A 144,179-nucleotide genomic window follows, 5' to 3' on the forward strand; every position below is an offset into this window, starting at 1 on the left:
TGGCTGGTGTTTTGTTAGTAGACTTACAGGGCCTTCTGTCAACATGTCCCTGGACTCAAATCATCCATATATGCACCACCGGGAAACGCCCTGCTTAAATCGAAGTACCAGGAATAAAAGTGTGCTCATTCTGTGTTTCCCACCCCTCTCTCCAGACTACTTTCCTGTCAGTTTGTCACACTGCAGTGTATTGCATGTTGCTGCAATGCTGGGAGCAATCTCACTGCTACTTCAAACACCGACAGAGTCACCTCAGGGGAACAAATTCCAGCAGAGCTTCCAGACTTACAACAGACGACAAAGGACTCGGGTGTTCCCTTGTTCTGTGTACTTCTGAGGGATTGATGTTGTGAATCAGGTATCATCGAGTCACTTCTGACCCATAGTGACCTTGTGAAAAACAGAACGAAATGCTGCCCAGTCCCGTACCATTCTCACAATTGTTCCTATATTTGAACCTATAGTTGCAGCCAGGATGTCAATTCATCTTGTCAAGGGTTTTCCTCTGTTTCATTGCCACTCTACTTTACCAAGCATGGTGTCTGTGTTAGTCTGGGTACTTTAGAGAAACAAATCCACAGAAGCTCACATATAAGAGAGAGTTTTATATAAAGGGTAAGTGCACATCAAGAAAACATCCCAACCCAGTGCTGCCCAAGCCCACAAGTCCAACATTAGCCCATATGTCCAACACCAATCCATAAAGTCCTCCTCCATCTCACAAAACACACTCAATGTCGCTGACTGCAGGAGGAAAGCCTAGTCAGTGAATGTGTAAGCATCTCAGCTCTGGCGGGAGTCTCCACACAGGTGCTCCAGCACCATGGCTGCATCGGGGTAGGTCCATGTGGTTTCTCCTCAGCGATGTCTTGCAGGAAGTCAGCCTTGCCAGCTGAAGCAGGGAACTGGCTAAGGCAGCTGCACCCTGGCCCGACCATCACAAAGCAAGAGACCCAAGAGCTAGAAAGGCGAGGCTCAAAGAGCCATTTATCCCTCTGCCCTTCAATTAACCCCACATGTGTTTATTGGCCAGGCTGGCACAATATACTAACTACCTCAGTGTCCTTCTCCAGGGACTGAACTCTTCTGACATGTCCAAAGTATATAAGATAAAGTCTCCCCAGCTTTGCCTCAAAGGAGCACTCTGGTGATACTTCTTCCCAGATAGATTTGTATATATCCTTTTGACAGTGTGTGTTACTTTCAATATTCTTCTGAAGCACCGTGCTTCAAATGCATCGATTCTTCCTTACTCAATGTCCAACTTTCACATGCATATAAAGTGAGTGGAAATATCATGGTTAGGGTAAGGTAAACCTTAGTCCTCAAAGTAACCTGACAATTTTCAACACATTAAAGATGTCTTGTGCAGCAGAGCTGCCTAATGCAATCTTTCTTTTGAACCCCTGATTGTTGCTTCCTTGAGCATTGATTATGAATCCAAGTAAAACAAAATCCTTGACAACTTCAACTTTTTATCCATTTATCATGATGTTGTCTATTGGTCCAGTTGAGAGGATTTGGGTCTGCGTTACATTAAGTCACGATCCATACTGGAAGCTGCGATCTTGATTTTCACCAGCATGTACTTCAAGTTCTGCTCATTTTGAACAAGTAATATGTGTCATCTGCATAGCTCAGGTTGAAAATAAGCCTTCCTTCAGTCCTGATGACAAATTCTTCTTCCTATAATCCAGCTTCTTTGATGATTTGCTCAGCATAAAGATTGAATTAGTGTGGTGAGAGGATACAATCCTGATGCACACCTTTCCTGATTTCAAACCCTGTGGTAATTCCCTTGTTCTGTTCACACAACTTGGCCCGTGACTCGTGTACAAATCCTACATGAAGAATTCTGGAATTTCCATTCTTCTCAAGGGATGTTTTGTTCCAACAGTAGATGCCTTGGCATAAGCAATAAAACATAAGCAAACGTATTTCTGGTATTCTCTGCTTTCCACCAACATCCATCTGACATCAGCTAAGACCCATCATCAGCAATGATATCCCTTGTTCCATGTCCTCTTCACAATTCTACCTGAGCCTCTGGTAGCTCCCTATCAATGTACTGCTGCAACCATTGTTGGATGATCCTCAGAAAAGTTTTCCTTGCATGTGATATCAATGATATTTTTTTATTATTTGAGCATTCAGTTTAGTCACCTTTCTTTGGAATGGGTGCAGATGTGGATCTTGTTCAGTCAGTTGGTCAAGTAGATGTCTTCCAAATATCCCAATATAGACGAGTATGTACTTCATCAGCTCACTGAAATGTTTCTGTTGATATTCCATCAATGCATAGAGTCTAGTTTTTGGCTAATGCTTTCAGTGAAACTTGAACTTCTTCCTTCAGTAGTAATCAGTCTTTCTCATATGCTACCTCATGAAATCATGGAATGTGACTTAGTTCCTTTCGGTACAGTGACTCTGTGTATTCTTTCCATATTTTTGATGCTTTCTGAACATTTCAATACTTTGCCCATAGAGTCTTCCAGTATTGCAACTTGAGGTTTGAATTTGGGGGTGGGGGTTCTTTCAGTTTCATATACACTGACAGCGTTCTTCCTTTACGATTTTCTAACTCTGTGTACATTTCATTATGATATTTGACATAGTCTTGAACTGTCCTCTGAAATTTTTAAATCAGTTCTTTGACTTCATCATTTCTTCCATTTGCTCTAGCTACTGTAAAATTAAGATCAAGTTTGAGTGTCCTCTAGAATCCCCTTTGATCTTTTCTTTCCAATGACCTTTTGCTTTCTTCATGAATGTTATTCTTGATGTCTTCCCATAGCCCATAAGATCATCTGTCATTAGTGTTCAATGAATCAAGTCTGTTCTTGAGATGTACTGAAAATCCAGGTGGAATAAATTCAAGGTCACACGTTGGACTTGGTGGATTGTTTTAATTTTCTTCACCTTTATGCCGAACTTGCATAGGAGCAATTGCAGGTCTGTTCCACAGTCAGCTCCTGACCTGGTTTTTGCAGCTAATGTTGACCTCCATCATCTCTTCCCACAGATTAGGAAATTATGTGTCTGTGTATTCAATCTGGAGAAGTTCATGTGTACAGTTGCTGTTTGTGTTGTGGAAGCAAAATATTTGCTATGAAGAAATAGTTGGTTTTGCAAAATTCTAACATGAGATCTTCAGTTTCATTTCTATTACTAACACCATATTATCTAACTAATCTTACTTTCTTTTTTCCCGGCTTTTGCATTCCAATCACAGATAGTTATCAAAGCATCCTGATTGCATGTTTGATCAATTTCAGACTGAAGATGTTAGGCGAACTCTTTAAGTTTCTTCATTGCGGGCCTTAGTGGTTGGTGCATAAATTTGAATAATGGTTGTATTGATTGGGTTTTCTCACAAATGGATATATCTAATCCTATCAGACAGTATTGTACTTTAAAATTGATCTTGCAATGTTCTTTTTTGACAATGAATGCCACATCATTCTTCTTGATTGTATCATACCCAGCATAATAAACCATATGATTTTCAGATTCAAAATGCTAATACTAGTCCATTTCCTCTCATTAAGAGCTAGGTTATTGATCTTCATGCATTCATTTAATTTTTAATGACTTTAAATTTTCCTAGATTCATACTTCATGCGTTCTACGTTCTGATTATTAGCAAATGAAGAATCCAAAGGCTGTTCACAGGCTTTACTCCATTCGCATCACCATGGTTGATTCTACACTGAGATACTAGCTTCTCCTTGGTCATATTTCTAGTGCTTTCTGATCCAAGGGCTCATCTTCTGGCACCCTCTCTAACAATACTCTGTTTCTATTAATTAAATGTTCAGTGTCTGATAATAGAATGAAAATGCGATGCCTTCCAGACAGTACTGTTTATGCCTTCTTTTTTAAAGAAAAATAACTTTATTAAAAGATATTAAATCAGAAATAAATGGAAAATCTATGAATGTTCATGGATAGGAAAGCTCAATATAAAATATGGCAATACTCTCCAAATTTGTAATTTTAAAAAATCATTTTACTAGGGGCTCATACAACTCTTTTCACAATCCATACATATATCAATTGTGTAAAGCACATCTGTACATTCATTTCCCTCATCATTCTCAAAACATTTGCTCTCCACCCAAGCCCCTGCCATCAGGTCCTCATTTTTCCCCTTCCTCCCCACTACCCCTTCCTCATGAGCCCTTTATAGTTTATAAACTATTATTTTGTCATATCTTTCCCTGTCCGGCGTCTCCCTTCACCCACTTTTCTGTTGTCCATCCCCCAGGGAGGAGGTCACATGTAGATCCTTGTAATCGGTTTCCTATTTCCAACGCACTCTCCCTCTACCCTCCCATTATCACCACTCACACCCCTGGTCCTGAAGGTATCACCTGCCCTGGATTCCCTGCATTTCTAGTTCCTATCTTTACCAGTGTACATTCTCTGGTCTAGCCAGACTTTCAAGGTAGAATTTGGATCATGACAGTGGGGGAAGAGAGAGGGAGGAAGCATTTAGGAACTAGAGGAAAGTTGTATTTTTCATCGGTGCTACATTGCAACTTAACTGACTTGTCTCCTCCCCTAGATCCCTCTGCAAGGGGATCTCCAGTAGCCAACAAATGGGCTTTGGGTCTCCACTCTGCACTCCCACTTCATTCACTATGGTAAGATTTTTTTTTGTTCTGATGATGCCTTATACCTGATTCCTTCCACACCTCATGATCGCACAGGCTGGTGTGATACTTTCATGGGCTTTTTTGCTTCGGAGCTAGATGGCCATTTGTTTACCTTCAAACCTTTAAGACCCCAAATGCTATACCTTTTGATAGCCGGGCACCATCAGTTTTCTTCGCCACATTTGCTTATGCACCCGTTTGTCCTCAGTGATCGTATCATGGAGGTGTGCACCCAATGATACGATTTTTTGTTCTTTGATGCTTAATACCTGATCCCTTCGGCACTTTGTAATCAAACAGGCTGGTGAGTTCTTCCATGTGAGCTTTGTTGCTTCTGAGCTAGATGGCCACTTGTTTATCTTCAAGCCTTTAAGACCTCAGATGCTATATCTTTTGATAGCTGGGCACCATCAGCTTTCTTCTCCACATTTGCTTATTCACCCACTTTGTCTTCAGCAGTTGTGTCGGGAGGGTGAGCATCATAGAATGCCAATTTAATAGAAGAAAGTATTCATGCATTGAGGGAGTACTTGAGTGGGGGCCCAATGTCCTTCTGCTACCTTAATACTAAACCTATAATTATAGGCACATATATCTATTTCCCCAACCTCATATATAAATATATTTGCATATGTACATGTCTTTATCTAGACCTCTATAAATACCCTTTGCCTCCCAGCTCTTTCCTTTATTTCCCTTGGCTTTCCTCTGGTCCCACTACCATGCTCCTCCCCACCTGGGTTTTAGTGATTTCTCTTTGTTACATTACCCTTGATCATGCCTTACCAGGCCTCCCACACCCAGCTCACCACCAATTTGGATCACTTCTCATTCCCTTATCCTTGGGTTTGTTAATACCGCTTCCTTTCCCCCCACATCCCCCTATTTCATGTCCCCCTGGAACTGTCAGTCCCATTGTTTTCTCCTCCAGATTTTTCATCCAGCCTATCTTATTTAGAAAGACCTGCAGAGTTAATAACATGCACAAAAGCACTACAGAGCAAAACCAAGCAACAATATACAACAAAACAACAACACCAAACCACTGACAAAGAACAAAACACAACAATAAAGAAAAGCTTGTAGTTAGTTCAAGGATCATTTGTTGTGTTTATGCCTTCTTTGTACATGTCTGTTCTTAGTCGGGAAGCTCCACTGAAACCTATCTGTCACTACGTGTCTGTCACTTTGTCATGTGTCTTGTGTGTCATGCTGGGATCTATGTCACTGGTATTTCAAATGCCAGTAACTTTCCTCAACGTGAACAGGTGTTTCTTAGGGATTAGTTTCTGTAAATCTTATGAAGAGCAGAAGAATATTCTCAGCTATCTTGAACCCATGTAAATAATGGTGGAACATTGTTAGACATAGTTCCAAGAGATCATCCCCAGGGTCAGAGGACACTCACAATTCAGTGGGGGGAAGAGCTGCCACCTCAAAGGGGATACGACCATAATGAGCTAGATGGGGTAAAGGTTGCTGATGAGCATGAATCAAAATGAAGAGGAACAGCTGTAAACATTTGTTAAGCATTGGAGAGACGACTGTAGAAGATCAAACTGATAAACCTGACTCGAACAGTTAAAACCTCATCAGTTGCACATTAGGTCTGATGCGCATTAGGTTTGATGCACATTAGGTCTGATGCACATTAGGTCTGATGCACATTAGGTCTGATCTGGATTTCAACATGTTCTGTATTTTGTTATGTTTTTTTTGTTTGTTCATATCAGGGTTTATCTCTGATTTATTTTGTCATTGAGAGTATACCTCTTGAATTTTTGTTAAATGTTTTTCAGTATATACAACTCAGGATTGATGAACCTATAGGGACAGGAAGTAGAATAAGGGTTGTTGGGAAGCAGGGTGTGTGTGAGGCACCATGGCAGGGGGTGGGAGAGTGGGGAGAGGCAGGTAAAGGGAGCTGGTTTCAAGGAGTTCAGGAAGAAAAAGAAAATGATTGTGATAGCAATTGTACAATGCTGTTGTACAATACTCTGATAGCAATTATACAATGTGATTGAACTATGAAATTTTATGATATATGTATTAACTCTTAAAAATAATTTTGACAAAAGAGAATCAGAAAGTAGACTGTATGGAGATTGAATATTCAAAATGTTAAAGTCATCAAGATAAAATGGAACACATAGTTGATATCCTCAGCATTAGTGTGCTGAACTTAATGGGTATTGGCCATTTGGAATCAGATAACCAAATGATTTACTGTGTCAGGAATGACAGATTCAGTAGGAAAGGCATTGCATTTTTGTCATAAAGAGCATTACACGATTTGTTTTCAAGTACAATGATGCAGATGTACTTCAAGGATAGTATGTATATTCATACAGGGAAATTCAGTTAATACAGTTATTATTATTCAAATTTACAAACTAGACACTAAAGACAGGGATTAAGAAATTGAATAATTCTACCAATTTCTTCCTCTGAATTGATCAAACATACAATTAACGTGTATCAATATTGATTGACCATTTGGATGGGAACGTTGGATCCAGAAGAAGAAACAGTAGTTGGGAAATATGGGCTTTTTGATAGAAACATAGATCGTGAAAACATGATAGAATTTTGCAAGACTATTGACTTATTCTTTGCAAATACCCTTTTTTCCCCAACAATACAAACAGCGACTGTACACATGGATTTTACCAGATGGAATACACAGGAATCAGATTAACTGCTTCTGTGATAAGAAACTATGGAGAAGCTAAAAAATCAGCAGTCACAGCAAGGTCAGAGGCTCATGATGGAGCAGAATGTCAATTGCTTGCTTATAAGTAAGTTCAAGTTGAAGTTAAAGAAAATTAAACAAGTCCACAAGTGCCAAAATATAAACTTGAGTATGTTCTATCAGAATGCAAGAATACCTGAAGACTAAATTTGACTCACTGAATACCAGTGATAAAAGACAAATGAGTTGTGGTATGTTATCAAGAACATCATACTTTAAGAAACAAACAAAACAAACTCACGGCCATTGAGTCAATTATGACTCATGATGACTCTATAGGGCTGGGTAGAACTGTTTCAACGAGTTGATGAAGCAATGGAAAGTCTCACCAAGCTATGTCAAGAAATTTGAAAGAGAAGGTACTCTGCCAACTGGAAGTGATTCATATTTGTATTCATTCCAATTAAAAGTGACTCAACAAAATGTGGAAATTATCAAATAATATTAATATCACACGCAAGGAAAATCTTGGTGAAGATAATTCAGCAACAGTTGTAACAATCAATTGACAGGAAGCTGCCAGACATTCGGGCTGGATTCAGAAGAAGACAATGTCATTGCTGTCATCACATGGATCTTGGCTGAAAGCAGAGGATTCCAGAAAAAAAATTAACATGGGTTTGTTGACTATACAAAGTCATTTGATTGTGTGCACCCTAACACACTATGGATATTACTGAGAAGAATGGGGATTTCAGAACACTCCATTATGTCCATGAGCAACCTATAAACAAGGAGCACTTCAGTGTTTGAAACCAGGAGAGATGTGCACCAGGTTTTCATACCTTCACAATACTTACTCAATCTGTAGGTTTAACAAATAACCTGAGAGGCTGGACGGTATGGAGAATGACAAGGTATCAGGATTGAAGGAAAGCTTAATAACATCCTGCAGTGTACATATAACACAGCCATCCTCAATGGAAACATGGAGGACTTGATGGATGAAGATCAAGGACTGTTTCCTTCAATATAGACTATAATTCAATGTAAAGAAAATCAAAATCCTATCAACTGGACCAATAGAAAAATCATAATAAATATAGAAAAGATTAAAGTTGTCAAAGCCATCATTTTGCTTGAATCCACAATCAATACTCATGGAAGTAGCAATCAGGAAAAGAAACAACATATTTCACTGGAATAATCCGCTACCAAAGACCTCTTTAAAGTCTTGAGGAGTAAGGAATTTACTGTGAGCACTAAGGTGAGCATCACCCAAGCCATGGTATTTTCAATTGCCTCATATGCACATGAAAAGTTAGACATGGAATAAAGAAGGCTGAAGAATTGATACATTTGACTTATGGACCCGAGGATACAATTAAATGTGCCATAGACTGCCAAAAGAGTGTGTGTGTGTGTGTGTGTGTGTGTGTGTGTATATATATATATATATCAGTCTTGGAAAAAAACACACCAATTCTCAATGTTTGTGCAAATAGTTTCTAGTCACTAAATAGGTTCAACTGTATGAGTTAATGATTCATGCATTTTGTCTCATTGCTGGGCTATACTAGTAGAAGCTCTTTTCCTTAAAAGTGTTTTAAATTCTACACCATTGGATAAATTAGTGACCTTATCAATAGAATTACCTTATCCCTCATGAGATTATTAATAATATTCTCTGAAATAAAATGATGATGATGTTTCTAAAGTAACCTAAAGACATCCATAAGCCGTACATAGGTAAATTGATCTTGGACTCACACTTAAATCTAGCCCCAGTCTAAGAACAATTAATTTTTAAGGCACGCCCTCCTTGATGCCCATCCTCATGAACAGAACCCTGAAGATATGGGTGGAATAGTTAATTGTGGTGAAGAAACCAGCTAGTCTCCAGGTATCAGAAAGAATAGCATCTGGGGTCTTAAAGGCTTATTTTCAAATAAGCAGCCATTAAGTAAATGCTAAGTGAGGCATTAACTAAGTCCACATGGAAGAAACACATTAGCCTGTGTGATCCAAGGATGATAAATAACAAAATCCAAATCTGAAGGAGGAAATGGTATTAGAATTTAAGTCATGAACACCTGGTTTGCAGAAGGCTATGGATGACAGTAGAAGCCCAAAATCCATTTGCAGGATCCACTCATGGATTATTGTCGCCAGTGAATCCCTCTGACCACAGTCCAGAGAGCACTGTCACATCACTTGCAACAGACGTAGTATGTAGATAAGATAATATCTTATCATTTGATGTCCCTTTTGCCCCATCTTAAAGTTGTTTCAGTCAAAAAAGAAAAAATGAAGGGAAATACTTGTGGATTAAGCCTCTGTTAAACCCTTCTGAAAATAGACCAAGAATGAAAATCACCTTGCTATCATTCAGACTACATTGGAAACTAAATTATTGCACATGAAATTAGAATCAAATTTAATGCCTTATCATTATATCTCTCTTTTGACCCATTTTAAATTTATTCTGGTCTTTATTACTTTCTGCTTTCTTTTCAGAAAGAAAGATAGCAATTCTCAACCGGTGGGATCACCTGAGACCCTCCGAAAACACATATTGCCAATGGTCTTAGGAACTAAGACACCACTCCTCTATTCGTCTCAAGGCGGGTCCGCCCACATGCAAATATGCCCACATATGAGTACCCGGTGTGATAACATCATCAGGTCAACCCCATCACATACACCCGTATAAATACAGGTGTATGTGACAGGGTTGGCACTATAATGTACTTATGTGGAGAAGTCACACATCTGTAGAGATCAGCTACTGTTTAGAAAGCCGATGCTGTGTTGAAAGCAGCTACTGTATTGACAGTAAAACAACATTTCATGAATTATAATTACTGGGTAAGTATAAAATCATGTACTGTAAAATCATCAACTACTGCAAAAAAATACACACACACACACACACACACCATGGGAACTTAATCTGGATGCTGATCGGTCTTTTTATATTTAGCTGTGGTTGATGTGAATATTGCCCCCTTGTGATAGTAGCAGTTATGTAAAAAACAACAATACAGAGAATGGTCAAGCATAGGAAACTTGAATGAACTGTATTGACTGAACTATGCCATGTATCATCTTTTGCATTATTAAAGCTATTGTTACATATCATTTTCATTGGCAAACCACCCCATGACAATGGATCGTGTAGAGAAGAAAATTAAGAAAAGAAAATATAGTGAGGATATTTTTCAGTATGGTTTTTAACTCAATAATTGCAGCAGGGATTGAGAAAATGCAATGTGTGTTTTGTGAAGTTCTATCAGCTGAAGCTATGAAGCCCAACAAATTAAATTAAATGCCATTTTGATAGCAAGCATCTTAGCTTTGCCAGCAAGGATACCAACTATTTTAGAAGCAAAGCTGATGGACTCAAGAAAGCCAGACTTGACACTGGTGGCAAGTACCACAAACAAAACATAGCAGCCATTGAAACTTCATATTTGGTAGCACTCAGAATCACCAGAGCTATAAAACTTCACACCACTGCTGAGGATTTACTGTTGCCAGCAGTCAGACATTGTTGGAGTTTTGATCAGAGACAAATTTGTTACGAAATTGAGTGCAATTTCCTTATCTAATGACACTGTCCACCGAAGAATAGATGATATGTCTGCTGATGTTCTTGATCAGGTAATCCATGAAATTAAATCTGTTCCACTTCCAATATTTAGCATCCAGCTTGATGAATCTACAGACATTGCAAACTGTTCACAGTTAATGGTTTATGTGAGGTATATTAATGACGGTGACTTTAAACATGAGGGTTTTTTCTTTTGCAAATCTCTTGAAATGACAACTACTGCACATGATGCATTGGACACAGTTGGTTCATTTCTGAAAGAGCCCTGGCTGTCTAATTATGTCAATAAAATTTTGTACCCAAAGCAGTATAAAATTTGTTTTGTATAAAATTTGTTGTTCTATATTGTAGGCCTATAATTATTAAGAAGTTACTCATTTTAATCTTTCTAGTAGACATTCTAGGTATGATAAACTTTAATACACAGTTAACATTTACCCTGAGCCACACTTGGGATTACCGCCAGGGAGGTTAAAATCTCTTAGAAAAAGGTTTGTGGTGTTTGCACAGATGGTGCTCCAGCTATGCTAGGATGTGGATCTGGATTTCAACGTTTGGTACTGAATGAGTCACCAAAAGTCATCGGTACTCACTGTATAATTAATCAGCAAATAGTAGCAATGAAGACACTGCCACAAGAGTTACAATAAGTGATGAAAAGCGTCATATTCTGTCAATTTTGTAAAGACAAGCACTTTAAATTGTCGACTGTTTTCACAACTGTGCAACAAGTTGGATGTGCCAAATAATTCTCTGCTATTTCACACTCAAGTAAGATGGTTGTCGAGAGGAAAGGTGTTAAAATGTGTTTTTGTGCTTCGTGATGAAACTCAAAACGTTTTTTAATCAGGAAGCAAGACTGTAGTTTAAGCCACTTTTCAGCGATAAAAGTGAACTGCAGAAAAGAGCTTACTCGGCTGACATCTTGGCCATCTTGAAGGAGTTAAATTGATCACTGCAACGACCAAATGCAACATGCCTCAATTTGTCTGACAAGATCCAATCATTCCCAATGAAACTTCAGCTTTGGCAAAAAAAAAGGATGAAAATAAAATGTATGTGTTGCCTACCTTATGCGGTTTCTTTGAGGAACGTGACATTGAACAAAAGGACTACGATGATAATTTCTGTGAAAGAACACTAACACATGCTTGCAGATGAATTTTCATCGTACTTTCCAAATCGACCTGACATCCCATTTGCACTTGCCAGAAGCCCATCCCCAGTCAAAGTTGAAGATGCTCCTGAGACAGCACCAGAAGCATTTATTTTACTTATTAACAGCAGTGAGAACTGATTTCTCTACACCAATTACAAAATTCTGGATCAAGTGTTTGCAGCCATATCCTGTTCTGTCTGAAACTGTGTTAAGCCTTCTTCTTCCATTTCCAACATCCTATCTTTGTGAAACAGGGTTTTCCAGATTGTTGGTTACCAATTCTAAATACAGAAGTAGATTTGTTGTGGAGGATGATCTTCGTTGTGCTCTTGCAAAGACTGCCCTGAGAATTTCTGGTCTGATGAGAAAGAAGCTATCTCGGCCTTCGTACTGATGTTAGTTTTTTATGCATACTGTCCCAAAATGTAGCAACGTAGTTTACTCTTGTTATATTAAGGCTATTACTCATGCTACACCGTGCTTCGGGGCAAACTTTTATTTACTTGTAATTAGAAAGAAGTATTTCACAATATATAATTACATATTTTTGGGATTAATCACTATGCTTTAATCGTGCTCAATTTGTAACAATGAAAATATATCCTGCATATCAGATATTTATATTACAGTCCATAACTGTAGCAAAGTTATAGTTATGAAGTAGCAACGAAAACAATTTTATGGTTGGGGGTCACCACAATATGAGGAACTGTATTAAAGGGTTGTGGCATTAGGAAGGTTGAGAACCACTGGTTTAAGGTTTTCTATCTGTTTTACTTTGTTATTGTTGTTTTTTGTTTTGTCTCTCTCTTTCTCTCTCTCTCTCTGTTTGGTATGTTTTTCTGTACAGAAAACCCAGAAGTTGTAAATATATAGAAACAGTAATTAGATTAATTGTTTCTTGGGACGTTGGGGTAGAAATGAGGAACTCTTGACAATGAATACAAGAAAGATGCTCTAAAATTGATTGTGATGATGATGGCACAACTCTTCTTAATATGAGTAAACTATTGAATTGCGTGGTGGGTGAATTATATGACAGTACACTGATATAATTACATAGAAATAAATTAATCAAACAAACAAAAAATGGGGGGAAATTTCAGCCAGATATTGTGAGCACAAGATTTTGTCTCAAGTATTTTGGACATTTTATCAGTAAAGAACCTGGAAAAGGGCATCATGCTTGGTAAAGCAGAACACCAACAGCAAAAACGCTCATTCTATAGCATTAATTGCAACTCATACGGAGCCTAGAGGACAGAGTAGAATTGTCCTGATCGGTTTACGAGCCTGTAACTCTTCAAGGGAGTAGAAAGCCTCATTTAACTCTTGCAGAACAGTTCATGGTTTTGAGCACTACACTATCAGGGGTCCAGGAGGTAAAGTAGAAGGGCAGGAAAAATGAGGAAGACCCTTGACAAGATGGATTGACACGGTGGCTGCAACCATGGGCTCAAACATAACACCAGCACATTACCAAGCATGGTTTCTTTTGCTATACCAGGGTAACCAGGAGTTGGAACTGGCTGGAAGGCTCCTAACAGTGACATCATAGTGCTCACGTGGAATGACAGTTAAAGTATTCCTCTGCTAGCTGAATCCAAAAGCTGACCCATGGAGGAAATACCTGCAGATACGTGCACACAAATACTGCAGCGTAGGAAACCCAATGGGACAGTTCTTCTCTGTTCTCTTGTGTTTGACTGTGTGAGCTGCACAGGATAACTGAAAACCTCTCTCTTCTTCCCTCCGTGCCTCTCCACCCCTCCCCTGTTCCTCCCTCTGCACTTCCCTCTCTCCTGTATTTCCCCTGTCTAGTTTAAAATAGTACATTTTAATGCTTGACATAGAAATGTGCTTTATTTTTTCTTTATAGGCTGGACAGAAATGCTAGGTCAGACTATACTTGTAAAGATATTTTCCTACATCCGCAATGTTGGCAATTCTAGTGATTTTTAAATAATCCACTCCACCACCCTGACACATTCCACCTAAGTTAAAGAGATTTATTCTTAAAAGTTAAAGTAGGGAGTGTAGGGGCCTAAGATATTTTGGAAATGTGATTTCATTTATTCCTTTTGATGTCTGTGATAACTAATCACATGTGTCAACTTGGATAGGCAATGATTCTTGGTGGTTTGGTAAGATTCTGGACTGATTGTTGTTCTGTAATGTAATCATTATATTTGGTGTGATTTGATGTGATCAGTCACTTGAATGGAGAGTCTCCTTGAAGGTATTCTCTGCCTGCAGAATATAAATGAATATTACAACAGTGCTTAATCTCTCTTGACTCTGAAGTCTTCTCTTAGCCTGACCTCCAGATTGTAAGGCATAAGTCTACAGGAACCTTTAGTTTACCCCTTAACCTGCAGAGTATGTATTTGTCGGCCCCCATTATGCTGTGAGGCCCTAAAGATCTCTAGCTTGTTTCCTGACTTATAGGCTTGGTACTACTAAACTTCTCTAATAACATGAAATATTTCTTTGAACTAAAATAAATCCATCCTTCTTCATATCCCCTGCATGCCATAAATAGCTATGTCTTTCAATCCCAACGAATTTGTCTACTAAAAAAGATTTTACAATAATATTTATAACCTATGGCAATTTTCTAGACTAAATGTTTCCTTTGTATAAAATGGGTAAAGGAGGGTACCCCCCACAGAAATGGGAACAAGTTCCTATGTGCAGAGCTTTCATAGTACGCATTTTTCCCACTAGGTTAGCATCCAGCAACAAACTCTGAGTCAGTGCATCCAGCGGCATCACCTGGGAAGATTCTCTCTGGTCACAGTGAGTTTTTGCATAGAAACAGTTTCACTCAAACCTTGATTTTTTGTGATGGCTGATTTCAGAGAGCAGTGTAATGCTGTGAAATTTTGTTTCCTGCTTGGGAAAAATGCTGCAGAAAGTGTTGTGATATTGAACATAGCTTACAAGGAAATTACTATTGGAAAAACTCAAGTGTACAAATGTTTTTCTCATTTTAAAAAGGTGAAATGTCAATCGATGACAAATCTCATTCTGGACTCTCTAACACTGCTGGTCATCATATATATACATGCAGTTACTGTGGAAAGCCATTTGGTGATATTTAAAGCAAATGGAAATTGAGTTGCCTTATGACCCAGCAATCCCTCTACTGAGTATATGCTCAGAAGAAGTAAGAAATAGACCAAGACCAATCGTCTGTGCTCTAGTGTTTATTGAAGCACAATTCACAATGATAAAGAATTGGAAACAAGCTAAATTTCCATTGATAAACGAGTGGATTAGAAAACTCTGGCACATACACACATGGAGTACTATGCATCACTAAAAAGCACTGATGATCACATGAAGCACATTGTCTCACGGGAAGAGTTGGAGGAAGTGATGCTAAGGGAAGTTAGCCAATCACAAAAGGAAATATGCAACATGAGTCCCCTGAGGTAAGTATAATAAGCACAGTAGGTATAGAAGAAAAGTCACTTATCCACCCTATACTGGATGAGGTACAGGCAGTCGGGCGGGGGACAGGCCAAACCCAAGGATGGACATGTCATTCCAACACAAAAGGTGGGGGTGGGGGAGATGATGGCACTAGGGGAGCAGGGAACTAACCCACCCAGGAGGAGGGTACTATTTGTCTTCACAGAAACAACATGCCAAACCTTGAAGGCAACATAATCACATGGAGCAACTCCTGAACAGAGAGGTGTATAGGGCCAGCCCCAATAAGAACCAAACTGATCCCTTCCTTGGAAGTATGTGCTACAGAGAATGTAAAACTTACAAGTTGGGAAGAGGTGCCAGCCTGCCATGCCCACACAGAAGCAAACCAAGGAGGGAAAAGAGTGAGAGTCTAGACCCCATATCGGCACACCAAGCACGGAGGATGACATCCCTGCATGGAGTTGCTAAGACACCGAGAGGACTGTAAAGACAACAACAGCTGGATACATGAATTCCCCTCACTGGGGCACACTGTGACAGAGGACAATACCGAGTATACACAGCAGGGAGTGAGACCTGTCTGAACCCTGCACAGTGGGGTGAACCAAGAAGGGAGCATAACAGATCAGCAACAGGACCAAAGCAAAGCCACAAAACCCCTGAGGAACTCCAAAAATAGACTTCAGGCTAGGAGAGGCAGTTCCCCAAACTCCCCAACCCAAGTGGAAAGATAGTCATTTTGTTTGGTTTGGTTATTTTTGCTAGCTATGTCTCCATTATTGGTTTGCCTACCTATATAAGATAGGTGTGAGAAGCAAGCCAGAAGAGAAAGCAATGGGACCAATGGTTCTGCAGGAACTTGGGAGGAGGAGGCAGGGGAAGGGAGCAGTGAGCAAACAGTGCCATAGACAGGGGAACAACTAGGGAATTAAAAGCAACAATGAAGAGGACATGGTGATCCCAGTGGTATTGGAGCAATAGCAATCTAGCTGAGAGAAATAACTAAGAGGCAGAAGAAGAATGAGCGTGATAGTGGGACAGGAGGAAGGTAAAAGGAAACAGAAGAAAGATCTGGAAAGCAAATCTATGGATAGAGGTACAAACATAGGTGTGTGCATATGTAAATATATTAATTCATAAAAATAGAGGTATTGGCCTATGTACATTGATTTATATGGCAATACATTGTGGTGGTGGATTGACTTTGGGTTTCTGCTCAAGCCCTCCCTCAATGCAAGAATTCCTTGTTCTAACAACCTGGCATTCTGTGATGTTCACACTCTGTGGTAGTTTCATAATCTGATGTCAATTTGAGGATTCAGAGTGAAGGGTTGGAGTCTAAGCTGTCAATCAGGTCGTAACTTGATGACCTCATTCGGAGGCGCCAAGGTGATAAATAGTTCACTGGAGGCAGGACACATGGTCAGTACCTTTGAGACATTCTTGTTGACAAGCCACATGGAGACAGGCTGATGGCAGCCAGAGCCTCCGAGCTGCAGAATCTATGTGGAGACCCCTGCTAGCGCTGAGATGCTTATACTACCACCGGATCCAAAGACTTTCCACCCACGAGCCTGTAATCATCTTGCATTGTATATGCTACATGAGTCTGAAGAATTTATAGATTGGTATCACACATGTGGGCTAATATCGGACTTATGGACTTGATTTGGACTGGGCTGGGATGTTTTCTCAATATTCAATTGCTCTTGCATATAAAGCTCTATAGTATACAGATGGGTGTCTGAATTTGTTTCACTAGCCTACCCGGACAAACACATTATGGCACCTTGGGAGTGGAGTTCTAGAGAAAACAAATCATGAAAATGGTGAGTTGATCCCTGTTTGACCTCTGCCTCATGATAGTTTTTCTTCTTTGGCTAGCCAGAGGTCAGATATGGCCATGTAACTTACTGGGTTGCTTTCTGGAAAGAATATGGGAAGTTAAAGTTTTTATTATTTTGTGTGGTTGTAGTCTTTGGTTATTCATGTGTGAAATGGCAAAAGTGAATGTTGCTAATGTATATTTTGAACTCAGAGGTAGAAATTGCCCCTTGAATTTTTTAGAGGCCATGTTGGTTAGAGAAAATGGCTGACAGAAGGTCAAAATGGCTGACAGAAAGCCTGGCTCTACCTTGATACTGTCAGATGCCTAACTCCTTATTTTGTATCAATGGAATAGCTTAGATAAGGATTAAAATAATATAGATAAAGATTGTATGTGACAGTTTTAAGAATTCAATTTAGTATCTGACTCTACTTTGTTTATATGGATTTATTCTGCTTTTTATTGTTGATATGAGGGTTCATATAAATGACTACTGGGAAGTTTGAAAATAGAGAGCTTGTAAGTCCACTTGCCTTGAGCCATTAAAATTTGATCTTTAAGTGGGTTTAGAGCATGTGTGCAAAGAAGCTCATAAAAGAAAAGCCCCATCCAATTCTTTATAGTACTCAGGACATTTTCATTCCAAGAGACTTGCCTGGGGCTGTTGATAGATTGAAGGGGGGAAAAGGAACTCTTTGGATCTTTGAATTTTGAACTAGTGGTTTGTGTCAGAAGCTGGAGCAGATCTGGAGCCATAAAGAAACTCCTCTCTAGGACTGAATACTATAAGGAACTAACAGTAGTATCCTGAAATGCTTGCTAGGTGACCACCTAGATCCACTTGTTGAGTGGAAGTGAGAGAAATACAGAAATAAAGAGATGGGTTGAGTCTGACCACTGACATCTATGGACCTGGTTCACAGCAACTAGAGAAGAAAACAAGAGCAGGTTAACTGGTCTGAAGTTCATGACCGAGCACAAGGGGGCAGAGTTTGTTGAAAAATTGTGACGAATCCATGGTCTAAAGGTGAGGCTACCAATGGGCACCCTTCTGAGGCTAAGAGAGGCAGCCTACATTGCATTGACCAGAACCCACCAGATGAAGAGAAGATTTTTGAGCCTGTGTACCGGTGCATATTGCTGTTCACTTTATGGATGCCCTGTCCTGATTTGACTTTGCTTATGGATGTGGATTTCCCAAGGTTCCAACTGGAATGAAGATTCTTCACATCAAAGAATATGATTGTCCCCTCAGAGCACTGGGTTGATGTAAGTGGGAAGAATAGAAATTTGATATCCAAGATTGGGGAGATAAAGGTTTGAAGTGGCTGACTTACAAACTTTCATAGGTGGGGGAATATATTCACAGGGTTATAGGATTAAGGTGTAGGTGTTCACATAGGTATAGAACATTTTTGTTTTGTTCACTGATAGAATGTTTTACTTAGTTGAGGGTGGAACATTTTTAATTGTATGCATTTTAGTTTTATCTTATTAGGTACATATATGATTTTATTGTTTGTTGAAAAGTATGGCTAAAGAATTATGTGAAAGTGTCAAATTGACAAGGGGTGGTCTGTGGTAGTTACGTAATCTGGTGTCAATTTGAGGTTTAAGAGTGAAGGGGTGAAGTTTAACCTGTCGAGCAGATTGCAGCTTGATGACTTCATTTGGTGGTACTAAGGAGATAAATAGCTCACTGGAGGCGGGACACACGCTCAGTCCCTGTGAGACATTCTTGTTGGCAAGCCACATGGAGAAAGGCTGATGGCAACCAGAGCCTTGGAGCTGGAGAAGCCACGTGGAGACTCCTGTCAGCACTGAGATGCTTACACCACCACTGGATCCGCAAGACTTTCCACCCTTGGGCCTGTGGTCTTCCTGCATTCAGCATCATTGCATGTGTTGCATGAGTCTGAAGCAGAGTTTATGGAATGGTATCGGACATATGGGCTAATATCAGACTTATGGACTTGTTCTAGACTGTGCTGGGATGTTTTCTCAATATTCAATTGCTCTTGTATATAAAGATCTTTCATATACACATATGAATGTCTATGAACTTGTTTCTCTAGTCTACCAGGATGAACACACCATCCCAGAAAATTCACTGAAGGCAAAATGGGTGCACAAGCAAATGTGATGAAAAAAGATGATGGTGCCCAGCTATAAAAAGGTATAGTCTCTGGGGTCTTAAAGGTTTGATGTTAAACAAGCAGTCATCTAGCAGAGAAGCAAGAAGCCCACATGGAAGGACACCAGCCTGTGAGATTATGAGGGACCAGATAACAGGCATTAGAAGACCCTTAACAAATACACAAACAAAAAAACATATTGTTGAGAATGAAGGGGGTCAGAAAAGAGACCCAAAATCCATCTGTACACAACAAGACATTTCCTCAAAGAGGGATCACAGGGAAGGGATGAGTCAACCAGGGTGCAGTAAAGCACCAATGAAATACAACAGATCCCTCTGGTTCCTTGAGGCTTCTTTACCCCCCACTATCATGACCCCAGTCCTGCCTTTCACTGTGGGTTAGACTGGAGCACGTGCACAGGTACAGCTAGGAGATGAAGCTCACAACATACAGATCCAGGAATAGGGATAGACTAGCAATACCAAAAGGGTAGGGCGAAGGTCAGGGGGAAGGGGACCCGATCTCAATGATTGACATATAACCACACATTCCCTACAGGGGTATGAACAACAAAAATAATGGGGGAAGGGAGACAGTGGTCAGTGTAAGATATAAAAACAACAATAATTTATAATTTTTCAAGGAGCCCCAGGTTGGGGGTGGGGGCAGAGAAGAGCTGATACCAAGGGCTCAATAGAAAGTAAATGTCTAGAAATGAATGATGGAAACATATGTAAAAATATGCCTGATACAATTGATGTATGGATTGTTAAAAGAATTGTAAGAGCCTCCAGTAAAACGATCTTTTAATAATACTAAAACATTTTATTTATACTTGAGCCCTTAGTATTAGCACCCCTTTCTTCCTCTCTCCCCCACTCTTACCCTTGTGACCCCTTGATAAATTATAAATTATTGTTACTTTCATATCTTACGCATCAATGTTTCTGTTGTTCATCCCCCTCGGGGGCGGGGTGGGGGTGTTATATATCGATCATTATGATCAGTTCCTCTTTTCTCCTCTTTCTCCCACCACCTTCCCTCTACCCTCATGGTATCTCTACTCCCACTATTGTCCTTGAAGGATTTATCCATCTTGGATTCCATGTGTCGAGAGCTCTTAATTGTTCCAATGTTCATGCTCTAGTCTAGCCAGATATGTTAGGTGGAACTGGGGTCATGACAGTGGGGGGTGGGAGGGTGGGAGGAAGCACCAAAGAACTAGAGGGATGTTGTGTGTTTCATTGTTGTTGTACCACACCCTGGCTGGCTCATCCCTTCCTTGTGACCTTTCTGTGAGGGGATGTCCAATTGCCTACATATGGACTTTGGGGCTACACTCTGACCCCCTCCTTGTTGTCATCAATATGACTGTTTGTGGTCTTCTGATGCCTGATACTTGCTCCCATCGACACCTTATGATCACACAGGCTGGTGTGCTTGCTTCCCTGCTAGATGGCCACTTGTTTAACTTCAAGACTTTAAGACCACAGATGCTATATTACCTAATAGCCCAGCACCATCAGCTTTCTTCACCACATTTGCTTATGTACCCATTTTGACTTCAGCGATCATGTCAGGAAGGTGAGCATCACAGAATGCCAGGTTATTAGAATACAGTGTTCTTTCATTCAGGAAGGACTTGAGTAGAGGCCCAAGGTCCATCTGATACCTTGATATTTAACATATAAATATTTGTAAATAACCCATATCCATATATATATGCCTATATTTATACCTCTATAAATATCTTTAGCCTCATAGTCCTTTCCTCTATCTCCTTTTACTTTCCTCCTGTCCCACTATCATGGTTGACCTTCATACAGCTCCCAGGGGGACCAGACCTCAACCTTGTATGCCAAGTCATGAAGGCAACATACCAGTATGAAGCAGTGAACTAACAGAGAAGTCTGTAGGACCAGCCCCAATCCGAACTATATTGAACCCAGAAGATTGCACTTCAGAGGACAGCACTAAGACACAGCCCAAGGGGAGTTGTGAGTCTGCCCGGACCACATGGGAGCAAACTAAGAGGGAAAGAGAAGGAGTGAGTGGACCACAACCTGATCCACCAATCCCTGAAGAGAACAGTCCTGCTTGGAGCAGCCAAGGCACAGAGAGGACCATAGGGCCAGCCCCACCACAAACATGACTGCCCCTCACTGACTCACAGTGATACAGGGGACAGCACTGGAGATACAGTGTGGGAACTGTGCCCAGTCTCACCCTCCCTCCCCTCTCCATACCAGGACGAAACCTGAAGGGAGCACAACAGAGCAGCAAGGGGAGCAAAGCAATGAATTCCCCCAAGGAGTCCCCAAAATAGACTTCAGACTTGGAGGGCAGCTTGGCACCTCATCAGACTTGATTGGAAAACATAATCAGTTCTAATGTTCTCTCTCCCATCCCACATTTATTGTTTGCTCCCAAAATCCCCTCACCCTCTCCTCCCTATGTCCCTGATAAACCACTACATTAGTTATTGTCTCTGCAGCCACACTTTCTATGCTTCACAAACTAGGCAATCCAATAGAATCATCAAAGAACACAAACAAAACAGAATAGATAACATAAAGAATAAGAAAGAAAAGACCACCATCAATATTTTAAAAGCTAGGTAAGAAATTTCTGTCGTAGAACAAGAGAGAAATATTTGAGTCTAGAGCAGATTCAAGTTGAGTCCAGAGAGAGGTCAACTTACTAAGTATCATACCATGTTTTGATCCAACTGTAGTCAAGTTTGCAATAATCTCTCTGATAGTGGAGATGTTTGAATCCTCACCTGTGACTAGAGGGGGTCTAAATTCTTAAGGCTCCTTATCTTAATGAACAATAGCAGATTGTTTCTAATTGCAGCAATATTGAAAGTTTCATTCTTAAAATGTTGGGTTAATAATTATGTTCCCATACATCACCTTTTGCATGAGTGAGCCCTAATACTTTTTGGCTACTGCAGATATATCCTTCATCCTGGCTTAATGTTTCCTGCATCCATATCCATAGATTTTCTGGTGTTCATGCAATATCAATATTGATAACTAGTAACAAAATTGATATTGCATAGCGCTGTATTGGGCACATTCTTGTAGGCAGAAGTCTGGGAAGCACCCAGAACATAATCTACCTCAATATTTTATAAGACTGATTTATGTCTTAGCTGGTTTTATGTCACCACTCAAAGTTTTAGAGTGGATGCTATTTCCCAGGACTTTTTATTTTGCAGGTAGGAAATAATTGAATAAGTGAATGACTGAACTACTGAATCGTATGATATGTAAATTATGTGACAATATACCTGTTGGGGGAAAAGTACACTAGTTTTTCCTTTGACCTTTCTGAGAGTTAGAAGATTTAGATTTTAAGCCAAAAACATGATCTAGATGCAATACAAATTTTTTCTTAAATATTATTCTTCCAGTACTATAAAAGTGATTAGTAAATGATCATATACATTAGGTTTTCATATATATTGACTCCTGTTCACGCTCTTTATATGTGCTAGATAATTGAATTCAGAAATATGTCATTCAAACACGTAGGGACATTTCCATTAAATAGTCAGTACATCACCTTGAACTGATAGTATAAGCTATCATTTATTGAACTTTCAGTGGCTTGAGTCACATATTTACTTTAAGAAATTAAAAAGGGCGCATATAGCTTCATCAGTAGAGTATCAGATTATTAACCTGGGAGGCCAAGGTCCAAATGTGTGTTTGGGCTTTCACTCTGCAGGTGAGAGATTTGGTCAAAAAAGAGACCTTGATCTATTTATAGGTTTTCCTTTTTTATTTTATTTTTAATTGATTGATTAATTTTGATCATTGGTTTTCTTTGTTGTTGTGATCGTTGTGTTCTCTTTTGTTGCTTTGTCTTGCTATGCCTTGTGTTTTGTGCATATTATTATCTCTGCAGGTCTCTGTAGAAAATATAGGCTGGATGAACAGTCTGGAGGAGAAAACAATGGGACCAGTGGTTTCAGGGCTACATAGAAGAGGCGGAAGTTAGGGAAAGGAGGTGGTGTTAGCAGATCCAGAGACAAGGGAACAATAAGTGATCCAAAATTAGAGGTAAGGAGGGTATGAGAGGCTTGGTAGGGATTCAGCAAGGACAATGTAACCGAGAGAAATTACTGAAACCCAAATGAATGCTGACTATGACAGTGGGACAAGAGGAAAGTAAAGGGAAATAGAGGAAAGAACTAGGAAGCAAAGGGTATTTATAGATATCTAAATACAGGCATGTACCTATGTAAATATATTTATGTAGGATGATGGTGAAATAGATCTATGTGCATATATTCATAGGTTTAGTATTAAAGCATCAGATGGACTTTGGAATTCCAATCAAGTACTTACTCAATGCAAGAACACTTTGTTCTATTAAATTGGCATTCCATGATGCACACCTTCCCGACATGATCACTGAAGACAAATGGGTGCATAATCAAATGTGGTGAAGAAAGCTGCCCGGCTATCAAAAGATATAGTGTCTGGGGTCTTAAAGGCTTGAAGGTAAACAAGTGGCCATCTAGCTCAGAAGCAACAAACCCTACATGAAAGAAGAACACCAGCTTGTGTGACCACTAGTTGTAGAAGGGAACAGGTATCAGGCATCAAAGAAGAAAAAATCATATCATTGTAAATGACAGGGGGTGCATAGTGGAGATTAAAAGCCCATCTGTAGGTAATTGGACACCCCTTACAGAAGGGTCGTGGGCAGGAGATGAGCCAGTCAGTGTGCAGTTAGCAACAATGAAACATAAACTTTCCCCTAATTCTTAAGTGCTTCCTCCACCCCACCCACCCCCACTATCGTGATCCCAATTCTATCTTAAAAATCTGTCTAGACCAGAGGGTGTACACTGGTACAGATAGGAACTGGAAACACAGGGAATCCAGTGAGGATTATCCCTTTAGGACCAGTAGTGAGAGTGGCGATACCGGGAGGATGGGGTAGAAAGGGGAGCCGATTATAAGGATCTACATATAACCTCCTCTTTGGGGAAATGATAGCAGAAAAATGGGTGAAGAAGACATTAGACAGTGTAAGACATGACAAAATAATAATAATTGATAAATTCTCAAGGGTTCATGATGGAGTGGGGAATGGGGAGGGAGGGGGAGAGATTGAGGAGCTGATACGAAGGGCTTAAGTGGAGAGCAAATGTTTTGAGAATGATGAGGGCAAGGAATGTACAAACGTGCTTTACACAATGGATGGATGTATGGATTGCAATGAGTTGTATGAGCTCCCAATAAAATGATATTTTTAAAGTTCTATAAAATATCTAAAATCCCTTGTAAACTGATGAGTTATGAAATTTATAAAATAGGTCCAATATAAGAATAGAAAATTAATGGAAGAATAAATCCAATTTTCTATAAATGTGTGACAAGATGCCAAATCTTGCCAGTGTTCAAGTTAGTGCAGATTAAACTAAAAGTAAAATCATTTTACAAAACCAAATGAGAATGTCTGAACATATGAAAGTTATTGCCATCTACTAGTGTGGACATGTAAAAATTTATAGTAACATTGAAAGTGATTAAGTGGTCTTACACGAATGAAATTATGTGTCTCCTTTTAGTAATCCCTTTCATGAAAATCTGCCTCATACAAATACAAGCATTCATATACCACCTGAAATTATTGATATGGAATTATTAATAGAAATGCTTGAGTGCTAGTTCTTTCATGCTATAAAAATATGTAACTATAAAAAAGAATGTAGTTCAGTGGAACATAATATGAAGGGAGTTTTAATTGTATAGAAAGAAGTAAGAGTTAAGGTTTGAGGAGTTAGTTTAATTGTGTTTGTGAAAATAAACAATGACAATTATGTGTGAGAAAAAGTAAAAGACCAGAGCAAGGGCAAGGAATATCCTAAAAGACAGAGCAGTTTGCAAATGAGGTTAGAAAAAGAAAAACATAATCAAGAAAAATGAGAGAAAATGAACGAGGAGCTAAAGCTCAAGCAAATTGCTGTCTTACATGTTAACTATGTTTGCCTCTCGGAAAGTAAATAGAAATGAAAAAGTGGGTGAATTGATATTTTGTAACTTAAAACTCAGTGCCACTAGAGTTCCTTATACAACAGAATACTGCTTGCAATAAAAATGAATTACTGACCAAAAGAGATAGTGTCTGAGGTCTTAAAGGCTTGAAGGTGAACAAGCGGCCATCTAGCTCAGAAGCAATAAAGCCCACATGGAAGAAGCACACCAGCCTGTGCGATCACGAGGTGCCAAAGGGACCAGGTATAAGGCATCATGCAAAAAATATATATGAATGAAGGAGGAAGTGCAGAGTGGAGACCCAGGGCCCATTTGTTGGCCACTGGAGATCCCCTCATAGAGGGGTTTAGGAGAGGAGATGGGTCAGTCAGTGTGTGATGTAGTACCGATGAAGAACACAGCTTTCCCCCAGATCCTGGATGCTTCCTCCCCCCAACTACCATGATCTGAATTCTACCTTGCAGGACTGGATAGGGCAAAGGTTGTACACTGGTGCATATGGGAGCTGGAGGCACAGGGAATCCAGGGTGGATGATACCTTCAGGACCAGGGGTGTGAGGGGCGATGCTGGGAGAGTGGAGGGTGAGTGGGTTGGAAAGGGGGAACTGATTACAAGGATCCACATGTGACCTCCTCCCTGGGGGATGGACGGCAGAGAAGGGGGGGAAGGGAGACTCCGGATAGGGCAAGATATGACAAAATAACAATCTATAAATTATCGAGGGCTCATGAGGGAGTGGGGAGCAGGGAGGGAGGGGAAAAAAAAGAGGACCTGATGCAAAGGGCTTAAGTGGAGAACAAATGCTTTGAAAATGATTAGGGCAAAGAATGTACGGCTGTGCTTTATACAATTGATGTATGTATATGTATGGATTGTGATAAGAGTTGTATGAGCCCCTAATAAAATGTGAAAAAAAAGGAATTACTGCTGGACACAAATCTTTATGCTCAGTGTAAGAAGCCAAACACAAACATTGCATAATTCTGTTTATAGAAAACTCAATGAATCTACTCGCCTGTGGCAGAAGAGAAATCAGTTGCAAAGGGATAAGATAAAACTTTCTGCAGTAAGGGAAATGCTCTAAATCTCGATTGTGAGGATAGTTTCAAGGATGTATATGTATGTCAAAACTCATCAAATTGCACCCTCCACATGGTACATTCTATCTCAATAAAATCGACTTCAAAAAGTAAAGTCAGTGGAGGAAAATCACTATATCAGAATTTCTAGTTCATATACCGTAATTAAAATCATAGCCACAGCAGTGAACTCAAACATAGCAATCATCATGAGGCTGGTGCAATGCCAGGCAATGCGTTGTGGTGTTACACATCATGCTGCCATGAGGTGAAGCCAACGCAGCAGCAACTAACAACAACCACTGAAGCCATTGCAGGCCTTGGCAGAGCTAGGTTAAATGGTGTCCTCCCAGCTATGCAGTGGGATCCTAACTCGCAAACCTATGAGTATATTCCTTTTTGAAAATACAGTGTGTGTATGTTAACTAAATCATCCCCAAGGAGGGTGAATTCAAAATCTGAGAGTGGTGCCATGGAAAAATAGTTTACGTGTCGCAGAAGCAAGGAATGTCAAGGACTACCTACACGGAAGACGACGCTCTGAGGTGGACATTTTTTTATCCCGCAGAACTGGGAGAAAACAGTCACCCACTTAGAGCATTCTGTTCCAGCAGCACTAGGACATGAAGGCATCTATCAAGAGACAAACATGTAAACCTTCCACCAAAAGTAAGTGTGAATTTTGAATGGTAGATGTTTTGTACTTCGGGCTTGTATTAGTCCAGGTAGACTAGAGAAACAAATTCATTGATACTCATATGTGAATAAGAAAGAGGTTTATATCCAAGACCAATTGAATATTGGGAAAACAGCCCAGTCCAATCCAGATCATGTATAAGTCCAATATTAGTCCATGCATCTGATACTAATCTACAAAGTCCTCTTCAGACTCACAAAACACATGCAATGGCACTTAGTGCAGAAAGATCATAGGTCAGTGGGTGGGAAGTCTTCTGGACCCAGTGGCTTTTTCAGCATCTCAGCACTGGCAGGGGTCTCTATGTGGCTTCTTGGGCTCCAGAGGTCTGGTTGCATCAGGGAAGGTTCATGTGGTTTCTCCAGTTCCCAACGCATATGGCCATGTGTCTTGTCAGTAAAGCGTCTCTCAGAGAGTGAGGGGAGAGAGAGAGAAAGAGAGAATTGATTCTCTCCCTTCTCCAAGGAGGAAAACTTAGGAGTTCCCAGAATTCTCTGGAGAAGGCCATGCACACAGAGAGGCCTTATTGGCTAGGATCCAATTGACTACACCCCACCTCTTCACTCTTAATCCTCGCAAGACCCCAATTGACACCAGAGTGTGTAACTACCACAGTGCTGCTATGAAGAAATGTTGCCAGTGGTGGTGTTAATGACCAGAAATGTATTGTCTCACAGTTTAGGAAGCTAACGTCCAAATTCAGGGTGTCCACCCGAGAGGATGACTTTCTTATCTTGACAAAAAAAAATCCTAGTCATATTTTCAGCTTCTTTTCTAAGCCATTTTCATGTTGACTTGGCTTCTCCTCCATTTCTGTTTGTTTCTCTGGGTCTACCTGCTCATTTTTGGTCTCAACATGATTGAGTTAAACTTTGCCCAATATAGATAAGACCTCATTAATATAGCAAAGAAAACCCATTCCCAAATGGGATTGCAATCACATGCATGTTGCTGTTGATTGTGTGGAGCCAGTTCCAATTCACATTGACGCTATGTGCAACACAACAAAACACTGCCTGGTCCTCCACTATTGCCCGTTGCAGCCCCTGTGTCCATCCATCCCTATTTCAGGTGTTATTTTTGATGATCCCCTACAACCCAAAATATAGGGGGTAGAAATTAAAGCACATATTTATTATTTTTGAGGTACACAATTCAATTCTTAACAGTAGAACTGGAAAAATAACAAAAACAGCGATCACAAAAAGTTGCCATCTAGTCAGTCCCAACTCATGGCAGACCTCTGGTACCTTTCCGAGTAGAACTGGACTCTCTCTGTCCTGTTTTCAGTGGTTGGTTTGGGGTGGTAGATTGACAAGTCTGTCTTCTAGGATAGCACATGGTAAATTCGAACCACCAACCTTTCAAACAGGAGTTAAGTTCTTTTTGGCTCTATCACCCTGGAATCCCTGGTAAAAAATGACTCCCTCCAAAAAAAAAAAAAAAAAGAATTAAAGATACTCCAAAAACAACAGCCAAACAATAGAGCCAATGGCCTGATTTCATAGAGCAACCCGATTCCTGAAGGGGATGCAAATCCTATCTGGTCTGAGTTCTACCTTAGCTCAGAGTCCTTCTGCTTTTAACCTCCAATGGAATACTTGGGTCTCTCCAGGAGCCTGTGCACAGAGAGGGTGAGAGGAGGGATTTGTAAGCTCCAAATGGCCTGAGACAAAAGCCCTCGGTTGACTGTGAGCAGAGGAAAAGAAAGTGGGCCTAATTTCTGGATCCATGTGCTCTGGGCTGGCAAGAGCCTGCATGAACTATGTGGTCTGCAGCCCAAATGTGCTTATGATCTGTAAATAAAACAAAGTCAAACAACGGCAAGCAAACAGTGTGTGGTATGTCTTCTGCCCAGATCCCACCAGCGAATCAGGAAAGGCTGAGTGTATTGGGAAAGCGAATGTCTCAGAGGTCAATATAGGATTCTGCTTTAGAAATCACGGATCCTGGGATTTGCTTTGAAAATGAAACTGCTCAATGCACAAAAAAGGGCTTAACATAAATAATGTGGCAGCCCTCAAAGAAGAGGCCGGCCCCAATGCTGGTGGTCTCCAGACATTCATGGTCTGGCGTTTCATTTAATGTTTCAAAATCCACGGATCATTATTTGCCACATAAATCTGTCACAGCAGTTGACTTTGCACATCACCAAGTCCCTGGCCAATGTTTTCAGAGATCTCCCTCTCCCCAGAGGCAGCCTAGGTTCTCAGATCCAACGGGTTTTACTGAGTTGTCACCTCACCAGTGTTGCAGCTTGTATTTCTATTATGTGAATGAAAACTCTCCAGGAATGTTGAATACAGCTCAATGTAACGAAGCGTTCATATGATATTTAGGGAACTGGGTTATATTAGACAATGTTGTAAAACCCCTTTCTTGCAACTCCACCTAAAGAAATAAACACTGTTCTTCACTGGTTATTTTAATCTTAATTAAATGTTCCCCAACAATGGCATTTATACCAACTCATAACAACTCTATATAGGGTATCTGAGGTGATAAATCTCAGGGCAGACAGCCTCATCTTTCTCCCTGGGAACAGCTGGTGCGTTTGAACTGAGGACCTTGATGTTAACAGCCTGATACATCTTCCACAGCACAACCAGGGAATCCTTAATTAAAAGTTAAAAGCAGGCAGAATCCAAATGGTGACCTTTATTTGTAGGTTCCCCTCCTATTGTCTCTCTGCAAACTCAGATTCTCTCTGCTTCCCTTCATGCTTAAAGGAAAAAAATATCTCCCCAGGATTATTTTAAAATGTACCCCTCTCTACAAGATTCATCCCAATAACTAGTCCCAGATCCGTGGATACAGCTATTGGCAATTTTAAAAAGTAACTCAATTATATTATTTAAATTATGTCATTAAATATTTATATCATAAGGATACCTATATTCTTAAAAATCATTTGATTTATTTTTAAAGGAAAGGAGATGTGTTTCAGTGTACGGTGTCTATTCCCCGCCCCCCACTCCTGACTTTCCTGCTGCCCCCATATACCAAACAACAACAATAGCAACAAACAACAAGTTCACGCAAATTCATGGCATCCTCATGTGTGTCAGAGTAGAACTGCATTCTGTGGGGCTTTCAATGGTTGCTTTTGGGAAGTAGACCACTAGGCCTTTCTTCCAAGACATCTTTAGGTGAATTCAATCTTCCAACCTTTTGGCTTGCAGTCAAGTGCTTAACACTTTATATTACCTAAGAATTCCTCACCAGGCACTGTCGGTGAGTAGATTCTGACTCAAAGGGATCCTATAGGACAGACTGGAACTGCCCTGTGGATTTCTGAGACTGAACCCTGGACTGGCTGCTGGCCTGGAATTGCTGTCCTACGGTCAGCAGCCCAATGAGTAACCCATTACGCCACCAGGGACCCGGCATACAACTTAAATGTTTTAACTTCATTTTAATAATTCACATATCATATTATTGACATATAATTCACATATAATAATTCAATCACATTTAAAAGAGTTATATAATCATCTCCACAATCAATTTTAGATTGGGTACTCATTATTACCAGCTCCCCATTTCCCTCTAACCTCGCTTACCATGCACCACCGTTTTATTTACTGGTGGTTATGAGTTGGGCTGCACATGGTCAGAAGTTCAAAACTTCCAGCAGCTCCGAGGGAGAAAGACTGGGCTTTCTACTCCTATAAATAGTTACAGTCTCAGAAACTGATAGGAGTCACTATGAGTCAGTATTGACTGGATAGGAGTGAGTTTGGTTTTTTGGGATGCCATAATTGGTTATGTGTTTGGCAGCTAAGCACAAGGCCAGCTGTTTGAAACCACCAGCTGTCCCATGAGAGAAAGATGAGGCTTTCTACTCCCATAAGAGTTACAGTCGCACACACCTACAGAAACAGTTCTACCTTGTCCCATAGCATTGCCACGAGTCAGAATTGACTCTGTGGCAGTGAGTTTTTCAGTAGAAAGTAAGAGGAACACTGTGGGTACTATCAGGGAAGCACTGAACTGCTAACAGAATGGTCAATGGTTCAAACCCAGTAGCTATTCCTTGAGGGAGACACTGCTTCTGTGCAGATTATCAATACCTCAGAAGCCATTTACAGTGCTAATATTAGTTCGAATGGATTCAATGACATTGGGTTTTGTTTGGTTTTAGTCTAGAAGTAAAGACCATTTAAAACATATTTGTTTCCTCCCACCATTTGTAAGAAAATTCATGCAGAACATCAGATTCTAGAAAATGTACCCTAAGCATTTCCTAGTGGTGTCTCGCACATATTTTCATAAATGAGATTACTAAGTACCACCTGGAACATGTTTTGTCTTTTTGTTCTGTTTTCCAGCCTAGTTTCTCTAGACTTCCCCTCGATCAGATACTTCAATCTCCTATTGAGCTCCGTTTCTTCTGCCCACACTTGCCCAATGTTGTCATGTCTGTTAGGCAATGCTACAGCATCTGCAACCTTGTATTTCTTGCCAAACTCTAATGCTACCTTCTCTAAGATGCCAAGATAGCACGAGGCTTATGATGATGTAGAAGGCAGTTCTCTCTCCTCTTTGAAGGGACCTGACTGAATGCTATTTGTACCTTAATCTTTTAGAATATTTTTTGGGGGGGCTTATTCTGTTTTCATTCTTTGTCCCTCATTCAACAAAAGTCTAATGGCATTATTGGCTAGGCTAAATTTAGAGATTCTTCTAAACCCAGAACTTTCTTGCTCTAGGGATAGTTTAAGACATTTTTTAAATTACTGAAATGAGCCTATTTCCCTGATTTCTTATTTCACAGAATGAACTGTCACTGGAGGGATGCCTTCATGTCTCAGGCAAACTGATATCTAGTTGACCCACAGGCATATCTTGAAACATTTAAACTCTGGAGATTGCTATTACCTAGTTTAAAACCAAGACAGGCCCTTCAACTATAATCAATAAAATGTATTCTATGAACTTTCAACTCAAGCCAAGTTTGCCATCACACCAACATAAAAATGAGAATTTTGTTTTTATAATGCATTTAATAATTTTATTTTATATTTGAATATTGAGGCTAATTATGTAACTTTGATCCAGATATTTTATTATTTCACTAAACATACCATCTCAGAAATGTGTTCTTTTACTCTAAGAGTGATAGGAAGTTGCTGAAATGTTTAAAGAGTTGGGTTAACAATATCATATTTATGATTTCTCTTCATCTGAATGATGTCTGTGAAGTGATATAATTAGAGAGAAGAGAGGTGAAGGTGGGAAACCAATTAGGAGGCACTTGGGCTTGTCCAGGAGAGATGGTGGAAGATTGGGATAGAGTAGAGGCAATGGAAAATAAGAAAGGATCTTAAAAAGTTAATGGAAAATAATAATAATAAAACAAAAATGTTTCCTCTAACTAAAAAAAATAGAAATAAAAAAGCTAATAGAAACTTGGAAATGTGATACAGACTTCACACATGCATACATTACTCACAGGTGAGAATCATAGTAAGTCAAGTATCCATAGACTCTTCCTTCATTCATGTAGATTGTTCTCTAGGTTTGAAAATTAATATAGATAGCCTATAGTTATCTTAGTGGTAATATCTGCAGACTCAAATTTATACATAAGTAGAAAGCTAAGTTTATTTTCTTCTTTAGGCCTTTGTTTGCTCCATGATGAAATGGGATTATTAAAATGTACTTTGCAGAAGGTAACAATGTGGAAATGCTGATGATCTGATTGCGAGTCTGTTCTATCTTATGATAGAAATGGTTGTCAGGCTATACAACAAACATCCTGTGTGTTTTCTAGAAAATAGAGATTCATAGAATAAAGATATTTTAGGGTCAGGATTGATTCAATTCCAGTGAGCTTGATTTTGAGTTCTTTTGGTACCCAACACTCTTAAATCACTTGAATAAGTCACTAGAAATGTACTCTACATTGGGCATGAGTGGTTTTCATAACTAATTACTAATTTTTTCATTAGCCATGTTACTAATTTATTCATTAATAATTCATTCATTATTACGAATTTATTTATTAGCCACATACATTGATCATTAGCTCTGTGCAAAGCACTGTGGTGAGGTCTTGATAGCTAGTTACCCCAAACCTAACCCAATACCACTGAGTAGATTCTGACTCATAGTGACTTGATGTGATAGAGTAGACCTGCCCCATAGTACTTCCATGGTTGTAAATCTTGGTGGAAACAATCTGCCACATCTTTGTCCTGCTGGGATCTAGTAGTAAATGAAAGTTAGGGGGCCTCAGTCTTTATCGGTTTACAGTATATGATAAATAAAGATTTTGCACAGAAAGCTAGGAATTACAGGAGTGCTATAAAAGGGAAATATGAGACTGAAGAGGAGCCTCTACTAGAAGGAATAAAGGGCTGGTGATCCACTTCTGAATTTGGCCGATGAAAATCCTCGAAACCACAATGATCCAAAAAGAACCATAGGGATGGACTGGGCAGCATTTTATTCAGTTGTGCATGATGTCAACATGAGTGAGGGGCCAATTCATTAGTTGATACCTAAAGCAACAAATTTACTCTTGAGGGTCAGGTAAGTCGTCTTTGTGGAAGCAACCTCTGGGCTGAGAAATGAAGGATGAACCAGAATGATGTAAGTAAAAATTGGAAGGGAGAACGTGGCTCCTCAGGGGAGCTAGTGAAAAAACAAAGCAAGAAAATGAAAGTATGATTAGGTAAGAAAGTATGATTAGGGAAAGAGGAAAATGGCACAAGATAGGGTGGGAAAATGGGCAGATGACAGACATGAAGGTCATTTAAGCTATAATGTTGGACTTCCTAAGAGTTATAAATAGTCAATGAAGAGTTGCAACCTCAGGACATATCATATATATTTCCTGGTTTCTGATTATAGAATGGAATTCCTGAGTCAAACTACTATAGGACTTGGCTGTTAACTGAAAGGTTAGAGATTCTGTGGAAGTTCCTTAACCACCTGTCAACCTACGAAGGGGTGGAGTCTAGCCTGTCACTCAGGTCATAGCCAATGAGACCTGCCTGTGGGCATGGCCATCTCCTGAGGATTCTGGGAACTACTGTCTTCCTCCCTGGAGATGGGACACACTATCTGCTTCGTAATCCTGAGGATAAGGCACATGAAGTTATGCTGGAATCCTGGAGCTGGAGGAACCACGTGGAGACCCACGCCAATGCTGAGATGCTTACATTGCCACTGGATCCACAAGACTTTCCACCCACTCTCCTGTGATCTTCCTGCTATCAGTGTCATTGCATGTGTTTCATGAGTCTGAAGAGGACTTTATAGATTGGTAGCGGACATATGGGCTAATATTGGTTATTCCTGTTTGAAATGATGAAAATCAATGTCATGTATGTATATTTTGAGCTCCAGGGGTGAAGTCGCCCCTTGAATTTCTCAGAAACCATGCTGCTTAGTGAAAATGGTTGAAAAAATGTTAAAGTGACCGACAGAAAGCCTGATCCAGGCTTGATGCAGCCAGAGGCCTAATCCCATATTTTTGTGTCAATAGAATAGTTTAGAAAAGGAGAAAGATAAATTAGATAAGGTTTGAACTTGACTGAAGAATTGAGGTTAAGATCTGTCTCTATAGTTTTGTACTGTTTTCTTCTATATTTATTGATAATTTAATTTATAGAAATGTTTATTGGGAAGTATAAATAGAGAGTTTGTAAGCTGACTGCTTCAGCTACCATTTGAATCCTTAAATGGGGTATGACACGCCTGCAAAGAAGGCTCTGAAAAGCTAAGCCCCACCCAGTTTCTTGAGTACTCAGGACATTTGAAGGCGAAGAGGATTGCCTCTAGGGGGCTGTTGACAAAGGGAAAAAAGGAACCCTCTGCCTTTTTGAATTTTGAAGTATTTTGTGTAAGAAGCTGGAAAATATCTGGAGCCATAAAGAAACTCCTCTCTGGACGGAATGTTAAAGGAGCCAGCAGCATCCTGAAATGCTTGCTAGGTGGCCAACTGGATACTCTTGTTGAGTGGAAGTGGGAGAAATGTAGCAATAAAGAGATGGGTTGAGTCTGGCTACTGACCCCCGTAGACCTGGTTCACAGGGACCTAGCACAAGGGGCCTAGGGTTGTTGAGAATTTGTGACAGTGCCCATGGTCTAAAGGCGAGGCAACCCTGGTAAGGTTAAGAGAGGCAGCCCACATTGAGTTGTCCGGAACCTGACCATGTGAAGAGAAGATTTTTGAGTCTGTGAATTGATGCATGTTGCTGCTGACTTTATGGATGACCTGTCCTGATTTGACTTTGTTTAAGGATGTGGACTTCACAAGGTTCCAACAGGAATGAAATTTCTTCACATCAAAGAATATGATTGTCTCCTCAGAGCACTGGGTTGGGGTAAGTGGGCAGAATAGAAATTGGATACCCAAAATTGTGGGGATAAAGGCTTGAAGTGATTGGCTTACAAACTTTCAGAGGCAGGGAAACATGTTCATAAGATTAAGGTGGAGATGTTACTTAGTTGCAATTGTTAGGCATAGAATATTGTTGTGTTGCTCACTGTGTTAGTCTGGGTAAACCAGGGAAACAAATCCATAGAAACTCATATATATGAGAGAGTTTTATATAAATGGTAAATGTACATTAAGAAAGCATCCCAACCCATTGCTGTCCAAGCCCATAAGTTCAACATTAGCCCATATGTCTGACACCGATCTACAAAGTCCTCCTCCATCTCATAAAATACATGCAATGATGCCAACTGCAGGAGGAAAGCCAAATCAGTGAGCATGTAAGCATCTCACTGCTTACAGGGGTCTCCACACGGCTGCTCCAGCACCCAGGCTGCATCAGGGTAGGTCCATGTGGCTTCTTCTCAGGGATGTCTTGCAGGAAGTGAGCCTTGCCAGCTGAACCAGGGAACTAGCTAAGGCAGCTGCACCCTCGTCCAACCATCAGAGAGCAAGAGACCCAAGAATTTGAAAGGCAAGGCTCACCGAGCCCTTTATATCTCCATCCTTCGGCTAATCCCACATTTGTTTATTGGCCAGGTTGGCACAATAAACCTTACCTATCTAAATAAAAACAAAAACAAAAAACCTTAACTATCTCACTCATGTGTAGAATATTATGTTTAAATGAGGCTGTGGAACATTTTAAAATTATTTGCATGTTTTATTCTGTCAGGTACAAATATGATTTTTTTTCTTAATTATAAATGGCTAAAGAGTTGCATAAAAATGTCAAGTTGACAAGAGGTGGTCTGTGGTAGTTGCATGATCTGTCAACTTGTAAAGGGTTGGAGTATAGCCTGTCACTCAGGTCATAGCCCATGAGGCCTCTCTGTGGGCATGATCATCTCCTGAGGATTCTGGGAATCACTATCTTCCTCCTTGGAGCTGGGACACACATTCTCTGCTTCGTATTCCTGATGACAAGGCACATGAAGCTATGCTGGAGTCCTGGAGCTGGAGGAGCCACGTGGTGATCCACACCAATGCTGAGATGCTTACACTGCCACTGGATGCATAAGACTTTCCACCCACTGGCCTGTGATCTCCCTGCTTTTGGTGTCATTGCAGGTGTTTCACAAACCTGAAGAGGACTTTATATATTGGTATTGGACATATGGGCTAATATTGGACTATGGACTTGATCTGAACTGGGCTAGGATGTTTGCTCAATTTTCAATTACTTTTGTATATGAAGCTCTTTCTTATACACATAAGACTGTCTGTGAATTTGTTTCCCTAGTCAACCCGGACTAATGCAGATTCCAAATCAATTTTCAATTGCTACTCTAATCCTCAACAGTCAGCTATTGAAAATTTTGCAGAATGCAGATCAACTGACATGCATGTAGTCACTGTGAATCAGAAGTGGATTGATATCAACTGATATTATCCAAGAATGGTACTGGCAAGAACTAAGAATGGTGATCACCTTAGGCCCTAAGTTTTGAGAGTTTGGGGCACAGTTCCCTTCTTAAATGGCTTTGCTTTTGTTGTTATTGTTGTATGTCATTCAGTCAGTTCTGATTCATAATGAACACCATATACAGCAAAACAGCACATTACCAGTTCTGCACCATCTCCTCAGTTGTGTGATGTGTAAGTCTATTGCAGCTAGTAGATCAATCTATCTAGTTGAGGCTTGTCTTCTTTTTGATGACCCTCTGCTTCACTAAGTATGCTTTTCTATTCCTCAGATTGGTCTTTACTGATAATATTATGTCCCACGTACAAGAAGCTAATTTTACCCATCCTTGACTCTAGGGCACATTCTGGTTGTACTTCTCTTAAAAGAGATTTGTTTATCTTGGGGGCACTCCATGGTACGTGCAATATTCTTTGCCAACATCGTAATTAAAATGCATCAATTCTTCTCTGGTATCTCTTTCTCACAAGAAAGAGACTACATCTCTGAGAAAGACTTAAAAGAGCAATTACCAAGAGATATTTGGAGAGAGAAGCAGGAGATGGTTTTGTCCAGGTGTAAAGAGAACTTATGGTACATGGATATTTTAATCTTATAAATAAAGATCAACACACAATCCCATGATCTTTTTTTGCAGGAGAAATGCAATATGAACATTTCTGTTGGTTATCAAGCTTTATATTTCCAATCCCCAAAAACTCAGAACTTACACTGGGTTTAAGTTAAAATTTAAAAATCATAAAGTGAATTGGTTTATGAGGTTGGAAGTATAGAAACAGACCGGTCTCCTACGTTCGTGGAATTTGTGATTCTAAATCCATTTCTCAGCGACTGTCTTAGCAGTTCCCTTCTCTGTGTTTGTGACATGTCTTTATGGCTTCTTTTATGGTCGCAACTGACTGCAGTTCCCTATGTCGCTTGAAAAGACCGCTCTTGGACCAGTTAGATTCGACCTGGGAGATGAGAATAGGAGAATATCTCTTAAAATTCCAGTGTGGCCTGTGGAAGGGATAGAAAAGGATAAACCAAGATCTTGTTAGGAAAGAAAAAGAGAACAATGCAGAATAGAAACAATAAGCACCAATGGCAGAAGTCAGCCAACTTTTTCTATAAAGGGCAAGCTAGAACAGTATTTTAGGCTGCGTTTTCACAACTACCTACCTCTTCCACTTTAAAAGGAAAACGGACCAAGTAAATTCATAGGTGTGGCTCTCTTCCAATAAAACTTTATTTACAAAAGCAGGTCAGATTTGATCCACAGGATATATAGTTTGCCAACCTGTAGCCCACACTCTCTATTAAACTCTACTTTCTAACCTTTTTTTATCTTCTTAACCTTGTTTTATTTCTAACCTTGTTTATTTTCCATCTGAAAAGTTCCCTTGGTGTTAAATTTTCATCTAATTTCATATTTTAAAATATTAAGGGCATGGCAGTGAGTGGAAGGGGCTTACCAGATAGAAAGAGACACATTCTCCCCCTGCCCCCCACCCCCGTAGGTCCTTCCCCCTAAGGTTAAGCTCCCTCCCATAGGAATAGGCAGCTTTGTCATGCAATGACATTTTCAGATGGTGTTATTTGAAAAGCTTTAAACTTAATCCAAATAAAGAATGTAGACCTCATTTCATATTCATTGCCCGGCACAATAACAAAGCTTTAGAAATTTTGCTAAATGTGGAATTGGACGTGAGTCATATAATTTTTACTAGTAGAGTCATAGCTGAATGAGAAAGACAAGCCACAAAGGCATTAGAGGAACATTAAAGGTGATAGATATGATATGTTCCTGTGACAGGATATCCAACATTTCTGTGTTCTTCTTAGTCTTTCTTACTTTTTTAACTTTTTTTTACTTTTAGAAAGAGATAGGGGAATTAAATTCAATGATCAGAAGGAAATGGCTTTCCTTTCAAATCACAAGAAGTAAAGGAATGGGAAATGCTTTCCTATGGAGTGCAATACTATTCCTTTTATGACATGATGATTGACAAGAGCACTTTCTGATTCACTTGCCTATTTTCTTCAGATTTCAAGTGAAGAAAATCTTAGAGAAAGTCAGGACTTGCAAAATGGAGGTACAGGATCAGAAAAGCAAATCAAGCAAGGGACCAGATAGCATGAGCCAAAGGAAAGTCCAGGCTGAAAGTAGACATCACTGCTCACTAAAAGAGGAAGGCTCTCAAGGAGATGGACGGACACCATGGCTGCAACAATGGGCTCAGGCATAAGAACAATTGTGAGGATGATGCTGGGATGGGCAATGGCTCCTTCCGTAGTGCATAGGGTCCCTATCGGCTGGAACCCCCTGGACAACAGCTGGAAACAACAGCAGCAATACTCCCTGAAAAGAAATGGAGTTAGATGTGCTGCTTCAAGCTGAGTATTTGACTATGCTGTTGTTTCTAAGTGTCAGTGAGTCTGACCCCATGTGTTACAGAGGGTAATGGCTCCAGAGGATTTTAGTGGTTGCAATTTTCCTGGAAGTAGATTGCCAGGCTTTTCTGCAGTGTTTATAAAAGATGAATGCAAGAAAACCCCTTATGCACTCCCAATTGAGTCAGTTCAGACTCATAGCAACCCTATAAGATAGAGTAGAACTTCCCCGGTGACTTTCTGAGACTAAATACATATGAGAATAGAAATCCTCATCTGGCTTCCACAGAACATCTAGTGGTTTTGAACTGCTGACCTTGCAGTTAGAAGTCCAATGTGTAATCCACTATGCCACCAGAGAAGGTAGCAGTAAAACAAATAAACCAAAAAACAGAAATAAAACGGATTTGTGTAAGTTTAGAAATCATCTTCTTCTGTATCCTCAGGCTGTTGGCGACCTTAAGTTAGATAAAGTATGCTAAATGTGTTGATTTTGACTAACGAAGAATGAGGGGATGCTATTCATCCAACTTTCATTGACCTAGTCTTTCCTTATTGCTGGCATGGTGAAGGCTGATACTTTTCAGATATGTTGCTATTGTGGCTAGTAGACATACATGAATGCATCGTGTGACTGCTCTGTATTTGGAAAGCCTTCCAAGCTAGGAAAATAATCTTCCAGAATATTATTGGACATTATTTCATATGATCTATCAGATAGTTATTGATTTGTTTTAATAAATAGATCCATCAGGCTTTCCTGGTCTCTCAAACTGTTCACACCACTAAAAATTGTCCATCACGGGAAAGTCTACAAGTATGTGAAATATCAGTAAAATAGCTTCACATGTCATTGCAGCCTGAACTCCCATTAGCTGAAAAACTAGGAGTCAGGTGGTACAAGCACCCAACATGCTTTATTTGTGCTCTTGCCATTTTTTACTAAAAGATGTCACACATGGAAAAAGATCCCATTTTAGCAGGCTTCTGTGAGTACTTAATGCTATTAGTATTATTAGTTTTCAATTTAGTATCAACTGGTCCATTTCTAAATAGACAAAATTGCATTCAGGAAAACTGCTCAGCCTTGAGCTTATGACGAGTCCAAATTTATACAACACAATGTCAATACAAATAGAAAACAGTGAAAAGATCCTTATATTCCACCCATTTCTCCCCCATCATGCTCCCTGTTCCAGAGATCCTCAAAACAACATCCATTAGCATGTGGTTTCTTCACTGCACTTTGCTACACAGCAGCGGTATCTTCAATGATCTCCCCAGGAGGGTATGTTTCAAGGAAGGCCAAGTCATAAGAAGCCATTGTTCATAGCGAGGGACTAAAATTAAGTATAAACCAAAATCTATTTATATATCTAGGGTTCATATATGTCTCTGATTCACTTTAGAGACATCCTTATCAGTTTATGATTGTTATTGTTGTTAAGTACCATCTAGTTGGTTCTGACTCACAGTGACCCTGTGTATAAAAGACAGAAATAATACCTAGTGCTGAACCATCTACAATTTTTCTTATGTTTGAGCTCATGTTTGAAGCCACTGTGTCAATTCATCTCACTGAGGGCCTCCCTCTTTTTCACTGTCCCTCCACTTACTGAGCATGGTGCCTTTCTCCAGGAACTGCTGTCTCCTGAGAAGACGTCCAAAGTCCCTGAGATGGCAGTAGGTGAGAATCTTACCTCGAAATACCCTGTTTCCCCGAAAATAAGACAGTGTCTTATATTAATGTTTGTTCCCAAAGGTGTGCTAGGTCTTATTTTCAGGGGCTATCTTATTTTTCCGTGAAGAAGAATATGGTACACATTTATTGTTGAACAACAAAAAAGGAAATTTATTACCTGGATACAGTACGGTAGTAGTTGTCATCACAAACCGGCATAACCAGACAAACTGTGAATCCTACAGTATCAAGAATTTCTTGTTATTACCATTATTTCCATGTACAACAATCTATGGTACATTTACTCATAATCTATGATACATTTACTCGCACTTCCTGTCTGCTTGGGCTGTGCTGTCGCCAACAGTGAGCTGTGCAGTGGCACCCGCCACTACAGTCCGGAGTCCAGAGTTATGGTAGCTTTGGGGGGGACTTATTATGGGGAGACCTAATGTTTGGGGAGGTCTTTTTGGGGGGATGCCTTATTCAGCAAGAGGCAAAACTGTGAGTAGGTCTTATTTTGGGGGGTGTCTTACTTTCAGGGAAACATGGTAGAAGGATGTGAATGGCCTTGCTATCAAGCAGAGAGCATGGTAGAGTCAATTATGGCAGATGTAGTTAGTTTAAAACATAATACCTTATCACTTGATCTCCCTTTTGACCAATTTAAAATTTGTTCTACTTTTTAATATTTTCTATTGAAATGTTTCTCTTTATTTGTCTAGTCACTATTTATTTATTTATTTAATTTCTGTTTGTGTTTTGTATATATGATATTCTTTCTATTAAATCCAACAACCCCCCCCCCCCCAAAAAAAAAAAAACTCACTGTCTTCAACTCAATGCTGAGTCTCCTTGCGGGTTTCTGAAATTGTAACTGTCTTTTCCCCCCAACAGTTTTATTGTCACTTCATCTGCATGCCATACAAATCAATAGTTAAATCATATTAAGAATAAATGTATAATCATTACCACAATCAATTTTAGAACAATTTCTTCTTCCTTGTACTCATTGTTTTCATGTAATTATTTTTAATAACTGTGGCAAAAGTATGCATGATGAAACATATTCCAAATAAAATACTTCTACATGTGTAATTCAGTGCCATGTATTATACTCTTCATGTTGTACAGCCATTATTGATATTCTTTTCCAGATTATCCTGCCTCATTAACATAAACTCAATGCCCCCTAAGAACCAACTCTTCCTCCTTCACCCAGGGAAAGCATAGGTCAGGTTTGGTTTCTACTTTAGTAGTTTTCTTGACCATAGTTAAATCCCTTTTAAAATAGGCGTATATCCATCATCACAATCAGTTCTAATGCCCTCCACATTAATTTTCCCCCCCAATTCCTCTCATCATCCCCACCCATCCACCCCTGTTCCCAATAAACCATTGGATCCATTATTGAGATTGCAGTTCTTCATGGGAATAGAATGCTTAGTCTTTCTCCCAAAGAGCTCCTGGTGGTTTCAAATGAACCATGAAGATTACAGTCCAAGGCTTAACACTACGACACCAGGGCTCTGGGACAGGTAAATCTATCGAGAAAGAGGTTGGGGGGAAGTGGGGAAGCTAATGAAAATGAGTTTGAAAAGAAAATATCCTGGAATTGATTATGGTGATGATTGCGCAACTTTCTTAATATGGCTGAGGAATTCAATTATTTGATATGTGAAGCATATGTCAATAAAACCATTATTTTATTTTGGCTATAATTTTTTTCTTTTTAAAATCATTTTACTGGGGAATCATACAACTCTTATCACAATCCATACATCCAACCACTGTGTCAAGCACACTCGTATATTGGTTGCCATCATCATTCTCAAAATATTTGCTTTCTACTCGAGTCCTTGGTGTCAGCTCCTCATTTTCCCTTCCCTCCCGGCCTCCCTCCCTTACAAACCCTTGATAATATATAAATTATTATTTTATCATGTCTTACACTGTCTGATATCATAAAACCATTCTTTCAAAAATCCATTGTCATCAAGTCAATTCCACCTCATAAGAGCCACACTGGGCTTCTAAAGCTGTAACTTTTTTAAAAAAATCATTGTACTTGGGGTTATTGAAGCTCTTATAACATTCCATACATCAATTGTATCAAGCATTTTTGTACATATGTTGCCATCATCATTTTCTAAACATTTGCATTCCATTTGAGCCCTTGGTATTAGCTCCCCCCACCTCATGACCCCTTAATAAATGGTAAATTATTGTTTTCATATCTTACACTGACTGCTGTCTCCCTCCACCCATGTTTCTGTTGTTCATTCCCTGGGGGGTGGGTGTCAATCATTACAATCACTTCCCCTTTCTCTCCTCCTCCCCCCACCTTCTTTCTATGCTCCTGGTATCCTACTCCCATTTATGTTCCGGAGGGGGGGAGGGCTTCTGACCTGTATTCCATGTCATGAGCTCTTATCTGTATCAGTGTACATGCTCCGGTCTAGCCAGAACTGAAAGGCAGGACTGGGGTCATGATAATGGGGGGCTGGGAGGGGGAAGGTTGAGGAAGCTTCAAAGGACCAGAGGAATATTGTGTGTTTTATCGGTGCTATACTGTGCCCTAATTGACTCAGCCCTTCCTTGTGACCCTTCTTGGAGGGATGTCCTAGTGTCTACAAAGGGTTTTGAGTTTCTGCTCTGACCTCCCTCGTTCTCAATGTTTTTATTGTTGTTGTTGGTGGTGGTGTTGGTGTTGTTATGAGTCTTCTGGTGCCTGTTACCTGATTCTGTCAACACCTCATGATCACTCAGGCTGGTGTTCTTCTTCCATGTCAGCTCGTTGCTTCTCTGCTAGAGGACCCCTTGCTTAACTTCAAGCTTTAAAAACCCCAGACACTATATCTTTTGATAGCCAGGCACCATCAGCTTTCTTCACATTTTCTTATGCACCCATTTTGTCTTCAGTGATCACATCGGGAGGGTGAGCATCACAGAATGCCATGTTGTTAGAACATAGTTCTCTTGTATTGAGGGAGGGCTTAAGCAGAGGCCCAAAGTCTGTCCATACTTCATTGTATTGTCATATAAATATATGTACATAGGCCAATACCTCTATTTTTATGAATAAATATATTTACGTAAGTACACACCTATGTTTATACCTCTATCCACCGCTTTGTTTCCCAGATAGCTCCTCTGTTTCCTTTCACCTTCGTCCTGCCCCACCATCATGTTCAGCCTTCTGCTTCCTAGTAATTCCTCTCAGCTAGATTGCTGTTGCTCCAACACCACTAGGATCTCTACATCCTCCTCGGAGTGCTTTTAATTCCCTGCTTGTTCCCCTGTCTATGGTGTTGCTTGCTCTCCACTCCTTTCTTCCACCTCCTCCTCCTCGTCTGTCTCATTGTTTTTTCCTCTGGCTTGCTGCCCACGCCTATCTTATATTGGTAGGTAGAACAACAATAACAGAGACAAAACAAAAAGAAAACAAAAAATTGAATTAAAAAGAGAAAAAAACAACCCCCCAAAAAGGAAATCAAACCAGCTAAAAAGATGAAAAGAAGAAAAAAAGAGACATAATTCCAGGTCTGTCTTTTGCCCCTTATGACTATCCCCCCACCAGTCCGGTGGGGTTCATGGAACTGCCCCTCCAAGCCTGAAGTCTATTTTGGAGGCTCTTCTGGGTTTGTGGCTTGGCTTTGCTACCATTGCTGGTCTGTTATATTCCCTTATTGGTTTGCCCCACTGTGGGGGTGGTCAGACTTGACACACTCCCGCCGTGTGTCTGCAGTATTGTCCCCTGTCATGGTATGCTCCAGCTAGGCGATCTCATGTCTCAAGCTGTTGTTGGCCCTACAGTCCTCTCTGTGCAGCGCGGTCATTCTCAGAACTTGGTGTGCCAGTTTGGGGTCTAGTCCCTTATTCTCTCTTTTTCCTTCATTTTTGCTTATGTATGGATGTGACAGGATGGCCCCTCTCCCCAACCCATAGGTTTAGTGTAATCCTCTATAGCACATATTTCCAGGGAGGGTATCAGTTTGCTTCTGATTGGTGCCAGCCCTGTAGACCTCTCTGTTCAGGAGTTGCTCCATGTGGTTATGTTGCCCTCAAAGTTTGGTGCAGTGTGGTGAGATCTGTATGAACACTCCTATTTCTGTGGAAACAAATGATAGCCTCCCCCTGAGTGGATAAGTACCCTATTCCCCTAGTGCCATCATTGTCTCCCTCTTTTTTCCCCCGTTTCTTCCCGAACCCCACCCACCAGCCCTTCCCCTTTGTGTTGGAATGATATGTAACATCCTTGTCTTTGGTCTGCCTCACACCCAATTGCCTGTACTCCAGCCTGTAAAGTGTGAGATAGGTGGGTTTTCTTCTATAACTACTGTGCTGATTATACTTACCTCAGTGGACTCATCTTGTACATTTCCTTTTGTGATTAGCTAACTTCGCTTAGCATAACTTCCTCCAACTCTTTCCATGAGATGATGTGCTTTTTGAGATCATCAGTGCTTTAGTGATGCATAGTACTCCATTGTGTGTATGTGCCAGAGTTAGAAAACCCACTTGTCTATCAATGGAAATTTAGGTTGTTTCCAATTATTTTGTGATTGTAAATTGTGCTGCAATAAACATTGGAGTGCAGACGACTGGTCTTGGTCTGTTTCTTACTTCTTCTAGGTATATGCCCAATAGAGGGATTGATGGGCTATAAGGTAGCTCAATTTCCGTTTGCTTTAAATATCACCAGATGGCTTTCCACAGTGACTGTACATATCTACATGACCACCAGCAGTGGAGGAGAGTTCCTATCTCACTACATCCCCTCCAACATTTGCTGCTCTCCAATTTTCTGGTTTGGAGTGTCCTCAAGGTGATATCTCATCGTTGTTTTAATTTGTGTTCTCTGATGGCTAATGTTCGGGCTCATTTTCCCATATGTTTTTTTGGCCATTCGGGTCTCCTCCCTAATGAAACTTCAGTTAAGGGATTTTGTCCACTTCCTCAGGGGGTTAACTGTTTTCCTCTTTTTGCAGGCTAGGAGGGTCTTGTATATTTTAGTAATAAGCCCTTTGTCTGTTGTGCCATTGCTAAAAATCCCCTCCCAGTCTGTGGGTTCTCTTGTTACTCTCTTGTTGAAGTCTTTTTTGATGTGCACATAGGTGTTTTTATCCTTAGTATATCCCACTTGTCAATTTTCAGCTTCATCTGTGTGTGTACCCTTAACTCTTTCAGTTAGTCTATGTATTTCCTGCACCAAGGTTCTTAGATTTGTCTCAATTCCTTTGTTGATTGTCCTGATAGTTTAGGCTTAACTTCTAGGTCTGTGATCCACCTTGAATGTGTTCTTGAGCATGAGGTGAGGTAAGGGTCTTGTTTCATTTTCTACGGGTGGATAACCATTGTTTCCAGCACCACTTGTTAAGGAGGGCATCCACCTCCCACTTGTCACTTTTGAAGCTTTTGTCAAAGATCAGTTGTCTATATGCTGATGGTTAGTTTTATTTATGCACTTTCTGTTCTTTTCCATTGGTCTGAGTATCTGTCATTGTTCCAGTAAAATGCTGTTTTGACCACTGTTGCTAAATAGTAGGTGTTAAATTCAGGTAAGGTGAGCCCTCTGACATTGTCCCTATTTTCAGTGGGATTGTTTTTGCCTTTTCTCCATTGACTATGATGTTGGCTATTGGCTTTTCAAAAATAGCTTGTATTAACTTGAGGAACTCCCCTTCCTCTCTTCTTGAGTGTCATATTAAGAATTGGTGTTAGGTGCTTTCAAATGCTTTTTCTGCATCTATGGATATTATTATGTGATTTCTTATCAATGTGGTGAATAATACTGATTGACTTTCAGATGTTAAACCATCCCTATATCCCTGGAATGAATCCCACCTGATCATGATAGATGATATATTTTATATACTTTTGTATCCTATTGGCCAATATTTTGTTAAGGATTTTTGCATCTATGTTCATTAGCAATATGAGTCTATAGTTCTCTATTCCTGTGGGATCCTTGCCCTGTTTGGGTATCAAAGTTATACTGGTTTTATAGAATGTGATTGGGAGTTTTCCATTTCTTTCTGTGTTCTGGAATAATTTCTGGAAGGTTGGTGTCAGCTATTCCCTGAATTCTTGGTAGAATTTTCTTGTAAAGACTCTGCTCCAGGAGCTTTTTTCATTGGTAGTTCCTGATAACTGTGTCTATTTCTTCTTTTGCTATGTGTCTGCTAAGATTCTTGACCTCTATTTGGGATAATCTGGGGAGGGATTGTTATTCCATGTATTTGCCTATGTCTTCCATGTTGTTGAATTCATTAGAATACAGACATTCATCGTACTTTGTGATTACCCTTTCAATTACATTGGGGTCCATTGTGATTTCCCTGAGTTCATTCCTCATCCTGGCTATTGATGTTTACTCCTTCTTTTTCTTGGATAGGTTTGCCAGTGGACTGTTGATTCTGTGGATGCTTTCAAAGAACCAGCTTTTTGCTGTATTCATTTTGTGCATTGTTCTTTGTCTTCCCACTCGTTTGCCTCTGCCCTGATGTTATTATTTCATTTCTTTTGCTATTGGAGGTTTGTTCTGTTGACTCTGTTCTAGTTGCTGGAGGTTTTGTAATAGTGTATCTGTCATAAGTATCGCTTCATTTTTCTTTTTAAATTTTTTTTTCATTTTTCATATATGCATTAATTGCTATCAAACTTCCTTGGATAACTGCTTTTGCTGTACCCCATAGACTTTGGTACATTGTATTCTCATTCTTTTTTGTTTCTAGAAACTTCCTAATTTCCTCTCTAATCTGGGCCAGTACCTGTTCGTGTTGGAGAAGATCATTATTCATCCTCCAGGTATTTTCCCTTGTTTACTGGTTGTCCTTTTGTTGGTCTCCAGCTTTATGGTGTGGTGCTCCAAGAGGGATGTCTCAGTGATCTCTATGTGCTTTAATTTACTCAGGCTCGGCTTGTGTCCCAGTATGTGGTCTATTTTCGAAAACGAGCCATGCACACTTGAAAACAATGAGTTCTTTGCATTTGGACATAGAGATCTGTTTTAGTCTAGATACTTTAGAGAAACAAATCCACAGCAACTCATGTATAAGAGAGAGATTTATTTAAAGCTTAAATGTGCAGAAGAAAACCCCCCAACCCACTGCTGCCCAAGCCCACAAGTCCAACATTAACCCATTAACCCATATGTCCAACACCAATCCACAAAGTCCTCCTCCATCTCAGAAAACACATGCAATGATGCCTACTACAGGAGGAAATCCAAGTCAGTGAATGTGTAAGCATCTCAGCACTGGCAGGGGTTTCCATACAGGTGCTCCAGCACCCAGGGCTGCATCAGGGTAGGTCCATGTGGCTGCTTCTCTGGCTAAGGCAGCTGCACCCTGGTCTGACCATCAGAAAGTAAGAGACCCAAGAACTTGAAAGGTGAGGCTCATCGAGCCATTTATCCCTCTGCCGTTCAATTAACCCTACGTGTGTTTATTGGCCAAGTTGGCACAATAAACTAACTACCTCAGCTATCTGGTGATCTCCTGCATGTCCTTGGTGAATGTGGTCTTCTGAAAATAGTGAGTTGACAAGGATTTTCTGCAGGGTGGGGTATCTTATGGCATATTTTTTTGCATTTTCCTCATCTTGAAAGATTCTTACCTCACCATTTATATTAATAGATAATTTGGAAGGGTAGATGAGTTGGCCTTTTTTTCTTTCAGCTTTCAGAAGATGTTAATTCACTCTCTCCATGGTATCTGCTGATATGTCTGAGAATATTCTTACTTGAACACCATTGTGTGTGACTCCCTTTTTTTCTCTCTTACTGCTCTTAAAAGTTTCTCTTTTTCCTCTAAGTTGTATCATTTAAATAGTATGTGCTTTGGTGAGTTCTTCCTGAGGTTTAGTCTAACTGGTGCCCTCTCTGATTTCTGTATGAATGTCTGATTCTCATTCATTAAAGTGAGGGAGTTTGTTTCCAGTAATTCCCTCACTAATCGAATTCTTCATTGTGTCTTGTTCTGGAAGACCAATGATTTGACTATTGTACCTCTTCATCAATTCTGTCATTGATTTCAGATTTTCTTCTGTCTCTCTGATTATATTGTTTGACTGTCTTTCCCATATGTTGAAGTTTGCCTGATTGTCCTTGAGATCACTGGTAAGATTCTCCACCACTTCTAGTATTGGTGAGATCTGTTATCTTGCATTTTGCTTCTGTTACCTCATCCATTGGTTCTTGTTTTTCCCTTTGATGTGTGGACTTCATCCCCTCTTTTGTGCATTTCTTCTCTTCTATCATTGTGTCCTTACTCTGCATTTCCTCCCTCATATCATGTATTACTCCAAGCAGCATTCTGAAGATTTCTTTTTTGTTGCAGATCAATGTCTGTTTTCTTCTATGAGTGTCATTAGGGTTAGGATTTCTTCCACTGTTGCATATTGTTCTTTTTTAGGGTGTTGAGGTATGTTGTTGTCTGAGTGTTGTTTTGGAAGAACTGGGCTGAAAGGTCCTGAGCTCTTTCTGTTTGACTGGTAAGAGTGGGTTTGTGGCCTACTTTTGTGGTGGGTCTGGCTGCTGTGTAGGCGAATTGCAGTGGCTATTCAGTGGCTGGAGATGGTGAGGGACCTCAGAGGGTGTGCTGAAGCAGTCAACTGTAGGTATACCACTGGAGTGGGTTGGGGCAGGTCTGCAGGGTGGGCACTGCTCTTATCTGGATTGGCTGGCCACAATTTGCAATCTTTTTAAAGACTCTGTGGAACCCTAAACTGGTAGAGACCCTTTTAAGTTTGGGCTGTTGTGTTCAGCTGCCTCCCCTCTTTTCCTATTTTGTTATGTTAAAATCCTAAGCTGTGCTGTGGGGCCAGAGATCTGCCTGTTTTGTTATGCTAATATTATTCTAATAGATCACACCCAGGTTTCTGGCAGCTTACACTCAAAGAAGCAAAGGAACACAGTCTAGAATTGTAAGCATTAATTTTTTTCTTTTTATAATGGGCTTGTGGTGTGCCCTGGTACCAGAGCTGTGCTGTGCTGTCCCCCAGGGAAGGGGGGCAAGATTAGGGGAGTGGTTTGGGGCCGACTATATTTAATTCTCCCACAGCTGCACTCCTGTGCAACTCCTGACTCTCCCACACAACTCTGTCATGGGTAAATATCTCAGGAGCTCCTCAATTGCTATAAAGTAGTGACTATTTATCATTACCCACACCTGAGTTGCCTACACCGGCAGGCTCAGAGCTGGGGAGAGGGGGAAAAGGGGGTTGTTGATGTAGTCATTTTGTTCCTGGCTCGGGAGGGAGAATGCAAGAATGGGGTGGGTAGCAGAGAAGAGAACTCTAGTGTGAGGTCTCCTGATTAGTTCTCGGGGGCTCTCTGCAAGCCTAGAACTATGACCACCTTTAGACAGAAGCCTGGGGAAATTACTCCACTATGTGAGTCTCATATCTTGGGCATAGGAAGAGGTGGGGAGGCCATATAGCTGGATCTGGTGAGGGAGTAGCGGAGCCTGCTGGCAAACTCAGTGAACTTAGTGCCTTTCAGGGAGTTCTTGAATCACACCGTGGGTGAAATCACAGGATGAGGTGTGAACCAAACCCTCATACACTGAATGTATTTTTAGCACCTCGACTCCCAATATTGGACTCTTTACCTCTTAATTTTCTCATAAAATAACAGGAGCATTGGATGGGTGATTTTACCTGGATGTCATCTTGACTCTGCTGCCTAAAGCTGTAATTTTTATGTAACCAGACTGCCACATCTTTCTCCAGCAGAGTGACTGTGGGTTCAAACTGTTAGGTAGCTAGATCAGGGGCAAAGGGGTTATCCTTCCTATGCCTGCAAAGGCCCCCATAAGGGAGGTTTGGAAAAACTCAGGTGGCCATTAGACACCTATGAGGACACCCTAACTGAGCATGCTCAAATTCAGGCCCCTAAACCAAGTGCAAGGTACACGTGGGCAGCTCATACTAGGCACAGTCCCATCACATCACCCAGGTGGGTTTAACACAGTCACTGGGGTCAAATACCTCAACCCCGCCTTCCCCAGCCAGGGGATGGGCTAGAATAAAGGCAGGAAGCATGCTCTGGGATTTCCTCTCTTATGTTCTTCCCCCAGCATTCTCTCATGCCCCGTAGTCCGACTCTGACTCTCTGATCCCCATTGGTGCTGCAGCCTCTCTGGCCTCAGTTCTGCATATCTGGGCACGCTGTTCCACAAGGTTGCTTGTGATCAGTTGTGAGGCCCAGCACAGCTTCCATGTGGCTGGGCACACTTCCCTGAAATAGCATGCACACGCTCTCTCTCTTTTTAAAATCATTTTATTGGGGACTCTTACAACTCTTGTTACGAACAATACACCAATTGTATCTGACATATTTGTACACATATTCCATAGCTCCTTTGTAGATATTTATTTTCCATTGAGCCCTTGGGATCAGCTCCTCTTTTTTTCCCCTTCCTTCCCTTCCCCCACCCTCAACCCTCATGGCCTCCTGATAGATTGTAGATTGTTAATTATTTTCAAATCTCACACAGACCTCTGTCTCCCTTCCCTCCTGGTGTCTGTTGTTTTTCCCCTTTCGCTGGGGGTGTGTGGTTATGTGCCATTTATTGTGCTCCCCTCCCTCCCTCTTCTTCCCCCTTTCCCCTACTCTTTTGGTATCTCTATTCCCATTCCTGTTCCTGGGTTCCATGTGTTGTGAGTTTTATCTCTTGCCTATACCTATATATATGCTCCCGTCTAGTCTCCATTGGGAGGCGGCACTGAGGTCGTGATAGCAGGAGGTGAGGAGGCCTCCAGGGAATAGAGGTATACTCTATTAGTGCTCATTAGTGCTCTATATGACCCTGATTGACTCACCCCCTCCCTGAGACCCCAGCATGTACTATTTAGAGACTGTAAAACCTGAAAATTATCCCGTCCTCCATAAAAACCTACTTGGATTACAAAACAGACTGAGGCATGAATTCTTTCTCTTGCAAAGTTGAGAACCAAGGTATTACCCACTTGAGAAACCTTACAGAACCATTGTTATTTTGATAAGAAGCCAAGCACTTAACCACTGCACCACCAGAGCTTTTTTAGAGACCCAGGATTAATACTAATGGGTAACTGAGCAAGCATTTTTCTAAACTGCAAGGTTGTTCTATGAGGCAAGAAAATGATTCTTCCTCATCACATCCCTCACTCCATAACCCTGTAAAGATGAAACAGTCCAGGGAAGGAGTGGTGCTACAGGGGAGTACTGGCAGTGGCCCAGCCTGTTACTGGAGGTGCTATATTTCAGAGGGCATGGCCAGGATGGGGATGAAATCAGGGAGAATTACACAGGCTGTTCATTCTGGGAATCTTTGTTTTTCAAGTGCTGTATCAGTTCACAAATCCAAGAACTCAGCCGTAAGGAATGAAGAAAGTTGCCCCCACCAAAGAACCTCCCCAAAACTAGAAACTAGACTGCAGTGATACACATCAAATCATTCTCCAAATCTCTAGTGCTTGGAACTGGATTGGCCATCAAACAGTGTATGTAAATTACACCAGATCCACTCATGCACCAGACTTTCAGAGAATTGAGTTAGATAGGTTTCATCTCTCTCAAGAATGTGAAGAGAGCAAGCTCTGTGCCCACACAAAACACTTTAAATGAACTATTCAAAATAGTCCAAAGGTGAAAACGGCCTCATGCATACATGAATGAATAAACAAACTGCCGTCTATACATACAATGGAGTACTACTCAGGGCTTACATATACAAAAACAAAATCCAGAATCCTGAGATATGTCAAGGGCAGGGGGGAGGGAGAGTGGGGGAAGTTACCTATTGAGTTTTTGTTTATGGTCAAGAGAAACTTAGCAAAGAATGTTGGTAACGGCTGCATGACGTGACTGATGTAATTGGCCTCGCTGAAACATGTAGGTGGGAAATGTTAGATCGACAATATGTGGTGCTATCTATATTCTCTCGTTAATTAGAAAAATATACTATACAACAATTTACAAGGACAGCATTCAGATTATGAAGAGGCAGCATCCGAAGAGTATGTAACGCAGAGTTCATGTGACAAGTCCAGGCAACTGTTTAGTTTTTCAAGTCGGTGAACTATGTTAGGATCTCAATGCAGCACCATTAAGAGTGCATGGATGAAATGCAAGAGAAATCATATCTAAGCAGTGAAATCCAAGCAAGAGAAGAATCTGGGATTGCCTTCAGAATAGAGAAGACGGGGCAGAGAAAATTTATAAGAAATTAAAGACAGAGTAGTAGTATTAAATTAGCCTTAAAGACCATAAAGAAAGAACCAATATACAATCTACTTGTTGGAAGCCCAATTTTAAGTTCTTCAGAAAGTGTGTGGTTTGGCACTAATTTACTCTTTTTTTTAAATTATCTGTATCTTTTTTTTTTAATTTTAACAATTTATTGGGGCTCATACAATTCTTTTCACAGTTCATACATATACATACATCAATTGTATAAAGCACATCTGTACAGTCTTTGCCCTAATCATTTTTTTCTCTTTTCTTCTTTTACATTTTATTAGGGACTCATACAACTCTTACCACAATCAATACATATACATACATCGATTTTATAAAGCACATCCATACATTCCCTGCCCCAATCATTCTCAAGGCATTTGCTCTCCACTTAAGCCCCTTGCATCAGGTCCTCTTTCCCCCCCCCTCCCTCCCCATTCCCCCCTCCCTCATATGCCCTTGGTAATTTATACATCGTTGTTTTGTCATATCTTGCCCTATCCGGAGTCTCCCTTCCCCCCTTCTCTGCTGTCCCTCTCCCAGGGAAGAGGTCACATGTGGATCCTTGTAATCAGTTCCCCCTTTCCAACCCACTCACCCTCCACTCTCCCAGCATCGTCCCTCACACCCTTGGTCCTGAAGGTATCATCCACCCTGGATTCCCTGTACCTCCAAACCTCAAATGCACCAGTGTACAGCCTCTGTCCTATCCAGCCCTGCAAGGTAGAATTCGGATCATGGTAGTTGGGGGGAGGAAGCATCCAGGATCTGGGGGAAAGCTGTGTTCTTCATCGGTACTACCTCACACCCTAATTAACCCATCTCCTCTCCTAAACCCCTCTATGAGGGGATCTCCATTGGTCGACACTTGGGCCTCTACTCTGCACTTCCCCCTTCATTTAATATGATATATATATATACACACATACATATATACATATACACATATATACACACATACATACACACACTTATATCTTTTTTTTTTGCATGATGCCTTGTACCTGGTCCCTTGGGCACCTCGTGATCGCACTGGTCGGTGTGCTTCTTCCATGTGGGCTTATTTGCCTGAGCTAGATGGCCACTTGTTCACCTTCAAGCCTTTAAGACCCCAGACACTATCTCTTTTGATAGCAGGGCACCATCAGCTTTCTTCACCACATTTGCTTATGCACCCATTTGTCTTCAGCGATCCTATCATGGAGGTGTGCAGTCAATGATATGATTTTTTGTTCTTTGATGCCTGGTAACTGATCCCTTTGGGACCACTCGATCACACAGGCTGGTGTGTTCTTCCATGTGGACTTTGTTGCTTCTGAACTAGATGGCCGCTTGTTTATCTTCAAGCCTTTAAGACCCCAGTCACTATCTCTTTTGATAGCCGGGCACCATCAGCTTTCTTCACCACATTTACTTGTTCACCCACTTTGGCTCCAGCCGTTGTGTCGGGAGAGTGAGCATCATAGAGTTCCAATTTAATAAAAGAAGGTATTCATGCATTGACGGAGTGTTTGAGTAGAGGCCCAAGGTCCTTCCACCACCTTAATACTTGACCTATAAATATAGACACATAGATCTATTTCCCCATCCTCCTATATATATTTGCATGTACATGTCTTTGTCTAGACCTCCATGAATGCCCTTTGACTCCTAGCTCTTTCCTCCATCTCCCTTGACTTTCCTCCTGCCCTACTACCATGCTTCATGCCACCTGGGCTAGAGTATACCTCTTCTCTAAGCAACCTTACCCTTGATCATTTCCCACCAGGCCTGCCATTCCCCCTTCTCTACCATTTGGGGTCCCATGTTTTTCCCTTGTCCCTGGGTTTGTTAACACCACTTCCTTATCCCTCCTACCCCCCCACCCCAAGTCCCCCCAGAACTGTCGGTCCCGTTGTTTTTCCTCCAGATAGTTCATCCAGCCTGTCCTATTCAGACAGACCTGTGGAGTCACTAACATGCACGAAAACTAGACAGAGGAAAACAAAGCAACAGTATACAACCAGACAACAAAACAACAAAAACAAACCACTGACAAAGAACAGAACAAAACAGTTCACAAGAGAAAAGCTTGTAGTTAGTTCAGGGATCGTTTGCTGGCCCTTAGGAGCGTTTTCCAGTCCAGTCTGTTGGGGCACCACACCCTGGCCCCAAAGTCCACTTTCAGCATTCCCTGGGGACCTTGCCACTCCATTCCCTTGCTGTTCCGCTGCACTCCCCCAGTGATTTGCCTCGGTGTGGTGGGATCAGGTCAGGTGCAATTCCCACACTGTGTCTCCGGTGCTGTCCCCTGTATCGCCCTTAGTCACTGAGGGGCATCATGTCTCATAGTGGGGCCAGCCATGTTGTTCTCTCTGTGGACTGGCTGCTCTACTCAGGAACATCATCATCACAGCCTGGTAGGCCAGGCTGTGCTCCACTCTCTCCTCCTGCCCCTTCATCTGCTCCCGTGTGCTCTGATCAAATATGTCCATCTCCCAGAGCTGCAGAGTCAATGTCGTCCTTTGGAACAAATTCTTTTTGGGGGAGGGGCAGGAATCCACTTAATTTATGGTGCTGGGGCCAGCCTCCCAGACCTCTCCACTGGTTCCCTCCTCCACGCCGGGATATTGCATTCACACCTTGTGACACTGGGTTGAAGTCTGGTCCCACTTTCCCTGTGGAGATATAAACAATACCCTCCCCTTGGGTGGATTAATGCCCCATGACCCCACTACCCTTTTCTTCCTTGTATTCATCCTTTTGTTTTCCTTTCCCCACCTCCTCCACCATTGTCTACCATGTACATCCCTGGTTTTGGTCTGGTCTCTTCCATACTACCCCATCTTCACCCCTAAAATGTTTGTATACAGTAGCTTTTTCCCCTATGCCACTTTTGCTTTTTTTTTAAAAAAAATTTTTTTTAATTCTTACCTCAGCGGACTCATGTTGTACTTGTCCTTTTGTGCCTGACTTACTTCGCTTAGCATGATTTCCTCCAGTTCTTCCCATGCCGCTATGTGCCTCATACGTTCATCACTGCTTTTTAGTGATGCGTAGTATTCCATTGTATGTATATACCACAGTTTTTTAATCCAATCGTCAGTTGATGGAAATTTGGGTTGCTTCCAACTCCTTGCAATTTTGAATTGTGCCGCAATGAACATTGGAGCACAGATGTCTGGTCTTGGTTTGTTTCTTGCCTCTTCTGGGTATATGCCCAGTAGGGGGATTGCTGGGTCATATGGTAACTCTATTTCCATCTGTTTTAGGTATCGCCAGATTGATTTCCATTGTGGCTCTACGTACTTACAGTCCCACCAGCAGTGGATGAGAGTTCCTGTCTCCCCACAGCCCCTCCAACACTTGTTGCTTTCTGATTTTTTTAATTGGGCTACCTTTGAGGGTGTCAGGTGGTACCTCATTGTTGTTTTAATTTGCATTTCTCTTATGGCTAAAGATCGGGAACATTTTCTCACATGTTTGTTGGCCATTCGGATTTCTGCCCCTGTGAAACTTCTGTTTAAGTCCTTTGCCCACCTTTCAAGTGGGCTATTGGTTTTTTTCTTTTTGGAAGCTAGCAGAGTACTGTAGATTTTAGTAATAAGGCCTTTGTCTGATGTGTCATTGCTAAAGATGTTTTACTAATTTACTCTTATACCTAACCTTCTACCACTTTCCCTTGCTCTCCTTCATTCACAGTCTTTGTTTTTCACTTCCTCAAACTCACCAAGTTCTTAGTCTCCCTTATGTCTATCTACATCTAGTAACAAAATCTCAGTCAATGTGTTCTTGCGAGAATAAAATAGGAGTCGAGCCCAGGGTTTTGGCATTCCCTAAGTGTTCAGTACATGTTGGGTGGTTGTAACACTGGTAGTGGCACAGTGTATAGTGAGCGTCTGTCAAGTTTGCCTGATTCATGGTGACCCAATGCACAATGAACTCAAACACTGCCTATCGCCTCCAGCCCCATGACTACTTAGGGCTGGGGCACAATCTTGCTCCAGAAGCCCCACAGAAACTTGTTCAGCACAAGTGCAACAGACAAGGTGCCGCTACAGTGGCTGGGAATGGCACCCCAGTAGCCTGCACGGAAAACAAGAATCCTGTCTGGCCACTTTGACTCATAATAAGTTGCAAGGATACAAATATTTTGACTTTATGATTATGTTTTCTTACCTATACAATGTAGCAAATGGGACAAGTTAAAATAGAAGGGCTCTTGTGTGTGTGTGTGGGGGGGGTGCTAAAGAAATCCTTGTCTCTATACTCTAAAGCTCATTGAAATTCATTCAAATTTACACCGATACACAGTTTAAAAAACGTATTAATTTTCACCATACACAGATGAAAAATACGTACCAACTATCTCTATAAGGAAATAACAATGAAAACGTTAACCGACAGGATCTATGGAGTAATTAGACTAGTGTCAGGCATTTTTAAGTCCAATCCTAAGAGGCTGTGACAATAGAGAGCCACCAGACACTTGTGAGGATAAAGGCCGTGGTTACTGTAACACCGTCTCTGTGTGTAAAGACGACAGAAATACATTCTCCAAAGGGGGGAGTCTGAACATACTGTCCATCTATGCTTTATGAGAAGAGACTCCTTAAAGAAAAAGAATTCAATTAAAACAATATGTTTGTGACTGGAAAGTAATCATAAAGTATTAGGAATGTGTACAGGAGCAAGTGAAAATGAAGAAAGGGCCTAAAAACATCAAACTTCCAAATCACTGACATGCTTCTGGTGTCAAAGCAAATGCACACAACAATCATCATGAAAGAAGGAGATAAAATAATTTCAGGCAAAAGAATAGAATTACCGTATAGACTCGAATATAAGCCGACCTGAGTATGAGCCGAGGTACCTAATTATTACCTGGGAAACCAGGAAAACTGATTGAGTTGAGTATAAGCCTAGGGTGGGAAATGCAGGATGCGAATTAACACAGAGACCAGAGGGGAGAGACGGAGAGCAGTCACAGACACATCCTTACCAGTTCAACAGCCAGCGTATGTGAGTCACTACGGGTGCTTCTGCGAATTGGAGCCATCCATGTCATAGGACGGCTCTGATTGGTTAGATGTGAGTAAACAAACATTCAAAGCCCTGCAGTGTCAGCGGGGCTTTGAATGAACAGCAGAGGAACGGCAATCATCAGCGAGATGTTACACCTCACTGGGGTACCACTAACCTGTGCATAAGCACAAAAATGTGCTGAAAAACTCGCTTATACACGAGTATATGTGGTATTCTAAATCGACAAGGCCATATTGCAGTAAAACAGAGTAAGTGGGTCCTGAGGAACAAAGAGAAGAAGGTACATTTTGCTTAAATTAGGGTGGCTAAAAAGATACAAGTTTCTCAGCTCTAGCAAGTTGCAAATGATGGGTGAAAGAATACAGTTGAAAAACATCATGCTAATTTCTCAGAGAAAAGCAAAGAGGCAAAGCAAAAGAGTTATATGTAAAAAGGAGAAAAAAATAAGAATAACTAAAGAGAAACTTTGAGAAGCAAAATCAGACACAGAGCAAAGAAGACATAAGGCCAGATATATCAATTCAGTTGCTAAAAAGGAATGATCATATTCATAGTTTGGAAAAAAACAAAGTCCAGTTATTTCCAGATGACTAAATACATACTTAAAACTAACCTACACAAAAACCTACAACAGACTATTGCAAGCAATAAAATTAAAGGAAGGGGGGATGCAATGCTACTCCTAGACTGTCTATAATTTCAGAACATCAGTATAAAATGAGGTTTATGAAAATCACTTTATACTATGAAAACAAATTCTCCATGATGATACAGCAGCAATTAATCTATATGTAGCAAAATCAATGCATGGAACATAGACATTATGAATTGAATAGTAGTTTTTTTTAGGTACCATGGAGTCAGTTCTGACCCATAGTGACCCTTGTATACAAAAGAATGAAGCAAACACTGCCTGATCCTGCACTATCCTTGTTCCTAAACCTAAGCTCATTGCTGCCTCCATGGTGTCAATCCATCTGGTCAAACGCCTTGCTCTCTTCCGCTGCCCCTTCACTTACCAAGCATGATGTCTTTATCCAGGGAGTGATCTCTCTTGACCACATCCCCAAAGTGTATAAAATGAAGCCTTGCCACCCTTGCCTCTAAGGAGCACTCTGGCCATACTTCTTCCAAGACAGATCAGTGTGGCCTTTGAGTGGTCCCTGGTATTTTCAATATTCTTTGTCAGCACCACGATCCAGACACATCCATCCTTCTTTGGTCTTCAAATTGAATTGTAGCGCCTACAAAATGTTGTTCCAATCCTAAACCCGGTAGCTGTGGTTATAATCCCATTTGGGAATGGACGTTTTAAAAAATTGTTACATTAATGAGACAGGTTTAATGTAGAGTTTATCCTGAGTCGATCTCTTTAGAGATATAAAGGAGATTAGACAAGCAAGCAAGGAAGCAAACACGCAGAGAAAAGGGCTAGGCATGTGGAAGATCACCCAGGGGCAGAAGCTCAAAGAGACAATGACTGTCCCCAGAATTCAGCCAATTCACAACCACCGACCATCTGCGGGAGAAATAGCAGGCTTTCTATCCTATGAAGATTTGTAGTCTTGTAAACCCCGAGGAGCAATTCGGCCCTGCTTGACAGAGCCGCTTGGAGCTGGAAAGGCTTGATGGCAGTGGGTTTGTTCTGAAATCGCCAGTTGTATTTCTGTTACCGCAGTGCTAGATAACACATAAGACAACCTGCACAGCTAACTAACACTTATAAAAAATGCAACGAGGAAAATCACAGAAGCATGCCTTCTTCAAAGTAATTAAATATAAGTAATAGTTCCGAAAGGAGCTTTGGGTGGGATAAGCATTGGGCTGCTAATTGAAATTTGAATCCCACTAGCTCCTCAGTGAGAGAAAGTGGACTGCCTGCATCCACAGAGAGCAACAGCCTTCGAATCTGAAGAGGCAATTCTACTATGGACTGTAGGGTCACTATGATTTGAAATTGACTCAGTGGCAGTGAATTTCAAAAAAAAAGAAGTATATAATGGTTTAATAAAAGAAATAATATTAGTAAGATATAGTTAGTAGGGGGCATACCCTATGAAGATTATGACATTTTTTTCAGAAAACATGGAATTTTATTAAAAGTATTACATATTAACCCACAAATAAAATTGTGAGCTCCAAAACACAGAAATAAAGTAAATATAGGAAAAAAAGCCCATGGTTTATCCTATTTACAACCAAGAAGTATTTCAAAAATACAGTGGGAAAAGATCCTAATCGCGAAAGCAATCATAAATATAAACCGTCTGGGAATGACTCTCAAAATAAAGTACATACTTAAAAAATAACATTGATGTTTACTGAGGGACTTTGGATATGGAGAAACATAGTACGTTCATGGCTTGAGAGGGCTTAGGTCTGAAAAGGCATCTGCTCATCCCTCAATAATAGTCTTTCCATAAACTCAACGCAAATACAAACAGAGCAGCAAAGAATTTTAAATCTCACCATTACTTCATTAATATTGATTTGTATTGTCAATACTCACACAATCTTATCTACATTTTTATATACCTTTTGTTTTTTAATTCAAATTTTCATTAAAGTATCGTTAATTCACACTCAAATTCAGGTTCAAGGACTTTAGACAGAAATTATATGTTCCCTGTAGGTAGGTAGGTAGGTGGGGAAACAGCAACTAAACTCACAGCCATGGGTTGTTTCAGACTTGTGGGGACTCTGGAGGACAGAGTAGAACTACCCGCAAAGGTTTCTGAGACTGTAAGTCTTCACAGGAGCAGAAAGTCTCATCTGTCTATGCCAGAGCAGCCGGTGGTTTCAAACTGCTGACCTTACAACTAGTGGCCCAACACATAAACCACAGCACCAACAATCAGTGCTCAGTAATCACTGGGCACTTGCAGCCTGGTCGTGATAGGTGTTTCTTGAATAGTGAAAAGCCTATAGTTGGGTACAAGGTGTGATGATGGACTACAAAAGCAACCATGTAAAGTGGGTTCTTTTTAAAATTTATTTTTTAATCATTTTATTAGGGGCTCATACAACTCTTATCACAATCCATACATACATCAATTGTGTAAAACACATTAGTACATTCATTGTCCTCGTCATTCTCAAAACATCCACTCTCCACACAAGCCCTGGCATCAGCTCCTCAATTTTCCCCTCCCTCCCCACACTCCCCTCCCTCATGAACCCTTTATAATTTATCAAAGTGAATGAGGGGGGAGGGCAGAGTGGAGACCCAAAGCCCATTCGTAGGCCACTGGACATCCACTTACAGAAGGGTCTCGGGAAGGAGATGAGCCAGTCAGAGTGCGATTTAGCAACCATGAAGCATACAACTTTCCTCTAATTCCTAAATGCTTCCTCCCCCTCCACCCCACTACCATGATCCCAATTCTACCTTACCAATCTGGCTAGACCAGAGGATGTACACTGGTACAGATAGGAACTGGAAACACAGGGAATCCAGGCCAATGATCCCTTCAGGACCAGTAGTGTGAGTAAAATGGGTTCTTCTGGAATGGTTTCACTGCATTTTGACATGATCCTACTGCCCTCAATCATTCCACTAGCCAATTTAAATTTCTACATAAAAGTTCATTTCCCTTAGGATAATTCGTATTAAAAAGAACCTGGAGCCATCTTGAATATGGCAAATCCGGTGACAGAAAAATCCCATAAAGAAGATCATCTTAGACAGGAAACTCAGGTATCTGTATTAACCTGGATTTAATAGAGAAACAAAATCCATTGACACTCATATTTTATAAGAGAGTTTTATATAAAGGGTCAGTGTACATTAAGAAAGCATCGCAACCCTGTCCAGTCCAAGCCCATAAGTTCGACATTAGCCCATAGGTCCGACACCGATCTACAAAGTCCTCCTCCAGCTCACAAAACACACACAATGACGCTGAATGCAGGAGGAAAGCCAAATCAGTGAACGTGTAAGCATCTCAGTGCTGGCAGGGGCCTCCATGTGGCTTCTCCTCAGGGATGTCTTGCAGAGAGTGAGCCTTGACAGCTGAGGCAGAGAACTAGCTAAGGCAGCTGCAGTATCATAACTGCACAAATTCTGCACCAACAATCACCACTGATTTAAATTGCCCAGGATCTAAGATCAATGAACCCCCAAAATAAATCATTAATAATAAAAAATGCTATTGAGTTGATGTTAACCCATGGGGACCCTATGGGATGGAGTAGAAGTACTTCGTGTGCTTCGGAGTATGTGAATCTTAGTAGAAGCAGACTGCCACACTTTCTCCTCCGGCAAACCAATGAGTTCAGACTGCCAGCCTTTCGGTGAGCAGCTTAGCATGCCTGCAAGGACTTGAGGCTTAACCAAAAAACAAAAACCCACTGCCATTGAGTTGGTTTTGACTCCGAGTGAACAGCGTATACCTGCTTCTTAAGTTTTCTGAGACTGTGAGCCTCATTTTCTCCTTCAGAGTGCATGGTAGTTTTGAACTGCTGATCAGAATCCCTCTCGGATCAAGCAAAATAAAACCCATTGCCATCAAGTCTTCAGCTCAACTCACTGCTACCCAGTCAATGCTGACTTGTAATGCTCTCGTCATTCTCCCACAGAGCTGCTGGTGGGTTTGACCTGTCACCATTCAGATATCAGCCCAGTGCATACCCACTACACCACTGGGGCGTCTGTACATGCCTGGTGCCCTTATATAAGTTTACCAAGCCTGTAAATCTTAATAGGAACAAAACCAGCTTGAGCAGCGGGTAGGTTTAGCCAGCAACCTTGAAGTCAGCAGTCTAATGGCTAATGTAGGATGAGAAGCGAGTGAATTCCTCCTGATCCCCAACCCCTCTGCTCATCAAGCCCCCAACAAAACAAAACCATGAAGTCAATTTAAACTCATAGTGCCCCTATATGCCAGAGTAGAATTGCCGCTGGAGGTTTCTGAGACTGTTACGTCTTTACAGGAATAGAAAACCTCATGTTTCTCCCATGGAGCAAGCGGTGGTTTTGAACAGGTAACCTGGTGGAAAACAGCCCATCGTGTAACTCACTACACCATCAGGGGCCTCCAGGGACACTGAATTCTCCTTTGTCATCCTTGTAGATCTCCCCTTATTAATTTGTTTTCCTGTGACAAAATCAGATGATGTCATTTTTTACATTAAAAAACCACGAACCGCTCCATGCTGTGTGCATGTCTCTATTTTCAGGCTGACTTGTGGATGGTGTTTTCAATAGAGACTTTTCCTAAAGACATATTACATCCTCCATCATTTGAAACGGTCTGAACCAGCCTGAACTGTGCACACCAGACCCTCCCCTGCAGCCCAAACAGTTTGTGGACGACGTCTAAATAGTCTGGTGTGCTAACCACAACTGAGGAATTTATTAGAGTGTTAAAGACTGTACCAAAAAAAATGTTGTCATTCAAAGGCTCAGAGAGGGTGGGGGGGTGGCAAGAAGGAGAATATCCCCAATCCCAGCCCCTGGGACTCTGGCAAGACTGCAAGCTGGGTGTCAGGATATTGGGGTAAAAGGTGACGGAGAGGCAGTGTGGCTCTGGTAGTTGTAATTTCCTTTCCATAGTGGAATTTGGGGTAAGTCTGTGAATAGTCACAAAGCCAGCTCCAGGGCCCTGCAGGAATAGGCCAGGGCGGATGCTTGGAAATGATAAATTACAGAGTTTGGGCCCTTGTCTGCATCTCCCTGGAATGAGATTCATCATTTTTAATTGTTGTTATTCAGAGCAGGACACCCTAACCAGTAGCTGGGAATCTCCCGACCTACACTGGAGGCCCATGCAGATACCCAGATGACTAAATCAGAAAGAAACAACAAACAAATAAAAAGGAAAGTGAAAAAGACAAGAGTGCATGCATGGAAAGAACTATTTGCAAAATGCTATTATAATGCCAATGTGTTAATCACTCAAATCATGAGAGATATGATGTGTGGCTTTGTCTGTCGTTCCATATGATATCTTATGCAAATATTTCTCTTTAAGTGCTTTTGTGCATGTGATTAATTTCTCAGGATATTAATATAATTTCACATGTCATTTTCCAGCGTTTGCCACAATATGTAGAGGTAGCAGGGGATTTAAGGAGAAGAGAAGACATAAAGCGACTTAATGTTTTCCTCACATCCAGAAATTATGGGAGTCTTGCTGAAGGAGAAAAACTTTTATTCAGTTATTTGACCCAATTGAATTCAGCACTAATTAGATTGAGACACTGGGGGTCCAAAACGATGGGAGATGAGGTACCATTACAAAAGTTCCAACTATACCACCTAATAGTTGAATAGCTTTGGACCAGTTATTTAAATTTCTGAAGCTCGTGGTCATATAGTTTTGGAAAGGATTACTCATTTGTTACCACATTATTTCCATTTTTAATGTTGCCCAGTTTTCTTGCTTTTAATTCTGTCAAGTAGATTTAAACTTAAGTCATTCTTTGCTCTAACTGAAACTACTCTGATTGATTGGAAGAAATATAACTCGATATACACAAGGGAAGGTGATAGCATGATTCAGGAAAACCTTTCTTGTTGGAAAGTCACCATTCTTATACCATCTACATGAAAATACAGCCTTAGAAGCCTAACATTGGAGAAGCTTCAAGAAGTAGATCTGAATTGCAATTAAATTGCTGCCACCAACTTTATTCTTAATTCCCAGATATCTGTGAAATTTAAATCTATGAGGATACGTCGTATTCATGGGTTTGTTACAAATAAAGGATATTTTAATCTATTTCCATGGTCAACATATCCTATAGACAAGTTCTCTCAGTAATACACCTGTCATAGTCTCATTAGGATGCAAAAAGAAACTAAACTCTCACTATTTGCAGATGAAATGATTTTTATCCATAGAAAAATCCAAAGAATTGACCCCACCCCTAAAAATATTCTTGGAAACAATAAGATTTGGCACTGTGGCAGGATACAAGATTAATATACAAAAATCAGTTGGATTCCTATATACTAATGAAAAAAGCTCCAGGAAAACAATACTGCTTACAAGAGCCAAATGAAATATTTAGAAATAAACCTAACCAGAGAAGCAAACGATTTGTACAAAGAAAACTACTGAACACTTGGACGAAACAAAAAAGACACACATGAATGAAAGAATATTCCATGTTCATGGATAAGAAGGCTTAATATTGTGAAAAATGTTAATATGACCCAAAGCAATCTATAAATACAATCCAATTCTGATGCATATTCCCAACTTTATCTTTAAATAAATGGAAAAACTAATTACTAACTTTACATAGAGAGGGGGAGACTTGGAATAAGCAAAGAACGTAAGAAAAACAAAGTAGGAAGCGCCCAACCTCAAAACCTATCAGGGCCAAAAAAATTAGTTGGTAAAGAAACAGTCTCTTAGGAGAATGAACCCATGTACAAAAACAAATGCAAGATGGATCAAAGATCTAAATGTAAATCCCAAAAGTGTAAAGACTATCAATGAGAAAATATTGAATTTCTTAAAAGCACAGCACTTTCAAATATAACAAAGGAAACACCGTAGATGATGAAATAGATGACTGGGATCTATTAAAAATGAGACACTCATGTGCACGAAAATACTTCATTAAAAGAGTAGAAGTTGAACTCATGGAGAGAGAGCGAGCGAGCGTATGTGTACCGGGTGGGGGGGGTGGTGGTCTTTGACAATGATACAACAGATAGAGACTAATACCTGAAATCGATAGAAAATGGCAACAGCTCAGTAACAGACAAATAACCTGTTGAAAAGGTGTCCAAAGGACATGAATAGACAGCTCAACAAAGAAAAAGAATCCCTTCCTTGGAGATCCTGGTGAGAGATCAGAGTAAAGAACCCACAGAGTTGATGTATTAGCATTAGGATACCTGAAATGACAGTAAGCAGGGCTTGCAGATAATGACGTTGGTAAAGTTCAGATTTTGAAAGTTTAAAGTATGGACAAACATATTTACTATTATTTTGTAATTGCTTCATCATCTTTGCCTTTTTTCTTTGTTTACATTGTCATTATTTCAGACCTTTCTTGCATGTCAATGATTAATTATTCACCCAGTCCTCGCTTATCAATATGGTTAAACTCCAAAGATCAGATTGTTATGTGAAATCAGTATTATTTGAAAATGGAGACTCATCATTACCCACCTGCCAACTTTCATGACTGCATACCTGTCAAACCATTGAGAACCATGGCCCTGCCCACTTAACATATAACCTCAACCATTGCAGCCAGTGTGTCTCTTGTCTTGCATCTGGGCACTATTTATTGCTACGTGTCCTTTAAACTGCCAGATAATCAGATGGTTAATAAGTGGTGAGTGTTTCAAAATTGTCGCCTTGATTTCTTTATAGTAAATTCACTCATCTTGCATCTCTATCCTAAATTTTTATCACCTTGACGGCATAGCGCATTGGGCTGCTCACCACAAGGTCAGCGGTTTGAAACCATGAGCAGCTCCATGAGAGAAGATGGAGCTTATTGCTCCCATAAAGAGTTACAGTCTCAGAAACCTACATAGGCAGTTCTACCAGGTCCAGTAGGGTCACTCTATGTTGGCCGGGACAGAGAGAAATATCTCCTTCATCCATTGTATTTTCATTTTTTACCACATCATCTTTGATGTCATATGATACTGAATCTACTTTATAATCATCTAGAGCTTTTGTGATTTCTCTTGGCATTTTGAGAAGTTATATGCAATTTTATTAACATGAAATGCATGTGTTTTAAGTGTAATTTACACCCATTTTTATAAATGTATAACCTCAGTAACCCTCCCCTCTATCAAGCCATCAAATATTTCTATTATCTCAAAAGTTCCCTTTTATTTGCTCAATCACCCCCAGAAGAATCATACATGATTCCTATTCCCTTCAGTTATCTAGAATTTCATTCTAGTGTACTTAAAATAATATGTATATTATATTCTTTTGTTTCTGACTTTTAAGACAGTGTGTTTTTAGGCTTCATCCATTTTGTTATACCTGTTAGTAATTTCATCCTTTTTACTGCCAGAGGGCTATTGGAAAAAATGGAGATCCCCAATGATATGGATCGATACAGTTACTTAAACACAGGAATCATTGTAAGGATGGCATCGGACCATGCTGATTTACACTGGATCTCTATCAGTAGGAACTGACTTAATGGAATTCAATTGCTCAGTGATATCTGATTGCGTGCTTTATTCATTGTTCAACAGAAGGGAATTGGAACTGCCTTATTTGGGACTATTATAACTCAAGCGGTTATGAGCATTCTGTGTCAAGCTTTTTGTGGATTTTTTTTTTCAGTCTCTTGGTAAATATTTAGAAATGACATTTCAGGATTATAGGATACAAGTCTCTGCTTTTGGGAAATTTCCAGATAATTTTCAAGGTGACTGCACAAGTTTACTCTTCCACCAGCAGTACGGGAGAATTCCAGTTGCTCTGTGCCCTCCCAGTATTTGCTGTGGCCAGTCATTGTCATTTCAGTCATTCTAGTGGGTATGTAAGGAACACTAGTGACAGTGTGGTTATGCATTGGGCTGCTAGCCACAAGATTGCAGTTCAAAACCACCAGTGGCTCTGTGAGAGACAGACAGGGCTTTCTACTCCTGTAAAGAGTGACAGTCTTGGAAACTCACAGGATCCTGTCCTGTAGAGTCACTTTGAATTGACATTCACTTGATGAGGGTGGTTTTAGATAGTGGATGTGTAGCAAAAACATCGTTATGATATAATTACCTTATGTCCCAGGGGGGTGATTTGTAATTTTCTCTATCATAAAATGATATTGATGTCTATAAAGTGAACCAGACTCATATATAAACCATACATATAGGAATGAGTTTTGAGCACACACTTAATTCTAGCCTCAATCTAAGAACAGATCACTCTTATGCCATGGCCCTGCTCATTGCTTCCCTTCATGAAGAAATAGCTGAACTTACGGGCGCTATCGCAAAGTGTGGTGAGGAGATAAGATGCTGTCCAGCTATCAAAAAGAATATTGGCTGGGGTCTTATAAGGCTCATCTTAAAACAGGCAGCCTTTTAAGTCAAGCCTCACCTAAATCCATATGCAAGAAGCACACCAGCCTGTGTAATCCAAGCACGGTAAATAATAGAGTCAAATCCGAAAGAAGGATGGTATCAGAACTTAAATTGTGAACACCTGGTTTACAAAAGCTCCAGCTCCATTTGCAAGGTCCCCACATGGAGTGAGCCTCTGATGAATCCCCTGTGACCTGAGTTGACCCATTTTAAAGTTATTTCCATTTTTAATGTTTTCTACTTTCTCTTTGAATTAGGTTTTTCTGTTTTTTTTCTAGTCATTGTTGTTGGGTTGTTTTTGTTTGTTTGCTTCCTGTTTGATTTTCTGCACATGAGATCCAGGATAGACAGAGCTATAGAGACAGTATCTGGACAGGGATATAGGCGGGAGGATATGGGGAGACGGGGGGTTTATAACACTGAGTATAAGAACATTTTCTGAAATTGATTTTGGTGATGATTACATAGTCTTAATATGACTGCACCATTAAATTGTATGATATGTGACGTATATGTCAATAAAAATATTTTAATATATCTTTATACTTTTAATTTGCACTTTCCAAATAACTGGTCGTGAGAAGCATTTTTCATGTGACTTTTGTCATTCTTCTATCTAGTTTTGTTCAGTATCTGTTAAAATCTTTTGTCTATTTTTATGGGGCATTTATCTTTTACTGTTGAGTTGCAGAAGCTTTTATACATAGCGGATAGACCTTTAATCAGATATATGTGCTGAGAATATCTTTTTCCAGCCTGTAGCTTGTCCATTAATTTTTTAATGCTTTCTTTGATGAGTACATGTTTTAAATTTTTATGAAATCCAATTTATCATATTTATATAGTGCTTTCTGTGTCCTTTGTAAGACATCTTCCTATTACTAGGATGATATTTTTTTCTCCTTATGCTTGCTCCAAGAAGACTTACAGTTGCAGCATTTACATCTATATTTGTGGGTCGTCAAAAGTTAATTTGTATATATGATTTTGGGATTCCTTTGGCAATGATAAATAGCAGGTTTGGCTGTGTGGCAGTTACATGATCTGTCACTATAGGCTGCCAACAAAAAGGTTGGAGAATGGAGTCCACTCAGAGACACCTTTAAAAAGTCCTGTTATTCTACTCTGTGGCAGTTACATAATCTGGTGTCAACTTGCAAAGGGGTGGGGTCTAGCATGTCAATCATGTCACAGTTTGATGACCTCATTTGGAGATACCATGGAGAGAAATAGCTCACCGTAGGTCAGATAGACACAGATTCTCTGTTTCATATTACTGATGATAAGACACATGGAACTATGCTAGAACCCTGGAGCTGGAGGAACCACATGGAGACCAAAGCCAGCGTTGAGATGCTTACATCACCACTGGATCCACAAGACTTTCCACCCACTGGTCTGTGATCTTCCTGTATTTGATGTGTTTTGTGAGTATGAAGATGACTGTATAGATTGGTATCGGACATATGTGCTAATATCTGACTTATGGACTTGATCTGGACTGGGATAGGATGTTTTCTCCATATTAAATTGCTCTTGTATATACAGCTCTTTCATATACACATGAGTGTCTATGAATTTGTTTCTCTAGTCTACTCAGACTACCACACACTTCCCCCCCAAAAATAACCCACAATTTTTAAAAGGTGCAGTTTCTAGACGAGTGGAGACTGGAAGACTCCTCAAGATTATCATCCTGAGATACTCTTTAAATGTTGAATAAAAACTGCCACTTGTTGTCATCTCCTGGCTAAATAACCGATCAGCTATTTTGATAAACCGCATCACTTATGAGTACTGTGCTCCTTGAAAAAATATGATGACACCAAGTGGTCACCATCGGCTCAAAAGCAAAGACAAGAAAGCAAGGAGACAGGGAGACTAGATTACGGGAAATGGGACAACCAGAAAAGAAAAAAGAAAGCTGACACACTGTAAAAAATATATAAGCAATGTCACTGAGTGAATTCAGTAGAACTTGTTAAATGAGAACATAATTTGCTTTGTAAATATTCACCAAAAACACAATTAAATGTTTTAATTTTTAAAAAATCCTATGGAGTACAGTTCTCTGTTTTACATGGTGTAACCAGGACTTGGAATCACTTCATTGGCCTATGCACTACCATGCCAATAGTTCTACCATCCTGGAAAGTTCTTTGTGCATACTCTGTAGTCAACTAATGCTCCTTCTCCAAGATCTGACAACTACCTATGCACACATACCTTGTTTTATGGCTCTTCGCTTGATAGCACTTTACATAAAATGCATTTTTTATTAATTGGAGGTTTGCAACTATCCTGTCATACAACTGTATTGGCATCACTTTTCCAGCAGCATGTGCAAGTCTCTGTGTTACGCTTTGGTAATACTACATTTTAAATATTTTATATGGATATTGTATACTTAATCGACTACAATATAAACATAAATTTTCCTCCCCCCAACTACCATGATCCGAATTCTACCTCGCAGGGCTGGATAGGACAGAGGCTGTACACTGGTACATATGAGGGTTGGAGATACAGGGAATCCAGGGTGGATGATACCTCCAGGACCAAGGGTGTGAGGGGTGATGCTGGGAGAGTGGAGGGTGAGTGGGTTGGAAAGGGGGAACTGATTACAAGGAGCCACATGTGACCTCTTCCCTGGGAGAGGGACAGCAGGGAAGGGGGGAAGGGAGACCCCGAATAGGGCAAGATATGACAAAATAACGAGGTATAAATTACCAAGGGCATATGAGGGAGGGGGGAAAAGGGAGGGAGGGGGGGAAAAAAAGGAGGACCTGATGCAAGGGGCTTAGGTGAAGAGCAAATGCCTTGAGAGTGATTGGGACAGGGAGTGTATGGGTGTGCTTTGTACAATTGATGTATGTATATGTATGGATTGTGGTAAGAGTTGTTGGAGTCCCTAATAAAATGTAAAAGAAGAAAAAAAAAAAGAATTAAAGGAGTTTTATGGAAAAAAAAAGCAAAAAAAAAACATAAATTTTACTATATGCATTAGTGAACAAAACAATTCTTGTCTTGCTTTATTGTAATATTTATTTCATTGTCATGGTCTGCAATCAAAGTCACAGTATCTTCCAGGTATACCTGTATACCACATTTCTTTCTCTTGTCTTCACCTTTTCCAAAAAGTCTTATGAATGGAATCACATAATACGTAGCATGCTTCATCTTAACACACCAGACTGGTAGACATGTTTTCAGACAGAAGGCATTTTGTTGGATGAGTAAGCCTACAAAGAACGTTTTGTGAAACATGGGAGAAAACAAGATTTCAAATCTAGTTTCTATTTGTAGAATATTTACAATTTTCAAAGCACTCAATGTTACTATGCATTATTATCATTTTGGTCTTACCATCAACCTGGGCGTTGGGTGGCCACTGTCACAATGAGGAAGCTCAGTGTCAAAGAGCTTAGGGAACTTTCCCAAGGTCTTACTGTGGGCGAGTGCCTTCTAGTGCTTGTCTGCACACTTTCGACTTGTAGATTGGTGTGCTTCGCATCCAAGTTCCTTCCCTCCACTAGGCCTTGACCTCAGGGATGCTGCAGACCTCTCTCTAAGGGCATGGTAGGGAGAAACTGGCAATGTTGGTCTTATTGCAAGAGGTATATCAGTATTTTACAAGAGATTAAAGGATTTTTCAAAGGCAAAACAGCCTCTACAGAATATTTCTCACTTGCTGACTTTTTAGCTTACATTTCACCTACAACACAATTCCATTATTTGCCAGACAGAAAGGAGAAGAACATTTGATGTAAAAGTAACAGTATTTTCTTGACAAAGGTGTTACAAAGGCACTTGCTTGGGGAATGACCATGTTGGCTTTGCCCAGTGGGCTGATACGTGCAATGCTGCCGTCCATCACACTCAACATTATGGTCACTTCATGAAATAATCCCTTTGGTTAACACATGTTAAAATGATAAGAGGGATATATTCTCCTTTTTGAATGGGTCGTCCAAGAAATAAGAAACTCTTACATTTTTCTTGCCATGGTAGGAAAAGTATGAGCTAGCAGTTAGAAGATGTAAGTGGAACTCAAAAATGTGCCGCTAATCAGAGATGCCATTGAAGCTGTTTGTTTAACTAGGTCGTGCCCAGCTAACACTCCCGACTGCCTTGCAAAAGGAGCTTACTAAAAGGTTCTACGTAGAGTGGGAGGACAATGTGGAACAGAACTCGAAATCATAAAACAGACCAGGCATACTTGCCAGATAAAAACAGCCGGACCTCCAAACGCTCGGCTTTTAGTCACCCTTCACACCTGGAATGAAATCACCCTTGTGGGAGAATCATCAGCCATTTAAAATCAAAAGGACAATATTTACTCAAGGAGAAAGTTAGGGAAGGAGAAAGAATGGAAATAGGACACAGAGAGGATGTGGGTTAAGGGATGGTCCGTTAAGGTGAGTGTAATGGATGAGATGAAATGGAAATCTATGTAAATGTTTCATAAGGTAAAACTGCTTATTTGCTCTATAGACCACTCAACTCACAAAAAAGTTTTGCCATTTTTTGTTTTGGTCTGATTTCCCTCCGCTCATGTCCAAACCCATTGCTATCGAGTTGATTCCAATTCATAGCAATGCTGCAGGAGGCTTCTGAGATGCTGTACATTTTTATGGGAAGAGACAGCCTTATGTTTCATCCTCAAAGTGGCTGGTGGGTTTGAACCACTGACGTTGTGGCTAGCAGTCCCCAAACCCTGCTGAAGCACTGCATGGGCTCTGAGTTTCAAAAAAGGTTACATTGATGCAGCTGCTTTGGAGAAGATAGCAGGTCTTAGACATACATATTGTTACTGGGTGATACAAAGGCTTAACACTCTCCTCTGCTAGGAGGAAGGCTGGAGATGGAGAGTCTCCCAGTACTTGGAGGGAAAAGATCTACTGATCTACATTAAACAAATTGAAAAAGCAGGCAGTGAAGACACACACGGGGATGCCAAGAGTCAAAGTCAACTCGGTGGCAATTTTTTAAAATTCCATTACCAGTTCATTTGAGGTAACCAAGTACAATAGGAAAATAAACACACAAACCAACCAACCAAAAACCACCTAGCTACTGGGTATCTGTGGGTTTTAGTGGATCTGTGATTTTACTAATAGTCATATTCTTCTACTTCCTGAACAACGGTTACGTTTGTCAGTTGCAATGGATCGGATCTTCGCGGTATTGATGTTTTGTTTCTCTGTAACATTCCGTCTTGCTTCTTTATCTGCTCGTGTGGCCATCGTCCTGCCTTGGTCTCGAACACCTCAGGCTTCTTTCACAGAGCACCGTTTTCTCTTACTCTTTGATCATGGTCGTTTTTCACCAATTTTGTTGACCTCTCTAACCCAAGAGGCATTCAGCTGTGTTCTCTGGGCTCTAAATTCACTCCTCTCAACCCTGCTCTCAATCACTGGTTGACGTCTTGTAAAATTCTGCCAACAGGTGGTGCCAGCGAGAGATTGGGCTCAAGAATAGGGGACAAAGAGGCTTCTTGTTCTAATCAGTAGGGGCAGCTGCCAGCCTTTTTAATTAATATTGATTGATTGATTGATTTTTAGCACTCCTGGAATCTTCTTTGCGGCTCCGAGGCCATCAGCCTTCCGTGGAGGCCTGACTACCAGGTTTCCTCTGCTACCCTGTCTTTTCCTTTTATGTCACTTCAGAAATGATTACGTTTCTTCAATGATCCTTCTGCTCATTTCAATACCTGTGTCATCAACTCCTGTATTAAATCCCTTCCGTTGGAAATGTCTAGGTTTTCCTGTCTGGATCCTGAGAGATAAAACAAGTGAAAATCGACTCTTCCCCCAAATCTTGGGACCTTATTACTTTAGAAGCTGTCTCCTTCAGTGCTTCCATATTCAGAGGAGAGCCTTCTGGGAATTCCATTACATTATAGGAACTACTCAATACCCACCATATGGACTCAACAACATTACGCTAATGAGAACATATTTACTGATTTGAGGGTGCTGGGTACAGGCTAATTCATACTCTGATATGAATGGACCGTTTCATTTAATAACCAAACCTCAATCATTCCTACAAGTAAAATCAAACATGATGAAGCTGTGCTTGACAAATTCCAGCAAACGTGCTTCCCCCTAGAAGCAGTGAAAATACTGTTTTCAATCTTAACGGGAGAACTACTTGAGACTTTCAAAAGTTCTGTTTTAAAAAAAAATAATTTTAGCACACTGTTGGATTTACAGGGACAAGATGGCAACAATAGTACAGAGAGTCCCCATCTATCCACTCTTAATTTTCCCTATTATTAATCTTAACATCACATCAGTATGCTACATTAGTTATAATTAATGCACCAGTATGGATATATGACTCTTTTTGAAGTTATTATCATTTAAAATTCGTGTTTTATTTTCTCCCGTGAAATGGCCGGTGTGGTTAAACTGCCAAGTGCTTAACCCTAAATCAAACCCACTGCCACCTAGTAGATTCAGGCACATATTGACCCTAAAGGAATGATCCATGGGGTTTCCAGGGCCATAAAGATTAATCTTCAGGAACACACTGCCACATCTTTCTTCTGTGGAGAGAGCAGTGGGTTCGAACTGCTGACCTTTAAGTTACCAGCTGAATATTTTATTTATAGCACTTTGGGCTATGGGGATTCCTTAATGAGTTGTATCACTCACTCACTGCCACGGAGTCAGTGCTGACTCGTTGTGGCCCTCTGTGAGTTTCTGAGACTGTAACTGTTTACTGGAGTAGAAAATCCAGTCTTTCTACCAAGCACATACTGGTGGTTTTGAACTGGGAACCATGCAGATTGCAGGCCAAAGCATAATCACTACACCACCAGGGTTCCTTAATGAGTTGTATACTGGACTGTAACATATTTATGTGATTTGCCAGAATTTCTCAATGCTACAATACTCACAGTGTCTGGGTGTTGCACATGGTGAGCATGCTTGGCTATTCCCCAAGAAATAGGAGCTTTGAGTACACTGAGAGTTGTCTGGGAAGAAAGGTCTGGCATCTACTTCCACCATTCAGCCATGCAACCCCCTGTGGAGTACTGATCCACTCACATACACCAGGGGTGCCAGGAGTCAGACAGGACTCAGTGGCAACTGGTGGTGGATGACAGTTACATGCGTGAGGTGAGGAACTCAGTAATATCGGTCTTGTGGCATTTACTATTCTGTTCGCCATGAAGATATTATTGTGGAAGCTATTTTTATTTATACCATAAAGTCCTCTTTATTAAGACTTTTTCTTTGATCTTAGCATCAAACATAGTTGTGTCCTTTTTCTCAGAAGTTGGTTGCTTTTATCTTATGGAACATGTACCTTATTGAAATAATCAATTTTCATTATTTTGAGCAGGCTGCTAGAAAATGTAGAGTAACAGTATGCTTCTGGTCCCACTTCATGACTCTGCTCTTGTTTATTTCCTACCTATCTTAAGCTCATAGTGTTTTACTATGTTGTGCCCATCCCTGTAAATGGCCTCAATCTTCTCTCTAAAGCTTGGCAGAATTTAAGAAAAAAAATACACATAGATTAATACACACCATGCATACATAACACATACGTCACTTCTGAAATCTTGGCTCGATGATGTCTTATGTTCTAGGACTTAGATATAAACTCAAGACAAACAAGTAAACAACAGAAAATTTAAAACAATAGTAACCATAAGACAACGTATCCGTAGTTTCAGTTACTCCATCTTCTGTGGTACTTGGGGACCAGAGCGCCAACAACTCATCATCTTACACATGAGAAAGGCACTGACTGGCTCAGTTCCCCCATTCTAGTGAGTCCTTGGTCAGCTGGCTTCTTGACTCCTCTCCGTGCATTCTATTTCTGTGGAATTTCACTGCCCTTCTCCCCAAGTTTCTCAGGTCCTCAGAGGTATATAACATGGTGGAAAATATATGGTTGCAGACAGAGTTGGCACCTAGCAAGCTGGACTGGAGGACCAGGCCTCTAGTTCAGTAAATGAGGACTCTGACTATGAGTCTTGCCCGCTCTTCTTTGACTCTCCCCTCTCCTGAAGAAGAAAGTTATTTTCAAACCTCCATCTGTTTTGTGTTTAACGTGCAGAAAGGTTGCACATTTTCAGGGACCTTGTTCATAAGCAGTAGATTGTACAACAGTTTATTACACAAGTGGAGGTTTTTATTGCTGGCCTTTGTTGAGTTGCCAACTGGGAGAAAGAACATAACGTGCTTAGCGGTCCCTATCAGGAAAAATGAGAAAGCATTAAATACCAGTCAAATTTTTGAGCATCAAAAAACTGGTAATCAAATCCAGAAATCCCTGAAGCATGGCTGGTGAGAGGAATTTTTCTCATTAATAGTATTTTTATATCTATAATTGTTTCTCAAGTCACATATGTCACCAGCACTATCCCAAAGCATTATGCGAGATGTGTAACAATGCAGGAGTACAAAGTGAAAAGGTTCTTTTTCACTTCAAAAACCCGATCCTGGTAAATGTAAGACATCAGACTTGAACCTGAGATGAGTTTTCTATTTTTTAATAACATGATGATAGTGAAAACATCAACTCTGCAAATGAGCTTGTTAAGACTTATGAGGTCTCTTTCCACACCTGAGCCATACACCCTGTAGCTCTACATCAGAGTGAGTCCAAATCATTTATTTTCTTCCTGGCTTGTGTGTGAAAGCATGTGACAGGCAAATGGTAGAGAAAGCGTGTAGCAAAATAAAGCGGAGACTTTACCATAGCATCAGATCACTTCAAATTGTAATAGGCCAATGCTAATGGAAATGGGATAATACGGTACCTTCCATTTCCATCTGAACACAAGTACAGACAATCACAGAGACTGCTGGATAAATGTTGGTGGGAACCATACGTACTCTCCAATCTAATCGTCCTTAGCCCAGGAGACACATTCGAATTACTTGGAAGTCGGCTCAGTTTTCACCTAAGCCATAGATGGGTCAGCAAGGGGAACAGTAGCACGGTGACAGTACACACACAAGAGTCAATCATTTGAACTCAAAGAGCAGCATCTACTCAATGACCGAGTTCAGAAGGGTTAGGAAAGGATGAATGGAAGCAGGAAACCGCGAGAGGAAGCAGGCTGCACGGTGTTACAGTGTAAGGCTTGTAAACAATGACGTGAAACAAAATTATAGCATGTCCAAAATTTCATCATCTTCAATTCGAAGGAGAACTTGTGCTGCTTCCAAGACAGACAGATTTGCTTGTTCTGGAATTCCATGGCACTTTCAGTATTTTTTCCCAACACCAAATTCAAATGTCTCAATTCTACTCTGGTCTTCCTTATTGGTTCTCCAGCATATATATATATATATATATATATATATATATATATATATATATATATATATATATATATATATATATATATATATATATATATATATATATAAAATGATTGAACATACTAAGATTTGGGTCTGGAACATCTTAGTCTTCAAAATGACATCTTGGCTCTTTAACACTTCAAAGAGGCCTTGCGCATCAGATTTTTCAATGCACCACTTTGATTTCTTGGCTACTGCTTCTATGAGTGTTGGTTGTGGATGCAAATAAAATACACGTATTGATTCAAATCATTCTCTGTTTATCACGATGTTGTTTATTGGTCAAATTGTGGTGAATTTGTTTTACATTGCATTGTAATCGTCACTGAAGTCTTTGGTCTTCACCAAGTATGTCAAGCCCTCCAGAAATCAAGGTTTGATCATCAACATACTGTAGGTTGTTATTAGTCTTCTCCCACTTCTGGTGCTGCAGCCACGTTCTTTTCATATGGTTCAATAAATCATAAACATCCCTCTAGTATTCTCTGCTTTCAACCAAGATCCCTTGTTTCATATTCTCGGCTGAATTTCTGACAACTCTCTGTTTATGTACTGCTGCAACCAGTTTTGAAAATTATCTTCAGCAAAATTTTACTTGCATGTGATATTAATGATGTTTTTGAGATAGTTTCCACATGCCATTCAGTCACCTTTCTTTGCAGTGGGCACAAATATGGAGTTCCTCTAGCTAGTTGGAAAGTCGCCGTCTTCCCAATTTCTTGAGTGCTTTCAGTACTAGATCAGTTTTTACTTTCAATTTGATATATTGCTAATTCTTAAAGTCTTCTTTTTCACTAACGCCTTCAGTGCAGCTTGGACTTATTCCTTCAGCACCATCAATTCTCCATCACATGTTACCTCTGGAAATGATTGCATGTTAACCAATTCTTCTTGGTACAGTGACTCTGTGTATTCCACCTATCTTCTTTTGATGTTCACTGCATCAGTCAATATTTTATCTATACTTATAACAGCAATCGAGTTAATGATGACTCAAAGGCTTGAATTTTCCCCTCAACTTTTTAGGTGAGTTACACTGAGCACCTTCTTCCCCTTTGGTTTCCTGACTCCAGGTCTCTGCACATTTATGAAAGTGCTTTACTGTATCTTGTTGACCTGCCCTTTGAAACTTTATGTTAAGCTCAATTTCTTTATCATGTCTTTCATTCACTTTAGCTGCTCTGCATTCAAGAGCAAGTTTCAAAGTCTTTTCTGATATCTATTTGGATCTTATCTTTCTGGCCTGTCTTTTTTTTCCTTATGACTATGAATTTTATTTATTTTTCTCAAAACCAGTGAATTTTGACTTGTGACTCTATAAAAACAGGCAAGAACTGCCCCTATGCTTTCCCGAGTCTCTCTATATATGCATGTACATATATAATTTACATATAACTCACTTTACCTATATCATCCACTTTGATAGTTCATATTAAAAAGGGTTGCACAATAATCACTACAATCAGTTCTGGATATTCTCTTCCATCTTTTACTCATTGTTAGTAGCTCTCATCTGCCCCCCACCTCCCATGCCACACCCACAGTAAGCCCTTAATCTAATTACTGTTTTTATATATTGACCTATCCTGGATTTCTGTCCCATTTCAAATTTGTTCTAGATTTTACTACTTCCTGTCTTTTTTAGTGGAAAATATGTTTTCTTCATGAGTGGTGCTCCTGATGTCATCTCACAGCTCATCTGGTCTTTGATCACTCGTGTTTGCTAGTGTCAAATCTGCCTAGGGATGTTCTCTAAATCCACGTGGAATATACTCATGGATGCATTTGACTCTTATGGATTTGTTTTACTTTTCTTTATCTTCAACCTGAACTTAGGTTTGAGAAACTGGTGATCTCCTACAAAGTCAGCCCTGGTGTTGTTCGTTTTGATAATATTAAAGCTTCTCCATCATCTCTTCCCCCAGTTGGGGTCTATTTGCTTCCTGTGTATTCCACCTGATGAGATACATGTGTATAATTGCTGTTCACATTTATTTGTAATGAAAAAGCCACTTACCTTGCAAAATTCTATCATGTAATCTCCAATTTTGTTTCAATTCCCAAGGTCATATCTTCTGATTTCTAGTCTTTACTCTTTACTCCCAACTTAAAAAAAAATTTTTATTGGGGCTCGTACAATTCTTACCACAATCCATCCATCCATCCATCCATCCATCCATCCATCCATCCATCCATCCATGGTGTCAAGCACCTTTGTACATTTGTTTCCCTCCTCATTCTTAAAAACATTTGCTTTCTACTTGAGCCCTTGGTATAAGCTCCTCATTTTTCCCTCCCTCCCCACTTCCCTCTACCCCATGAACACTTGATAATTTATAAATTATTATTTTGTCATATCTTAAACCATCTGGACATCTCCTTTCACCCACTTCTCCACTGTCAGTCCCCCAGGGAGGAGGTTATATGTAGATTCTTGTAATTGGTTCCCCCTTTGTCCCTCACCTTCCCTCCACCCTCCTGATATTGCCACTCACATCACTGGTGAGAGTGTTCATCTCACTCCTGAGGGGTTCATCTGTCCTGGATCCCCTGAGTTTCCAGTTCCTATCTGTACCAGTGTACATCCCCCGGTCAAGCTGGATTTGTAAGGTAGAGGAAGCATTCAAGAACTAGAGGAAATTGTATGTTTCATCTTTGCTACACTGCACCCAGACTGGCTCGTCTCCTCCCCATGGTCTTTCTGCAAGGGGACATCTAATTGTCTACAGATGGTCCCTGGGTTCCCACTCCACTACCCCCCTCATTTACAATGCTATGATTTATTTTTTGGTTTTTGATACCTGATTCCTTCGACATTTTGAGATCTTACAGGTTGGTGTGCTTCTTCCATGTGGGCTTTGTTGTTTCTCAGTTAAATGGCTGCTTGTTTATCATCAATCTATAAGACCCCAGGCTCTATATCTTTTGATAGCTGGGCACCATCCGCTTTCTTTACCACATTTGCTTTGTCTTTAGTGATTATGTTGGGACAGGCTGGTGTGCTTCTTCCATGTGGGTTTTGTTGTTTCTCAGCTAGATGACAGCTTGCTTATCTTCAGGCCTTTAAGACCACAGATTCTATATCTTTTGATAGCCGGGCACCATCAGCTTTCTTCACCACATTTGCTGTGTACCCGTTGTCTTCAGCGATCGTGCCAGGAAGGTGAGCATCTCAGACTGCTGAATTGTCAGAACAAAGTGTTCTTGTGTTGAGTATTCCCAACTTTTGTATAACCAATAATTACCCATGCATCTTGATTATGTCACTAATCAGTGTCAGATGAAAAATGTTGGGAGAATTCATAAATTTCATCTCCATTGCCTTATTCATTGGTGTGTAAATTTGAATAATAGTTCTATTAACTGGTCTTCCTTGTAGACATGTTGATATCATCCTATCACAAACAGTATTTATTTCACGATAGATTTTGAAATGTTCTCTTTTATTAATATGATGCAATCCTTTTGAATTTGCCATTTCGGTAAACCATGTGATTGTCTGATTCAAAACAGTTAATGCCAGTCCATTTCAGCTCTCCAATGACTGTAATCTTGATCTGAATGTGTTCGATTTCATTTTTGCCAATTTCCAATTTTTTTCTAGATCCATACTTCTCATACTGTCTACATTTATATTGTCACTGGGTGTTTGCAGCTGCTTGTTTTCATGATGGGGCATTTCATTCATCAGCAAATGAAGGTCTTGAAAACTTTGCTCCATCCCTGATATTTAGCTTGATGCTACTTGGAGGAGGCAATTCTTCTCCAGTATTATCTTGAGTGCCTTCTCTCCCGATGGGCTCATTTTTGGTCACTACATCAGCTGTGCTGTTGCTCTTTGTATGTTTTCGGTGGTTAACCCCTCAGAAGTGGACACTCATTTCCTCCTTCCCAGTCTGTTATTCGCCTGGAACCTCCACTGAAACCTGTCATCATGAGTCACCCTGCTGGTATTTGAAAATTAGGTGACCTAGCTCCAAGCAACACCGAAACCACCAGAGTATGACAAACAGATGAGTAGGCTATGGAAGGTTAGTCTCTCTGAGAGTCCATGCATGCTTTCATTGTATACACTGAAAGAATTGAAGCCAGACTTCAAAGAGACACATGCACACCAATGTTCATTGTAGCATTATTTTCAGCAGCCAAAATGTAAGAGCAGCCTAAGGGTGAATGGGTAAACAAAAGGTGGTATCACAAATAAAGGAATAAGCAAAATATATACAATGGAATAGTATTCAGTAATAAGAAAAAAATATGTCCTGATATATACTACAGGAATTGCCTTGAAACATTATGCTAATTGAGAAAAGTCAGTCATAAAAGGAGAAATTTTGTAGGATCCATTTATAAGAGATGTCTAGGATAAGTAATTGTATAGAGACCAAAGTTTTAGAGATTACCAGGGATGGGCTAAATGGAGAGGGGGAAATAAGACACAATGCTTAGGGACATGACCTTCAGGGTGATGGGAAAGTTTGGGAACAAATAATGGTCATGGTGGAAAAACAGGCTCAATGTAATTATTGTCACTAAACTGTACATGTACGGTTTCCTGAAATGGCGAATATCTTGTTGCCACACATAGGCACACACAAAAAGAAAAGAAAACCTTTGTCAGACTGAGTATTCCCAGCCTCTCCACTGAACCAGAGGCCACATTCCAATCGCACTGTGTTGCATACATCTCTTAAACAGAGTTCACTCTGATAGACAGCTAATACCCAGGAGGACGTGGGTTGGTCGCCTTCGACTTCTCAGCATAATCACCCTAGCTTTAATGCCACTTAAAACAGAATGTAAGCGCTGGAGGAATTTTAGGAATCTGGTGATATAAGTTGTATTTTTAGAGCCATGAATGACTGGAGCTGCGGAAACCAGGCAGTAACTAAAGATAGTTCCCGTTAGTTTTCCCATGATTTATCACAAGCAAGTTCACAGCAGGTTAATGTAATTGAATGTTGTTTTGATAGCATAAATAGTGGCATGCTTTTATGAGCAGTCATACATAACCTATTTTTCACAAAGCATAATTTCCATGATCAAATTCTGATCTATATACCATTTTTTTACAGTAACAATACAGTTGAAATAATGCCTTCATTATTCTGCCTATATTTTTATAATGTCCTGCCCCAAACCAGCTAGAACTCTAGGGGAAATGATGAAGAAATAAGTCTCCCACCAAATAACAAATATCTCCTGACTAAATTCTCACTCTTCTCAAAGGACAAACAATGTTCTGTGCAGGAGTGGCTGGCTTGGGGATGCTGTGCTACATAGACTCTGCTACCTCACGCGTACTAATTTTTGCATATTCTTAGCTATTTCCCATTTTCCTCCCATCACACTGTTCTTCTATTCATTTAGTAGCCCTTTCCCCTGTGCAAGCAATTGTCCACTCTGTAATCGCACGATATAATACAGCGATCATAAAAAGTGAATCTGCCGGGTCCAATGTACAGAACAGAAGTCATGAATGAGGAGTAAGTAAAAATATCCCCCAAACTCAGCTGATCTACTCCAGGTTCTATTTTGAGTTCTGGTTGGGTTCAGTCACGGAAACTTACACTTAGACAAATCAGGATTTCTTCATCCAGACTCCAGGGAAGGCATAGAACCCATCCTATTTTCCACATTCGATCATTTCTAGTTGTCCCACCGTGTGGTGGCCTCAGGTGAGTTCTGTGTCCCTAGACCTGTTCTCTTACCCCTTGGAACAGATACAAACAACTCCATCTGAATAGAGCAAGGCGGTATAGTTAACATTGAGAATTTGGGCGCCAGAAAGAATGTGAATTTCATCTTTGTCACTGACAAGACATAAAGAGCCTGGGTGATGCAGACAGTTAGTAGTCAACTATTAACCTAGCAGTTAAGTTTGGTGGTCGATCAGGGGTTGACTGCTGACAAGTCATCTCAATAATGCACTAGTTTCAAGAATACATCGGTCAAGATTGGTGGTTCAACCCCAGCCATCAGAACTGCGGAAGAAACGGCTGGTGATCGTCTTCATAGAGCTTGCAGCTCAGGGAACGTGGCACTGCCGTTCTCCTTGAGAACATGTGGGTTGTCCTGGGTTGGATGGCACTCCATGGCAACAGGCTGGATGTTGGGCTGAGAAGTAGACTTGTTGGTTTATTTTAGGATCAGTTTGTTCCAGTTTTCTTGTGTATAAAATTGGATCCATAGTAACATGCTCCTCATACAATTCATTTAAAAATGTGAGGCCGTATGTGGCATGGTTCAATACTCCTGATGCATTGTAAGAATTCAATCAAATTGCTGCTAAAATCACCATAAGGAATAATCAACGGGCCCCTAGGACTCAGTGAGGTCAGGGGCTTGTAAGTTGGTTTTATGGGGGAATTCGAGACTAGAAATTGGACTTCATCTAAACTGGGTTTGTTATTTTTCTGTTTAATGTGTGCTGTAATCACATAATTTCATGTCAACTTGAAGAGATTTAAGTGTGTAGAGGCGGTATTCAACCTGTCAATCAGGTTACAGCCTGTTGCTGCTTCCTTGTGGGTGTGGCCTTCTCAAAGGAGGGCCCAGGGAACCTCGCCTTCTCTCTCTGACATCACCTTCCTGCTGGCTGCACTTGAAAGCTGTAGAATCCCTGCAATGTTTCCACCAACCTCCTATCCACTTGACTTTGCCCCCACCAGGCCGTGGTCTTCCTGCATTCGGCATCATTGCATGTGGCTGTGTGAGCCTGAAGAGGGACTTATGGACAGTATCAGTGTTATAACTTGAATTAAACTGACCTGGGATGTTTTCCTGGGATGTTTTGATTATATAATTACTTCTTGATATAAAGCTGTTTCTTGCACATATATGAGTGCCACTGGATTTTGTGTCTCTAGACAACCTAACCTAACAAAATCTAAGTAAATCTCTATATATTTTATCTATGTGCCCTCTATGTATGTAAAGAGTCTTCAAAACATTCATGGGGAAAAATGGAATTGAAAGATAATGGAATTTTCTCATGAACTTTTTGAAGTCCCCCTCTTATATAGAGAGAGTTATTTCATTCTTTAAAAAGAAAAAAACACTAAAAATCCCTGTAATAATCAAATGGTTATTACAACATTTTCTGTAATGACTGGATAGTAAATATTTTAAGTTTTGCAGGTCATATGTGGTTTCTGTCCCATATATTTGGTTTTGATTTGTTAACCTTTTAAAAGTGTAAAATCCATTCCTACCTCCGAGGCTATCCCAAAACAGACTGCTAGCTGATCTTTGGCCATAGTTTGTCCACCTCTGCGCTGTTGCTGTTAGTCGCGGGCTACCCCACCCCACTGAACTAGTGGCAGGAGTAGTTCTGTGAGCACAGGTTGAATTCTGCAGGCAGAACAAGCTACGTTAATCAGGCCCAGTCTTGTTAGGGAACTTACAGATAGGAGAAGATGCTAAGATTCTCAAAATGAACACAAGAGGGTCTAATCTCACAGATAGGTCTGAACACAATAGTTAGGGGTGAGTGTTTATATGTGTCACAAAGGATTATAATTGGGGTTCCAATTCATACGCACATTAGTTATTCCAGACAATGTATATTCAAACATTTCTCTGTGATCAGTGGGTGACGATAGATAAGTCATCTAAATAATACATTTGCCTTGGTCTCATTGGAGTGCTTTCCAAAAAGAACGATGGGTACCTTTTGTGCCCTGTAGCAGGAGAAACTATTTTGAGGTCAGGACTAATATAAAAAATTGCAACAAAACTCAGGTGGATGACTTCCAAATTTAAGCATTACAAGTTTACAGGAATGCCATCCACATAAAGTAACAATTTTTAGATGGAAGTTTCAAGAATGTTCAGGAATGTTCAGAAATCATCTAGGAGAAGAAATATCATTAGCTTCCACAAAGGAAGAAACTATGTCTGATGTGCAGAAACTGAGGACAGAAGAGCATAGAAGGACCATCTCTGTGGGAGCTACTGAAGGTGGGATGGTACATGGTCAGCATTTTCAACCTTTTGGCTGGAATATCAAAGCTAATGAGGACAATTTTATGGAATGAATGGTGACCAGAGATGAGTCTTGGGTTTAACAATATCATCCAGAGAGCAAGGCATGCCAAAATACTGGCTTCTTAGAGTATCTGCTGGACCAGTTAAGTTTAAGACAGCGAGGTGAATTGAGAAGGTAATGGTGACTGCTTTTGGGGGTTCCAAAGAGGTAACCTTAATTGATTTTCCTAAAGAACACAGGACAATCACAGATACTTATTACAAAGAAGTGTTGTCAAAAGGAACTTGATTGATGAGTGCAAAGCTAACAAAGGTTGGGCTGAGGCAGCTTCTGCTCTCAGGCTGTGCAATCTTCTCACCTGGCTGGTCAACCCTGGCGATTTAGTGGTTCTGTGTTGGTTTGTGATCCACATGATTGGCAGTTCAAAATCACCAGCAGCTCTGTAGGAGAAAGACTGGGCTTTCTACTCCCGTAAGTAGTTAGAGTCTCAAAATCCCAGAGGGTGGTGCTATGAGTCAGCGTTAACTTGGTGGCAATGAGTTTCAAGCAACAACATAGAGAGCGTGCTTGGGTTTTGCAAACCATGTACAACCCCTTTTGTCTGCACATCTTAAAAGCCACTTTGACAGAGGAGAATCCACCTCGGCTGTGGTCAGTTTCTCAAGATGAGTTGCTATCATACCACATTGTGCTAACACTCCTACAAAAATGGTAAGTGATACTGGAAATGCAAGTCAAGATGGGGGAAGGGAGGGCAGAAAGAGGCATCTATGTCTTAGAGAAGGTGAGTGCACTTCTGTTAGTGGGTAAACAGGGTGGAACAGCCTCTGATCAGGAAAAAATGCTTAACAAAAGTTATGTAGAGCCCAAGGGGAGGAGACTTGGACTTGCTGATGCAGATGGAGGACAGCAGCCTTCAGTATGGATTACATCTCAATGGATTACATCTCAACCCAAATCCTCACAACTGAACCAGTAGGTTGCATCATGAAAAATGGAGAAAAGAGTGAAGTTGTCAACGATCTTCTCTTGATTAAATCCACAATCCGTGCTCAGGGAAGCAGCAGTCAGGACCTCAAAAGACATGTTGCATTAGGCAAATCTACTGCAAGAGACCACTTTAGAGAATTGAAAGGATGTTATTTTGAGGACTAAGGTGTGCCTGGCCCAGGTCATGGCATTTTCCATCGCCTCATACGAACGTGAAAGTTGGCCATTGAGTAAGGAAGACCAAAGAAGAACCGATGCATTTGAATAGCTAGCAGACAGAGAGCATTGTGGAGTCAGTTACTTGCTGTTGTTAGAAGCCATCGAGTCAGTTCCAATTGATATCAAACCCATATGCTACAAAACGAAACCCAACCTATCCTGCCTCATCCTTACAGTGAGTGCAGTACCTTAGGATTTGTTATCCCTTTTCAGCAAGTTGTTTCAGGTTTTAATATTTTCTATTAATATTTATTTATTAATAGTCATTTATATAATGACATTCCTCATCATTAATATGTATTTATTTGTTAATAATTAAAATAATTTCTATTGATGTTTTTCTTTGTTTTGTCATTGTTGGGTTTTTTGTTTACTTCCTATTTATATTTTGTATGATTTTCTGCATATGAAATCCAAGATAGGCAAATCTAAAAAGACAGTAATGGCATTAATGATTACTTAGAGGCATAGCAGGAGAAGTGGAGGGAAATAAAGAGCTACGAGTTATGAGTATGAGAAGAAAATATCCTGAATTAATTACAATGTTTATTGCAAAACTCTTCATAAAATGATTAAGTTGTATGATATGTGAATCATATGCCAATAAAACTATTTTAAAAAATCAATGAATAATAAAGTAAACGTTGTGTTAGAGTGAAATTTCATAAGAGGGCTGGTTCTTCTATCCATGTATGGCTGTGTGATGCCTACCAAATGATTAATGGGACTGCTCAAATGTGGAATGCTCAGATTTAGTTAGTACCTCATACCCAGCTATGTGGATGAGTTGTATTTGGAGCAGAAGCAGAGAAAGCCCAGGACCATCAGAAGACCATGTTCAAGATCTCTACTAGAAGTGGCGGAGGCCAAAACCAGAAGCCCAACCCATGCTTGTGGCAGAGACTATGGGATGGTGAGAGAGAATAACAGGTGGGCCTCCTGGTCCAGGAAAGCAGAGGGTAAAGGACCATGTGGGTGCAAACCTGAGGGACAGAGAGATGCTTGGTTGCTGGCTGAAAAAAGATGATAATGTGGACCATTGATTATTTTTACTGTTTCCTGATCCTGATCTTTGGTAACCAGTTAACTCCCCCAATACACTTCCTTGATCAGAAATCCTGTTTTTTAGTTGTTTGGCCATTGCAAATAATTCTCCAACCCAGCGAAGATGTAGGACAGTGTGGGGCAAGGTAACGGTGGAAGAATAGGTTTAAAAAGACAGAGTGTGAGGGGAAATCTGAACCCTTCCTCGGGGCAGCAGGGAAGCTAGAGGAGGTTAGATATGGTCACCAGGCCACTTACTACAAATGACAGTTTCATATAAAGTTCTCTTGTGGAAAGTTTCCATAAAGGAATTGAGCAGCCGCAGGGTCCCTATGCACCATATAGTGCAGTGGTTCTCAACCTTCCTAATGCTGTGATCCGTTCATACAGTTTCTCATGTGGTGGTGACCCCAACCATAAAGTTATTGTCATTGCTACTTCATAACTGTAATTTTGCTACTGTTTTGAATGGACCCTGTGAAAGGGTCGGTCGACCCCCAAAGAAAATATTTTCTTGGGGGACTTTACCCCATTTCAGCTTGCACAAAACCCACCTATGCTCCCACATCGGCTCATGTTGCTTTGTGGACTAGGGTGTGCCTGGCCCAGCCATATAATTTTCTGTCGTCTGATATGCATTTGAAAGCTGGACATTGAATAAGGAAAACTGAAAAAGCATGGATGCATTTGATTTATGGCACTGGTGAAGAACACTGAAAGTACCATGAATCATCAAAAGAACAAACAAATCTATTTAGAAACATAGGTAGAATTCTCCTTGGAAGCAAGGATGACGAGAATCTCATGGAACGTACTTGGGACATGTTGTCAGGAGAGGCCAGTCCCTGGAAAAGGACATTGTGGTTGGTAAAGTAGAAGGGAAGCATAAAGAAAAAGGTTTGTGACCACACGGATGGACACAGTGGCTGCAGCAATGGGCTCAGACATAAGAGCAGCGGTTAGGGTGGCACAGACTGGGCAGTGTTGCAATGTGTTGCACTTAGGGTTACTCTGAGTCTGAACAGACTCAACCGCAATTAACGCCACCACCATCCCCACCCCAATCTTCCAAAGCCTTGTGCCCCATTTTGAGTTTGTATCTCTTCCATCACACTTACTACATTCTGTCATATCCATGAGTCATGCTTCCCCATCTCAAGTGCCAACCCTTAGAACTTAGCTGAGCACTCCACAAAATGATCAGCATAACCCTATAGATAGCTAACTTCCCTATTCCTCAACCCACTCACGGGCATAATAGGATTAATGAGAGTATCTACCTCATAAGATTGTTGTAAAGATCAAGTATGATAACGAGTGGAAGCCATTAACACATAGACTGACACCAAACCAAAACCGAACCCATTGCCATGGACTTGATTTCAACTCCCAGCAACCCCGTCAAGGGCTTCCATGGCTTTCTGTCCATGTTTATGGGGGCACACAGCTGCCTCTGCCTCTTGTGGGGTGCCTGGTGTGTTTGTAGCAATGTCTTTGCAGTTAGCTGTACAAAGTTTATGTAAAAGTGCTTCTCTCCAAATGTGGCGAAGAAAGCTGATGGTGCCCGGCTATCAAAAGATATAGCATCCGGGGTCTTAAAGGCTTGAAGGTGAACAAGGGGCCATCTAGCTCAGAAGCAACAAAGTCCATATGGAAGAAGCACACCAGCCTGTGAGATCACGAGGTGTTAAAGGGATCAGGTATCAGGCATCAAAGAACAACAAAAAAAATTATCATATCATTGTGATTGAGGGGGAGTGTGGGTTGGAAACCCAAAGTCCATCTGCAGGCAACTGGACATCCCTTTCTGGAAGGTTTCTCAGGGAGGAGACAAGCCAGTCAGGCTGCAGTGTAGCAACGATGAAACATACAACTTTCCTCTAGTTCCTAAATGCTTCCTTGTGCACTGGTACAGATAAGAACTAGAACCCAGGGAACCCAGGATGGATGATCCCTTCAGGATCAGTGATGAGAGTGGCGATACCAGGAGGGTGGAAGGAGGCTGGAGTGGGGAAGGGGGAACCAATTACAAGGATATACATATAACTTCCTCCCTGGGGAATGGACAATAGAAAAATGGGTGAAGGGAGATGTCGGACAAGATATGACAAAATAATAACTTATAAATGATCAAGGGTTCACGAGGGAGGGGGGAGCAGGGAGGGAGGGGGAAAATGAGGAACTGATGCCAGGGGCTTAAGTGGAGAGCAAATGTTTTGAGAATGATGAGGGCAATTAATGTACAAATGTGCTTTACACAATTGATGTATATATGGATTGTGATAAGAGTTGTATGAGCCCTTAATATAATGATTTTTTTAAGTGATTCTCTCAGGGGTCTTTTAGGCTAATGTAATGTTCCTCAGGAGATAAAAGAGGAAGCTTATGTAATCAGAGAAAACAGTCCCTGGAAAAGGACATCATGCTTGGTAACGCACAAGGGCAGGGGACAGAGGAAAACCCATGACAAGATGGATTGACAACAGTGATTTCAACCAGAGGATCAAATGGAAAAACAATAGTGAGGATGGGGCAGGATGGTCAGTGTTTCCTTCTATTGTTCATAGCATTGCTATGAGCAGGAATTTAATAACATCACAGTATTCCTCAAATGTCTAAATGTATTCCCTAGAAATGCTGTACCTGGAAATCTGTGTACTTGCCTAGCGCTGTCAAGAAATTCTCATTTTTGGTACATTTGGAAAGTAGTAACAGTTAATAGGTTAATAAATAGTAGATATTTTATTACCACTACTTTTACTATCATTAATGTCATCACCATCATCATACAGAATTCTGCCTGTTGGTGGTAATGACTGAGAAAGGATGTGGCAATATTGAAAAATTCTGTCGTAGAATTGAAGGCACCCTGTGGACCAAGTGGGCTATATCGTGGGTTACTAATTGTGGTTAGCAGTTCCAACCTACCAGTTGCTTCTCAGGATAGCAATGAAGCTGCCTGTTCCCATGATGATTCACAGCCTTGGAAATATTTTACAGGATCCCTATAATTTGGAATCAACTTGATGACAGTGAGTCTGGGACGTAGTGTACATAGTTTCATCTATCTTGACTGTGCTCTGATACAATCAGCTCAATTGTTTATAGAGCCAATAGGCTGGCAACTTACTTCAATCCATGCCCATCTTGAAGCTCAAGGTGATCCTTTTAAATTTTACTACCATTTATGTGAGGAGGAAACTTAATTTAGAACAACTTTGACTTGTTCAACAAATCCAGTGGCAAAAAATCAAATCCTTGATGAATTTTCATATTACTCTGAGGATCAGAAAGAGTCTATGGAATGCTGATTACCAGATACAGTACATATACTGTATGCTGAGTACCATATACAGATCTTCTTTGGGGACCTCCAAGAAGAATCATGGGGTCACAGGATGAAAGGAGTAGGTAGGGATGAGGTATTGCTCCTCTAACATCGTTAGGCCCCTGAAGATCTCTTCTAGATGGAAGAGAGTGAGAGAGAGCTCATGAAATAATTTGTACTTTCAAGTTATGGACATGCTATTTGGCCCACATTTAAAAATCCAACCATATGGCATCTTTAATTGTAATAGAGGGTAGTAAAATTCACCTAGTCACCCAGCAAGGAGAGAAAGAAAATTTGACTCAGTGAACACCTAGGCAGTCTCTTACAGAGTAAGCATGTATTCCTAAAGCCTGAAGAGGCGCTGACCTAGGCCCCTTACACCATGCTGCCGTGAACTGAGAATCCACAGGAGGAAAAGTAAAATACCATCATCACAGAGGACAAATCTGAAACCATCTAATTCGCACAAATCTTGGCATTTTACTTTTCAGCAAAAGTGGCCCAACAGTGCCCTAGGATCTTAATTCTATTACTATCCTGCTTTAGGTTAGTTTTCCAGTCTTACAAGTGAATGGATCAGGATTTTTTAAAATCATTTTACTGGGGGTTCCTACACTCTTAACATAATCCATATAGCCATACATTGTGTCAAGCACATTCGTACATTTGTTGCCCTCATCATTCCCAAACCATTTGCTTTCTGCTTGAGCCCTTGGTATCAGCTCCTCATTTTTTCCTTCCCTCTTCATCCCCCCTCCCTCAAGAACCCTTGATAATTAATAAGTTATTCTTTTGTCATGTCTTACACGGTCCAACATCTCCCTTCACCCACTTTTCTGTTGTCCATGCCCCAGGAAGGAGGTTGTATTTAGATCCTTGTAATTGGTTCCCCCTTCCCACCCCACCTTCTGGATCAGGATTTTTATGGAAATAAAGTGTGGAAAGATTCTATAGGATAGAGTGTGAAAAATATTTTCTTTAGTCAAAACCTGGTTTCTCTTCAAATTGATATAAGAATTTCCCTCTGTTTATAACTCTACACCCCATCAAGTAGCCATGTTCAGCCTTAAAGCAAGCAATATCATTATGGTATATTTATTGTTACATGGAAATATGGTGTGTTAGTCTGGGTACTTTAAAGAAACAAATCCACAGACACTCATATGTATAAGAAAGAGTTTTATATAAAGGGTAAGTGCACATCAAGAAAACATCCCAACCCAACATTGCCCAAGCCCAGAAGTCCAACATTAACCCATGTGTCCAACACCAATCCACAAAGTCCTTCTCCATCTCACAAAACATACACTATGATGCCGGAGTCAGTGAATGTGTAAGCATCTCAGTGCTGGCAGGGGTCTCCACATGGCTGCTCCAGCACGCAGGGATGCATTGGGGTAGGTCCATGTGGCTTCTCCTCGGGGTTGTCTTGCAGGAAGTGAGCCTTGCTAGCTGAAGCAGCAACTGGCTAAGGCAGCTGCACCCTGGTCCTACCATCACAAAGCAAAAGACCTGAGTACTTGAAAGGCAAAGTTCACTGAGATTTATCCCTCTGCCTTTCAATTAACCCACATGTGTTTATCGGCCAGGTTGGCACAATAAACTAACTCATATGGGTTTTTAGAGTTTAATTCTTTCTTTCCCTCTTTGAAACTGTAACTTCAACTTGCATGATTTATCTCCAGATGGAGGACAATGTTGACAGTGATGACAGATGAAGGACATCTATCACCACTTTATTCCAACCTAAAGTACACTCCTTACAAGTGGTACCTATTTCATCCCTTTCACAGCCTACCAAATGGCTCTTTTTATTGTTTCCTTTATAAACAAGTGAGGTTATATGGCCAAGGCCACACACAATCATGACTGAAGCCAGAATGCTAACCCAAACTCAAGAAACTCAAAAAAAACAAAAAACAAACAAACGAAACTAAGATCTTAACTGCTACATTCAATAGCTTGGGTGCCAAAAGCGAAACATCCCCCAAGAGTATTTAAGTGAGGAACAAAGATAAGCCTGATTCTACACGCTATGACTGCTTTGGGGTTTTTTTTTAATTCCCTATCAAAAATAGAACTTTTAAGTTTATTTAAACGGCAAAACATAACACTACTGTTACCATGACATTATATTTTTAACATTTTAGAGAAAGAGATAAAACTATATTTGTCTTATACAAGTCTCCAGTAAGCACCTTTCCATCACAGCATAGCCCTTTTTCCTCAACCCTGATTGAAAATAAGGACATCTATTTTTATTCACTCATTCATTCACATCCACTTGATTCCGTTTCTTATCATTTTCTTCTTAGGACTTTCTTTTACAGCATGGGAATTTATACCGTCAAATACAAAATATAACCTGTAAAAATTATTCTCCTCTGTGAAAAAGGAAACACAGAAAACATTTGGATGGCGTATATAGTCTTGTTACTTACTATTCCTTGCAGAATGATTTCCTCTATCTTGCTGGTTTTTGACGTTTAATTTATCCCTATTCGATATCATTTGAGACGCGTCACTATTTTATTCGGCTACTTGTCACCCACTAGGTAGGGAGGCCGAGGGGATGTTGCGCAGGATTGGTGGGAGGCCGAGGGGATGTTGCGCAGGATTGGTGGGAGGCCCAGGGGATGTTGCGCAGGATTGGTGGGAGGCCCAGGGGATGTTGCGCAGGATTGGTGGGAGTCGATGTGCTGGACTTGCATGCCATTGATTATCATGTTTGTTGTGTTTCTCTTTGACTCATTGCCATCAAGTCAATTCGTACGCTTCATGAGCCTGTAGGACAGTGAAAAACTGCTGCCCATTGGTTTCCGCCACTGTGACTCTTTCTGGGAGTAGAAAATCTCCTCTTTCTCCCATAAAGCGCTGACGGGTTCAAACTGCTTACCTGGGGTTAGCAGGCCAACACGCAAACCACTGCCCCACCAAGACTCCTGCACAGCCGTCATTTATCAACTAGTCCTAGTTGTCGAGAGTTTATCCTATGAAATAATGTTCATTTTCCCCCAAATCATTGATGATAGATATCAATGAAGACTTAAATAATTGGATACAAATGTTATGCACATGCATTAGGACGATTAACACAGTACAGATGCCAATTCTTCCTAAAGCGTTCTATGAATTTCAGACAATTCTGATGAATGTTTCAGCTGGATTTTTGTATGCATACATATAGTAATAGAAAATTTTCAAGGTAAAACCATAATAGGCACACATATAAAAAATTGTGTAAGAAGACTAAAATTGGGGAAATAATTTCATTGCATCTTAAGAATCTTTACAGTAGTCAAGATAGTATGTTATTGACAGGGATCTAGAGAAGACAATTGAATAAAGAGTCCAGAAATTAGCCTTCACAAATGTGGCATACTGATTTTTGACAAAGGTGTGAATGCAGGAATATCATAGGTGGATGGGTGCACTGTCATGTGGATCCAGTGGGGGGTAGGCACAGCTAAGACACTGGCAGCAATCGGGGTCAGCCAGCAGAAAGGAGAACACAGAGAGAAGGAGAAGTTCCCAGGGCCTTCTATGAGAAGGCCATGCCCACAAGGAGGCACCATCAGGCTGTACCTGATTGGCAGGTTGAATACACCCTTACACGGTTGGTCCCTCCTGATGACATGTTCAAAGCACATAAGACAAGTTTTGCTGTCCTCTCTTCCAAGGAGCATTCTGGCTAAACTGTTTTCAAGACAGAATTGTTTGTATTCATTCATATACAAGAAAATTCATTTTTATCTAAACCTCACATAGTATGTATAAATGTTAACTGTGAGTAAATTATTTAGATAAATGTACAACTATGAAACTTTTGGAAGAAAATCTTCATGATTTGGGGGTGTAAGAGGAGTCTTGAAACTATGAAACCCAAAGTCTGGCCAATTTTTAATGACCAATTGGAGTTTACCTTTTCAAAATTTCATTTTGTGAAAAAAATGTTTAAAATAAAAGAAACTACAAGTTGCAGACATGCAATATTTTAAATTGAATATCTGACAAAGAATTTATATCCCAAGAATGATGTGAAGTACTCGCACAACTGATTAGTATCAAAAATGCAATCCAGTGGAAATATTTGAGTAAACACGTCACTTGGGAGGAAATTAGAAAGAGAGAATAGACACATTAAATAAAAATCAAAATTTCAGAGACACAGCGAGGAATGACATGGTGGCTCACAGGACATTTTTAGGGCAGTAAAGCCATGTGTTAGTCAAAAAACATAAGACTTTAAAATAAAAAGAGTGAACTCTAACTAATGTAAACCATTGACTAGAGTTAAAACAATGTCTCAATATTGGCTTATCATTTGCAACACATATGTCACAGGAATGGAAGATGGTAATTATGAGGAGCAGCCACATACAGAGGGGAAGGAAGTATATGAGAATTGTGTCTATGCATTATTTTTCTGTAAACGCAATACTGCTCTAAAAAAATTGTAGTCTATATTTTTAAAAAGCTCACTGCTATGAGTCAGTTCGAACTCATAGCGACCTTAAAAGACAGAATAGAACCATGCCTCTGGGCTTTTGAAGCTGTAAATCTTTATGGGACAAGATCGCCTCACCCTTCTGCAATCCTGGTGAGTTTAAACAGCTGACCTTGCCGTCAGCAGGCCAGCATGTAACCCACTATACTATGAAGGTTCTATTTAAAAAAAAAAGATATTAAATATCATTAGACATTGGGGAAATACAAGTTAAAACCATGATGAAATGCCTCTACATACCCAGTTGGATGGCAGGCATGAAAAAGAAAATCATTCACCAGACCAAGGACTGATAAGGATGTGGAGACACTACAGTGATGTAGGAGACTACATCACTGGGGGAATAGAAATCTACAGACTTACTTATAAACAGTGCAGTTTTTAATAAGCATGCACTTACCCTCTGACCTAGGAATTCCATTCCTAGATATCAAACGCTGATTTCCATGTAAAAGTTTGTAAGCAAATGTTCACAGGTGCTTTAGCAGAAGACTGACAACTATTAAAAGATCCTCCAATTTTTGGTATATTCTTACTTGGATCACTACAATAATAAAAAGGAGCAAACTAATGGTACGCTAACTACTCAACTAAATCAAATGCATTATGCTGAGTGAAAAAAACCCGACTCTCAAAGGTAGCATACCCCGAGTTTGCCTGTGTGTGGCATTCCGTAGACATTAGAGCGATACTGATGAGAACGTTTGGTGGTGGTGGTACATTCCATCTAGTTCTGGTCTCATGAACTTGTGGACTGTGGTTCACGTGATGCGGTAATCCTTTGGCTAATGGTTTCCTTAGTCCTTGATTTTCTTTATTCTTCTTTCACCTGGACAGAAAGAGACCTATAGTTGTATCTTGGATGGCTGTGCACTAGGTTTGAAGGCCCCGGTCACTCCTCAACACAATAGGATGTAGAGCATTGTCATTGTAACCTATGTCAGGCCACCTTAGCTGTCCTCTGAGACTGTGGTCCTAAGCCCCCAGGCCCAGTGACTCAATCCCCCAACATGTTTAGTTTGGGCTAGGACGTTTTCATGTGTTTTCCTACAGTTTGCTCTGTGTGAGACCCAAACTAAGTTAGAGTGCAGGAAGGGCCAGGAAAGACAGGTGCGTGGATATAGTGAACCCAGGAGGGAGATGTGCTATTGCAGGGACTGCAATTCACGAGATGAAGCAAAACGCAATGAATTGTTGGATGGAAAACAAAGTTGCTCTGTAAACATTGACCTAAACCATAATGAAATGGAATAAAATAACTCGGGAAAAAATAAAATGTTAGTGATGAAGGATAGATGAGTGGCTGCCAAGGCCCAAGGGTAGAGGCAATGTGAGATCACAAAGGAAGAGGGAATGAATGTCACTGCTTTGCATTCTGATGTTGGCTGTGGTTCTTTGACGCTGAACATCCACTAAAATGTAGAAACCTGTACTCCAAAATTCTTTTCCCCTGACCATTCATTTAAAAGTGAAATTTTAAAAGGTGTTAACTAATGCCAGTACTTTTATGGTACTGAAGCTAGGTATGTTACCTTGATTATTAGTGTGAGTGTGCGTGTGTGTGCTTATGTGTGCATAGAGACTTCTGTTTATGTGTGCATAGAGAATATTTATCAAAATAGCTAACAGTGTGTCTATCTGTATGTCCAGGTTATCCATAATCTAAAATTTTCTGTATTTTTTTAGAGTTTTATATGGATTTTCCTGCCAACTTGAAACCAAGTATTTGGATTTAGATGTTCTACCACATTAGAAATGTCACTAACAGAGAAAAAGTAGTATCATCAGTAATACTGAAATATTGAACCTCTCATACCTGGGACACAGACTTTCAGAAAACTGTGGACTAAAAAGGGGAAAATGTGCTCAATGTTGATTAATCCAAGGGGGTTCTGGTGCCCAAGAGCTCCTTGTACTCTTTCGGGTAAGGCCCAGAGGCCAACTTGTTACCTCAGCCAAAATACGAGTGCAACTGTAATTCAGCATTAGATGAAAAACAGATCTAAGTTATAACCAAAGTGTTCTTCCAAGCACAGTATTGAAGTTGTCTCTGGGTGTCATAAATGAAGTTCTAACTCATAGCAACTCGAAGTGCAACAGAAGAAAATACTGCTAAGTCCTTCCAAATGATCAGGATTGTTGCTATGTTTGAGGCCATTGTTTCAGCCACTGTGTTAAGATAGCCTATTAAGGGTCTGTCTTTTTCCCTGACCTTTTTTTAAAATCATTTTATTAGGGGCTCATACAACTCTTATTACAATCCAGATATACATCAATTGTATAAAGCACCTTTGTACATTCCTTACCCTCATCATTCTCAAAACAATTGCTCTCCATGGAAGAAGCCCTGGCATCAGCTCCTCATTTTTCCCCCTCCCTCCCTGCTTCCCCCTCCCTCATGAACCCTTAAAAAAATTTAAATTATTATTTTATCATATCTGACCCTCTTCTTTAATAAGAATGATGACCTTTTCCAGAGTCTGGTCCCTCCTGATAATATGCCCAACATAGGTGAGGCAAAGTTTTACCATCACTGTTTGTAATGAATATTTTGGCTGCACTTCTTCCTAGACTGATTTGTTTCATCTCTGGCAGTGTATGATTTACTTGCTGTTCCCAGTTCTGATGATTTTTGTTTTCTTTATGTTAAAGTATGGTCCACACTGAAGGCTATAGTCTGTGATCCCCATCAGTAACTGTTGTGCCATCTGTGCGTCACGGGCTGTTAATGAGTCTTCCTCCAATCTTGATCCATGTTCTTCTTCATACAGAGCAGATCCAGAAATGTTTTGTTCAGCATACAGACTGAAAACAGACTGACTGATGACACACATCATTCCTGACTGGAAACCATGCAACATCCTCTTGTTCTGCTTGAATGATTGTCTCATGGCTTTGAATGGATTCCACATGAGCAAAGATAATTGTTCTGGGATTTTCCTTCCTTTCAATGTTACCCATGATTTGCTATGATCCACACCATCAAACGCCTTTGAGCATTCCACAAAACATTGGCAAACATTCTTCTGGTATTCTCTGCTCTCAGCCAAGGTCCATCTGACATCACCAATGATCTTTCTCATTTCACATTCTCTTCTGATTCCAGATTGAATTTCTGGCAATTCCTTATTGCAACTATTTATTAACTATATTTAGAAAGAAATTACTTGCGTGTGATATTAATTTCTAAATTGTGTTGGATCATCTTCCTTTGGAATGAGTACAAATATGGATTTGGTCCAGTCAATTGGCCAGGTAGCTCGCTGCCTTCCAAATGCGTGACTTCATTGAAAGAGCACCTCCAACATTGTATCTTCGGTTGAAGCACTTCAATTGGTAGACCCTGGGTGAATTGAGCAACGCAAATATCAGAAATACAAATACACCTATGTGAAGGAGGCAGTTGGCTAAGCAATTGAATATCCCAATAAGTTCTGACACATCCACTCAGCATAGGATTTTTTTTTTAAGTTTTAAGGATATTTGTAGTTTAAAAGGTCACCACTATTATCTCACCCATTGCATTAGAGAAAATCGGATTCGCTTTTGTGCCAGTTCTGAGCTATTGGAGTGGGGATGGCATTTATTTTCCTAGTAGTAGTCTCATACAATATTCCTCCTTTTGTTTTTGACTGATTTCACTCAGCATAGTGAATTCCAGGTCCATTCATGTCATGAAGTGTCTCATGATGCCATCCCTGCTTTTAAGGGATGCGTAGTATTCCATTGTGTGTTTGTCAAGTTACTTAACTGAGAAGGACCTTTGTTTTTCCAAAGGAGCCTTGGTGGCATCATGTGTTAGCAACTCCACAAGATTAGTAGTTTGGATCTTCTAGCCCCTCTATGGAAGAAAGATAAGATGGCCTGACCCCATAAAGATTGAAAATCTAAAAAACTTAAAAGGATAAATCTACTCTGTCCTATGGGGTCTCTATGAGTCAGAATTGACTCCATGACTGTGGTTTTAATTGTTAGTTGGTGGTTTCATGATGTATAAATACTTCACATTGTGAGTTACAATAGGCTAAACAGTGGTCCTTAAAAGACAGCCATGTCCTAATCCCTGGAACCTGTGCATGTTGCTTTAAATGGTATAAAAAAGAATTTGTAGACGTGATTAAAGCTTTTGAGATGGATGATTACCCTGGATTAGCCCGGTGAACCTTAACTGCAACCACACGTATTCTTGTAAGATAAAAGTGGTGTGGGGCCTTATGCCACTGAACAGGAAAGGTCACATGACCACGATACTGCGGCAGGGTTTGGCAAGATGGGGCAACAAGCCAAAGAATGCAGGAAAAACCAGGAAAATGCAAGAAACAGATTCTTTCCTAAAGCCTGTGCAAGAAGCATGGTCCTAGTGATTCCTGTTTCCAGCCTACAGTGTCTATTTCCTACACAGTGACAAAATACATTGGTCTTGTTTAATACACAGGTGTGGCCATGGCAGAGCAGGCTGAGATGTGAGCCAGACCCCAGTGCACGCATGCTAGAGACAGAAGTAGTCAGTAAGACACTGGAAGACAGAGCTGACCAGTGTCAAGAGAGGCATTGTAACAGGGCAGGGAAATCATAAGCTGGAAGCTGTGAGGAGCAGTGACCACACGTGCCTCCCCCCTTGGATCTTGACCTCTATGTGCGTGATAGACTGAGCATTTAGAAAGAATGTCGAGGAAGACATATTCGACAGGGAAGTCCTGGTCATCTACAGAAACAGGATCTGCAGGAATATTCATTGGAGAAGAGGATGATTTAGAGGAGCTCTTGTAGTCATGGGAAGGGTTGGGTTTGTGGGGGGGGGAGGGGGTTCCAGGTGACATAAGGGAAAATTGGAGAGAAAGCAAAGAGATGGGAAACTGGGTTAGGGAAGAAAACACAGGGAGGGCAGTGTACACAGGAAATACTGGCAGATCTGGCTCCACTCTCGGGCCCAGCAGTTCTTGGTAGGTGTGGGCACTCGGGCATCAGTGCTCCGCTATGGACCTGACAAAGTGCAGGCAAACCTCACATTCTACAGGTTGAGCGGCCTATAGGGCAGGGCAGAGAGTACTTTCCTGTCCTTGGTACCCAAGGAAATGGACCAGAGTAGTTTCAGAGTTACCCGAATCAGAAGTGGCGATGCCTCGCTGGTCCGCTCCCATGTGTAGCCCGAGCCCTTGCCTGAATTTAGATCTTTCACACCCTGGGATAGAACTCATGGGTGCGCTAGGCTCTTTCAGAATATAACTGAGCTCCCCAGGTGCTTCAACGGCTGGTTCTTCAGAAGTAGATCGCCAGTATTTTCTTTCTAGAAGCACCTTTAGGTAGATTCTAACCTCTAACCTTTTTTGATGGCAGCTCAGTGAGTTAGATCTTTGCACCACCAGGCACTCTCCCTGGACACCCAGAACGATCTTCCATTTCTTCCTTGCTGTATCCTTCGACCTTCCCCCTAGATTACAGTTCATGTCGCTGAACCAAACCTCTCTGCACACTCCCCAGAGGCAGTCAGTCTCAAGTCATTTAAAGGCCCGGGTCCGTTTCCATGTTTATTTCTCAGGTTTCCATTTCATTGTTTTTTCTTTGCTGAACAGGTGTTGTGAATGTGGACCTCTTGTCTATAACAATAGACAGGACAGGGCTTCTGATATCAAATAGAAGTTCCTTTTTCCTCTTCTTGCCGAAGGCATCATGTTGAAGGCAAGCCTTCTTTCTCCCTTCCTGGGTACCCTGCCTTACCCCCCTCCCACGTGAGGGAGAATGTGTCTCTTTTTCCCACTTGTGTATCAGGGAAGCCCAGGGTCTGTGACCTGTATTTGAACCTGGGTTTCTGCGTACTCACACCATACTGTTTGATTCATGGATGGGGTTTCCATTCACCACTCTTGGCTTTTGGCGCCCGAAACATTCCTTTCATCTGATGAGTTTTTCTATGAATTAAAAATACTTTTTTTTGTTTTATTTTATGTGGCATTTCTAGTGTGTATAGGCATTCATATCTACATGGACTACTAAGTTCTCAAGCCCCACTGTTCCCTAGCCATTCTGGGCAACACATTTATGACATCTCACCCCTTATTTGTTTATGAGTCTGTCTCTTCTCTGGAGTTAAGACCATGGGTTAGAGATCTTTCTATTCCTGCAGGCTAGTATAACACAAGGAAGGTGCCCGCTAAATCCACAATTGAGAGAGAGTGAGTGAGTGGAGCGGGCTATTTTAATATGTGTTAGACTGGGAGGAGTAAGCCATTTTCTGAACTAAATGAAAGGGTGATCCTGTTTGTTTAACATGCGCATGAGCCAGATTGGTGAACCAAATTTGGAGGTACGCACAACTAATCTCTGACTGACTTCAATGCAAATGTTTAAAGAGCCGCGGCAAGCCAAACAAATCCTGTAAGCACGCCATAGTTTTAAATTTATGTTCGTAACTCAAGTCAGCCACTCTTCTTAGGCTGATCCTAAAATAATCCTTTACTCAGAAAGTCGCAGTATCCTGGCACTTACTACTATAAGAGCGCCCCAGCCAGAGCGCCTGTTTGTTTTTACAGGAACCCAGTCAACTCTTTTCAATGAACATAAAGCTCACAATAGGCTTGGGGGTTGTGTTCAGCTGTTTTCTGAATCTCTCGGTGCTCATCTTATGAAAGTTTAGCAAGACCCCATCTCTGTCTCTGTCACACCTAGCCTGGCTACACCCTTACGGTTGTTGCCCAACAACTGTGACCTCAAAAACAGGCAGACAGGCAGAGGTGCCTCAATCAATGACTGGGAAGCTTTTGACTGTTCACTTGCCTTGCATCTAAACCACAAGCCTATTCTGCACAGCTGCCTGCTCCTGTGTTTGGGGGACAACCCACACCCTAAAAGTAACAGCCCATATCAGATAATGTGTGAATTCTGGGACGTTAATATCACCTTGCGCAAAGCGAGGAGACCTTGAAGCACTTGCAGATGAAGATGAAACACTGTAGCCTTCGGAATGAATGATAACCAAGAAACCCAACTCCTCACAACTGGACCAACAGACAACAGCATGATAAAGGGGGAAAAAAGACTGAAGTTGTCAAGGATTTTATGTTGCTTGGCTTCACAGTCAGTGCTCATGGAAAATTCTAGTCAAGAAATCAAGTGATACACTACATTGGAAGAATCTGCTGCATCACACCTTTGAAAGCTTTGAGAAGAAGATGTCCATGTGAGGACTAAGGGTCACCTGACTACATTCATGGCGCTTTCATTGGCCTCATATGAGGTTGACAGTTGGATAGTGAATTGGGAACATTGAAGAATCGACATGTTTGGGTTATGGTGTTGGGAAAGAATATTGGAAGTACCAGGGTCTGCCAGAAGAACAAACAAATCTGTCTTAGAAGAAGTATAACCAGAAAGCTCCTTCGAAGTCAGGATGGTGAAGTTTCATCTCACAGATTTGGGACATGTTATCAGCAGAAACTAGTCCCTGGAAAAGGACATCATGCTGGGTCAAGTGCAGGGTCAGGTAAAGGGGAAGACTGTCAAAGGGATGGATCGACACTGTAGCTGCAGCAATGGACGCTAGCATAACAATCGTGGGACGGCACAGTCATTCTGTTTGACATATGGTTTCTAGGCATGCAATAGCGCCTAACAGCCACACTGTCAGCTGAGGCCTGCGGGGCTTGAGGAAGGCTAGGTTTGCCACTTCAGTGTGGCAAACATCTATGTTCTCCCCACCACAGGGAAGAGGAGAGGGCAGGGAAGGAAGACAACCAGAACAGGGGGCTGAAACCCTGAGGGGCTTTCCAGGGTGAACAGACCCTACACTGACATGCTACCTGGGGTTCTTTAAGAGACCCTAAAATACCATTTCCCCAGACAATACGCAGGAGGGAATTGTCTGAGGACTTGGAAGGGAGCACCCTGAACAAACTTCTCCTGCCCACCTGGATCAGGCGCATATGCGCTCCTGGACTAGCCTCCTTCTCAGCCAGACCAGACAGGATCTTTGTATGCTCAAGTCTACTGCTGCGGCCACCGTCTGTTTGGAGAGACTTCGAAAACAGGGGATGGATCCTCCAGCACTAAGTCAGGTAATATTATGTTGTGATCCACAGTGCTTTCCTTGGCTTATTTTTAAAGTAGAGCGCTCAGCCTTTCTTTCTTCCAGGTCTGGAAGCTCAGTTATAATTATGCAAGCCAAACTATGATAAATGGACAGGGTCTATGATCATATCTACCCAGTAGTGTGTACTAAATCAACAATCCATATATTTTGGTTTTAATAAGTGTTCTATACATATATACTTTCTTTATTCAGTTTTAAAGATTTATACCATTGGCTAAATTAATGATACTATAAGTATAATTACCATATACCCATGGGGATGATTTATAATATTCTCCAATAAAATGATAATAATATCTCTATTGGGGCAAGGGGCACATATAAACTTAGATATATGAATGGATTTTGAGTTTGTCCTTAATTCTAGCCTTCATTTAATAACAATTAGTTCTTATGAAGTGGCCCTGCTCCATACTTGCCTTCATGAAGTGATCCCTGAACATATGGATGCTCTAGAGCAAAGTGTGGTGAAGAAATCAGATGGTGCCCAGCTGTTAGCAAGAATAGCTCCAATCACAATGATCTACATATAACCCCCTCCCTGAGGGACAAACAACAGAAAAGTGGGTGAAGAGAGACATTAGTCGGTGTAAGACATGAAAAAAATAACAATTTATAAATATTAAGGGTGAGGGAAGGAGTGGAGAAGGGAAGGGAAAAAACGAGGGGCTGATACCAAGAGTTCATATAGGAAAAAAATGTTCTGAAATGATGATGGCAACAAATGTAAAAATGTGCTTGACACAATGGACAGATGCATGGATTGTGATAAGAGTTGTATGGGACCCAAATAAAATTTTTTAAAAAAGAAAAACGAAGAATAAGAAAAAAATGATGGTGGCACAAATGTACAAATGTGCTGGACACAGTGGATGGATGTATGGATTGTGATAAGAGCTGTATAAGGCCCCAAAAAATGATTAAAAATAAATAAATAAAATTGTAACAACAACAACAACAAATAGAAGAAGAATAGCATCTGGGGTCTTGAAGGCTTGTCTTAAAACAAGCAGCCATCTAAGTGAGGTGATAGCTAAGTCCACACAGAAGAAGCACAATAGCCTGTGTGATCCAAGGATTGTAAATAATAAGATCCAAGACCAGAGGAGGGAACTCTTTTAGAGTTTGAATCCCACATACCTGCTTTGCAGAAGGCTCTGGATAACAGTTGAAAGCCTAAATTCCACTGGCAAGGCCCCCTCTGGATGAAGCCTCCAGTAAACCCCCTCTTCCCATTGACCAGCGTGTGACAGAGATCATGGAAAAAGGAATTAATGCAGATGGAATTAGCTCAAATTTCACACTTCATCACTTGTTCTCCCTTTAGACTCATTTTAAATTTATTCTAGTTCTTATTATTTTCTACTTTCCTTTTGATTGTGGTTTCTCTGTGTTTTATTTTGTTGTGGCTGGGTTTGCTTTTTTGATCTGTATGTTTTTCTTTATGGGAAATTCAGGGTAGGAAAATCTATACAGACAGTAAATTGATTAATAATATTTGAGGGTATGGCAGGAGAAGTTGTGGTGAAGTGGGGAAATAATTATAAAGAATACAGGATTGAATACAATATTCTAAAATTGATTGTGGTCATTATTGTACAACTCTTTTTAATATGTTTAAACCATTTAATTGTATTGTATGTGAATTACATGTCAATAATATTGTTTAAAAAGTGTGTGCTGGGAAAAAAAAGATCCTCATTCTCAATCTTTTAAAAATTATATTGAGGGCTTACATGGGATCACTTTGGAAGACGGAGTTTCTCCAAAGTCCATTTGGGGCCACTGGATCTGCAGGTGATTTTTCAGAGAGCCCTAGGTCAAGGATCTCCTCTGTCAACCAACCGGCAGAAATCCTCATTGTGAAGTTCACTACAAGAACATCCCCTTTGCTCAGTGAGACCAAACCCAAACTCTGCTGCTGTCCAGTCAATCCTGACTCACAGCTGTCCTACCGGACAGAGTACAACTGGTCCTGTGGGTTTGTGAGACTGTAACTCTTGATGGGAATAGGAAGCCTCACTCTTCTCCAGCAGAGTGGCTGGTGGTTTCAAACTGTTAACCTTATCGTTAATAGCCACTGCACCACCGCTTCACCCAACAAGTGCAAGCCAAGCATCTACTCTGTGCTACTTACTCCTCAGGGGCTCTGAGTGGTGGGGGGAGGGGGGAAGCGAGGCTCTCAGCAGGACAGCAATGCTTAAGGCCAAGCTAGCAACTTGTTCACATACATTAGCAGTTGGGTTATTTTCAAATAAACCCTTCAAGGCCATTTTAGGTGAAAGCTCTTCCAACAGAAGCATGCTGCCACCTTCAGTGACCCGAGTCAGCACAGAGTCCTCTCATCCTCAGTCCCATCTACAAAAAGATCCCCTGGGGTTGCTGCTCTGACTTTCAGAGGACCATTGACCAGAAGCAACTTCACTCCAGCAGCAAAACCACACTTCAACAGCGATGAATTCATTGAGATGTTCAAACAGCACACGTCAGCAAAAAGCAAAGGATGCTCTAGGTGAGGTAGGCTCTAAGTGCAATTGGACCAAGACTAAGAGATTGGTTTCTAATTCCAATTCTGCCTCTGAGTGTGTCTGAAAAGAGAGCAAGTCACAAAACTTCATTGGGTCTCAGTTCCCTCATCTGGGAATTAGGAATAATCATGCCTATCTAATAGCATCAAGTAAAATGTAGGATGCCTTGTTAAATTTAAATTTCAAGTAAATCTGAATAATTAAGGAAGCTCTATCCCTGGCAATATTTGCCTCGTGCAGGATTTTACTTGCTAAATTTGGAAACTCTATTCCTGTCTCCTTTACAATGTTATCAGTTACACACTTGATAGGAAGGGGTTATCTTTGTTCAGTGGGATGTAACATTGTAAAGGACCTGGGTCATGTCTCTCACACTTGCTCACCAGCTCCTGGAGGTGGGGACTGCGTCTCACCCAATTGTAACTCTGCAGTTCCCAGGGTCAGGACATGAAAAAATATATGGACTTAGGTGTGATGATTAAATAAGAGTGGCATTTTCAGTGGAGAAGCTGATGGGAAATTGCCTAAAAGGAAACTGCAAAGAACCTACAGCAACTGCAGCCTGATTGTGGGGGTGCCGGCTACTCTCTGCTCAGCAGGGAAGCAGACAGGGCTGCACTGATACCACTGAAGTGGGACAGAAAGGGACCATTTGTAGTCTGATGTCCCGGGTGTTGCTGGGATGCTGGGACTTATGTCCCTGGTCTTTCAAACACCAACAAGATCTCGTATATTGTCCAGGTGTCAGCAGAGCTTCCAGATTAAGAAAGTCTAGACTGAGACACCTGGAAAATCTTCAAGTTAGCTGGTGAAAATAGCATGGGTCACAACAGACCTGCATTTAATAGGGTGATAGAAGATGAACCCCTTAACTTTGAAGCCACTCAAAACCCAGTGCCTGCAGCAATAGGCTCGTGCATACCAGAGTATGAAGGCAGTAGAGGCTCAGGCAGCATTTTGTTCTTTTGTATGGATATGGTCGTGCCATGAATCCTACTGACAACCAGCACCACCAGCAACAAAAGTAACAAAAACAGCAAGATTGAGCCCAGACAGGATCAGAGCCCACAGAAGGGGAAAGCTCACAATAAGGAGTTAGCAACTAAATGACAGTGTTATACTATTACCATACTATTACTATTACAGTGTCACACTATTATACTATTATACTATACTGATGGGACATTTTAAGATTATTAAAAAATCTCTGCATTAGAAATTTAAAAACACATTAGGCATATTAGGGGAGGATAAATTATGTATTATTATTTATAATTATTTATAATCTTATAGCCCATAGATTGATAACCACTATTAACTTTAAATTCTGTCCTGTGTCTTGCTGTTGAAAAATACATACATATGTGCTTTTTAATTTTTTAAGAGAACATTTATTATAGTTTCAAACAAGACAAGGGGAAGATAAAGACAAAGATATATTATCCACATGGGGGAGACCATAGGCTCAGAATCATAACAGTGCCCAAGGGTTTACGGATATACAGAACTTAGGAAAGGACATAGGGAGTCAAAACTGTCACACATGAATGGAATAAGGCAAACAAAAGCTTCATAAAGGTGGGTATATATGCCTGAAATATATGTGTGTATATATTTATACATATATAATAAGCATGTATATACATATACACACATACACACATATAAACTGGCTTTAAAACGTTTATGGAAAATCGAATGAAAGAAAATTTTTTCAATGAACTTTTAAAAACCCCTTCATATTAAAAAATAGAACACATAGGATGCTGCATCTGTTGTCGTCCTCAGCTGCCTTTTAGTCTTCTCCAACTCACAGCCATCCATAAGCGATGTGACAAACCATTGGCTAGTTCCGTGATCTGTGGGGTTTACAGAAGAAGAACATCAGGCCTTTCTTTCTGGCCTGAGATCTGTTTAGCATCAGAGCTATATGCAAGCCTCCACTGACAGATGGATGGTGACCTCATATACGGTGAATTGTCCAGGAATCCAACCCAGGTCCCTCACATGGAAAATGAGACTTCTACCACTAAATCACTACTGGTCCCATGACTTCGTATCTAGACTTTTCAAATTAACACATTTTTGTGAGCATCATTTCATATATTTAAGTATTTTTTTGATTACATGACATGACTCTACTGTCTACCTATTACTACCTTTTGGGCGGACCATAATTAATTAAACCAATCCCTTAGTTGTTTCTTGTCTTTATAAATAAAGCTGCTGTAACCAATCACTCAGTTGCACAAACTTAGACACATTTCTTTGGCCAGTTTCCTGTGGCATTGGAGTAGAATTCCGGGGTTAAAGGCTATTTACATAAAAAGATATTGTTACAAGCATTAGCATTTCTTGAACACTTACGAGAATCCCCACACTGTTCATAGTGCTTAAAATGCACTCCTTTAATTTTCATAGGGCTGAGTTGATTTTTTGTTTTACTTCTTCTTACTTTTGAGAGGAGGAAATGGAAGCAGAGAGTCTAAGTGATGCACAAAAAAGTTCACTCCAGGAAAGTGAAAGGAAATTGAGCCTAGGTGGGCACCAGCCTAACTGAGGTCACCAAGAGTCAGGATCAACCCAAGTGGTAACAAACAAGAAGATATATAGATATACACACACACACATTGCCTCTTCCATTGGTCATTGACGAAGGCTCATCTCCTATACCAGGCAATGTGGAGAAATAATAAAAATTAAAACTTTAGGATTGAATGAGCTTTTAAATATATTTTCATTTTCATTTTATTAACTATGTATGCTGAGCTTTTTCATTTTTTCAAAAATTCACTTTTAAATGGGTTATAGTCATGTAATGAGCTATTACTTACCAAAACAATGAAAGGAACAAAGTATTTAAACACATGCTACAACATGAATGAACCTTTAAAGCATGCTAAATTGGAAGAAATCAATCACAAAAGACTTCATATTATTTGACGTTTGCTATTATGTATAAGGACCATTGAGAAAAATCCAGGGATATCCGCAGAGTTAGAAAGTGAATTGCCTGGGGGAGGAAGGTGTCATGACTAAGAGCTATGGAATGTCCTTTGATGTGATGGACATTTTCTAAAATCTGCATAGCAAAATCTCTTGCACAACTCTGTGAACATATTAAATATGCCCATTGAGTTACACCTTGTAGATGAATGAATTTTATGGCAAATGATTTACAAATCAATAAAGCTGGTATTTTTAAATATTGGGATGTTTTTAATAAATTTATTCTCAGAAACTTATAAACCAGTGTCATATCTAGGAACAAAATTTATTCAAAAATCTATTTTACCCTCAAGGGCCTCTACATTGACCCTTTATTGTGTGTGTGTTGGGCGGGGGGAGGGGGGTTACACTGAGGCTAGGAGTCTTATTGATCCTAAATCTTCTATTATTTCTCTTGTGTTCTTGCCATCTAATTTTATAGTGGTTTTAGTGTCTTTACTTTTATATAGACATCCTATTTTTCCCTCTTTCAATATTTTTGCTTAAGTACTGCTTCTGGTTTTAGTATTTATATTTTCTTTTCATTCTGGCATACTTTTATTTTTTTTCTTTTCATGCATCTGAAATTTATTTTGTTGCTGAACTGATGTAGTAATAAAACTGACTTTTTAAATGCAGACCCAATTTTCTCAGCAATATTTACTCATTGAAATATATTTCTCCAGCATTTCAAAGTTTACTTCCGTTAAATACATTTTGCTTGCTTTCTATCTCTTCCTTACAGTTGATTGCCTATCTTGTGAAAAATCCGATTGCTTTGACTGTAATTTTATGTATATTTGAGGAGAGTCTCTGGACCACTCTTTACAAGTTAATTGTCTATCTTGGTTTTTTTGTGTGTTGGGATAACCTTCAAGATCAGTTTTTCCAAGTTGTAAGATAAACCTTTCAGAAATTAACTGAAAATGCCTTAAAGGCATCTATTTCTTAGAGTGGAAGAACATCTACAAAATAGTGTTCATCTAGGAATAAAATGTATTTCACGTCTGTTTTTTCTTAAATGTACCTCAGTAAAGTGTTGTAATTTATTTAATTTTATAGACTCACCAATTTATTTATTTATTCTTCACTACTGGGTGTAGTATTTATTAATTTAAATAATTAAATAATATAAAATATTGCTATTTTGGTTTTGGCAGTGTTCAATGGAGTTGATGGGGTTTTTGTTGGTGGTGGTTAGTGCTATTTATTTTGTTTTTAACCAGCTTTCATATAATTTACTAATTTGAACAGAGTTTGTCAAATTAAGTAAGTAAAAATTCATATATTTGAAAATAAAAATGTGGCTTTAACATGATAACTGTCCTTTTCAAGTTATTTGTTTTAATGTACAGAATATTTTGAAAGCTGTTAAATAATCATGATGGTGATGGCGACTATATTTATATAGGTGGCACACACCTATGTATATATTAAGACCAAGTTTTGCTCCCAAATCTGTCTTTTAAGTGGACTTTATTTGTTATGTTGGAACAGTTAGGTATGATTTGTATCTAATACCAGATAGTCTAAAATTGGTGTTACTATATAGTTTATACAGTTCAATTCTGTGCATAAAAAAACAGATAAATCTCCAGATGGTAAAATATGTTTACCACATTAAGGCAATAATGATAATGTTTGCTACACATTACAAAGTAGACCTTGTTTGCTACTGTTATTACTGTTGTATGTGTCTCAAATTTGAAACAAAGTATTTATTATATTTGTATGTGCATTCAGTATTCAGTATTATAATATTTATACCCGTGAACATCAAAAAATTCATGGACAAGTTTCATTATTTTTTCATTCCAATTTTCCACAAACTTATAAACCTGTGTGTGTGTGTGTGTGTGTGTGTGTGCTCACGCATGCGCATATATTAAACTTTGCAGGGTTGGTTCATAAATACGGGTTGCACATTGTTCAGACGTTTGTAATCTGGGGTCTGCCTGTTTCTTATTCTGATGAAAAGACATGTACACTTCCACCATTTTTTTAATGCTCACTGGTTTCATTTATTTTTCACGTCAGTGGTTATCTTTCTGATTTAAAAAAATTCTGACAGCTGTTTTTCTATTTCATCGTATTTATTTTTATTATGATGTTGATATGGTTTTGCCCTTTGGCCCATTTATATAAGCTGTCTAATAATAGCTATCCTAGTATTGTGGCCTCCTTCTCTTTCTCTAGGGGGAAACGTGCAGCGTAGTCACGGAAGTTCCTTTTATTTTTCCTCCTATTTTTTAGACGTAAGATTAGATTCAATGTCCTACTATTGTCCTTTTTTTGAGTGCACATGCACGAGGGTAAATAAAAAGTGGATTTCAGTTCTTCCACGCACACGGTTATTCTAACCGGATTACGTTTCAACATGACTCTGCCGTCAGTGAACGAACCCTGGACTCTGTCTTATTAGGACGCCTGCAAGCAAAGTCCCGTCCAAAGAGTGGCCGGGGAAGGAAGGACATCACTGATTTGGGGAATGCCAAAGGCTCATCTTGAGAGATTTTCTCAAAAGACCCAGGAGATTCGGGAAGGAGTTTTAAGAAAATTGAAAACTGCACTGGGAGTGAGGGGGCCGGTGGAGACACCCCAAAAAGTTGCCCCGGGATGGTTGTTTCCTGGACCTGGACAGCAAAGCCAAGGTGTCCTATAAGAATTTTGCTAAAATTCTTACCCCACGTGCTCTTCAGCCCTTCTCCTGCCCCATCAGGCTTCTTTTTCTTCCCCAACCTAAAAGAACATTTCAAAAGAACACAGCGAGTCTCCTGAGGATACCAGAGCTGTCATGTTGACGTGGCATAAAATGGAAGTGTGTAGAGTTCTTCCAGACAAACGTTAGAAGGATGGAAACGTTATGACGGGTGAGGGTTGAGAAACAATCACTTCACATTTTTATATTTTCTTTATATGTTTCTGTAACGGTGATTTTTAATTGCCCTCCTTTTAAATTTTTGGCTATGTTTTGGGAAGTTTTAAAGGTAGGATGATGATAGGTTTAAAAACGAACTGGGAAATTGGGGATCTTCTAGCTCTTCAAAGAGTTTAGAGAGTGGGAGAGTTATCTTGTTCTACAAAGTTGGGGACGCGGGGGCGGCAACTTGTTCATCAGCATGTTTGATCCAGAGCCTTTTAGGGAGGTGAGTCTTTCAATTTCTGCTTCCTTCTGTGGAAACTTGGTTTCTTTCCCTAAAATATCATCCATTTCATTGATATTTTCCAGGTTTATTAGCACACGGTGTGCTCTTAAAATGCTTTTAAGGTCTCTCTTATCCGTAGGGGGCTCCCCTTATGAGTCACCTTACATATTTGTGTTTTCCCAGATTATTTTTTTATTAGACTTGTTATCATCTTGTTTATATTAAAGGTGTATATATCGGATTTTAAATAAATTTTAATGCAGTCTCTCTCCTGATTAATTTGTTTCTGTCTTCATTAGATTCTCCATCCTGCTGTCCTGAAGCTTATGTTACTATTCTTTAAAAAAAAATAACCTAGCTGACGGCTTAATTATTTTGTACTCATCCTTGTGATTTGAGCATAGTGTGGTAATAATTCATAGAATTTCACCTATGGTGTTCTCTTCAATACTATCAAGGCAATCAGGAGTTCTAGATTTTGCTATCTTGGATTAAAAGGCATTTTATGTAAGATTCTATTTTCATCTTAAGTGGTGGGCTTATCTTATTTAAATTTTAGTTAATAATTTGTAGTTTTATGATATCTTTAGATCTGGCTACTTAGTATAAATTTTTTTGTGTCCAGAAATATATTGATTTCTTTGGTATATAAATATGTGAACCATCTGAATTAATGAGTCATGAGCATCTTAAAATATATTCCATTTTTAAAGGTAAAGTTTGGTACCCTTTCATATATATCTACTGAATTATTCTCATTAGTTTTATTGCTTAAATTTATCATAATTATTTATGAATTCCAAAATCTAACAAAGACTGAGAATGATATATTAAAGTTTTCTTCTATTCATTGACTAATTTCTCCTGGTATTTTTAATTGATGTCCTTTATAAATAATGTCTCTTAATATAGTCAACTGTGACCTTCTGTTATTTAGACGTGTGTGATATATATTTTTTGTGGTGGAGTGTGTCCTTTTCCAATAAAACTGTCTTCTCCCCCCCTTCCCACCCGTGTAACATCTTTTGGCTTTAATTTTATCCGTGTACATCTTTCCACTCATCTATTTATGCACAAAGCTCTGACCATCCATTTTTCCTTAAATGTGGCTAAGAAATCTTACTTAGGTTTTCCTTAAAGAAATCAGAAAAATATTAAATAAGGCTCAAGGGTTAAATGAGATAATGCAATGGAAATGTCTAGCATAGCGTAGAAATCAAGCTAATTGTTATGGAGTCAACTGCAGCTCAGAGTGATCCCATGCGGGCCAGCGTTGGGCTGTGCTCACTAAGACTTTCAGTGGCTAGCCGTTCAGAAAATCACCAGGCCTTTCTTTAAGATGCCCCTGGCTGCACTTGAAGCTCCAATCTAGTTGTGAGAAGCTGACCGGCTTGGCCATTCATCATCTGCAGCACCTGATGATGCCGACACAAAGTAAATGCTTAATAAATTCCAATTAATAATAAAATGTGGGTGAAAATAATGTAAAAGAAGATTGGCTATATATCCACAGGGAACTTCCAGAAACTCAAGACAGAAGCAAAGGGTATCGTTGCAGATATCAAATGAATCTTAGCTGAAAGCAAAGAATACCAGAAACATGTTTTCCTGTGCTTTATGGATGATGTGAAATCATTGGACTGTGTGGGTCATAACAATGTATGGACAACTTGAAAAAATGGGAATTCCATCACATTTCATTTTACTCCCATTGAACTCATACTTAGATAAAGAGGAGTTGAGTGTAAGGAGACACTGCCTGGTTTAAAATCAAGGAAGATGTGCTTTAGGATTATATTGTTTCACCATTCTTATTCAATCTCCCTGATGAACAAATAAGCTAAGAAACTGGTCTATATGAAGAAGAATATGGCAATCAGATGGGAGGGAGACTTCAATATGCAGGTGACACAAACTTATTTGCTGAAAGTGAAGATGACTTGAACAATTACTGATAAAGATCAAAGACTACAGTCTTCACTGAGGATTATACCTCAACATAAAAAATATCTTCAAAACTGGATTAATAGATAAGATCATGATAAGCCAAGAAAACATTAAAGTCAAAGATTTCATTTTACTTGGATCTACAATCAACGCTCATGAAAGCAGCAGCCAAGCAATCAAGCAAGGCTTTGCATTAGGCAAATCTACTTCCAAAAATCCTCTTTATTGGATTAAAGAGTAAAGGGGTCTGACCCTAGAGGAGGTATTTTTCATAGCCTCCTAGGTGTGTGGACTCAGGACAATTAATAGGGAAGGTCAAAATGAACTGATGTCTTTGAATTATGATGTTGGTAAAGAATACTGCCAAAGGAATGACCAGAAAGTCAGTAAAAAAGAGGAAGACTGTCAAGATGGATTGACACAGTAGCTGCAATGTTGGGCTCAATGTAGCTAGCGTTGTGTGCAAGAGTGGTCCATTGTACATTGAAGCATAGGAGTTGGAACAAAACACCCCCTGGTCCTAAGACCTCCTCACAATTTTACTTATACTTGAGCCCACTGCTGCAGCCACTGTGTCAATCTATCTCATCAAGGGTCTTACTCTTTTTCTCTGACCCTCCACTTTACCAAGCATGCTGTTCTCCACCCAGATCTCCTAATAACATGTCCAAAGTACGTGAGATGAAGTCTCACCACCCTTGTCTCTAAGAAACATTCTGGTTATACTTCGAAGAGAGATTTCTTTACTCCGTTTCAGTCCACAGCACATGCACTAGTCTTTGCCAATCCCATAGTTCAAATGAACCCATTCTTGTTCAGCCTTCCTCATCTAATGTGCAACCTTCACATGCAAATATTGTTTTTGTTGTTAGGTGCCACCGAGTGCATTCTGACCCATAGCAGACCTATGCACGATGGAACAAAACATTGCCCAGACCTGCACCATTGTCACAATTGTTCCTTTGAGACAATTGTTGCAGCCACTGTGTCAATCTATCTCATTGAGGGGCTTCATGTCTTTTCCCATCGACTTTACCAAGCATGGTGTTCTTCTGCAGGAATTGGTCTCGCCTGACAATATGCCCCAAGTAAGTGAGATGAAGTACTGTCATCCCTGTCTCCAACATGTGCTCTGGGGTACTTATGAGGTCATTGAAAAGACCAGAGCTTGGGTCAAGTGAACCTCAGTCCTCAAAGGAACACACTTGCTTTTCAACCCTTTAAGGAGGTCTTACGCGGCAGGTTTACCTAATGCAATTAAGATTAAACTCCTTTACAGCTTCAATCTTTTCTCCATTTGTCATGATGTTACCTATTAGTCTAGTAGTGAGGATTTTAGTCTTCTTTCATTGAGTTATAAGCCATACTGATGGCTACAATCCTTCAGCAAGTGTTTCGAGTCCTCCTCACTTTCAGCAAGCAATCTTGTGTCATCTACGTATCACCGGTTGTAAATAAGCCACCCTCCAAACCTGATACCACGTTCTCCTTCATATAACCCTTTTCATATAATCCATCTTCTCGGGTTATTTACTCAGCTTGCAGATTGAATCAGTACGGTGAGTGGACACAACCAGGATGCACCCAGCCCACTGTTGCAGCCACTGGGTCAATCCAGTGCTGTAAGAACGACTATGGACAAAAAAGGGGACAAACCCAAATTTGATATTTTCTCTGAGTGAAAACTGTCTAGAGATGGGATGGACATCCTCATAAGGAGATATGTCTTGATCCCACTAGATCTATGGCCCAATCCTCCAACTTCTTTAACTCACCCATTGACCCAGTCAATTCCAAATACCCCATATGCCACATTTTTAAAAGCCATTTGTTATAGGAATTTTCAAAAATAAAGACAGTTTAATATAGTAAAATAATATAAAATCACTTTATAATATTAATAATAAAATATTATTAAACATAATACAATAACCATCCATAAACCCAAGTCCTAATTTCATTAAATCTTAACATTGTGCCAAATTTGCATGAGAGCTCACATTTTTACTGAGAAGCAAAAATGTAAAAGACCCAGTAGGAGCGCTCCTCCTTCGTCACTGTATTGATCCCATATCCCTTCCTCCCACCCAGAGTTATTGACACCCTGGAGTTGGTGTCAGTCCTTCCCATTATGTTCTTATTCATTGATTGCATCCATATATCTGATTTTCTTTGTAAACCTGTGTCCCCGAAAGCCTCTTAAAGTATTTTGCTGTCAGAACAGTTTGTTCTAATAACCTGGCATTCCATGATGCTCACCTTCTGACATGATCACTGAAGACAAAATGGGTGCATAGCAAATGCGGTTAAGAGAGCTGATGGTGCCCAGTTATCAAAAGATATAGTGTCTGGTCTTAAAGACTTGAAGACAAACAAGTGGCCATTTAGCTGAGAAGCAACAAAGCCTACATGGAGAAAGCACACCAGCCTGTGCATCATGGGGTATCGATGGAATTAGGTATCTGGCATTAGAGACCCAAACAAAAAAATCATATCAATGTGAATGAGGGGAGTGCAGGTGGAGACCCAAAGCCCATCTGTGGACAATTGGACATCCCCTTACAGAAGGGTCACAAGGAAATGATGAGCCAGTCAGGGTGCAGTATAGCACCAATGAAACATACAACTTTCCTCTAGTTTTTTAATGCTTTCTACCTCCCCCACCATCATAATCCCAATTTTACCTTACAAATCCAGCTAGACTAGAGCATGTACATGGGTGCAGATAACAGCTGGAAATACAGGGGACCCAGAACAGAAAAACCCCTCAGGACTAATAATGAGAGTAACAATACCAGGAGGGGAAGAGGAAGGTGAGGGAAGAAAGCGGAACAGATCACAATGATCAACATAGAGCCCCCTCCCTGGAAGAAAGACAACAGAAAAAAAGGGTGAAGGGTGACATCGGTCAGTGTAAGATATGTTCAAATAATAATAATTTATAACTTGTCAAAGGTTGGTGAGGGAGGGAGTGTGGGAGAGAGGCGGGTGGGGAGGAGGAGCTGATACCAAGGGTTCAAGTAGAAACCAAATGTTTTGAGAATAATGATGGCAACAAATGTACAAATGTGCTTGACACAATGTATATGTATTGTCATAAGACCTGTATGAGCCCCCAATAAAATAATTTAAATAAATATATATTTTTGCAGTCTCCCTTCTACCTACAGCAAAATTCACTGCTGTTAACTCCATTTTGACAATAATACTCTATAGAGAGAATCTTCAAGAATAAATCTCAATGGAGTAGAAATCTCATCTTTCTTCTGCAGAGTGGCTAGTGGGTTTGAACTTTATATCATTGCAATTTGATTTCAAGCTTTCACAAATTAATCTCTTGGTTCCTATTCTAGCCTTATGAATAGACTTATACTTGAATAATAAATAGCCAAACAATAAATGTTAGCTATTATCTATTTGAACTACAGTACTATCATTACTGGTACTGTAGAGAGATGCAACCAGGGATACTAGGGACTAATTTCTTTTACCTTAAAAAATTAATAGACTCCATTTAAACAAAAAATTGCATTGAAAATAAATATGATGTAATTTATGGCAACAATGACATTGCTTAATTAGAAAAGGCAGATTTAATTAATATGGAGTAAGACAACAGTCCCATTTGACAAATGTCATTATTGTCTGGATTCTTCCAAAAGTTGAATTGAATTATCTGCTACTTATAGTTTCTGTTTCCTAGATAAAGATTCCATCAATCCAAAAAACCATTGCCATCAAGTCAATTCAAGTGATGGAGGAACCACCATGTGTCAGAGTATAGGATTTTCAATGGCTGTGATCAGTTGGTAGTAATTGCCAGTCCTTTCTTCCAGGGCACTCCTTGATGGATTCAAATCACCCACCTTTCAGTTAGTAGCTAAGAGACCCTGGAGTCCCGCACGGGCAGGGAAGTGAGGTACCCTCTGTTTCCATGTCGGTATTTTCCCACATCAGGATCCTTATTTCTTCCACATAGAGGAAAATGTAATCTCCAACATACTGGGTTGTTGGCGCTTTCTTTCCTTTCTGAACAGATATTCGGGGTGTGCTTAGGAAATACTGACTTGTGGGTTTTCTGTGAGGATTCCCTCCCTCCCATCCACCCCACCCCATGCCCAGAAGGATATTTCTGAAGGTTGAAGAGTAAGCAGGTCAATGGGTTTCACGGTGCTGTGGATAGCCTTACTTTAACACAATTAAGACCTGGTTGCTCCCAAACTCTTGGATTCAATTTATATCTTGAGGGGTTGGAAAGCCTTAACTACAAAAGGAACACGTGGGCATTCTCCGGTGAGTCAGTCCACAGCACTCACAGAATAAGTATGAGTCAACCTGACAGTTCCAGTGTCAAGAAGATATTGTGACCATTGTTTGTATAATAACTTCCAGCACAAAGATCCCAGTGAGAATAGTGAAACAAACAACTCTATTCTTCCTTTCAAATTTCCCTGAGAAAATTAATATCCAAATATGCTGATATAACTAATGGATGGACTGTGATAAGAATTGTAAGAGCCCTTACCAGGTAGCAGGCATCAAAGAACAAAAAATCATCTCTCTCCACTGACCCCCACCTACTCCCTTCTCTTCTCTCCCATTCCCTGCATCTCTCCTTCCCTTCCCCATCTCTCTTCTCTGATGCACTGAGGAGATTGGAGTCTGAGTGAACCACATGAAAGGTGGTTTTCCCCCGGAACTATCAATGCCCTTAAAACTTACTTGTTCCTGAGTTGAGTGCAACCCATGGAGACTGAGGAATCTGTTTAGGTAGAACGCTACTCCACAGGGCTTTAACTGGCTGATTTTTTTAAATTATTTTATTGGGGCTTCCTACAACTCTTATCACAGTCCATCCATCCATCCATTGGATGTCAAGCACATTTGTGCATTTGTTGCCCACATCGTTCTCAAAACAGTTGCCTTCTGCTTGAGCCCTTGGTGTCAGCTCATTTTTTTCTAAAGTAGATTGTCAGGGCTTTCTTTTAAGCCAAGGCATTTCTGGGGAGCTTGTACCTCCAACCTTCCACTTAGCATTGGGTGTAGGAATTATCTGTTGCCCCCAGGGACTTATGTCTTCAAGGTCGAAAGAGAGCAAACGTGGCAAGCACTAGCCACAAGAATGAAGTTAAACAACCACGTGACTATGCAAGATGCAGTCATTCTTGGTGGGAGAGGAAATAATGAGTTCTTAGAGTTGTAAAGTGCTATAACCCAAAGATTCCCCGTGCTCTACCATCCTCTAACTTTGATCAAATTCTTTTGAAATACTTGACTCAGAAAATTAAAGCAGATCCCATCTAAAGATCAGTAATAATCTTAAAAGAGACAGCCCGAGAAATAAATATAAGCATCACTAGGCAAAAGGAAGAAAGAAACATGCTGACCAAAAGCCAGATGGTGAATATTCACCAGCTTAATTAATTTGAAAATCAGGACAAGAGCACAAACAAGCATTAGTTCACCGAGTCAAAAGGCAGTGCTTACAAAAAAAGATGTAGGATCAAAGGAGATGTGAGAAGGCAAACAGAAAGACCACGTGTGCTGGGAGAGCTCGGGAGAGGATGTGGCAGAGAAATAGGACAATTATTTCGAAAGTTAAAGCTGCATTGGAACCAGTACAATTTAATGTAACTATTCCTGAAAAAGAAGAATGTGAAGGACAGACTTTGGGGGTGGCAAGTATGGGCAGGGGGAGAGGGGCAAACCTACGTGTTACATAGAAAATAAGACACAAGGATAAGCACACCTAATGAGCCAAACCCCTAAAGGAAACCAAACAGAAGCAAATGCTCAGTAGACAGCAAATGTTCTTTGAGCTGGATGATGGCAACAAATGTCCAAATGTGCTTGACACAATGAATGGATGGATGGATTGTGATAAGAATTGTACGAGCCCCCAATAAAATGATTTTTTAAAAAGAAAAGAAAATGCTCAGATATAGAAGCCCTTCCAAATGCATAAATGAATTAAAGGAAAGATATAACATTTTAATGATGTCTTTTCTCTGCATTAAAACTGCTCTAAAGCAATGTATGCAGAAAACATTGGGCCCCATATTTAATACCTAGGCAAGCAATTATTATATAGAAAATGCCAGTCACATTCAGTTATGAAAAAGAAGGAAAGGTTAGCATAGTATCCAATGTCCCATGTCATTTCTTCTGACATGTTATTGGCCGAGTACACAGTAAACTTGAAGGAGCTGAAATCCTACCATTTGTCTACAAGAACGAGAACTAAAATTATAAACATCTCACTGACTATAAAGCCAATTAAGTTTTAAAAGAGTTTAGGTAAGAAATGGTGGATGGAGGGTTAAGGCAATTTTTGCATTAGAAATGCTAAAATTACCCCCAATTAAAGGGATATGGCAGTTTTGAGAGAGATGCGAAGAAGGAATCATTCTCTGGCTTGAGTTAAACAACATAGAAGGCATAAAAGTGTGTTTTCCCGCATGTGTGTTTGTGTTCTTGCGTGCTGCGGTAAGGAGAGGGGGCCTAGTATAGTGCAGGAGCCTGGTCACTGTGAGTCAGAATTGACTCCGTAACTGTTGAGTTTGAGTTATTTTGAAGCATAGTTGAAATGACGCCCCAGTTGTATAGTAGTTACACATTGGGCTGTGACTCCCAAGGTCGGCAGTTCAAAGTCACTGGTGGCTCTGAAGGAGAAAGACTGGGTTGTTGTTGTTGTTGTTGTTTTTCCCTACTGTAAAGAGTTATCTTCTTGGAAACTCACTGGGAGGTTGCTATGAGCCAGCATTGACTCCACGGCAGTGAGTTTATTGCTGAAAGGAGCCTTTGTGACACAATGGTTAAGTACTTACCGTATTTGCCTGTGAACCAATAGGTTAGCTGTTCAAACCCACTCAAGTGCTCCAAGAAAGACCTGAGAATCCACTTCTATAAATATTACAACCAAAAAAAGTCAGCAAGGCTATAGGGCTCATTCCAGGGAAGCATGCACCACCATCCAAGGAGGACTGACTAAGCGATGGAGATGGGAGTGGGGAATGGAGGAGATGGGAACCCACTCCCATTGAAACACTGTTTACAATAATAGTTCAAACTGCTCAGTTGACAGTTTACCGTTCCTGGTGACTGTTTCCATTCAGTCTCTTCCTTACATCAGCATTTGATCTACTTCTTTATCCTTTCTTTTGGAACTCTGGGCTCCAGAGGGGTCATTTGAATCCGTTTCATTGGGTTACTTAAGCCCTTGTTGTTAAGAGTCTGATAGTGTAAGTGGAGAGTGTACTTTGGGGGTGGGGGAGTGATCTATACATAGCTGTCACACCCCATTGTTTTCTGCTTTATTGACTTCTTCTGTGTGCTCGCTGGTTTTGTGCCTAGATGTTTTATCAGTTGTGGAGAAGGGAGTATTGAAATCTCCAACTTGAGCAGCAGATTTCTTTATTCCTTCCTTTATTTTACCTTTGCCTATTTTGCAGCTCTGCTATTTGTTGAGTACAAGTTGGAATTTTTCTGTCTTCTTGGTGCCTTGTTTTTCTTCTTTGCACAAGGTTTTTTTTTAATTTGCAATTTGTATTACAAGAAACATACTTTTATACTTAAAAATAAAATAATAAATATATGAGCATCTTAAGGATGCCTTCGAGTACTTAAATGATGTCATCTGGGACCCATATTCTCTCTGGCTTTCTACCATGCCATCCTTATTGCTTCAGGGTCACCAGAATATTTAATTGAACCTCAAGTCATCAATCCACAAGCGCCTACCCTTTGTACCTGCACTTTCGGCTACCAGAACTGTTCCCAAGACACCCCCTTTCACAGAATTTTGCTCACCTCTCACATGGCCACCTAAAACCGCAAGGGAAATAAGTACTTAGCTTTCCCGTCCCCTAGAGTATATGGCAACAAGAAAGAGGAGGCTGGAAGTGGATGCAGAGTGAGCCAAGTGCTGTTTTTACATAGCATTTTTATGTAGAAAATTAAAAGCATATTTTGTAGAGTGCATTGATTGAATGTCGTGACAACCAAAATATGCAAGAATTGTGTTTTGTGAGCCCTGTAAAAAGCTTTTTGTGACATCTGACCGTTAAAAGGAGTTAGGAGATGTACTCACAAACTATTCAGGCTCTGATCCCTACGTTGCAGGGGTGCAGCACTAGAAATAGTCTGTCTCTGTGCTGGGAAAAGTTGAGAATCGTCATGTCAAGTTTACATATATCTACCGTAAACCAATTCACAGGCACTTTTTTGGTGTGGGACAGGGAAGAGAGTTTTCGAGCAGTGTCCGCTTACAAGAAGCCTGAGTCAGCTGACTAGCGGTCACAACAATCATCAGCAAGCTAGATTTGAAAGCGGCAAGCTGCCAGAGAAAGAGCAAAGCCCAGCTCAGGAGATCTGAGAGTTCTACCAGAATCTGCCGCCGACAGCTGTGTGCCCTGGTGCACGGAATTGACATTGACAAACTTCAGTTTCCTAATGATAGAGTGTGGGGGGGGGAGGGGGCGGGGCTGGGGGGATAGCTTAAGCCCTGGAACCATGAAAAACCTGTGTCCTATCATATTGGATATCTTTTGGAAATTAATCACTGCAGCGCATGATTCACACTAACCCCTCCATTCTGAGCTGACAGAGAATGCACATGGGATATCAGAAGGTACCGTGTAAGGAATGTTTGGCACCTGGGTTAAGTGCATCATTCATGTAGATAGAACAATCCAAGAGGGGACTGTAATACATGTGACCCTTTAGAACCCAGTAAAAATCACATCGACTTTTTTTACATGTTTGCTATTGTTGCTTGCTTTGTTGCTGTTGCTATTCTGTACGACTGAAAAAGCAACTTAACGATTCATTTGTGGAAAGCACATCCCACCTTAAAGACTTAAGAGTCATTGATTTCTCTTCACAACCTAGAATTCCACTAATAGTTACACAAATTGCTATTACCCAGCCATAAAATGAAATGAAGTCCTGATACAGGCTTCCACTTAATAAGTCAGCCATAGAGGATATCTCTTGTATGCTTCCACTTATATGAAATGTCTAAAATAGACAAATACAAATAGACAAAGGTGTGCTGTGGTTACCAGGAGTGGGGGAAGGGATAAAGAGGGAGTTAGTGCTTGGGGACAGGGATCCAAAGAGTATCAGTTAAGGGTGATGTAACCCATAGTGGTGAAGGTAGCACATGATGAATGTAATGAATATCACTACATAGAATATGTAGAAAATGTTACCAAGACAAATGTGTGTATATATGTGTGTGTGTGTGTGTGTGTATATATATACTACACCACACACAAAAAAGATGAAAGTGATAACCTGCCAGTCAAGGAATCAGAGGATCAGAGGCCATACAAAGGACCCTGCATCCGTATCACTAGGGCCTATCAATCATCAAGTTCAAATGAAGGTGATGGTGGTTGACAGGCACTGCCATAGGGTTTGGAAGTCTCACTTTGCCAGAAAGTGAGACTCGGGTTCTCTTTACTTCTATTTCCCATCTGAAAAAATGGGGGAAGTGGGGCCGCAATAATTGTACCCACATCTTACAATTAGGTGAATCGAGATTATTTATTTAAAATTTGTGGTTGTTGATATTTGGGGTTGTTTTTGTTTTATCCTGGTGCCTGCCCTCGAAATAGCACATAAGTAAGTTTTTCTTCTTCAAGTAACTCAATGTATTTGCACCTAACTTGGTAACCTGCCATATGTAACCTGCTAACATCAAGTCAGCTCCGGCTCAGAGCGACTCTAGGGTTTCTGAGGCTCTAATCTTTCCGGGATCAGATAGCCTCATCTTTCTCCTATGGAGCTGCTGGTGGTTTTGAACAGCCAATCTTACCAGTCCGACGATTACCTGACAGGGCTAAATGGTTTCATAGTAACCTCATAATTTGCAAAAATGTACAGATATGGCAAAAACAGTAAGGTACCCACAAAGTTTTAGAGAGATTTGGAATGATATGTATCCCACAGAACTCATGCAATTCTGCAAACAGTGAGTGCTCGTGGTTCTGTGCTGCTTCCCGGTGCAGTGTGGGTAGTGTGGCTTTTGGATAGATGGCATGAGACGCGGGTCTGTGAGGTCCTTGCCGAGCATAATTAGGCATATATCTTTGGACTTATGTATCTTTCCACTGTGTCAGTAAACACTGATGAATTAACTGTAATTGGTCAAGCAATCTTACTTGGAAGGTTTTAAATATTGTCTATTCCTATATTCCTCTTGCCTGGAGTCTTCATAGGAAAGCTTAACAGATGGCCAACTTCCAGTCCAGAAACACGAGGTGTTAAGTGGGTTTACAAAGCAATGGGGAAAGACTCAATTGTTCATTAGTGTTGAGACAGCTGGTACGCCATCTACACAAAATTAGAACACTTTCTCAAACCAAAACAAACCACAAATGGGTTAACTATTTAAACAGAGAATGAGAGATGAAACCTAAGGAGAAAAGAGAGATGACTCTAACAGAATTGCAGTATGGCAAAAAGGATCTATGACTATCATAGTAAGTAGAAATTATATTAGGAAACATGATTGTTTCTTGCATTAAAATTTTTAGGACCTTTGAGAGAGCTCATTCATACAATGGTACATTTAATTTCCAAAACATACAAATAATGAACTTCCCCCAAAAAGTGTGATGGTAAGATGCCTTAAAAATTTATCCAAACCAAACCAAAACAAAACAAAAGGCAATTGAAGAAAGGCTATGTATATGTTGGGTATTATAACATCATGACGCATCATAAATTCTAGCAGTGGCTCCAGTTTTTTTAAAAAAATGTTTTTTGACTAATATTTTTAACAGATTTCTAACACTTTGTGCTTCATTAGGGAAAGAATTTCTCACATTTGTATTTTTAGAAAATATTATACAATTTTATCATAAGTATGTTGTCCTTGAATCTATGAAACATAATGAAAAATATTGCCTACACAAGAGTTAGCTAAAAATCCATTCAAAGGAAAGAAGTGCTTTATTATAGTTTTTAAATCTAGTTGTCTGTTTTGACAATAGGTAAGGATTTCAATATGTTAGGAATATCATTATGATTGGTTCTGTGGAAAGTGACAGAGGGGACATGAGCTAGGAAAAGGCAACAGCTACTCTTGTTAAATGATTTTTTATATGAATAAACTCCGCAGTTAGTCCAAATTGGAACGATAGAGGCACACCACCTACATACCCAGCAGTATTACTGATTAGAACGTGTCACATCTTTGTTCTGCATTTTAAACATTCCTTAATTTGTTTATGTCTCTTCAGAAATAAAAAATGCATTATGGATGAGGACCCTGTGGGTTTTAAGAATTGCCTTGTTTGTCATAAACTAAAGCAAACACGTCTCTATGAGCCTTCTCTGTGGAGGTCTGACACTGGAAGTCAAGTCTAGCATCAGGAGGAAGAGAGAGAGCTAAGCTGGAAAATGTGCTTGCTTGGTTCGCCCCAGCTCTACATAGCAATGGCTGCTTTCCTGCTGGACTTTGCCAATAGTCCCCTGGAGAAGGGATTGTGGCTGTGGCACGATTGAAAACTTAGCATCATGCTCCAGGGTCTGTTGGTCTTAGGTGGCACCGAGTCTGTTCTGACTCATAATGAGCCCAGGCACAACGTAAAGAAGCACTGCCCACTCCTGCAGTATCCTCGCAGCTGTTGTTCCATTTGAATTCAGTGTTGCAGCCACTTTGTCAATCCTTATCATAGAACATCTTGGTTTTTGGCTAACTCTACTGTTCCAGGAAATGGTGTGTTACTATTTTTCTGTTCAGAAGACCAGTCATGGATTTTAAAGATTATGGCTAGCATTTAAAACCAATTGAATCTTGTGAGGGAAGTCAAAATTAAAACAGCATAGGTGGATATTTTATTTATATTTCACCAAATGATCTCTGATGATGATTCAAACAAAGAAAATGTCACCAGAATACATTTAAAATTTAGTTAATACACACACATATATATATTTAACTTTCCTTTAAAAATATTACCATACATAAATTAAAGAGAACAATAATTTAAAAAATGTGTTTCACTGTGTTAAAGGGTAACTATTCTAAACATTGCTATGTTGCTAAGTTGGAATTTCCTCAATAATATTGGGCTTGGTTTTAATTTTTGCTTTCATTATCCTAAATTCCAACTATGGAAATCCCTGTGGATTTCAGTTTGACTGTGACCACATGGGGTCACCACAAGTCAAAATCAACACAAGGATGGTTAATTTGCTTCCAGTTTATATCCTAAATATAGAAAGAGTTTTATAAATGAATTAGGAAAAAGGTGACCTATTCCTCTTTTCCCAATACCCAAATGTGGCAATAAACATAAACAGGAAACTGAAAAATCAGAAATACATACAACAAACAAACAAAGAAAGGATAACTTCATGTGTAATTAGTCACTTTCTATCTTTTGACTTGTGGAACATAAAGGGAACTAAGACTCCATGTTATGGAAGAACTGGGACAGGCAATACAGAGCTGTGTCCATAACTCCTGGCGATGTAACTACAAAACTCAATGTGTTTGATGCAATTGATGAACAGATTGTTATAAGAGCTGTAAGAGTCCCCAATAAAGCGATTTACAAATAAAATAAATACAAAAACAGAGCATTTTAGAATACAAAATGTCTGTGGCAACTCGTAATATTTAGCCCTCAGAAAAGTATTTCACCACTAGGTTGTCAATTTGTCCTATGGTGGCTGCTTGCATTTTGCTGTTATTTAGGCAGCTAGGCTCCTAGTGTTCCGATAGTACCATCCCACTCTCTGGATGGTAGACAGGATCCTCAGTGGTGTGTCAGTGACCATGTAGTTTTCCCTCATGATAGGACCTGATGTAAGTGCAATCACCCCCATGAAGAAATGAGCTTTGAACAACCATCACACTGAAAGGGAGTTTTCTCAGGGGTGTGGCCTTCTTCCAATCTGCAGGCACTTAAAAAGATTCATGGAAAAACTCAATGACCTTTCAACTATTTTTCCAAGCATATGGACTTTTTAGCAAGGTACTCCTATTTTTCTGTTGACTCTGAATCCTACATCTGTTTCATCATTATCTAACTTGCAGTTGTTTGGATCTGAACAAGACATATGGCTTGTGGGTGCTTGGAGTCATTAGCTTCTGAAACCTGGGAGTCAAGGGCCTGCTGGCTTACCTTCTGACCTTGGATGACTTCACCTCTGCATCCAACAGATGGAAGCATGCTATCTGATTGGATCTGCACATCTGGAGTTGATCACTTCCCTGCGGCTACAAACACCAAGAGAAACCTCCAGCATGACATCTCAACCAAGGACTTGGAACCTCTTGAGCTTTTTCTTTGAGAACACTCTCCATATATATATTCACTGGTTTTGCTTCTCCTGAAAACCCAGCCTAAGAAAGTCATGGTAAAGAGGTTACAGCTGAGTTTCCAACTAACACAGGCTAGCAAAAAGGACCTGGAAGTCTACTTCTGAAAAAAATGGCTAGTGAAAACCCGACATAATGTCAGAAAATGAGCTCCTCAAGTTGAAATTCAATCAGAAAGACGTATGTACTGCTTCCTCAAAGTGGAGTCACCCTGACCTGCATGGAGTGAGACTTTTGAGACCTCCATTTGTTGATGTGGCACAAGTCAAAATGAGACTAAATTGCTGCAAATCTTACAATTACTAATCAGAGTCAACATGGAATATACACAGTAGGATTCTAGGAAAATTAGAAATTGTCCATTATGAAATTCAACACATAAGTCATCAGCATTAGTGAACTGAAATGAAATATTGGCCCTTTTGCATCATGCGATCATATGCTCTACTATGCTGGGAATGAAAATTAATGGCATCGTGTTCATTGTCAAAAATAGTATTTCAAGATAGACCCTGAAGTACAATGCTATCAGTGATAGCCTATACCCACAAGCCTACAAGAAAGACTGAACGGCTGTTTTTCAAATTTATTCACTAGCCACTAATGTCAAAGAAAAATTCATGCATTTGAGCTTTGGTGTTGGTGAAGACTACTGAAAGTACCATGAAGCAGATGTGTCTTGGAAGAAGTGCAACCAGAATGCTCCTTGGAGACCAGGATGGTAATAATTTGTCTCCCAAACTTTGGACATGTTATAAGGAGACTAGTCCCTGGAAAAGGATGTCATGCTTGGTCAAAGGAAGGAGCAGTCAAGAAGAGAAAGAGTGCTCAGTGAGGTGGATCGATACCAGCTGAAACAGTGGAGTCCAGCATAGGAACAATGGTGAGACCGATACAGGACCAGGTGGTGTTCCCTTGTGTTGTACAAAGGGTTGCTATGAGTCCAAACCAAACCAACAACATCTAAAAACAACACCAATAGCAGTCCACAAAGAGCAAGGATGGTGCGTAATATAAAAAGACTTTTCTCCAGCTTTGTCTCCCCCAAAGATATGCCAAACATTAGAGGTTATTTGCCAACACATGGTGGGAGATCAGATGCATTCAGCCGCCAGATTACTGTCTGGTCCCACTCCCTACTGTAAAGCACAATGGATTACTTCTCACTGAAGGCTCTTGGCCATCAGTCTGGTCCCTGTAGGTTGTGTTCACACTCAACTGATGATGGTTTCGATAGAGAGCCAGAGAACAGGTCAAACCAGCTCGGTGACATCTAAAATTAGGCTGCCTCCTTGAATCTAGACTCTGCCCATCTTGTCACATGTGTGCCCCCAATACCTTCCCTTCCTGTTGTGTGTATACCCCTAGATCTTCTCATTACTGCAGTACCTATAACACAACCCCTTCCAGTGATGTATGTCTTGACTTGTAATTAGGGGATTTATTTGCTCCCCCTAAGATATAAAAGCCTTGGTTAGCAATAAAGAAGTTCTCTCCCCACTCTCGCTAGCTCCTGCAATTCCCACCTTTCCACATTCTCCCATGGACCACAGAGTCAGGGCTGAGGTGAGCATGCTACCATGAAATGTGTCTGACTCCATTATTTCAATCTCTCTTCTATCTCTCATGCTCTCTAAGACTTTGTATTATTGCTGTACAATTGTGCCTACTGGACCTGTGATGATTTGTTAGGGGCTGGCTATCCTGATAGGATGGCTCTATTGATTGCTGATAAATGCACTATTGACAAATTTAGCATCTGATATAATAAAATTATATAATGATCTAAAGTAAAATTATATAATGATCAAAAGTTCCAATGAAAACTAAGATGTAACCACAATAGAAACATGTACCCAGTGAAAGATCTTCAGAATACATTAATAAAACTTTTAGAGTTGAAGAGAGAAATAGGCAACGCTACAATAATTGCAGGACTCCCACAGAGGAGCAGACTGCTAGAAGAAAAACTCAACAAAGATGTAGAAGAACTAAACAACACAATTAACCACCTTGACCTTTTAAACATTCACAGAACACTCTACCCAACAACAGCACAAATTACATTCTGTTCCAGCACAAAAAGAACATTCTCCAGAATAGATCATATGTTAGGACAAAAAGCAAGCATTAATAAATTCTCAAACTTCAAGATATTACAAAGCATTCTTTCAAATTAAAGTGCTATAAAATTCAACAATAGAATGATCATAGAAAAAAATCAGATAATGGAAATAGAACAAAATTCAATTGAAGGAACAAAGAATAAAAATTTATGCAGAGTGGAGATCCAAAGCCCATTTGTAGACAATTGGACAACCCCTACAGAAAGGTCACGTGGAAGAGTGGAGCCAGTCAGGGTGCAGTATGGCACTGACGAAACATACAGCTTTCCTCTAGTTATTTAATATTTCCTCCCCACCCCACCCCCACTATCATGATCCCAATTCTACCTTAAAAATCCCAATTCTACTGGAGCTTGTACACATGTATAGATAAGAGCTGGAAACCCGGTGAATCCAGGATAGCTAAAAGCCTCAGAACCAATCATGACAGTAGCAATACCAGGAGGGTAAGGGGACGGTGAGGGAGAGAAAGGAGGAACCAATCACAATGATCTATATATAAACCCCTCCCTGTGGGGTGGACAACAGAAAAGTGGGTGAAAGGAAATATCAGTCAATATAAGACATGAAAATAATTACAATTTGTAAATTATCAAGGGTTTGGGAGGGATGGAGGATGGGGTGGAAGAAAAAAATGAGGAGCTGAAACTAAGGGCTCAAGTAGAAAGAAAGTGTTTGAGAATGATGATGGCAACAAATACACAAATGTTCTTGACACAATGGATGTATGTATGGACTGTGATACGAGTTGTATGAGTCCCCAATAAAATGAGTTAAAAAAAGAAAGACAATCCATTCCTAAATGAGATTGTAACACCCCCCACCCCCAAAAAAGAACAAAAGTTTAAAATTCCTTGAAACAAACAAAAATGAAACTATATTAAATCCTTTGGGACACATCAAAAGTAACCCTTACGGGGTCATTTCTAACAATTAGCATGCGTGCACACACATACACCAATAAAAACAAATTAAAATCAACAACTTAATCCACCATTTTCAACCACTAGGGAGAAAGCATCAAGATAAGTCGATAGCCACATAAGAAAAGAAAAAAATAAAGCTTAAAGCAGAAATAAATGAATCAGCAATACAATAAATGGAATCAACAAGACATGAATTTGGTTCTTGGAAAGAATGAACGAAATTGATAAATCACTGGTAAACTTAACAAAGGAAAAGAGAAGATATGAACATCACAAATGTGGATGAAAGGAGACAGTGAATGGTGTAAGAAATGAAAATAATAATATTTATTATTTATTAAGGGGTCACAAGGTGGGAGGGGAGGACAAAAAGAGGAGCTGATACCAAGGGCTAAAGTCAAAATAAGATATTTTGAAAATGATGGTGGCAACATATATATAAATGTGCCTGATACAATGATGTATGGATTGTTATAAGAACTGTAAGAGCTCCCAATAAAATGATTTATTCTTTTAATGAAATAAATGACATAACAACAGAAACAACTAAAATAAAAATAATAACACAAGTATTGTATTCTAACAAATTTGAAAGCCTAGAAGAAATGGAAAATTTTCTAGAAATATACTACCTACCTAAACTAACATGACTGATGTAGAAAACTTGAACAAACCCATACCAAAAGAGGAAATTGATCACATATTAAAATTCTCACAACACAAAAATATTCTGAGACCAGATCGCTTCATTGGTGAGTTCTACCAAAAATTCAAAAAAGAGCTAATACCAAATCCATTAAAAATATTCCAGAATATACAAAATGATGGAAAGCTTTTTAACTTATTTTATAAAGTGAACATAACCCTGATAGCAAAACTAGATAGAACAGAACATTATAGACTAGTGTATCTCATGAACATGGATGCAAAGGTTCTCAAACATTCTCATCCATAAAGTACAATTATACATCATAACTAAGTGCCATTCCTACCAGCTATGCAAAGATAGTACATTAGAAAAACAATCAATGTAATCTATCATATAAATAAAACAAAGGAAAGAAATACACGATCATATCAATCGATGCATAAAGGACATTTGACAAAATGTGAGAACCATCCCTAAGAACACTGAACAAAAGAGGAATAGAAGGGCAATTTCTCAACATAAAGAAGGTCATCCATGACAGAGAAACCCCTCAAGACAAATAATGAGTAGCGGTACCAGAACAGTAAGGGGAAGGTGGGAGGAAAAGCGGGTAACCGATCACAATGGGCAACATATAACTCCCTCCCAAGGGGATGAACAACAAAAAAGCAGATGAAGGGAGACAGCTGTCAGTGTAAGACATGAAAAAAAAAGACAAATTATCAAGGGCTCCAATTCTACCTTACAAATCTGGTTAGACCAGAGGATGTACACTGGTACAGATAGGAATTGGAAACAGGGAATCCAGGGTGGATGATTCCTTCAGGACCAGTGGTGAGAATAGACAGTGGAGGGAGAGAGGGGTAGAAAGGGGGAGCCAGTTACAGGGATCTACATGTAGCCTCCTCCCTGGGGGAAGGACAACAGAAAAGTGGGTGAAGGGAGACGTCGGACAGTGTAAGATATGACAAAATAATAATTTATAAATTATCAAGGATTCATAAGGGAGGGTGGAATGGAGAGGGAGGGGAAAATGAGGAGCTAATGCCAGAGGCTTACATGGAGAGCAAATGTTTTGAGAATGATGAGGGTAATGAATGTGTAAATATGCTTTATACAATTGATGTATGTATGGATTGTGATAAGAGTTGTATGAGTCCCCAATAAAATGATCTTTAAAAAAATAAAGAAATTATGAAGGGCTCATGAGTAAGGGAGAGTGAGGGAGGGAGGAAATTATCTGATACCGAGGGCTCCAGTAGAAAAAAATGTTTTGAGAATGATGATTGCAATATATGTACAAATGTGCTTGACACAATGGATGGATATATGGATTGAGATAAGAGTTATAAGAGCCCCCAATAAAATAATATTTTTAAATGCAAAGGTACACTTTTTTAAAAAAGGCAAATATGGAAAGCCAATGGTGAACATAAGGCTTAGTGGAGAGGAACTTGAAGCATTCCTCATATGAACAGGTACCAGATACAAATTCCCTTCATAAATACCCTTACTCAATGTTGTGTTGGAAGTTTTAGATGGAAATCTCAGATGACAAGCATAAATCAAAGGCATCAAACTTTGAAAATAAGTAAAACACTATTGGTAGATATGATTCTATGCATAGAAAATTCCATAGCTCTCACTGAACTCTAGCACGAATATAAGAACTATTCATTCTTATGACACAATTCTGCTGAATACTTGCCCTCATGAAGTAATAACTGAAGCTATGGATGCTATCGCAAAACGTAGTGAAGAAATCAAAAGGTGCCTGGCTGTCAGAAAGAGTATTATCGGAGGTAGTCAAGGGTTGTCTTCAAACAAGTAGTCATCTAAGTGAGGCGTCAACTAAATCCACATGGAAGAAACACACAAGCCTGTGTGATCCAAGGACTGTGAATAATAAAATCAAACTCTGAATGAGGAAATGGTATCAGAGCTTAAATTCTGAACTCTCCATTTGCAGAAGAGTATAGATGACAGTAGAAACTGAAAATCCATTTGCAGGGGCCCCACATAAATTAAGCCTCTTTAAGTGAATGCCTTCTGGCCATAGCCAAGTGAAGTATATCCATGCTATTAGAAGGAAAATTGCAGAGTTCATTATGGCAAATGCAGTTGGGTTGAAATCCAGTGCCTTATCTTTTGATTTCCCATTTGACTCAGTTTAAACTCTGCATCTGCTTCACTTCCTACCTCATTGGCATGCAGCTGCAAGACTCTGAAGAGAGTTCCAGCTATTATCGGACCCAAGGACTTATTTGGACTGGGCTGGGATGTGTTCTTGATATAAAATTCTTGACAAAATGCTCCTTCATGTACATAAATGAGTGTCACATTTTTTTTTGTTTCTATAACTCAACCAAGCAAATTACTCAACTAGCCTGATCGTGGTACAATAGAGATATAGAGACTAATGAAACAGAACTTATTTTACCACAGAAGTAAATCTATTCACCTACAGACAATTGATTTTTCTAAATAAAGGGCTCAAACACATTAAATGTGATAGAAGTAGTCTCTTTAATTAATGGTCCTGGCTGAATTGGGTTTCTATTTGCAGAAGAATGAAATTGGACCCATTCCTTACTCTACATACACGAATGAGCTTAAGGTGGATTAAAGACCTAAATATAAAACTTACAACTCTAAAGGTCACCAATAAAAAAATAGAGACAAACTTAGGGGTCTTAATACTTGCCTATAGCAGACATACATACAGCAGAAAGAAAAATAAATGACTGAGACTTTCTAAAAATTAGACATGTGAGCATATTAAGACTTCACCAAAGATTAAAAAAGAATGCATATACTTAGATTAAAATATGGCAATGACATATTAGACAATGTTGTTTTTTATATTCATAGATATTTAATATATTTCTATTTTATATTTATGTAATAAAATATACTTGTACTAGAATATTATGTGGATAAATATGAAATGTTTTAATATTTTATTAAATTCTAAAAGCAAAAATTTATGGAAATAGACAAACTCTTTTTGTATAGAAAAAGTTTAAGTTACATATGTACAATACAAATAGAAAAAATACACAGAGTCACTGTATAAAAAATGGATTGATATTCAACCATTTCAAGAGTTAACATACGATCAAGAACCAAAGGTATTTGGGTGAAGGAAGAAGAGTTTTTGGTTAAGGGAATTGAATTTATGTTTACGGTGGCAGAACAATTTCGAAAAGGATGTCAGTAATGGCTATACATTATGAAGAATATAATCAGTAGTCCTGAATTATACATGTAGAAGTTGTTGAACTGAATCTTTTGTTGTGTATATTTTGGTCCCAATTAAAAAATAATAATTACATGAACATGAAAAAAGAACCAATAGTATTGAAGAAAGATGTCCAAACTTCACTGAAGTCATTGGCAAAAAAAATAAGGCTCTATGTATGAGATGTCTCAACAAATACATACAACACTGGAAGCATTCACTCATCCACGCCAAGAAATCTGGAAAACAGCTTCATGGCCAACCAACTAGAGGGGATCAGTATTCATGCTCAATCTTCTGCACCCCACGAAAATCGATCCAATAGAGGGCAAAAAATATCAAGCAATATAATTCATATGATATGCAAGTATATTTTTACTGAAGATTATTTAAAAATTGCTTTAGCAGTCCATTGATAAGAAAATATAGAGAACCCAACTTCCTCTGACTGAGGAGGATCTGAGTGAGCATCCGACATGAGGAAATCCTGAAGGATGGTCATTTGCTTGAGCATTTGACACAAGAAGCAGCGTGGACAGACTGGAACAATGCTATACATTCAATACATTGGAAAGTATTGTTTATCAACACAAAAATACTTTTCCTTTAGAGGAAAATGAGATGTTTGGCTTACATGATGGAATTGTAAAATCAGATTTAATCATTCTGCCATTAAATCAGAATAGTAGCAATGAAATAAAGACATCAGTTGTGCTCAATGGAGATTAGAAAACTTTTCTCCATATTGAACAAGAACAATTTTGCACTGAAATTAAATTCCCTGAATGTGAACAATCTGGTAGCATGAAGTGTCACAATGCATTCAGCCTCAGTAATCGGACAAAATGGAGAAACCACATACAGGTGATAAACGTGGGAAAACCTTCCTGAAGAAGTCTTTCCTCTGCGAGCATCAGTTCATTCATATTCTACATAAGACCTATGAATGCAGTCAGTGTGGACAAGAAGTCAACAAAGTATTCAAACTCACTGCACATTATCAGACAGCACATAAAGGACAAAAACCATATACATGCTTGGGATGTGACAAAGCTTATCCCAGTAAATCATACCTCAAGGAACTTCAGAAAACTCATGTGGCGGGGACCCCCTGTGTGTGCAGTGAAGGTAGGAAAGCTTTTATCAGGAAGATGGACCTTACTTCTCATCAGCGAACTCATACTGGAGAGAAATCCTATGTATGTGGTGAATGTGGGAGAGCCCTTATCAGGAAGAAGGACCTCACTATTCATCAACGAACTCATACTGGAAAGAAATCCCATGTATGTGGTGGATGTGGCAAAGGCTTCATTCAGGAAGCAAATCTCAAAATTCATTTACGAATTCATACTGGAGGAAAAGTATGTGATGAGTTGAGGTAAAGCTTTCATTGGCAAGAGTTTCCTTACAGCATATCAGAGTTTTCGCACAGGAAAGAAGCCTTTGGAATGAATTAAAGGTGGAACATCTTATATGTGGAAGTCAAATATCATTAAACATGTGAAAATTCCCAACAAGAAAACCTTTCATTGGGGTGAGTGTAACAAAGCTTTCAAAACAAAGGAAGAGGCACTAAAGTTTGGCCTGGGCCAAGTGCAGGAACAGACGATTGTGACTTACCATGTGGGTACCATTGTTCTGCATTGCTGACCCTCTACTGACATGGCCCACCGATGTGGAGAGAGGACCTTCCAGACTTCCACAGGGTGCATGGATACACCCTTGCTCTTCCAGCTTTCAATCCCTGAAGAGAGCTGGACCTGTTGTTTCTGGATCACAGTTATACCAAGCAGTAGAGTGCCAACCCAGATGCCAGTAGTGCCTGCCCCACCTGCATGCTCTCTGTTACCCCTTGGAGGATAGCCCAGAAGTTTCATGAAATAAGAATGAGCAAAATAGAAGACATATGAGAACAATTTGTCCAGAGGCTGAATGGACCACAGCGAACCTCAACCTCCACCCTGAGACCAAAAGAACTAGTTGGTGCCCAGCTTCCACTGCTAATTACTCTGAATGGGATCACAAAAGAGGGTACTGGGTTGAGTGGGAGAACAAATGGAACAAAACCCAAAATCATCAAAGAGATCAGGCTTCCTGGTCTGAAGGAGACTTGGAATCCTCAGACTATGACCTTTAGCGGCTTTTCACTCTTGGACCTATACTCTCTTCTCTGACTCAGCTTTCAACCCAACAATACACAGGCTTGGAGGGGAAGAATAACATCCAGGAGGCATGCACTCCTTAGAATAATTCACCGTACAAAATCAAAAGAACAGCATTTGCTTCCGGATAAAAACTCTTAAAGGCAAGAAGGATTGGGAAAAAAGGATGAATAATAATGGAAAAACATGGGGAGGGCAGACGTGAGAAGAATGCCGGTACATCTTGGGGACTGCCATCAATGTATGAAATACATGGGAAACCAATTTACTCTGTAAAAATTTAAATCCTAATAAAAAGAGAACCCAAGACAGATTCAGAAGAGGATTTGTAAAGGGTAATATAATCTTGTCTGAAAGCAAAGACTACCAGAAAGTGTCTTTACATACATTTTATTGACTACGCACAGGCATTCAACCAAGTGAACCATAAATAAAAGATGATGTTGTGAAGAATGGAATTTTCAGAACACCTCATTGCAGTTGTAGAGAAGCTGTACATAGAAAAAGAAGCAGTCACTTGAACAAAACATGCAGATATTGGATGGTTTAAAATCATAAACAACGTGTCAAGGGTGTATCCTTTTACCATACATGTTCAATCTGTATGGTGAGCAAATATTCTGAGAAGCCAAACATGCAGAAGAAAGCAACATCTGGATTGGTGGAACACTGTGTAACAACCTGCAATATGGAGATGGAACTCTGCTTGCTGAAACAACAAAGAGGACTGAAAGACCTTACTTAGGAGGATCAAACACGACATCTTTCCATGTGGATTACACTCAACATAGAGAAAACAGAAGTCCTTACCATAAATGATACCAGGATAAAGAGAGAAAATGTTTGTCAAGGACTTTATTTTCTTGGGGTCTACAATCAATGTCCATGGAACAAGCAGGCAAGAAATCAAACTATGTCTTACATTGTGCAACTCTGCTACCAAAATTAATTTAAGTTGTTCAGAAGCAAAGATGCCACTTTGAAGACTAAGTTACACCTGGCCCAAGCCTTGGCATTTCAATAGCCTCACGTGCATGTGGCAATTGGCCAATAAATAAGGAAGAATGCAAGATAATTGATTCTTTTGAATTATGGTGTTGGCTTTGAGTGTTGAATAGATTGTGGATTGTCAGAAGAAAGGAAACAATCTGCTTTGAAAGAAGTACAGACAAAATGACCTTTATTAAGGAGGATGGCAAGACTACATCTGATGTGTTTCACACAGGTTATCATGAGAGACTAGTCCCTGAAGAAGGACAGCATTCTTAGTGAAGTAGAAGGTCAGAGGAAAAAGACGAGGATCCTCAATGAAATGAATTGATATAGTGGCTGCAACAATGGGTCCTAACATAGAAAAGTTTGTAAGGATGGCACAGGACCAGTGTGTTAGTCGGAGTACTTTAGAGAAACAAATCCACTGAAACTCATGTAAAAGAGAGAGTTTTATATAAAGGGTAAGTGCACATCAAGAAACTTCCCAACCAAGCCCACAAGTCCAACATTAACCCACATGTCCAACACCAATCCACAAAGTCCTCCTCCATCTCACAAAACACACTCTATGACGCCAACTGCAGGAGGAAAGCTGAATCAGTGAATGTGTAAGCATCTCAGGCCTGGCAGGGGTCTCCACACGGCTGCTCCAGCACCCAGGGCTGCATCGGGTTGCTTCTCCTCAGGGATGTCTTGCAGGAAGTAAGCCTTGCCAGCTGAAGCAGAGAACTCCTAAGGCAGCTGCACTCTGGTCTGACCATCACAAAGCAAGAGACCCGAGAACTAGAAAGGTGAGGCTCGCCAAGCCATTTATAGCGCCACCTTTCAATTAACCCCACATGTGTTTATCGTCCAGGTTGGCACAAAAACTAACCAGGCAGAGTATTGTTCTAGTGTACACAAAGTCACTGTAAGTTGGAACTGATGCCATGGTGCCTAACAACAACAACAAAGTATTAAGGACACACTTGGACGATTTAGACCAAAGATGTTCATTACTGTGTAGTTTAGCAATTTTATATAGAAAGCAAAAACACAAACTCCTGTCAGCTGAGGAATGGTTAATAGATTAAGATTTACTCAGCACTCCAGGTTCCCAAACCTTAGAATCACCTAGGGATCTGGTAAAAATGCAGATCCCTGAGCTCCATTTGCAACTAAATGAATCTGAATCTCTATGAAGAGGTGCCCGGGAATCTGTATTTTCACTGAACCCCCAGAAATTGTATAGAATTCTATCCAGCCAAGCAGAGAACCAAAACTCTACAACCAGGCTCTACACATGAACCTGTGAAAAGTGATACAATGGTATAGAATGACATCCACAATTTATTTTTAAGTTATAAAACAGGAGTATAGTACAAGCCAGTGTTTCCCAAAGTGGGCAATACTGCCTGAGGTAGTTAGTATATTGTGTCAACCTGGCCGATAAACACATGTGGGGTTAATTAAAGGGTGGAGAGACAAATGGCTCAGTGAGCCTTGCCTTTCTAGTTCTCGGGTCTCTTGCTCTCTGATGGTCGGACCAGTGTGTGACTACCTTAGCCATTTCCCTGCTTTAGCTGGCAAGGCTCACTTCCTGCAAGACATCCCAGGGCAGAAGTCCCATGGATTTACCCGATGCAGCCCTGGGTGTTGGAGCAGTCCTGTGGAGACCCCTGCCAGAGCTGAGTGTTTACACGTTCACTGACTCGGCTTTCCTCCTGCAATCGGCATCATAGTGTGTGTTTTGTGAGATGGAGGAGGACTTTGTGGATTGGTGTTGGACATATGAGTTATGGATTGGACTTGTGGGCTTGAGCAGCACTGGGTTGGGATGTTTTCTGGATATGCACTTAACCTTTATATAAAACTCTCTTATACATGAGTTTCAGTGGATTTGTTTCTTTAAAGTACCCAGACTAATACACTTCCCCTTGATGGGGGGAACGGGGTGGTGCTGGAACAATCCAAGGGGGCTGTAAAAGCAAATACCTATACTTTATCCTGGATTGTGGACTCTAGTATAAAAAGGTTCTTAATTGCTGGGTGGGAAGTTGGTGGTTTTTGTTTTTTTTATTTTGTTCTGCAATGGAGGCCATAGGTCAAATGAGGTTGAGCAGGTTTCTTTTCTGCTTGGGTCAGTTCTTTAAAGACGGGAGAGTGAAGATGAGAGATTTCATAAATTTAAGGGAAAAAGAGATTTACTTAGGTTTAAGGAAAAAAATAAATAGCAAGAGAATAATTTAACTGTGTGAAATAGTATTTTCTGCTGAGTTGAATACATATGATTTTCAGAGAAATTGACAGTCAGCTGAAAGAGACAAAATACCCAATCACTTACTTGACCAGTGCTATTGGATAATTGAAGGTAAAATGTAAATAGCCACATGCCTATTTCATTTTCATCACATAATGGTAGTACTACCATATTTGGAATAAATAGACTAATCCTTTAGAAGGCAAAAATTACTGCTATTTATTTATCTGTTATAATATGTTGGACAAGGATCCAAATAATGCAATATTTTCAAATGCTTGTTTTAAACAGAAATGAATTTGATGGATGATTTTGCAAGCTGCAATTTAGATCCACGGGAATGTAAAACACCACATTATCATTGGGTTCCAAGTGGGGCTTACGCTACAAAGGGTAGGCAGTGGTATAGATTAGGTTTTGCAAAGGCCCCGTATGTACGAATGTTTAGCAATGGTTATTGAAACGTCAATTTAGATAGAGGGAGATGCTTTCATTTATGTATCTTTCTCTCGGTTTTGTTTTGTTTAAAATACTTTTATTGTAGGTTCTTACATCTTTTATCACAAGCCATACATTCATCCAGTGTGTCAAGCACATTTGCACATATGCCACATCATCATTTTCAAAGCATTCTTTTCCCACATGAGCCCCTGATATCAACTCGCCATTTCTTCCCCCTCCCTACCCCACCTGCCCTCACTTACAAGCTCTTGATAAATTATAGATTATTATTTCCATAACTTACATCATCCTTCATCACCCCTTACCCACGTTTCTGTCTCCCTGGGAGGGGGTTCCAAGTTGATCCTTGTGATCAATTCCCCTTTTCTCCCCCCACCATCCCCTAATCCTCCTGGTATCTCTACTTGTTGGCCCTGGGGGGCGGGGGGCGGGTTATCTATCCTGGATTCCCTGTGTTGTGGCCTCTTGTCTATAGCAGTGTGCATGTTGTTGTTTAATCCTATTTGTAAGGTAGAATTGAAGTAATAACAGTGGAGTGAAGGAAACACCAAAGAACTAGCGGAAAGTTGTGTGTTTGACCGGTGCTATACTGCACCCTGACTGGCTCAGCTCTTCCATGTAACTCCTCTGTGAGGGGATGTCCAATTGTCTACAGATGGACTTGGGTGTCTACTCCATGCTGCCCCCCAGTGAAATTCACCTTGGGTATGGTTTTGTTCTGGGTTTTAGATGCTTGATACCTGATCCCATCAACACCTCATGATCACATAGGCTGGTGTGCTTCTTCCGTGTGGGCTTTGTTGCTTCTGAGCTAGATGGCTGCTTGTTTATCTTCAAGCCTTTAAGACCCCAGATCCATTGATACTCAGGCACCATCTGCCTTCTTCACCACATGTGCTTATGCACCCATTTTGTCTTCAGCAATCATGTTGGGAAGGTGAGCATCACAGAATGCTGGATTGCTAGAACAAAGTGTCCTGTGTTAAGGGAGTACTTGAGTCGAGACCCAATGTCCATTTGCAATCTTAATTCTTTCTTTCCCTCTTTCTTTTATTGCAACCTTAATTCATAACATATAGATATGAGTACAGAGTTCTATTCACCTCTCATATATTTATTTACATATGTACATGCCTGTATTCAGGCCTGTATTTAGACCTCCTTTACCTCCTGGTTCTTTCCTCTATTTCTTTTTACTTTCCTCTTCTCCCACCATCATGCTTGGCCTTCATTTGGGTTTAGTAATTCCTCGATGCTACATTGCCCTTGATTAAGCCCCACTAGATATCCTATGACCTTCCTTCCACTGATTTTAGTTCACTTGTTGTTCCCTTATCCCTGGGTTGGTTTCCCACACACACACTTTCTTTCTCCCTCCTTTCCTCCCTAGCCCCCCAGAACCATAGGTCCTGTTCTTTTCATCTCTGAATTATTTATCCAGCCTATCTTATTTAGATAGATGTGCAGATACATTAATAAGTGCAAAAAAACAAGCAAAGCCAAATAAAACAACAAAGGAAGTAAAAACTAACAAAACAATAACAACAAAAATCAAAATAGCAATAACAAAAAGAAATCCATTGACAAAAATGGAAAAGCCTATAAATAGTGCAAGGTCTGTTTGTTGGCCTTTATGAGAGTTTTCCAATTGAGTCTGACGGCGTGCATCCCAAGTCTAATTTTGGTGTTCCCCAGGGGTTACCTCACTCTGCCCCCGCTGCGGCATGCCCTCAGTGCCTCGTCCCAGTGTTATGGGGCCAGACCATGTATTTTTCCCGCCCTTTGTCTCCAGTGCTGTCACCCGCAGTGTCATGGTTTAGGGAGGGATGCTGTGTCCCGCGGTGGAGCCAGCCCTATGGTCTTCCCGGTGCGTTGTCTGCTCTAAGCAGGAACATTGTCCTTGGGGAATCAAGGGACTAGAGTATCATCTCCTCCCTCTCCATCACTTTTTGTTTCTTCTGTGTGCTGTAATCTGAAGCGCCCCTTTCCCCAAACGGTAACCCCAGTGCTGTCCTCTGAAGCACATTCTTCTGAGAGGAGGAGGGGGGTCCACATAGTTGGGTTTGGGGCCAGCCCTGAAGACCTCTCTTTTGGTTCCCTGGTATGATGGTATGTTGTATTCATGTCTTGGCACATCAGGTTAAGGCCTGGTCTCTCTCTCCCTCTCCTATGGATACATAAATAATACCCTCCCTTGGGTGGTTAGTGCCCTGCTTGCCCCCTACCCATGTCTTTTTTTCTTTCTTTTTCTTTCCACCTCTTTCTCTTTCTTTCCACCTCTTATTTAGTTGGCTGCTGTATCTATCCCTGAATTGGGTTTGGCCCCGCCATACTTGCTAGACCTCACCCCAGGGATGTATGTATACAGTAGCTTTTCCCCTATACCTATTTTTTTAAAACTTGCCTCAGTAGACTCATGTTGTACTTGTCCATTTGTGCTTGACTTAATTCACTTAGCATGATTTCCTCCAGTTCGTCTCATGCAGCAATGTGCTTCGTGCATTCATTGCTGCTTTTTAGGGATGTGTAGTACTCCATTATATGTATGTACCACAGTTTTTTAATCCATTCATCTGTTGATGGAAATTTGGGTTGTTTCCAAATCTTTGCAATTGTGAACTGTGCCACAATGAACATTGGATCATAGATGTCTGGCTCTGGTTTGTTTCTTGGCACTTCTGGGTATATGCTCAGTAGGGGGATTTCTGGGTCATATGGTAGTTCCATCTCCATCTGTTTTAGCTATCGCAAAATCAATACCTACAGGTCCACCAGCAGAGGATGAGAGTTCCTATCTCCCCACAGGCCCTTCAACACTTGTTACTTTCTGATTTTTTGAATTGGGCTATCTTTGAGAGTGTTAGGTGGTATCTCATAGTTGTTTTAAATTTGCGTTTCTTTTATGGCTAATGATCAGAAACATTTTCATATATATATATATATATATGCCATTTGGATTTCTGATCCTGTGAAAGTTCTGCTCAGGTCCTTTGCCCACCTCCTTAGTGAGCAGTTAATTTTCTTCCTAATGTGAGCTTGCAAAGTATTGTAGATTTTAGTAATAAGGCCTTTGTCTACTGTGTCATTTCTAAAGATGTTTTCCCTGTCTGTAGACCCTCTTATTACCTGTTTTATAAATTCTTTCGATGTACACAGGTGATTTATCTTCAGTATATCCCACTTGTCAATTTGTGACTTCTGTGTATTTGTATTCTTCCCTGTTTGTATTCCCTGTGCCAAAGTTCTCAGGTTTATCCCAATTACCTCATTAATGACCCTAATAGTTTGGAGGTTTACCTCAAGATCTGTGATCTGCCTTGAGTTTATTCTTGTGCATGGAGTGAGGTAAGGGTCTTGCTTCATTTTTCTGCAGGTAGATATCCACTTTTTCCAGCACCACTTTCTTT

The sequence above is a fragment of the Tenrec ecaudatus genome, chromosome 10, assembly GCF_050624435.1.
Source record: "Tenrec ecaudatus isolate mTenEca1 chromosome 10, mTenEca1.hap1, whole genome shotgun sequence".
Taxonomy (NCBI): Eukaryota; Metazoa; Chordata; class Mammalia; order Afrosoricida; family Tenrecidae; genus Tenrec; species Tenrec ecaudatus.